The sequence below is a fragment of the Haliotis rufescens genome, unplaced genomic scaffold (assembly GCF_023055435.1).
Source record: "Haliotis rufescens isolate VD_foot unplaced genomic scaffold, xgHalRufe1.0.p SCAF_38, whole genome shotgun sequence".
NCBI lineage: Eukaryota > Metazoa > Mollusca > Gastropoda > Lepetellida > Haliotidae > Haliotis > Haliotis rufescens.
In genome coordinates, this window is record NW_025964090.1 from 2,131,809 (window position 1) to 2,238,803 (window position 106,995).

At 39.5% G+C, this 106,995-nt stretch overlaps 1 protein-coding gene across 1 annotated transcript; it reads right to left on the reverse strand.

Moving 5' to 3' along the window:
* Nucleotides 1-49,737: 49,737 nt before the first annotated feature.
* LOC124118489 (protein-tyrosine sulfotransferase 1-like) lies at nucleotides 49,738-103,710 on the reverse strand. Its single transcript, XM_046480607.2, has 3 exons — nucleotides 103,564-103,710; nucleotides 64,194-65,313; nucleotides 49,738-52,152 (listed from the first exon to the last, which is right to left on the reverse strand). The coding sequence occupies exons 2-3, from the start codon at nucleotides 64,997-64,999 to the stop codon at nucleotides 51,837-51,839; spliced, it is 1,122 nt and encodes a 373-aa protein (XP_046336563.1). The 5' UTR covers nucleotides 65,000-65,313; nucleotides 103,564-103,710; the 3' UTR covers nucleotides 49,738-51,836.
* Between the last annotated feature and the right edge of the window lie 3,285 nt (nucleotides 103,711-106,995).

Below are 106,995 nucleotides of genomic sequence, written 5' to 3' on the forward strand. Positions count from 1 at the left end.
ATCAGAAAGCAAAACCAGCCTCCCACATTTCCAAGACTTGTTGACCATGCTTTACCCGCCTCTGCGGTGATATCAGTTCAGTCGACTGCGCATTCCAGCGGAATTACCAGTTAATACAATTTTCTAATTTCATTCATAAAATCTCGCGAGATATGACGGTAATTTGCGGGAGGATGACGGGGTCAGACAAACACGGCCAAGATGGAGGTTGTTTAATTACATGGGCCGACGAGGATGGGAGATGAGAGTAAAACATCCCTGTTGTATGACGTTCCTTGGGAGGCTTCTAATTGCATGAAATGTCAGTTCGTAATGTCAGCCAAAGAAAATAATTCTCTGCAATCTCTCTGATCCCATCCATGCGTGATCATGAGGCGTCACTGAATTGTAAGAATTGGACAAACACCAGAAAAAAATATCTTCGCCGGTTTATCTGTCAAAGAATTGAGTAAAGTCATTGATCGGAAAAGCTACGAGGGACTATAGCTTTAATCTGATAACATTTCCCAAATGTCCTCGGCCACCTTTGATGAGGAGGCTAAATGCGAGTAATACTGGTTGGTAATTGTGTTTATTGAAATTATGAAAACGCTAAACTCCTTCATCGGACTACAACAAATTAAGTACGCTGTACTTGTTTGTAAGAATGACATCTTCGATTATCTGGTTGGTTTGCTTGTGATTCTATGATGATGGCCAGATGTCTCGTTTCACCTGAAGATTTACCTTCATTCCAGAAAGGGCAACCAAAATATGTCTGAGGCAAATGACACCTGAGAGGTCATTTGATGATATTCTAATTTAGGTGGGTTGTCGTGGATGAATCTTGATTTGGGTCTCCGAAAAGTGACAAAAACACGTTATCATATATTATCTTTATTTCCTGATACCTCGGATATCTAATTGATTTCTGATAACACGAGCCTGTTCATGATATTGCTATAAATCTAGGTACTGACTTATTCTAAATCATCATACTTAATTTTACGGTGGCACGGGTGGCCCAGTCGTCTCAGGCGCTGCAATTTTCTGTGCAGAGTTGCGTCCCTTGTGCACGCGAAAAACCTATGCTCGTGGGGTTCGAACCCAGGTCACCCCGATTATGTTTCTAGGTTTGGCAGCATCATACCCGTGCTTCACCAAAGTGGTAAATGTCTGAGACCTACATCACTTCGGGCTTTCCTCCCACATTAAGCTGACACAATAATATAACTGGAATACCGTTCATAGCGGCTGAAAACCTTGCACTCACTCACTCTAAATCACTTGTTTTAATTAAAGTGATTAAATTAACTTCTCCAAACCTCATTGATAGAAATATAGTTTACAATTTCATATCCAGTTGGAGTTATATAAGGGTCACGACTGACGACAGATTATGAAGTGTGATAGTAACGTGAACTAGTGAAACTAGCACATCCAGTTGCAATATGGATTCCGGGATAGAATAGGTCATCAGCAACCCATGCTTGCCGTAAAAGGCGACTATGATTGTCGTAAGAGGCTAGGCCACTAATGGTCAGGCTCGCTGATTTGGTTGATGCATGTCATCGTATCCCAATTGCATGGATCGATGCTCATGATATCAATCACTGGATGGTCCAGATTATTCACAGACCACCGTCATATAGCTGGAATATTGCTGAGTGCGGGGTTAAACAACAAACAAACAAATCCTCCAAATGCTGATGAGATTGGACTGAGATGAGCTGATTGTGTGTGCAGCTGTCTGGGGCCCTTGTCCTGGGCTTTTTTACGATAAAGTATTTCATGAACAAGCCTAAGCTTGCTGGAAGTTACATCACGTGACATCTACCTGCTTGGGTCCTTAGAGTGTTTACACTTAGTCAGACGATGTCATGTTAGTAGTGGGTTCAATGGATTGTTAGATTTCATTCTCGTTAGATGCGATCTTGTGAGATGTATTAGACGCGATCTCTCGAGACTCATCCAAGCCACGCGAGATCTCGCAAGATGCATACAGTCAATGATGGTTGTCTGGCTTTTAGTATTACTGATGTTACTTATATTAAATTCTTACTTAAATGTACTATGTATGGACACAGTTGTTAGAGATCAATTCTTTTGTACCAGGCGCGACCAAATTACACCTGATGACGTTGTTGTTTTTTTGTATGCGCAATGCCTACTATGATAGCATGTTGATTAGTAAAGTAAACTTAATAGCGGTTTGCAAATAGTGTTTTTGGTTGGACAGCCCCATAGTGAAGTTACTAGTCGTCCAAGTGGACATCCCTTCCCTAGCCCATCCCCCCCCCCCCCCCCCCCCCCCCCCCCCCCCCCCCCCCCCCCCCACACACACACACACACTTTTTTAATTACCATTGACCCGCCCCTGTTTTATATCATCGTACCCCGGCGGCGTTGATCATTGCTTATGATATCAATCCCTGGTGTGTGTGTTCCAGACTCGATTTATTTACATACCATTGTCATTAAACCTTATTCACTAGTTTGAGTGTGGAAACGTAGTTTTACGGGGTTTTTGGTACACGTTATTATTTTTAAGAGGGGCGGTCGGGTAGCCTAGTGGTTAAAGCGTTCGCTCGTCACGCCGAATACCCGGGTTCGATTCCCGACATGGGTACAATGTGTGAATTTCCGTGATATTGCTGGAATATTTCTAAAAGCGGCGTAAAATCATACTCACTCACTCACTCACTATTTTTAAGATATGTTAAAACATCTGTTTCAAGTTACCAACCTGTAATTATTAGTATTATCGTTATTGTCGTTGTTGTTGTTATCAGTTTGAAATATAGAGGTCTTGTACCCATCCTAAGTGCGTCACCCGTACTCGTGGATTTCATCAAAGTGGTAAATGGAAACACCTAGAAAGATAACCGTCGGATTCTGTAACCATAAAACATTACACGCAATAACGCTGAAACGTTAGGCGACAAGAAAAGCGCCCGCGCTAAGACTTGCTCCTTTCATTATTCCCAGGTAGGAAATCCAGCCGTCTCATCACTCAGACTGTTTGGTAATGGGAAGCTATTCTCTGTTGAAGTGTTTGGGCTTTCAGTGAAAGTAAACAAGCCACACCAGAGACCAGTAAGTTCCCTTTCCCTATAATTATGATAACGTTTCTTTGAAATCATTTTATAACAGTTTGATTACCTGAAAGACTTCGATGTGGATTAACAACTCAGAGTTTGCTTCTTCGTTATAGCTAACGCTAGGAACCACGATTACTTTGAAACTAGCATTTCATATTTAGTCTGAAGGTAATTTAAGGTACCGACGTTTACTACAATATCTGAAAAACTATCGGACCTACTCCAGTCAAAGTTGGTATGAGATTATTAAATAGTCATACATAACTGGATATTACATTTAAAGACAATCGGTGCATCAATAAAAAATCTGTCTATTTATCAGCTATATTTCATCAACAACCAGACCTGTTCGTCACGGGTGGAATGAGCATTCATTGAAACAGCCATCTGCATAATGCTACCCTTGCGTCACAGGGCCATAAAACAGTTGAACCAATCAACTCAACTCGACTCGAGGGTGCACGGGAATCACGCACGCACGAATACGGTGTTAGCGTTGGGCGTCTCAACGTGCGTGATTCCCGTGCACCCTTTCGAGTTGAGTTGATTGGTTCAACTAAGACAGCTTTCAAGTGTATTCAAAGTACTGCCAGGTCTCGGTATGGGGTGGGAGCTAGCCTTGAAACAAGAAAGGAGAGACCTGTAGGTTTATTGAAGCAAGTTTCATAAACAATAAAAGTAACGTTCAAGATACGTTCAGTCCTACATAATATTGGCAGACAATGGTGGTGGTGATGACGACGACGACGACGATGATGATGATAAAAACAATAATCTAAATAATAATAGTCATGATGATGATGATGATGATAAAACAATAATCTAAATAATAATAGTCATGATGATGATGATGATGATAAAAACAATAATCTAAATAATAATAGTCATTATGATGATGATGATGATAAAAACAATAATCTAAATAATAATAGTCATGATGATGATGATGATGATGATGATGATGTTGATAAAAACAATACTCTAAATAATAAAAGTCATGATGATGGTAATGATGATGATGAAAACAATACTCTAAATAATAATAGTCATCATCATGATGATACCTACGCTCCAGGTTATAGCTAATATTTGCTTAATATTAAGTGTATTACGTAGCATATGTAGGATAAATACACACATACTTATTATATGAAGTTTCTGCTGTGGCATAACCATAGTTTAAAGAGCGACCTTCACTTCATTTGCATATCAACAGACCTATCTGATATCACATATCGTTCAATAATCGCGGGGCGGTCGGGTAGCCTTGTGGTTAAAGCTCTCGATCGTCACGCCGAAGATCCGGGTTCGATTCCCGACATGACATGGGTACAATGTATGAAGCCCATTTCTGGTGTCCCTCCGTCGTGATATGGCTGGAATAATGCTTAAAAGGGGCGTCAAATCATACTCACTCACTCACAATAACACACACACACACCCAACCCCCCCCCCCCCCCCCCCCCCCCGCCCCTCTGATCTCCAGGTGTGCATGATCAGTGACAATCAATGTCGACTGCCTTCGTGGTCTAGTGGATAGAGCGTCTGCTCGGTGGTTCGATAACTGCCGCGTTTTACCCAAATATGTTCAAAGATGGTACTTTTTGTTTCCCAGGCTGGCGCTGGGCTGTAAGGGGGTAAAAAAGGACTGTCGCCTCCGAGTCATCATGATGTGTCTGATAAAGCAAGGGCTGGTCGGCTCGGCGTCAGGATACTGTGTCTGAGTGTGGTGTCCATGTTAATCTGTGGCATCATATATCAGTCGGCGAGCACTATAAACCCGGCATTGATCCGGCAAGCAGCCCTCGCAGGCACGCACGCACGCACGCACACACACACACACACATAAATACACACACAGCTGCCCGAATGTCTTATTATTATTATGCTTGTTCCCGAAAATGCTCTTTCGGTGGCTAATAAGCTCGGGGTTTATAAAAAATATGGAGATGAGTTGTTTTTTGCTTTTTGTCCAATGTGTCAACTTCAAAGGTCAACATCGCCACTTTCCTAAACCTGCAATACCCGTAAAGATCCGGGGTAGAATAGGTCTTCAGGAACCCATGTTTGCCGTAAAAGGCGACTATGCTTGTCGTACGAGGCGACTAACGGGATCGGGTGGTCAGGCTCGCTGACTTGGTTGATGCATGTCGTCGATCCCAATTGCGTGGACAGATGCTCATGATGTCAATCACTGGATTGTCTGGTCCAGACTCGATATTTACAGACCGCTGTCATATAGCTGGAATATTGCTGAGTGCGGCGTTAAACAACAAATAAACAAACAAACACAACCTGCAAGGAAGGATTTTTCGGGAACATCACGAGTGGTCTCCGTGACCTGGTCAACTCGGCATATTCCGGAATGAACAGTCATTTCCTACTTAAGCGCACCATTGAGTAAAGTTTAATGTTACACCATAAACGGAGAGGAAAACGGATTTTTTTAAAAACTACAGCAGCCACATTTGTCTCAAAAAAGATTTTGTAAGTGTCAATATTCCTGTTAAGTATGCCGTATCACCAGCCTCGTGTCAACCCCAATCTCTTTGGAGATTGGTACATTCCGCAATTGAAGCGAATTTTCACGCGACATATCCTTGATATCGTTTCCTTGGGTAATTACGTCAAGGGGATTTTAAACCAAAGTGCAGCAGAATTGATCAAACCAAAAATTGATCAATTATTTCCACCAGACATCAGGCCTATCGCCGTATACAAGAATCAAATACATTCATCCCAATCCCGCCTGTCAATATATACGAAAAATGTCCATTTGAGGCTCGCGCATCTTCTCCTTAAAAACAAATTGATATCCTCGCCAGTTTTCCCCTCCCAAATGCATGTCAATTTAGTTGGGATTTATCGATCCTAAAATGCCAATAAGAGCGTTTCCCTACTAGACTGACGCACGGAGATATATAGATTTAGTGGGGATGTTGATTGCTGTCATTAAGCACCCCCCCAAACTGCACGTGCTCGTGGACTAAAGGCAATGTTTAATACCGTTTGACAAGTAACATAGAACAGCGGGATTGAGTCGATGGAATGCAACTTCCAGATTCATGCACATTTGGTTTTGTGGTTACACACAACCAAATGTTTTCCCAAAGACTTCTATAGTAACGTTATATTTTTTTTAAATAACTAAGCATTCAACAGCTATTACCTGTACGTGTGTGCACAGTTTGGCCTTAGAGCAACAATAAAAAAAATAAAAAATGACTAGTTAGCCAGCTCCTTTTCCGAGTACAGGAAGCTAAACACATCACCCCCAGTTTCGCACCAAATGTCACCTACTTGAAAATAGCTGTGGTCACATTCAGCATAAGTCATCATGTTGAAAAAGACAGTACTAAATATAGAAAAACATGGTCAGTTTTAATAACTGGATGGATGTACATTTGAAAGACATAAAAATCTTACAGAATATCCTCCAATCACAGCCTGCAGATATCTCTCGATCTGCACTGATGGCTCGCACTGTCCAAACTGGTTCTGATTTGTTGTAGTAGAACCTTGTGCGCATTTCTCGTGGGTTTGTTTAGTCAGGGGGCGTAGCCAAGTGGTTAAAGAGTAAGTTCGTCACTCCGAAGACCCGTGTTCGATTCCCTAAATGGGTAAATTGTGTGAAGCCTATTTGTGGTGTCCCCCGTTGTGATATTGCTGGAATATTTCCAAAAGCGGCGTAAAACTATACTCATTCAAGATGCGTTAATATACACTAAATATTCCACATGGATGTCCTCACAAAAGCGGTAAATGTTTAAGACACGTATCACTTCGGCTTTCTTCCCACATCAAGTTGACAGACTGTGATATAACTAGAATACTGATAAATCCGTTTCACTCATTAACTGAAATACTGTTCAAAGCGAAATAAATTAGCGACATTAATCTTGGCAGCGTGCTGTGTGTACGGCTCGAAGGTATGCCCAAATCACAAATGGACACATTTTCTGGAATAAGATCTGTTTAAAATAATATATGTCGTCATGGTGAAGATCAGAGAAGAAGGGGGCACGGATGGCCCAGTCGTCTAAGGCGCTGTAATTCGCAGTGCAGAGTTTCGTCCCTTATACACACCAGAAAAAACAATGATTGTGGGTTCGAATCCCAGTTCGCGCCGATTATGCTTCTAGGTTTGTCAGCACCATACCCGTGCTCCTGGGTTTCACCGAAGTGGTAAACGTCTGAGACCTGCATCACTTCGTTCTTTTCCCCCACATGAAGCTGACACGCCGTGATATAACTGCAATACTGTTTAAAGAGGCGTCAAACCCAACTCACTCACTCACTCAGAAGAGAAATTAAACATGGATTTATAAATGCTCCGCTCGGCTCCAAAGGCTTAATAATTCAATATCATGTGAGACAGGTTTTTTAAAGCTGCATATATATAGAAAAAAACGAAATAAAACAAAACTTAATTCTTACCAAAGTGCACCGAAATTCTATCTTCTTTTTCTATTTAATATATTCAGCAAACATTCGTCGTATGTCTTCTAACTCATAAGCTCCCTCCGGGCAGAACCCTTAATCCCAGCGCTATCTGTAAACGTCAATTAACACCTCCTTACGTCGCCGAATGTTACGTATGTACACGTACGTGTGGCACGTACCTTGCACCACGTTGTGTAATACATCGACATACACAACCTGATCGATGTGTGGTCACAGGGAGGCCAGCCCAGATCATCGACACGGCTAGTCGCGACGTCGACTACGGCCACCCCATCACGAACGACAATGTCGACTATGTAGACTCGCAGTCCAACTTCCCACGTGTATAAGGGGGCACGGGTGGCCCAGTCGTCTAAGGCGCCGCGATTTGCTGTGCGGAGTTGCGTCCCTTGGACATGCCAGAAACCTCTGATTGTGGGTTCGAATCCCGGTTCGCCACGATTATGTTTCTAGGTTTGTCAGCACCATACCCGTGCTCGTGGGTGGTAGCGCCGAAGTGGTAAACGTTTGAGACCTGCATCACTTCGGGCTTTCCTCCCACATTAAGCTGACACGCCGTGATTTAACTGGAATACTGTTAAAAGCGGCGTTAAGCCCAACTCACTCACTCACTCACTCACTCACTCAGTGTCATGTATATCATGATATAAAGAGTTTATATCCTGTTAGTATTTTGCCACGTGTATAAGTGACAGAGCCGCTCCGGGAACATTGGCCACGCGGTACAGGTGTGCGTTCTGTCACGTTGTTACCATTACTCGGTCCATTTCTACCCTTTTCAACCTGCAACACAAAACCTGGCTGCTGTAGTCCTTACACTTCACCCCTGAGGTTGTCCTCCATCGTCCGACTCAGCTACAACTGAGATCAAACCCGTGCTCATGGACAAAATGCGCAGGATCCACTCCTCGAAGCGATCTACAGGAAACTACGGTTATAACGAACACGCTTATAACGAACTGACGGATATAACGAACTTACTTTTTTGGTCCCGACTATTTGCTGTAGTTATGCTGTATATATGCTTATAACGAACTACGGTTATAACGAACTAAAATTAGTAGTCCCTTTGAGTTCGTTATAACCGTAGTTTACTATATATGCCTACAAAGGGGTTACGACAGTCGTGGAGCAGCGATCGCTTTGATATGGATTCCTAGAAGGGACGTTGTCGCGTTGTCGTATTGCCGCCTTTGGTAAAATAAAAAAGGTTATTCAAAGCGCGACAATGCGACAAATGGCAAAAAATGTCGCGTTGTCGCATTGTCGCGCTTTGGTTAATTTTGGCACTTTTTGGCACGCGACAATGTCCCATCTGGGATTCCATATCAAAGCGATCGCAGCTCCCGGAAGGGCTCTGTTTGTTTTGTTTGTTTGCTGTACAATGCCGAACTCAGCAATATTCCAGCTATAATCTGGACCAGACAATCCAGTGATTGATCCAGCATCAATCCACGCAACTGGGATACGATGACATGCATCAACCAAGTCAGCGAGCCTGACCACCCGATCCCGTTAGCCTCTTACGACAAGCATAGTCGGGTCGGAATGGGCTCCGAATCGTACAGGGGAATATATAGGGTTGCTGGGGTAGCACAGTTGTTACAGCGTTCGCTCGTCAAGTCGAAGGTACGGGTTCGCTTCCGAACTCGCGCACTTTGCACGAAGTCCATTTCAGGTGTCCCCTGCCGTGATACTGCTGGGATATTGCTAAAAGCGGCATAAAACAATAACCATTCACTTACTCTCACAGAGTCTTATTACATCTTATGGGGGCGGTCGGGTAGTCTAGTGGTTAAAGCCTTTTGCTCGTCACGCCGAAGACCCGGGTTCGATTCCCGACATGGGTACAATGTGTGAAGCCCATTTCTGTCCCCCGCCGTGATATTGCTGGAATATTGCTAAAAGCGGCGTAAAACCATACTCACTCACTATTACATCTTATGAACCCTGGAACCTTTATGGAAGCTACATTCGTGGTTATTACTGTCAATGGTAACTCGATACTCAAAGTGCTCCCAAGATCACTGCCTTCCTTTAATTCCACATAAACTTTGACACGTTTGCACGTTGAATATCGGCAACCATAAGAACTATCACCTGATCAATAAGTCAAGATACTTTTACAGGAAACCCAATTATCTGCAAGACATATTTCCTTGCCAGTTCAACAGATTTCAATCTGTCAACATTTGAACCCACTCATGACGTGATATGTGTTTAGAATAATCGCACCTGCCTCGCGCACGTCTCCGACGACATAGCGCCCACGTGGCCCTCAAACTGCTTCAGTGCATGTGATAATAAATAAATACATCGTCTTCACGTTTCGTTATCCGCACCTTATATTTTGATTATTCGATGAGAATGTATGTGGCCACGAGCCATAACTCTTCTATTTCCCTAAGGCAAGCCAGTTTCGCAAAATTGGTATGATTGAGGAAATGCAAAAGTGGGCATTGAAGAGAAAGAATAAAACTATGTTTTTTAGTTCCCAATTTTTTTAAATCTTAAGATTGGCAACTTTCTTCTATTTTTGATGAAACCGTCAGCATATTGCTTGCACTGGAAGAGTGAATATGAATATGCATGCGTTCAGTCATATCCCAAACATGCATTCAGACCGCCTCCGTGGTCTAGCGGTAGAGCGTCCGCCCGGAGAGCGGAAGGTCCGGGGTTCGACGATCAAAAGACGTTAAAAGATGGTACTTGTTGTTACCCTGTCTGGCGCTCGGCATTAAGGTGCTAAAACAAGGACTGGTCGGCTTGGAGTCAGTATACTGTGTCTGAGTGGGGTATTCATGTTAAACTGCGGCATGGTATCTCAGTGGGCTAGCACTATAAATCGGCATCAGTCTGGACTAGTACAAGCAGCCACACGCACACACACGTACATGCACGTTGCTGTATTAGTGCAATAATCTTGGACGCGACGTTAAACCCAATTTCACCTCACCTCACCTACATGCATTCATTGTTCACAAGCAAACATAGGTTGTCCATTGGTCCAAGGCTCCGCAATTTGCTATGCAGAGTTGCGTCCCTTGCGAGAGGATCCTATGGCCGTAGGTTCGAATCTTAGCTTCGCACTGATTATGATTCTTGGTTTGTCACCACCATACCTGTGCCTGTAGGTTTCAGAGCATCATGACAGGGGGTTCGAATCCCAAATGGTATTTTTGGTCTGTCTGCACCGTACCCGTGATGGTGGTTTTCGCAAAAGTAAAACTCGTCAACCATCTGTATCACTTCGGGATTTCCTCCAACATTAAACTCGTTATATAACTGAAATACTGTAAAAAAACAACGCACCACTCAGTTGTCTGTTTGTGTGTTTGTTTCTTGTTTAACGCAGCACTCAGCAATATTCCAGATATATGACGGCGGTCTGTATAAAATCGAGTCTTGACAAGACAATTCAGTGATTGACATCATGAGCATCGATCTAGGCAATTGGGATATAATGACATGCATCAACCAAAACACTGACTCTACTTCCTTAAACCATGTTATGGTTGACGTATAATTTCTCTATAATTTTGTATATTGGCCAATATTTACGTCAGTTTACGTTCAGAATGGCCAGAGAATTCCTTGCTAGGAATCAACTGCAACATCCGATCCCGTTACCTGCCGTTAGTCGCCTCTTTGGACAAGTATGGATACTAAGAATCAATTCTATCCCGGAGCGTCACGGGTCTCACTCACTCGTACAGATTCTAGGAAGAGTAAAAAGGAACGGCGCATCGTTAAAATGGGCACTTCAATTAATTGCTCCTTCTTTTTTACTTTTAGCAATAATTCGCTGATGAAAATGAGATGACACTAAAACAGCATTATATGAATATTCAGCTTTGCTAATCTTCCTAGATGTCAGTTATGAGAATCAGTTATTTCCAAGCTAAATATTATTTTAAAACATCCATAATGATGACGTCCATAAACTCATCAATATTCCAGATGTATGACTACGGTCTGTAAGTAATCGAGTTTCGACCAGACAATCTAGTGACTGAAATTGCTCCAGCGTCGTGCATCGGTGTTAATGCCATTAACCACCAGCCTGATTAGATTATATACAGACAGTCGGGATATAACCAGAATCTTGTTTACTGCGGCGGAAAACAACATTCAACCACTCCCAGTATGTTTGACATAAACGTACCTGTTCAGAAACAGTCCAACGAAAGCATGCAGGCCTTCGTGGTGTCCAAAAAGTTAATTTACAAAAATACATATCCGTCCCAAGAATGATGTTGTCCTTAAACAAACAATGATGCTACTAAAAATAATATGAAAGCGTTTTCAAATTTTGTAATGCATTTGGGAAAAAATGTGTCAAAACCTTTTTCCCAGCCACAAGAAATCTCTGCTTAGAGCAGAGTCGATTGTACGAATCCGACTGTCTCATGGTGAGACCAGTGTTAAATTCATGAAAACTGGACTGAATGGGTTGACTGCTTCCAGCCTAATCTCTGCCCTGGTCAAACTGAACTAGACGTGACGCTTCTTTGTCCTCAAATCAGAACCTGACCGCATCACCCCGTCAGAACCTTCCTGACAACGACACCGACTGTTTGCACACGATGATTGCAATAACGTCAAACATGGCGCTACCGCCACGTCGTTGAGGCCGAAGACTACACACGTTGTGTCAATGTCCCGGGATGGAAATCTTTATGAAGATTTGCTAACTAACAGTCGGACATTTGATTAGCTCACTTGATAGTGGTGTTCTCGACAAAACGCTGAGACGTCGCGTTGCGCTGTTAACAGTAGGGCGACGTTCATTGTGTTTGCGGAGTGATTTGAGGAGTTGCCACTACTCGGCTCTTTCCGCGGTCGGACGTTTTCCTTGACATTCAGTGAAACAATATTTTATCACGGTTTCTTATACACTGGCCGAAAGGTCGGAGTATATCGATCACGTCACAACTTCACTGCACAAATATGTCGACAGCGGAGTCTGAAGTGTAAGCGTACCATGACGCGTATGCAAGATGCATGTAGAAGGGAGGAGAGGAGGTGGGGGCTTCTCGTTGCTAGCTGGTACAGCCAGACGTTGATAACGACGTGTGAAGAGGACGAATGGGTAGACTACGAGAATATAGCCGGGAAGATCTGACAGACTCTCTGGTATTGTTCAGGGTGTTTGGTCTGACAACTCGAGTGAGTGGGCGAGTAGAAGGTTGAGTGAGTGGGTGAGTAGATATCCGAGTAAGTGGGCGAGTAGATGGTTGAGTGAGTGGGCGAGTAGATATCCGAGTAAGTGGGCGAGTAGATGGTTGAGTGAGTGGGCGAGTAGATATTCGAGTAAGTGGGCGAGTAGATGGTTGAGGGAGTGGGTGAATAGAGAATAGATACTCGAGTAAGTGGGCGAGTAGATGGTTGAGTGAGTGGGTGAGTAGATATTCGAGTAAGAGGGCCAGAAGATGGTTGAGTGAGTGGGTGAGTAGATATTCGAGTAAGAGGGCGAGTAGATATCCCTGTGAGTGGATGAGTAGATATTCGAGTAAGAGGGCGAGTAGATGGTTTGGTTGAGAGGATGAGTAGATATCCCAGTGAGTGGGCGAGTAGATGGGTGAGTGAGTGGGTGAGGGACTTGGGGACTTGGGGACTGACGCCGCTTTTGGCAACATTCAAGTGTGATATCATAGCAGACAATTACCCTAATGGGTATCGATGTCGGACCTTCAAAATGATAAGAGAAAGCTTTAACCATCAGACTATCCCACCGCCCCCATAACGAAGAGAAGTTGTGATTCTAAAATACTGTTCAAAGCCACGTGGACGCCAATGCACACACTCGTTAATCTTGCGTTCCACTCTCCCAACGGGTACACAGCGTTACATGGCGCCGTGACACTCGACTCGCAGGTCAGAAGATGATCCTGGCTGCATGTTGGATCTCCTTATCTAAGTCAGGCTCGGAGTGTCCTATACCACAATGACAGATGTAACTCGACGTCCTCCAGTTCAACCGTATCGCGGGGACGAAACAAGAGTGGGAATCAAACGACGCTGATAAGAGACAAAATGACAGAACGCGGGCAATCATGGGACGAACCGGTGAACACATCGGTGAACAAGTCGCAAGTTTGCAAGTTTGACGCTGAGGTAGTTATAAGAAAGGTCCTGGACACAACAAGAATTATCGAACGATTATTATTCACATGTACAAGTGAGTGAGTGAGTGAGTTGGGTTTAACGCCGCTTTTAACACTATTCCAGTTATATCGCGGCGAGTCAGCTTAATGTGGGAGGAAAGCCCGAAGTGATGCAGGTCTCAGACGTTTACCACTTCGGTGAAACCCACGAGCACGGGTATGGTGCTGACAAACCTAGAAACATAATCGTGGCGAACCGGGACTCGAACCCACAATCATAGGTTTCTGGCGTGCCCCACATGTACAAAGACAGTTATCTGGACGTAGTTACAAGCTATAAATATTTGGGATTACATTTTTCTATTAAATTATCTTGGAATTTGCATTCAATACAGGCTGCAACACAAGCAAAGAAAATTCTCTATGGGATACTTAAACGTCTCAGATCTATTGAGAGTGTAAATTTAAATCTATTTTTTTTAAATTTTTGACACAACATAAAGCCAATTCTATTATCTGGGGCTGAGGTTTGGGGAGTACATCAGCTAGAATTGATTGAAAGGGTGCATGTTTATGCATGCAAAAGATATTTAGGAGTAAAGATAAACATCCCCAATGTAGTTGTATATGATGAATGTGGTAGGTTTACATTATATATAAATGCACAAATTAAAATCATAAAGTACTGGTTAAGGCTATTACGGATGCCAAATGATAGGTAACCAAAAAAGTGTTATTAAATGATGGTATTGTATGACAAAAATGGAAAGCAAAACTGGGTTTCGTCAGTTGAAATGCTCATTAATGATTTAGACTTTGGTTATGCTTGGCAAAGTCAAAATGTAGAACGCCTGAACATTTTGTGAAATTGTGTGCACAAAGGTTTAAAGATACGTACATACAACAGTGGTATTGTTTGCTAGCTTTATCATCAAAACGTCAGTACTTTAGTTTGTTTAAAACACATTTTATAACTGCAGAATATCTTTTGAAACCACTCTCGTACAAATATAGAATTGCATTTTCTAGATTCATATGTTCATCACATCAAGTAAGTATTGAAACGGGAAGATATTTAAAAACCCCAAAGGAAATTAGATTATGTAAAATGTGTAATCTACAGCTAATAGAGGATGAGTACCATTTTGTTCTCATTTGTCCATTTTACCAGAATTTACGAATTATATACCTACACCCATCAATGTACCAATTTCCAAATATCAATGTCCTGAAGCCTTTGACTGCGTATATATTCCATGCAATGAAACTTAGAAATGATAAGATGAGTGACTTAAACAGGTAGAAATGAGTGAGTGAGTGAGTGAGTGAGTTGGGTTTAACGCCGCTTTTAACAGTATTCCAGTTATGGGAGGAAAGCCCGAAGTGATGCAGGTCTTAGACGTTTACCACTTCGGTGAAACCCACGAGCACGGGTATGGTGCTGACAAACCTAGAAACATAATCGGGGCAAACCGGGATTCGAACCCACAATCATAGGTTTCTGGCGTACCCAAGGGACGCAACTCTGCACAGCTAATCGCGGCGCCTTAGACGACTGGGCCACCCGTGCCCCGAGGTAGAAATGAATATGTCCATCCACTATCCACAAAGATATGTACTATAAGCCTATGACCTTTCAGTATTTCTGAAATAAAGATTGATATTCAAATATACTCTGACATACTGTATAGGCGAGAACACATTGGCAGAGGCAGATCCTGGATTTTGAAAAAAGAAAAGGGCACCCTAGTAGGGGTGGGGTGGGGTGGGGTGGGGTGGGGTGGGGGGTCACAACAGGTTGATTCCTAGGGTATCCTAAAAGCGTAGGGGGGGGGGGGGGGGCTAGAGAGAGAGGGATATACGCGCATCATCCACCCCTCTCACCAACCCACCCCTACTATCTACTCATTTTACCCGTGAAGATCCGGGTTGAAATTGATCTTCAGCAACCAATGCTTGTCGAAATAGGCGACAAATGGGATCGGGTGGTCAGGCTCGCTGACTTGTTTGATAGATGTCATCGTATCCTGATTGCGTAGATCGATGCTGTCAATCGCTGGATTGTCTGGTCCAGACTCGATTATATACAGACCGTCTTCATATAGCTAGAATAGTTCTGAATTCGGGACAAACAAACACTACCCAGTGATGTTGCATGTCAATTAAGTGTGTCAGGTCGAGAATGAAGGAGAATCAACTCGCCCCTTCGGGGCAGATTCGAGTGATTACTCCGACTTAAACCATATCATGGTTGATATTTAATTTCTGTCATTTTCTATAATGACCGAAAGTTGCACGTTCAGAATGGCATGAATCAACTGCAATGACAATACCATGACGTCATAATGTTTTATCAATGTAGCCGCAGGAAATGGTAATGTGTCTATTGGCTTATATCAAGACACATCGATCTGTAGTGTTCCTTATTCGTGTCCAAGAATATAATGTAGGCAGGAATTGACAGATTCAGGAGACGCCCGCCGATGACACCTCGGTCTTGACTTGAAATAACGTTCTGTTCCCTGGCAAATATTTATTTATCCTAAGGAGGCGGATGAAGGCTTTTCAAATTGTTGACAGTGCTACAGTGATCATGTGCTTTCTGTGTTCCTTTTCCAAATTTGTGTCCTTAAACATACGAAATTGTCAATTGTCAGATGCACTTTTTGTTTGATTCAAGCCAGAATTGGGCTTGGCGTGAAGATCTACATTTGGATAAAGGTGTGAACGAAAGTCAATATCTAACAAAACATATCACATCGATGTAACCTTATATGCATATCGTTGTTTGTTTATTTGTCATAGCTTTGTTGATAATGAGAATCAATTAGCCCTCGTCACACTGTGTTTCAATTAAGTCCGTTGATTTGGTTCTCAAATGGTTGGCAAATATGCTGTTATGTGTGAAGGTAAGCAGAGAGTGATTACGTAAATAGCAACCATTGATTGCGTCCGCTCTGACAAAACGTCACAAAAGGAATAATTTGTCTATATCTAGATTTATTCATTAGGAGTTTTTTTCTGGCGGTTTTTCGGTTCTGGTGAGTGATTTTTTGTTTATCGCATCTTCCTGATGCAAGAGTGTCCTCTTGCCTATATCAGGGCCTTAGTTTACTTAGCTAGTTGACACGCATGCTTCGGATGTTTTTGAACGCCGCTTTGAACAGTATTTCAGTATTACAAAACTGTGTTCAGTAATAAAAAGCATGTTCAAAGCGCCACATTATTTCCCCGGTCAATGGATGAATGACCAATCGATTTTCAGTCTCAGCTCCCTGTGGAGTATACAACCCAAGCTGCCTGTGAGACAGAAGGCTAACAGGCACATTACCATCTCATTCTACCGGGTACCCATTCTCTGCGGGGTTAACAGAGGCATATTTCGAACAAAGTCACTTGCCTTAGTAGACACCATATGCTAGGTGGATGTGGGAGGAAAGCCCGAAGTGATACGGGCGAGGTCTTAGACGTTAACCACTTTGGTGAAAGCCATGATTTCGGATGTGGTGCTGACAAACCAAGAAACAAAAAGTTCGAAACCACGGTCAAAGTTGACTGGTGCCGGGCGGTGTAGTGTAAAAATAGACTGATGATTTGGAGTGAATGATGGAAAGTTGTTTTCTTTGTTTGTTGTTTAACGCCGCACTCAGCAATATTCCAGCTACTAGTATATGACGGCGGTTTGTAAATAATCGAGTCTGGACCAGACAACCCAGTGATTGCCATCATGAACATCGATCCACGCAATTGGGATGCGATGACATGCATCAACCAAGTCAGCGAGCCTGACAACCCGATCCCGTTAGCCGCATTTTACAAGCATAGGCGCCTCTTACAGCAAGCATGGGTTGCCGAAGAGCTCTTCTACCCCGGATCTTCACGGGTCGAATGGTGGAAAGGACATGAATTGATGATTTGCGAGATGAAGAAAATATCACCAGTGTTCGAAATACCTGCCTGCCCGACCGTCCGAGACGGGTTGATTTCAACTCGGGCTGCCAGATTTTTAAATCCCCCTGCCCGACGGTCGGGTTATATTTCATATGTGAAACTATTCTAAATATTTCCCGATGATAAGCATTAATTCACATGTAAAGATGAATGATAAAATGTAACCAAAAAGAAACCCCGTTAGCTTATCCTGAGAAACATATGATTATAGTGGGCAGGCAGGTTTTGGTCAGGGCTGGCAAGTATTTCAGCTAGCCAGTCCTGTGGTCTGGCTGAAATTTTTGGGAGTTTCATACCCTGATATCACCATTATTCACCCGAAAAGAGAGCCAAAAAGGATAGCCAAAACATGTATAGAGGTCCCGAATTACCAGGAACTGGCTTCACACTTTGTGGGGAATCGAACCTGGATGTTCGATGTGATGACAGCTTTAACCACGAGGCTACGCCACAGCTCCACGATATAAACGTGAATCGAAGGATAGAGAGTAGCACATCCTAGGACGTTCGGCTTCGTTCGCGACTGAGGCACCTTGACGAACGTGCGTGTTAGAGCAAGCCGAATTACAACCAGCTGTTTCAAAGCACTTGTTTATTTACAGAAGCATTTGTTTATTTACAAGTTATGACATGTGTAACATGCAGTACACGTCACGCCATGCGAACTTGTAACAACAGCACGCGAGCCTGCAACAGTTTGCTAAAACAACAACAATCTGCCGCAGTGTTATATTGATTCGTTACTTCATCTCTCAACGTTTAAATAAGTAAGTTCATACTTATATTTAGTTAAGCCTGTCTTGCAGTTGCTATAGCAACCAAAATATTAATTTTTGTAATGAAAGTATTATTAATAACCACGACTGTGGCATTATAAACTACGAACTCAAACAGTTTCCTCGGCTAACAAATAATATTTTGTTTAATGAGAGTGAATGAGATTTTTACGCCGCTTTCGACAATATTCCAGTCAGAAACCAAGAATGGGCGTCAGACATGTGTTCGTATATGGGGGGGGGGGGGGGGGGACTCCTTCAGCATGACAAGCCAACGCTTTACCCGAGCGACACAAGCAAGGCACTGGAGGTAAGGTGAGGTGAAATTGGGTTTAACGTCGCGTCCAAGATTATTGCACTTATATATCGACGTGCATGTGTGTGTGTGGCTGCTTGTACTAGTCCGGACTGATGCCTATTTATAATGCTAGCTCAATGAGATACCATGCTGCAGTTTAACGTGAATACCCCACTCAGACACAGTATACTGACTCCGAGCCGACCAGTCCTTGTTTTAGCCCCTTAATGCCGAGCGCCAGACAGGGTAAAAACAAGTACAATCTTTTAACGTCTTTTTGTATGCCGCAACCTTAGATCGAACCCCGGACCTTCCGCTCTCCGGGCGGACGCTCTACCACTAGACCACGGAGGCGGTCCATTGCACACTGGAACACGAATACTGATACATAGCCTCATTGCCCCGAAAATAGAGGTACATAGACTTACGAATAATGGTACATAGCCACAAGAATACTGGTTCATAAACTTGAGAATACTGGTACATAGCCTCGAGGATATTGGCAAATATCTTCGAGAATACTGGTACATAGCCTCAGGAAAAGTGGTTCATAGCTTCAGGAATACAGGTACACACCGTCACGAATACTGGTACATGACTTCAATAATATTGGTTAATAGATTCGGGGATGCTGGTACAAAACTTTAAGAATACTGTGTCAAAGCTTCAGGAATACTGGTACATGGCCTCGAGAGTACTGGTACATAGCGTCAGGAATAATGATTCATAGCGTCAGGAATACTCTCTCGTAGCTTCAGGAATACTGGTACATGGCCTCGAGAGTACTGGTACATAGTGTCAAGAATACTGATTCATAGCGTCAGGAATACTCTCTCATAGCTTCAAGAATACTGGTACATGGCCTAGAGAGTACTGGAACATAGCGTCAGGAATAATGATTCATAGCGTCAGGAATACTGGTTCATAACGTCAGAAATACTTGCTCATAGCTTTAGGTTTACTGGCACATAGCCACAAGTATACTGGTCCATGGTCTCAATGGGACATGTTTTCAATGATACATGCAATAAAAGCAATGAGATGTCAATACAGCATATTCCTGGTATAACTTGGTATAATGACTATCATAAATACATGCTTAGGATATAGGTGGGGTGAGGTGATAATGGGTTTAACGTCGCGTCCAAGATTATTGCACTTATATATCGACGTGCATGCTTGTACTAGTCCGGACTAATGCCGATTTATAGTGCTAGTTCACTAAGATACCATGCCGCAGTTTAGCATAAATACCCCACTCAGACACAGTATACTGACTCTTAGCCGACCAGTCCTTGTTTTAGCCCCTTAATGCCGAGCACCAGACAGGGTAACAACAAGTACCATCTTTTAACGTCTTTTGATCGTCGAACCCCGGACCTTCCGCTCTCCGGGCGGACGCTCTACCACTAGACCACGGAGGCTGTCTGAATGCAAGTAAAGGATATGACTGAACGCATGCATATTCATATTCACTCTTACTCAGTGCAACGAATATGCTGACGGTTTCATCAAAAATAGAAGAAAGTTGCCAATCTTAAGATTTAAAAAAATTGGGAACTAAAAAACATAGTTATTTTCTTTCTCATTTCATAGCATTTCAGACAGGGTAACAACAAGAACCATCTTTTAACGTCTTTTGGTATGACGCGGCCGGGAATCGAACCCCGGACCACTAGACCACGGAGGCGGTCCTTAGGACATAGTCTGAATCGTGCCATGGACTCATGTTTCGGTGGTTATGGGATTTGTCGATTTAATCTGTTAGTTTGTAAAGCAGCAGACATTAATCAGACGTCCTGTGCTAACTACTTTGCCACTATCAACCTGCCAACATACCAATGCAGAAGTCACATCAATGTGACATGTCAATGTAGAACCATAATCATGTCACATGTCAGTGTAGAACCATATCATGTGACATGTCAATGTAGAACCATAATCATGTCACATGTCAGTGTAGAACCAACATCATGTGACATGTCAATGTAGAACCAACATCATGTAAATGTAGAACCAACATCATATGACATGTCAATGTAGAACCAACATCATGTGACATGTCAATGTAGAACCAACATCATGTGACATGTCAGTGTAGAACCAACATCATATGACATGTCAATGTAGAACCAACATCATGTGACATGACAATGTAGAACCAACATCATGTGACATGACAATGTAGAACCAACATCATGTGACATGTCAATGTATAACCAACATCATGTCACATGTCAATGTAGAACCAACATCATGTCACATGTCAATGTAGAACCAACATCATGTGACATGTCAATATAGAACCAACATCATGTCAAATGTCAGTGTAGAAGCAACATCATGTGAATGTAGAACCAACATCATATGACATGTCAATGTAGAACCAACATCATGTGACATGTCAATGTAGAACCAACATCATGTGACATGTCAATGTAAAACCAACATCATGTGACATGTCAGTGCAGAACCATATCATGTGACATGTCAATGTAGAACCATAATCATGTCACATGTCAATGTAGAACCAACATCATGTGACATGTCAGTGTAGAACAAACATCATGTGACATGTCAATGTAGAACCAACATCATGTCAAATGTCAGTGTAGAACCAACATCATGTCAAATGTCAGTGTAGAACCAACTTGTGACATGTCAATGTAGAACCAACATCATGTGACAAGTCAATGTAGAACCAACATCATGTGACAAGTCAATGTAGAACCAACATCATGTGACATGTCAATGTAGAACTTCCAACATGACACAAACATACTACCAAAATGATTCAAACATGGTACCAACATGGTTCCTTAACCTCCAACATGACACAAACATACTACCAACATGGTTCAAGCATGGTACCAACATGGTTCCATAACCTCCAAAATGACACAAACATACTACCAACATGATTCAAGCATGTCACAACATGGTTCCATAACCTCCAACATGACACAAACATACTACCAACATGATTCAAGCATGTCACAACATGGTTCCATAACCTCTAACATGACACAAACATACTACCAACATGATTCAAGCATGGACATGGTTCCATAACCTCCAACATGACACAAACATACTACCAACATGGTTCAAGCATGGTACCAACATGGTTCCATAACCACCAAAATGACACAAACATACTGCCAACATGATTCAAGCATGTCACAACATGGTTCCATAACCTCTAACATGACACAAACATACTACCAACATGATTCAAGCATGGTACCAACATGGTTCCATAACCTCCAACATGACACAAACATACTACCAACATGATTCAAGCATGTCACCAACGTGGTTCCATAACCTCCAACATGACACAAACATACTACCAACATGATTCAAGCATGGTACCAACATGGTTTCATAACCACTAAAATGACACAAACATACTACCAACATGGTTCAAGCATGTCTACAGCACGGTTCCAAAACCTCCAACATGACACAAACATACTGCCAACATGGTTCAAGCATGTCACCAACATGGTTACATAACTACTAAAACGACACGGACTTAATGTCAGCATGGTTGAAACATGATATTAAAGGACAACAATACTCCAGCTCTCAGTCGTCTCCCCGGCGCCGATTTAATGAGCCCGCGTTATCACCACATGACAGTTAGCGATGAGCACAAGTCCAACCAGTCGGGGGTTACAGTCCATAATAAGCTATTGTTGAATCCGCGAAGAAAAGGCCACCCGTATTTCAATACTTTTAAAGTTGGAGTGTTGTTGCCCTTTAACATTGGTAAAACACAGTTCCATCATTATCAGAGGGCTACACAGAGGACATGAGCTAGACAACCAGTTGTCGGGGTAGTTTGCTGAGTGAGTGAGTTAAAATATAACGTCGCATCGGCATTATTTCAGCCATATAACGACGGTAAGGTTGGTGAATTTGTGTGCTCGCGACCAGGTGCGATCTGAGAGTGTGGGTTCAAATCCCAAAAAAGTACTAGAATATGTACTTTACTAAGAAAGTGTAATATAAATATAAAATGTTAGTTCCATTATGACATTAAGAACATTGTAGCAACATGCCACAACTATTACTCACAATAACAAGACGGATATAATGTTCGTAGGTGAATACATTACACAAATCTCAGTGGACTCCGTGAAGATCCGGGTTAAAATTCTTCAGCAACTCATGCTTGTCGTAAAAGGCGATTGTGCTTGTCGTAAGAGGCGACTAACGGGATCGGGGGATCTTGGTGGTCTTGGTTGATGCTCACGATGTAAATCACTGGATTGTCTGGTCCAGATTCGATTATTTAAATACCGCCGTCATATAGCTGGAACATTGCTGAGTGCGGCGTTAAACAACAAACAAACAAACATATCACACTGCTGATCTAATTGGAATAATATCACTACACTAAATATCCCAAAAGCGGAACTGAAATATGGCACTATGGTTTCTCTCTCAAAATCTCCTCAACTACAAACAGATGCATGTCATGGAATCATACTTAAATAACATGCTGGGACGTGAACGATGCTGTAAAAATAGAGCTCAAAGGTTTTTAACACCCTAATTGCATCGCCATTACTGGGACCAAAACACATAGAAAACCAGGAACCATCTCTAGGCATGGTGGAACCATTATGATCATGGATTTTCCTTTAGCTACAAAAAAAGCTTATCAGGGATCCTGTTCTTTAGTCTTGTAATAGATTTTAACACATGTAGTACATCTGTTATACTAATTAAGTCACGTTTATTGGTGCCTCTAAAAGTTGGAAATTTACCATTAAAATACTTTCAATTTAAATCACCCAGTTAATGTGTATGTCGGCAGTTTATGTAATGGTAAAAAAATGTCTCAAGATCGTAGTCTTTCTACTAAAGTTGGTGAGAATATTCTTGGAATTTGTACTACTTTTGTCTGTAAATCGTGAAGTATTCTATTTTTTATTTGACTTGATAAGCAAACCTCATGACATTTTTCAGTCACCCTACTAAATCATTGAAATTTCGGGAGAGTAAACATTATTATTGCTGAAGCTATTTGTTTATGCAGCATTTTTTATAACCTTGAGAAACATGATAATCAGACATATTTGTAAACAACTCGTTTCAGGACAGGAAAATGGGGCTGTCCATCTAGATTAACCAAATGTATTGCAATCTGTTTTCTGCAAATTTTAGCTTATATTCCAAAATGAGATTTAACAGTCTACCAAATTGGGGTATTGAACCGAGAACCTTGGCATGATAAGCGAACACTCAATCATTTTGTTGTATTCTTAAAATGTTTGGTCACATCAGTTGAATTAAGTCATAGAATATCACATAAAGGAAGGAAAACATTTACAATAGGTCGATAATCGTGTTTGTCTCTGTTATTAATATGAAAATTCTGAGCGTAATTACAACTACAGCTAAAGTTTGGTGTTCAGATAAACTAAAAAGGCAAAACTAGTTTTTTACTTGCTTTGCAGAGTTTCGTCATGAATATGCCAAGGACGAGGAGAAATGAAAAATTTAATAGTGTCACTGTTAATTTAAGGTTAATTTCCTGATTCAACCAAATGTATACAAATAGATTTTTTTTAAAGCAAAAACATTATAACAGATAACAAATTAAAAGAGAAAAGAGAAAATTGTCTAAATTGAAATTCAGGCATTATTTAAATGTTTAAATCTTGTAATTATTGACAAGATTTAAAGCTGTAATTATCCTCGAAGGGAGAACTTAATGAGTGAGTGAGTTGGGTTTAACGCCGCTTTTAACAGTATTCCAGTTACATCACGGCGTGTCAGCTTAATGTGGGAGGAAAGCCCGAAGTGATGCAGGTCTCAGACGTTTACCACTTCGGTGAAACCCACAAGCACGGGTATGGTGCTGACAAACCTAGAAACATAATCGTGGCGAACCGGGATTCGAACCCAGAGAACTTAATGAACACGCACTCACTGGGAACTTACCAGTACTTTCACTGAACATATCAGGACTCAGTTCACGATTTTATCAGGGAGTCAGTCGTGTTTTCGTATTTTGTATTTTATTAATCTAATTATTTTAATCAGATCTTTTACGATACCCTTGTGTGTGAAACAGAGATCACAGTAAAGATCTGCTTTGAATAAGATTGGTATTTTACTCACAGTATGTAGTACAATAGTACCTGCCAGTGTCCAATCAACAATATTTCAAAGTGACCTTTCATAGATGACACGGGCGGTCGGGTAGCCTAGTGGTTAAAGCGTTCGCTCGTCACGCCGAAGACCCGGGTTCGATTCCCGACATGGGTACAATGTGTGAAGCCCATTTCTGGTGTCCCCCGCCGTGATATTGCTGGAATATTGCTAAAAGCGGCGTAAAACCATACTCACTCACTCACTCACTCATAGATGACACAGTGAAGGATGTCCCTCACTTATGCTGTTTTAACTATTTCATAACTATGTCATAATTTATGTCAGCTTTTTGCACATTTATGTCATTAGCTTTCAGAAACTTCACCTAGTTTAAAAAGAACATGGAATAGATATTCTGGGAAAAAATAAACAATCTTGGAATCTCTTTATTTGCTTTTTCAAACTTTATTTCTTTTATGCCCACAAACAGTGAGTGAGTATTGTTTTACACCGCTTTTAGCAATATTCCAGCAATATCACGGCGGGGGACACCAGAAATGAGCTTCACACAATGTGCCCATGTGGGGAGTTGCGTCCCTTATGCACGCCAGAAGCCTAAGATTGTGGGTTCGCTCCGATTACGTTTCTAGGTTTGTCAGCACCATACCCGTGCTCGTGGGTTTCACCGAAGTGATAAACGTAATAGACCTGCATCACTTCGGGCTTTCCTCCCACATTAAGCTGACACGCCGTGATATAACTGGAATACAGTTAAAAGCGGCGTTAAACCCAACTCACTCACAACGGGTTGTGTTTTGGACCTCAATTTAGCAGTGTTTCAGTGACGTTCTCAGGCTTGATAACCTCAATTGTTTGGCCAAATCAAACTTTCCAGTTTATACTTTCATTTGCCCGGCAGTTTATAGAAGCCAATAAAGGGAATGGTTCTTGGGTATCGCTTCGAACACTGCGCACCATTATATTTTAACGGAAAGTTTCTAAATATGAAGCTTCTCTATTATTTCCATAAAATGACATACTTGACAGCTGTCAGTGTATTAAACTGCCGAGTGTTCAATGTGTTCGCAAACATGTTTTGTTCATATTCTCAGTGGCAACTCCCCCCCTCAAAAAAAAAAGAATAAAAAGAGAGTACCTCCCTCCTCAGTTTTGTTTGCAATAAAATAAGACTTACATAATCCTACCCCTCTGCTCATGTTTAAGAAAGTGCTGCCCGAGAAACCTTTATATTTTTATGCAGCCTAACCTGTTGGTAATAACGATGTTTCAGCGTTAGCTTCATCAAAGATTACACAGCATAGAGACCAAAATTACATGCATGTCGAAGTTACATTTCGAGTATTTGTCAACTTGATATGTATTCATTATTTCTCGCTTGATGTGGTATAAGTTAGATGTTTGACATTCTCCAATTATGCATTTTATCATTGTAATAATGAGATTGGAGAATACCCGTCAATTTGATGTCTTGCTCTATTTCCAAGGTAACCCTAAATTTAAATTCATTAATATTTTTTTCAGAAATAAATATTCAAGAGAAACATCTCAACAAAGCATTATTTAGAAGTTGATGAATTAATCGGAAAACATAAAAGAACACATGAAGGATCATTTTACACTATGATTTTAGGCTGTATGTGCATTTAAATAAAAGTTTTAAATTAAAGACAACCAAACACACATGGTCTTCAATTTAAAAACCCATGCATGTTATTAAATGCGTACGGAAAAAAAGGAACAGCTTTAAAATGGAAACATTTTTCTAGAATCTAATGTTTTAACCATGACAGGAGATTCCATATATTATGCCAACATACACGCCACACCTATACCTAATTATACTGTAACATTTAAGGTACTCAAGTATGGCATTTGTGTTCAGTGAGACAACACACTGACAGCCTGTCATTTTGCATGATATGTGATAGCTTGTGACCTTTTCCCACATGCAAGACAACATTAATATACTCCGCCATGTTTTCCTGTTGGTGAACTCCCCACACCACATGTAGACAAGCAATGTGATAAGTAACTACCTTGCGAATTTGTAATTACTTCTGTTGTCTGTCATGGAGATCCATAGCATGACAAGTTGTCATGGATACTTGCAACCATATTGCACATACTATATTCTGTAATGACATGCTAACATATTAAATGAGGGCAATTTGTTTATTATTGAGGGGAGTGGGCGGAGGGAATCTACGGAAGCCTTTTGGGGCCATTTGTTTGTTTTTTTCGTTTTGTTTTTTTCTTGAAATTTCAAGATACTAAGTTCAAATTTCAAGATACATACTAAGTTCAAATTTCAAGATAATCATCTTGAAATTTCAAGATACGAACTTGAAATTTCAAATTAGTATCTCGAAATTTCAAGATGGCATCTTAAAATTTCAACTTAGTACCTTGAAATTTCAAGATTTTTTTTTTTAAAAACCAAATTGCCCTAAAAGGCTTCCGTAAGAATCCGTGGTCTGCCATGAATTCAAAAGCTCAAATGCATGGACAGACATAAAATATATCTAGGAAATAGTAAGTAACACCAAACTGGATCCCAGAATAGACGTGAGGCAGTCTAACTTGCCAAATCATTCTAGATTTGAGTCGGCTTCAACTTTAATTTATTCTCTTGGGTCTGGGAGACAGATACATCAAGTGAGTGAGAAATTATTGCTTAATGATGCATCGGCAATCTTGATCTTACATCCAGCATAGAGTACTGGAGAGCTATGCCGACCCCTAATCTCCACGGCGCAAATATATGGCCAGGACATCGAAATCACCTGGTACGTGTAAGATCCATTTCAAGCTCTGACAGCATGAGATTTAGTGTGCGTAAGTGAGTTAGTTCGGCTTAAGCCTCTTTGAACAGTATTTCAGTTACATCAAGCTATGTCTATTTAGCTTGATGCGAGAGAAAGCCCCAAATCACGTCTTTGTTTCTTTGTAAAGTTTACCGTGACTTGTGCCACGAACAGCCCCACAAATAGTTCTGAGTGCATCTAGATTTAGTTTTTCAAGTAGTAACGCCTGTTCTTTTGTGCAGTTGTCCCCTATGTGACAACAATAATCAAATATCGGTAATATGAAAGATTTATACATAGTTTCCAGTGTTTTTCTATTTAAACGATTCTTGAAACTCCCGAGGCAGTTAATCATTGGACTGACTTTCTTGACTAGGCTATCAATGTGATCGTTCCACAGACAATCTTCTTGGAGAGTAGTGAGTGAGTGAGTGAGTTTGGTTTAACGCCGCTTTTAACAGTATTCCAGTTATATCGCGGCGTGGGAGGAAAGCCCGAAGTGATGCAGGTCTCAGACGTTTACCACTTCGGTGAAACCCACGAGCACGGGTATGGTGCTGACAAACCTAGAAACATAATTGGGGCGAACCGGGATTCGAACCCACAATCATAGGTTTCTGGTGTGCCCAAGGGACGCAACTCTGCACAGCAAATCGGGGCGCCTTAGACGACTGGGCTACCCGTGTCCCCCTCTTGGAGAGTAAGTCCTAGATGTTTATGAGAATGAACTTCCTGAACAGCAGTGTTACTCATTTTCAAAACTGGTTTTACAAATCTTACGTCATTAGAAGAAAGAAGGCATTTTCAAAAAGTTAAATATTTTTTTTATAAAATGGTTAACAATCTAGTACCGGACTATCTCTCATCCTTAGTTCCAAATAGAGTGTCGGGTGCGAGCGATTATAATTTGAGAAACTGCTCACAGCTGCAAACCACAAAGTGTAAATCATGTAAATCGTGTAAATTACGCCAAATCATTTATTCCAGATACAGTTATTATTTGGAACTCACTACCTAGGGAATACACCAACGCCAGTAGCTTAGGAAGTTTTAAAAGTTTTATAAAAAGCAATGATAGGAATGGTATATACTTTGATACAAATTATGGATCAAGATTCTGTCAGGTTATACACTCCCGTCTCAGGCTTGGCTGCAGTGATCTTAACACCGACAAATTTGCCAGATTTATATCCGACAGCCCGAGATGTTGTTGTGGCTATCATACGGAAGATTCACTTCATTTCTTTCTTACGTGTCCCTTAAACAGTACAGTAAGGCAAAACATGTATTACTTAGTTAAAGGCTACGATTTAAATTCAATTCTAAATGGTAATTCAAATTTAACGACAGTAACAAATCTTGAAATTTTAAAATCGGTGCACAGTTTTATTCTATCTTCTTGCCGATTTAGAGATTTTGTCTGAGATGTTGACTTTGCTATATGATACTGCGATGTTGTTGTACTGAATGTAAATAATAATGTAACTGTAGTTATGGAAGATAATCCAGTAATTAAACACTTACAGAACAATACTTACCTTTAATGCCAATTATACAATGTAGGCTATTTCTCATGTCACTATCAAAACATTGCTATTTGTATGTGTATCATGTTTGGGAGAGGCATTCAGATTAGCAACATTTGCTTGTTTGCCAATCCCTCCACTTTATGGAAATAAATATGTTTATATCAAATCACGTCTTTGATGATTAATACTTCAGTAACCATGTACCATAATCGGGTTGAATCTAGAATTTCGAACCACATTCACAACATTCTAGCACGTCAAAGAGCCACAACACTGCAGAGTGAATGTCAGTGCCTTGGATGACATGGACACCTAGCCGTGCCCCACATGGACACCGAGCCGTGCCCCACATGGACACCTAGCCGTTCCCCACATGGACCCCTAGCCGTGCCCCACATGGACATCTAGCCGTTCCCCTAGCCGTGCCCCACATGGACACCTAGCCGTGCCCCACATGGACACCTAGCCGTGCCCCACATGGACACCTAGTCGTGCTCCACATGGACATCTAGTCGTGCTCCACATGGACATCTAGTCGTGCTCCACATGGACACCTAGCCGTGCCCCACATGGACATCTAGCCGTGCCCCACATGGACATCTAGTCGTGCTCCACATGGACCCCTAGCCGTGCTCCACATGGACACCTAGCCGTGCCCCACATGGACATCTTGCCGTGCTCCACATGGACCCCTAGCCGTGCCCCACATGGACCCCTAACCGTGCTCCACATGGACACCTGGCCGTGCCCCACATGGACACCCAGCCGTGCCCCACATGGACACCCAGCTGTGCCCCACATGGACACCTGGCCGTGCCCCACATGGACACCTGGCCGTGCCCCACATGGACCCCTGGCCGTGCCCCACATGGACACCTAGCCGTGCCCCACATGGACACCTAGCCGTGCCCCACATGGATCCCTTGCCGTGCCCCACACGGACACCTGGCCGTGCCCCACATGGACACCTAGCCGTGCCCCACATGGACACCTAGCCGTGCCCCACATGGACACCTGGCCGTGCCCCACATGGACACCTAGCCGTGCCCCACATGGACACCTAGCCGTGCCCCACATGGATCCCTTGCCGTGCCCCACATGGACACCTAGCGGTGCCCCACATGGACCCCTAGCCGTGCCCCACATGGACACCTAGCCGTGCCCCACATGGACACCTAGCCGTGCCCCGCATGGACCCCTAGCCGTGCTCCACATGGACTCCTGGCCGTGCCCCACATGGACACCTAGCCGTGCCCCACATGCACACCTAGCCGTGCCCCACATGGACCCCTAGCCGTGCCCCACATGACATGTGTACAAAGCCAATAGACTGTCTACTACCAAGTGTGTCAATATTTCTCAGTTCTGGAAGTGTTTTAACATTCAGGAACACTTACTGAGATAACCTAACTATATCTCCATAGGCAGGCTTGTGTATTTGTCTAAGAAATAACATAACAATAAGTTTCAAGTACGCGTGCACAGCATATGGCCAACATACCACAGCGTGGATCTCATAACATGCATACAACATCAGATTTATCAAGAATAAAGTCTCTTCTTAAAGGTGCAATCCCTCATGTAATTTTCAATGGTATCTTTTTTATTCTCATTCCCAACTGCCATTATATCAATTATCATCAAGATTGTCTGGTCCAGGTTCAGTTTATGTACAGGACGCCGTCATATAGCTGGAATACTAAGTGCGGAGTTAAACAACAAACAATGAAGCAAATGGCTCCAATACTTTTGACGCCAGTAGTCTGCCTTTAACAGTACAGTCAGGGAGCCGATACTTGTCTCACCCAAGGTTAGTCTTGAGACAGGTGATGCGCCATTCTGCTTCTCCTTGTGCCGCTAATGAGGACACCACGTCGTGTTGGCTCATGCTATCCTCATTATCAGGGATTAAACATCAGGAACAAACTTAAATCTTCTGCACTCAAGCAGGAAAAAGATGGGAGAGAGTAGAGCTCCCGGTATACCTCCACTACCTAATCATTCCGTCTGTCACCTGTCGACTAACCTTAACATGGTTCTGAAGGACCATTAATGTTTGTAATTTGATATGTAAATTAAATCCAGATGTGTCTGATTATCATACGTATTTTTGGAAAGCTGAAATTATGACTGGAAGGTAATGTCTAAGTTTTAATGCAATCATCAAGGTACATAAGACGTTCCCATACTAATTGGTTCATAAATTAAATATATAATTTTGTGAATAATGTTTAATATAATGCAGTAACGTGGATAATATTTACTAGGGTTATTCAAGTTAACTTTAACTTTTTTATTAATTTCCATCAGTAAGTCAACTTAATTAGGTAAAGGGACAGTTATATCACTGATTACCTTACGTCAGTGCATTCTCATTTGGAACAATTAAGGCCACACCCTGAGAGTAAATGCAGGCCTATAATTATAGTTGGGGTACTTGAGAGTTGCCATAAACTGCTGAGGCTGCGGTGGACTGATACAAATTGAATTTAAAGTGAGTGAGTGAATGCTGCTTTGAACCATAATTTAGAGTGAATTTGGTTGTATATCTAAAATGAAGGAATGTGTACTTTCCTCTCACTGCTGACTTAATTTCGTATTGTCTTTTCATTTCGGAAATTTGTTAACAGACTTGACAGGAAGAAAAGAAATGCCGTATTGCACTTTTACTCTATAAAAATCACCATATTTGGAAAAATCAATGGGTATACCTGATACAGAATTTACAAAAATACTTATCTTCATATTAAACGTAATACCCCATGACATTACTACCCTAAAATCTTTCTAAATGTCATCGTCCACTTTAATTCATATACAAATCCCTTCTAATTACCCATGGGCGTACAATTATGGTACAATACACCAAACCAAAATATCATGTTTCAATACAGTTTCCCTGAAGCCACCTGTGAAATACCATTCCATTAGAACCACACGACCAATTTCAGACGTTATATTTGGAACTGAGACCAAAACAGTGAACCAATGGCGCTTCACGACATCAGGGAAGAGTATTCTAATGCTCAAAGAATTATTCCTGTTAGTAAACATACATTTGAAATGTGATCCAATCAATGGAGAAGAACATATATCTCTACCGATTCCATTGATCCTCTCGGAGTACCAGAACTAAAGAACACCTATCTCTACCAATTTCCATTGGTCCCCCAAAAGTACCGGAACCACAGAACATCTATCTCTACCTATTCCTCTTCCTATTGAAGTACCAGAACTACAGAACAGAACAACCATCTCTACCACATCCTAGTGATCGTCTCAACGTACCGGGTTCACAGAACAACAACCTCTACCGAATCCTAGTGATCTTCTCAAAGTACCGGAACCACAGAACATCCATCTCTACCACATCCTAGTGATCTTCTCAAAATACCAGAACCACAGAACACCAACCTCTACCACATCCTAGTGATCTTCTCAAAGTACAGGACAACCATCTCTACCACATCCTAGTGATCTTCTCAAAGTACAGAACAACCATCTCTACCAAATCCTAGTGATCTTCTCAAAGTACAGAACACCAACCTCTACCACATCCTAGTGATCTTCTCAAAGTACAGAACACCAACCTCTACCACATCCTAGTGATCATCTCAAAGTACCAGAACCACAGAACACCAACCTCTACCACATCCTAGTGATCTTCTCAAAATACCAGAACCACAGAACACCAACCTCTACCACATCCTAGTGATCATCTCAAAGTACCGGAACCACAGAACACCAACCTCTACCACATCCTAGTGATCTTCTCAAAGTACCAGAACCACAGAACACCAACCTCTACCACATCCTAGTGATCTTCTCAACGTACCAGAACCACAGAACACCAACCTCTACCACATCCTAGTGATCTTCTCACAGTACCGGAACTACAGAACACCAACCTCTACCACATCCTATTGATCTTCTCAAAATACCAGAACCACAGAACACCAACCTCTACCACATCCTAGTGATCTTCTAAATGTACCGGAACCACAGAACACCAACCTCTACCACATCCTAGTGATCTTCTCAAAATACCAGAACCACAGACCACCAACCTCTACCACATCCTAGTGATCTTCTAAATGTACCGGAACCACAGAACACCAACCTCTACCACATCCTAGTGATCTTCTCAAAATACCGGAACCACAGAACACCCATCTCTACCACATCCTAGTGATCTTCTAAATGTACCGGAACCACAGAACACCAACCTCTACCACATCCTAGTGATCTTCTCAAAATACCAGAACCACAGACCACCAACCTCTACCACATCCTAGTGATCTTCTAAATGTACCGGAACCACAGAACACCAACCTCTACCACATCCTAGTGATATTCTAAATGTACCGGAACCACAGAACACCAACCTCTACCACATCCTAGTGATCTTCTAAATGTACCGGAACCACAGAACACCAACCTCTACCACATCCTAGTGATATTCTAAATGTACCGGAACCACAGAACACCAACCTCTACCACATCCTAGTGATCTTCTCAAAATACCAGAACCACAGACCACCAACCTCTACCACATCCTAGTGATATTCTCAAAGTACCGGAAACACAGAACACCAACCTCTACCACATCCTAGTGATATTCTCAAAGTACCGGAACCACAGACCACCAACCTCTTCCACATCCTAGTGATCTTCTCAAAATACCAGAAACACAGAACATCAAATGGCACGGAAAATGCTTGGATCATATAAATATTCCTAGAAAAATGTTAGGCATCACCTCTTTCTTGTTATCAAATATACTGAACTTCCAGGTATCTTTTCGACATATCTGCATGACACTGATCTTGAATATGTCTGGCTGAACATTTGTTACAAGAACACTGCCTATTTCTCTAGATGGTTCACTATCAGGGATAACAGGTGAAAGTGTAGTGAAATAATTATTGCCAGTAAACAGTTAGGACACATGTCATCAGATAAATATTTCAGTTTCTGGATTTCGATATAAATGTAAACAAAAAGAAATATTTCATCAGAAACTTCATTCAATTAACAGAAATTGTCATAACAATGGAAAAATATAGTTAGTGATGCTTAACGTGTTTGTGTATTATAAAAGTAATAAATAATTCTATAGAATAGGAAAATATTTGCTTCCTATCCAAAGGATCCTAGAATAGTGGAACAACAAATTCTTTCTTGGAATAAACAACAAAATATTTTGTAAACACCAGTGAATGCCTGTAAAACATTATCGAAGTAATAAATCGGGAATACACATGAGACCAGCTTTATCTTAAAGACTCTGCTACACCATCTGCATTATCAAGCATGTTCTGGAGTTATGAAATCTCGTGTTTTATAGGTTGTTAATCACAGTCATGATTATGTGAGGTGAAATTGGGTTTAACGTCGCGTCTAAGATTATTGCACTTATATAGCGATGTGCAGGCACGTGTGTTGGGTGTATGAGGCTGCTTGAACTAGTCCGGACTGATGCCGATTTATAGTGCTAGCACACTGAGATACCATGCCGCAGTTTAACATGAATACCCCACTCAGACACAGTATACTGACTCCAAGCCGACCAGTCCTTGTTTTAGCTTCTTAATGCCGAGCGCCAGACAGGGTAACAACAAGTACCATCTTTTAACGTCTTTTGGTATGACGCGGCCGGGGATCAAACCCTGGACCTTCCGCTCTCCGGGCGGACGCTCTACCACTAGACCACGGAGGCTGTCAGTAATGATTATGAGAAAATTACAAGGATAATTAACTTCAATAGAACACCAGACAGACTCATTATGTATTCCCTAGTTTGGGCACAGGTGGTATGGTTGACACTGTCCTTAATTGAGAAAGCATAACAGATATTAAATATTGTATATTGTATATTGTATCTTGTATTTTCACAATAAGCTTCGTGGTTTTATAGTCGCAGCAGCTCCATTCCTTGGTATCTACATTTCACAAATTTTGAGGAACAATCGAGCATGCTCTTTCTACCAAGATTTCAAAGCGTGTCATACAATTCTTGCTCAGAAGTTGTTTGATCAAGGTTTGAACATTCAAGGCCTCAGTAGAGCCTTCAGAAAGTTTGACAGTAGACATGTGGAGGACATTTCCAAATTTGATGCATCACTGACAAAAATGATGTCCGATGCAATTCCCTATTTTAATTTGTACACATGTTCCCGGTTTTTTTTCAGGTGAACAATTGACTTGCCTTTGCATGTGTTTGTGACGGGTGCCGCCGGTGTGGCAGGATACGCCAACCTTTACGCGAACACCTCGTATCATCACTATTTGTCTATTTGTTAGTGATTCATAAACACATACTCATCATATAGTCGGAATCGTACAATCGACTCTGTTTTTGGCAGATATTACTCATGAATATGGAAAGGGTTATGTCGCTTTAATTCATATATTTTACCCATGTATGTGTGCGTGGAGGGGGTGGATAAACATCATGGTGTTCTTGATATTTTCATCAATATGAAATGAATAAAAAATGTCAAATATTTCTGACAATGAATAACAAATGTTACGCCAGGGTCCACTATCGGCAAACTATGCATCCTTTCAAAACATAACCTTAAGTATTCATTACAAATTAAGGCAGAGAGAGCTCTAACTTTCGATTTTCTCATCACTGTGCAAATTTATTAAAAGAATTACCTCTCAAGCTGACAAAAACTAGTTTCCAATTATCCAGAAGATATCAATACCCTGAGTCATCATCCATTCTCATATCATCAAACGGAGTCAGCAAAGACTGATTAACAGTTTAATATTTTCCCAAATCTGATATTCTTGTTCGTCTGTTTTTGTATGAGCACGAATGAACAAGAATACCAACTATTTTCAAAGTGGATTAAGTCTTGCGATTTCGAACTAATTTGCTGCATGCAATCTAGATACCAGGGATGGTTAAAGACTATTCAATCTTAGCACATGACATGAAAGGTTTCAAACTGTGATTAAGAACATTGATGGTTTGGTTCTATTTTAGGCTACACTGAAACTCCTTTCATGCTGCAATAATGAATGACTAACTCAGCAGCTCTATCGTATTTCTAATTTTAGGGTTGATAAAATCCATGGGTTGCTAATTCAAATGTAAATATTTATTAACTTAAAACTTACTATGACAATAACTATGAGTAAAAATGACTAACTCAGCAGCTCTATCGTATTTCTAATTTTAGGGTTGATAAAGTCCGTGGGTTGCTAATTCAAATGTAAATATTTATTTAATTAAAAATTACTATGACAATAACTATGAGTAAAATCTCTATTAAGTGGTATATTAAGATAAGGTTCATACCTTTTTATGAAAAAGGCCACCATCTTTCTTAAGAAAATATAATTTCTATTTTTCACTCATTAGTTTTGATAACATGATAGCATAAATTATTGATACAAGCCTGTATTTTATTTTAGAAAAGATGTATATTCATATATAAATCGTTTTATGGGCCTGCTGTTGAAATGTTCCCGAATCTCTTTGTGTTTCAGAAATAAAATAGCTCCTTGTAAAATGGCTTATCATATTTTCAAACATCCCTGCATGTTTTCCTGGTTAAACTCATTGAAGACTTGATCTCAACTAATATATTGTTGACAGAAAATCTTAAATAACAATCACCAGGAACTGTGTTAACTACCTGGGGTTTGGAGTAATTTAAAATGGCCAACGCTCTGGTGATTTGGTTTAAAGCGATCACGTCAAAATAATATTGTCATTGAAGCTCAATCTCTTTCACAAAAACCCGCCGTGATATTGCTGGAATATGGCTAAAGAGGCGTAAAACCATACTCACTCACTCACTTTCACAAAAAAAACTTCGAGATTACAAAGGACATCAAATTTGGAAAGTACTGACAGTCTGTCATCACAAATTTGGGTTCCCCTTTAATGGACCGGAAATACTAGTTGATCCCTCTCCTCTTTAGAGTGTTGCTTTATTCTATTGACAAATCATGTTTCAGTTCATTATCAGTACGTGCAGGGGGCATCAGTTCTCCCTCAAAATATTCTCCCATGAAAGGGAACAAGATGGCCCCGAACACTAAGGTGAGTGGGTATGGTTTTAGCAATATTCTAGCAATATCACGGCGGGGGACACCAGAAATGGGCTTCACACATTGTACCCATGTCGGGAATCGAACCCGGGTCTTCGGCGTGACAAGCGAACGCTTTAACCACTAGGCTACCCGACCGCCCCCGAACACTAAGGTGTAATAATTGCTTTGCACAGTTGTGTACCCTAGGCGTGTCAGAAGCCTATACTCATCGGTCCGAATCCCTGTTCGCCCTGATTATGTTTTTAGGTTTGTCAGCACCATGCCATTGCTCCTGCGTTTCACCAAAGTGGTAAATGTCTAAGACCTGCACCAGTTCGCCGTGATGTTACTGACATGATGTTCAAAGGGACGTTAAACCAAACTTACTATTACAATGCTACATCTTCTTTCGTGAATCGGGGGGCACGGGTGGCCCAGTCGTCTAAGGCCCCGCGATTCGCTGTGCAGAGTTGCGTCCCTTGGGCACGCCAGAAACCTATGATTGTGGGTTCGAATCCCGGTTCGCCCCGATTATGTTTCTAGGTTTGTCAGCACCATACCCGTGCTCGTGGATTTCACCGAAATGGTAAACGTCTGAGACCTGCAACACTTCGGGCTTTCCTCCCACATTAAGCTGACACGCCGTGATATAACTGGAATACTGTTAAAAGCGGCGTTAAACCAAACTCACTCACTCACTCACTCACTTTCGTGAATCGGGTTCGAAACCCAGATTTGCTGATTATGTCTCACTGAACACAAATACCATACATGAGTGCCTTGCATGTTACAGTATAATTAGGTATAGGTGTGGCGTGTATGTAGGCAGGATATATAATGTATGGAATTTCCTGATATGGTTAAAGGGGGCACGAGTGGCCGAGTCGTCTAAGGCGCCGCGATTCGTTGTGCAGAGTTGCATCCCTTGGGAACGCCAGAAACCTATGATTGTGGGTTTGAATCCCGTTTCGCCCCTATTATGTTTCTAGGTTTGTCAGCACCATACCCGTGCTCGTGGGTTTCACCAAAGTGGCCAAGCTCTAAGACCTGCATCACTCAAGGCTTTCCTTCCACGTTAAGCTGACACGCCGTGATAATTTATAACCGGAAAACTGTTCAAAGCAGCATAAAACACAGCTCTCTAATACTGATGCAGGAGAGTTAAACTGCACTCAAAGCAAACACACTGCCTGCTGGGCTACCCAATCACTGTCTTATTCAGATCCAAGAACAATGACAACAAAACCCATTTTCACTGAGCAATATTGATGACTAAATAAATATGTCGTTTAATTGATTGGAAACAACGACCGGCCATTGTACAAGGGAGACAGAAAATAAGCCTCGTTCAAACATTTACCACACTGGCATTGTCACAGCAAATGTCATATCCACAGATAACATTGACGCAGTTTCCCTACGGTTAACGTCCATGTATAGTTTCACTGCAAATTGATTGGTTACATTGTACAGTGATTTGTGTCCTGCTAAACAGTGCGACATAATGGCGTCTCTCTTCCTAACGTGTGTGTGCATCATTGATCTAATAAATATGTATTATATAAGTACTCGTGTATCAATGTTGTTCCGTTTATCTAGATGGTTTGGGATTCACTGACATTTTATATTTCACACCGTAACGCTACACCTAATCATGGACTAATAGTTTTTAGGTGTTTTTCAAGCTTAAGGCAACTTGTATTTCATTTTTGGTTTAGGATTATGATAGCGAAACATTTGGTTAGGTCAAAAAATATAAATAAAAAATGCATAATTAGGATTCTTTTTAATCATCTTAAAAGTTTGATTTTGATCAGTAGGTGATAAATAAATTAAAGTTTATTGGCATGGTTCTTATACGTGTAAGTACAAGAATCATCTATTGTCAAAGCGTTCTTTACTTCGCCGGTATAAAAAGCCTTCTCATCTCCGAATTTTCGTTTTTAAGTCGGCGGATCCTTAAACCATGCCCCTAAAATGTAAGGCCTAATATAATCTTGTTTAAAATAATTTAAACTTTCAACCCAATTCATTAGGTGCTCCGGGAAGAATAAATGTGAAATGTCCATCTCATTATTCATTTTGCCAACATTCAGAATGCTTAAAATAACATCATTCTACTTATTTATGTTCTACAAATTGAGGATTAATGAGGATTCATCTAATAATGTCCTTTGCAAAACTGACTCAAGAGAGCTAGATAGATAGATAGAGAGAGAGAGAGAGAGAGAGAGAGAGAGAGAGAGAGAGACAGACAGACAGACAGACAGACAGACAGACAGACAGACAGACACAGAGAGAGAGAGAGAGAGAGTATTGCTTAATCATGCATCAGCGATCTTGTTCTCAAAACAAGCATGGTGCCCTGGGGAACTATACCTTCCAAGGTGCAAATATAGGCAGGACATCTATATCAGCTGGTACGTGTAAGATCCATTTCAAGCTCTGCTCTGACAACATGAGACTTAGTGTGCATAAGTTAGTTCGGTTTAAGCTGCTTTGAACAGTATTTCAGTTGTATCACTGTCAGTTTGATGTGGGAGAAAGCCTGAAAAGGTGTAGGTCTTAGAAGTTTACGGCTTTGCTGAAATCAGGAGTATGTGTATACATGTAGTTCTGATAAACCTGGAAACAGAAATAGGTGGAATCTGTGATTTGAACCCATGATCAAATGGTTTCTGGCACATCTAAGGCATGCAGCTCTGCACGACTGGGCCACATGTGTCCCCTAGGATGTGACGACCGCCTCCGTGGTCTAGTGGTAGAGCGTCCGCCCGGAGAGCGGAAGGTCCGGGGTTCGATCCCCGGCCGCGTCATACCAAAAGACGTTAAAAGATGGTACTTGTTGTTACCCTGTCTGGCGCTCGGCATTAAGGTGCTAAAACAAGGACTGGTCGGCTCGGAGTCAGTATACTGTGTCTGAGTGGGGTATTCATGTTAAACTGCGGCATGGTATCTCAGTGAGCTAGCACTATAAATCGGCATCAGTCCGGACTAGTACAAGCAGCCACACAAACACACACACGTACATGCACGTCGCTATATAAGTGCAATAACCTTGGACGCGACGTTAAACCAAATTTCACCTCACCTAGGATGTGACAGTCCTATCTCCAAAATCAACATAATCCTGACGAGCGAGTGAGCAAGTTGGAATTTACATCACTTTCAGCATTATTCAAACCACATCAAGAAAAGGTGTTATCTCAGTCTTGTCTGTACTCCTGAAGATCAACACAGACACACAACATTGAAGAAAGCATGTTTTGCACATCTCACAGTTGTGTAGCCACTCTCTCTGCAATAGATTTATATCATGTAGTGGTTCTTTTCATGACATCGTCAGTGGAATCTGTTTTCAACATCTCGGTTGGGAATACCCTTTTGCTTGTTTTGTATTCGGTAAGTTGGAAATTTGTTTCCTTTGTCAAGTTCCAACTCAAACTTGTACTGTATCAAAAATACAACTCTCTACCTTCAAACCCCAGCATGTTATTTCAAACATGTAGAGGGATTTTCAACCTTCACCATGTTTCACCAAATGAAATTATCGGTGGATGAGAGGGCACAATGACTGATATTAACATTATTTTTTCTCACTGGAATATTCACCAACATGAATTATTTTCAATATTTCATATCCTCTTTCCTGCTTTTCACTAAATTGATAGTAGGTGAGGTGAAATGGGTTTACCGTCGTGTCCAAGATTATTGCACTTACATAGCGACGTGCAGGCACGTGTGTGTGTGTGTGTTTGTTAGTACTAGCCACAGTATACTGACTCCGAGCCGACCAGTCCTTGTTTTAGCCTCTTAATGCCGAGCGCCAGACAGGGTAACAACAAGTAACGTGTTTTGGTTTGACACGGCCTTGGATTGAACCCCGGACTTTCCGCTCTCCGGGCGGACGCTCTACCACTAGACCACGGAGGCGGTCAGATATAAATAATAAATTGAGATGGTACTGTGACTATTAACCGCCTAGCCCCTTAGGTTGTATAATCCCCAGGGAGCTGAGAAAGAAAATTGAATGCACACTGATCTATTGACCAGGGTAATAACATAGTATCCCTATGAGCATTCATTAGGTGATTGTAATTTGGTGCATTATAAATGAACTTATTATTCATTTAAACAGCTACTTACTGACTTATCATGACACATATTAAAATGTTTGTTTGTTTGTTGTTTAATGCCGCACTCAGCAATATTCCAGCTATATGACAGAGGTCTGTAAACAATCAAGTCTGGACCAGACAATCCAGCGATTGATATCATGATATTGAGCTATCTAGGAAACCAGATAGCTTCTCCTGTTGTCCAAAATAAAACATTCAAATATCATACATTTGTTTGTTTGTTGTATAACGTCGCACTCAGCAATATTCCAGCTATATGACAGCGGTCTGTAAATAATCGAGTCTGGACCAGACAATCCAGTGATTAATATCATGAGCATCGATCCATGCCACTGGGATCGATGACATGCATCAACCAAGTCAGCGAGCCTGACCACCCGATCCCGTAAGTCGCCTTTTACGACAAGCATGGGTTGCTGAAGACCCATTCTACCCCGGAATCTTCACGGTTCTCATACATTTGTAATGCCTACACAATTGTACGATGAGGTAGGGTCTCTTTCATCATCAAAAGACAAGCAAAAAGATCAGATGTAAAAACAGTTTTCACCATATTTTATACACAGCAGTTAAGAACCAAAAATTACAACTTTTGCATTAAAACATGAATACATGTATTCACAATTATAAATATCCTCACAATCAAACACAAACAGTCATTCCATTTAACAGACAACTTTCAAACCTGCAACTGGAATCGCTGAGCTATAACAACAGCTTGAACAAGTACAATATACAGTAACAAGCATCAGACACCAAAATCTTCATGTATCCTGGAATTGATTACTTGTTAAAATACTGATTGATTTTTAAAAAACGATTTGGTGTCAATTGCTTTTTTGTACAAGTGTCAACAGTTGGTCCATGGAATAAAAGTTAAATGTGAGTATTCCTGCCAGGAATACTAAACTATGCTAAGTATGATATAGCCAATAATGGACACATATTTGATTTTGGTGTTTTGGTGCAATCTAATGGGAGAAATACTTCAAGGGGAGTGCTGGCCCAGCTAAATTTTGTCTTCTATATTTCCTGGTCGCTTACTTCACAGAATTTGTATACAACATGTTCATCCATCACTCGTGAATACATATGACCACTTTATGATGTAGTAATTATGTGTGGCTATTTACTGTCAGCTAAAGAAACAAGGCCGTTATAACTCACGGAGGTCAAAGAAGCACTAGTCTGAATTTTATTCCCTAGTTGCCTGAAAGGAGCCCTACTCCGTGTGAAGTTAATGTTAACTCTCTAGTTGCCTGCAAGGAGCCCTACTCTGTGTGAATTTAATGTTAACTCTCAAGTTGCCTGCAAGGAGCCCTACACTGTGTGAATTTAATGTTAACTCTCTAGTTGCCTGCAAGTTGCCCTACTCCGGTGAATTTAATGTTAACTCTCTAGTTGCCTGAAAGGAGCCCTACTCCGTGTAAATTTAATGTTAACTCTCTAGTTGCCTGAAAGGAGCCCTACTCCATGTAAATTTAATGTTAACTCTCTAGTTGCCTGAAAGGAGCCCTACTCTGTGTGAATTTAATGTTAACTCTCTAGTTGCCTGCATGTTGCCCTACTCCGGTGAATTTAATGTTAACTCTCTAGTTGCCTGAAAGGAGCCCTACTCCGTGTAAATTTAATGTTAACTCTCTAGTTGCCTGAAAGGAGCCCTACTCCGTGTAAATTTAATGTTAACTCTCTAGTTGACTGAAAGGAGCCCTACTCCGTGTAAATTTAATGTTAACTCTCTAGTTGCCTGAAAGGAGCCATACTCCGTGTAAATTTAATGTTAACTCTCTAGTTGCCTGAAAGGAGCCATACTCCGTGTAAATTTAATGTTAACTCTCTAGTTGCCTGAAAGGAGCCATACTCCGTGTAAATTTAATGTTAACTCTCTAGTTGCCTGAAAGGAGCCCTACTCCGTGTAAATTTAATGTTAACTCTCTAGTTGCCTGAAAGGAGCCCTACTCCGTGTAAATTTAATGTTAACTCTCTAGTTGCCTGAAAGGAGCCATACTCCGTGTAAATTTAATGTTAACTCTCTAGTTGCCTGAAAGGAGCCATACTCCGTGAGAATGTATGTTAACTCTCTAGTTGCCGGATATAGAAGCTATGTGTAGAGCACATGGCTCAAGTCCATGACAAATGTTGCACATGAAATATGGCTGTTTTCGCAAAATAAACGGAGCGTTTATTGGTCTCAGCACTCCCTGGTTTCCTTTTCGCTGGTACCAGGCTGTGTCTTGATTTGTTGGATGAACATAGCTATGACACTACAAAGCAGCAACATGTATTGAGGGTAACGAAGGAAGGTAGAGTATACAAACCTGTCAAGTATTGATCAATGCAGCATTTCCTATTTAACATTCTAAAAAAAACAGTGCTTTTCCTCACCAACTACAATCAAAGTGAGCCAAATGTTCTATGTTAAATCTTTAGCCATCAAGAAAAGAAAATGAGGCTGTTTATTAGGACAATAATCCCAGTGTCATGTTATTATTCTTATGGTAACAAACATTCCTTTGGCAAAGCAATTTCTGGGATGTACAATATTTTATTTTCACAACATTGCCAACAATGGCAAAAGTGAGACAGATGGTGAACAGAAATTATTAATCATCTACACAACATTTCTGTTTAGAAGTGAATATCATCCAGAACGTTTTTTAATTCAAATTTTGTTAATGTTCACAAGGAAATATAAGACAGAAAAAAAGACAGGCTTGATAATCTCATGCTTTTGTATTAACCTCCAAGCCATCACAGCTTATCTAAGAGATTAGTAATCTCATGAAGGTTTCACGAAAATGTTTCAAGTCGGCACAAAACTGCAGGGTATGCATTTTTTTACTTGATGCATATGTTTAGTTATACTGATGGAGATATATTTTGTGCTGACTTGGCAAATTTTGATATGATAACATTTGCACTTATGACATAAATTGTCTATGAATATAACATGACAACATATTCCAGATATCACTGTGAATAACTTGCTTTTGAACCTAATCTAAGAAATGCACTCTGTATCATGATAATGATTGATCTTATTTTAAGTATAACCAACACCTTATCATTTCCTGAGAAGCAGGGCGTATTTTCTGGATATTTCCATCACAAGAAAACGTATGTAATACGTCTTCAAGTCTTCAATACTGTATGATGATTGAACATGTCTAACATGTTAAAGGATTTCAGAAACTACAGAAGTAACGGTAGAAGTAAGCTTTTGGCATACCATGACAATCCAGGGGAACAAATTCAAGAAAACAATGAACATTAAATGGAGTTGACATGAAACCATTATCAATAGTTGTGTTATTTGATTAAACTCATAACTACCCACACACCAGAAAATATTTTATACACATCAAAATAAATATATGAATGATTTTCCCACTTTCACACCATTATCTAGCCCTGGTATCTAATCTGTCAAAGATCAACCTTCATTCACCAACAGTAACTTCAGCAGGTTTATCAAGTCACAGAATTCCTTGATTGGAGAATGAAAGAATGGGGTTCTGTAATCTTCCCTGGAAGGGAGCTAACTGACTGTAAAAGTCCAGTTTCCACCCGTGCTGAACTAGGGTGGAATTTCTGGTTTCAATCGTAGCGCCACCAGTGGCTTTTATGAGTTATGGCCCTTCTATGTCCCTCCTATTGACCAATCAGATTCCACCTCTCATAGCATTTGCATTTGCTTCAAATATAATGGTGGCACCCAGTCAAGACGATCTGATTGATAATCCAGATCTGTATTGTAGTAAAATGGGTCTTACTTCGCGAAGTGCATCAAAACACGTGAACAACTTGATTAAAAACATGAAAAGATTTGGAAAATATCTGTTGACGCTAAGTTGTCAGTGTACACATGCTTTTAAAATTCTGCAATTGACTGATTTCGTGAAGTGATTTTGATTGGTTTGACTCGTTACACCAGCCAAAATATAACTCCATAATTCCAGTCTAGGGTGGAAACTAGACTTTTATAGTCAGTTACTAGTAGCTCCCTTGCCACGGGAAGATGGGTTCTGTTGTCCTCAACCCTAGGGATAATCAGAAGCTGAGATAAAGAAATAAGTTTGGTTTTGTTTAACCAAGTATTATTCCAGCTATACGAGGGTGGCCTTCACATCTGGAGCATCCATCACCATCAACCAAATCTCTGACCCAGATCACCAGGTCCACTTAAACAAAACCATCGTGGTGCTATGATCGTAACTCTGATACTCTTACATAGACTTTTGAAAGACATAATGCCAAGGTTGCTTCAAGAAATGGAGCCCTGGACCATTTGGGGCATCTACTCTATCACCTTATCCCTACAGAGGATTACATGATAAACATGCTGGTATTTGTAAAACTTGTGGTGCCAAATGTAAACAACAAAAGTAAGAATGTGGCAAAATGTCACTTGCAAGCCCGTTTCATAAATTTGAAGCTTAAGTGGTGTCATACACATCCCAGGTAGAAACTAGCACAAGCCCACTCACCAGTAGCAATTTCACCCAGTTTTATGTATCCTTTGTGTGAGTGTAAATCCAAGTTCTGATATTTTGCCTATGTGTTTCTATCATAGGGAGAGGTTCGATTCCCTACATGGGTACAATGTGTGAAGCCCATTTCTGGTGTCCCCCACAGTGTTATTGCTGGAATATTGCTAAAAGCAGCGTAAAACCATACTCACTCACTCATAGGGAGAGTAGTGGAAACGCCAAGCCTATTCCCTGAGATATACTGTCAGCCGTCGCTGAGTGTGTACAACATTACTCAAGACAGTGGTGTTCTCCAAATCTCCAGATTAACTGATAGTTCTTTGAATATTTTCCTTCATGCATGCTTTATTATTTTGGTCAAACTTAATTGCAAATGTCTTAATACAAATTTTGAAATTTTTCACATTTTTATTGACCTTGAGCAGATTATTGCCCTCTGAAAACACCAAAATAAATGTCTGATTATGAAAGAAAATCCTGCTTGTGAAAGGGGTTTTGTCCCTTAGAGTGTTATCCTACAATAACATCCATTATTGGTTTCACACATTGTACCCCTGGTTTCAAACCTGTATCTACAGCATGCACAGGACAGTTTTAACCAAACTGCTACAGATGAAAGGTCAAGAGACTGACTGAAAGGGGTATAACACCACAGTGATCAATATCCCACGTATATCACGGCAGTAATTGACACATCACAGAGGGTAATCAGTGGTTTATAATGTAGGCAATTATCTACACCATCAGGACACAAGGACACAAAATGAGCCACGCTAGAGTTGAGAGGTGGTCTGCCCCGAGTGGTTACCATCCTCGGTGATCCAGTGTATGATATCTCCAGTCTATAAGGATAGGTACCTTGACCTATTTGACAGCTTTGTTCAGGAAGTGACACCGTCATCCCTCTTATCATTGACTTAATACATAAATTATCTCACACAAGAGCTTGAAATGAACATTAAAAAAAAAAATACTTTTCTCCAAAAAGGTACAGCATATATCTACATTAAAAATTGTGGCCTCTGAACTAGACTTTTGATAGATTAACATAAACCCAAACGCTGTTATAAACAGCCATAAAATGTTTTCCTCAGTATAAAGACAAGTGAAGGAAGTGCTTATAATTCCACAAGTTCCTAGTTGTATAAGAGACTGGTGATTACAAATTCTAACCCTAAACCTAAACTTAACCCTAAATTTAAATATTTGTAATTGTTGCTTCTTCCACATCATATTCAAGTACAATGTATTCCATTAATGTTTTTTTAATACTTCTACGCAGGGGTTACGATTTTTTTTTTTAAATGTTGAGGCAGGGGTTATGATTTTTAAAAACGTCTAGGAAGGGTTTACGACTTTTTTTAAAATGTCTAGGCAGGGGTTACGAATGTTTAAAAATTTGAGGCAGGGGTTACGATTGTTTTAAAAATGTCTAGGAAGGGGTTATGATTTTTAAAAATGTCTAGGAAGGGGTTACGATTGTTTTAAAAATGTCGAGGCAGGGGCGATGATTCTTAAAAATGTCGAGGCAGAGGTTATGTTTTTTAAAAATGTCTAGGAAGGGGTTACGATTTTTTTTTAAATGTAGAGGCAGGGGTTATTATGATTTTTAAAAATGTCGAGGCAGGGGTTACGATTTTTAAAAATGTCGAGGCAGGGGTTACTATTTTTCATAATGTCAAGGCAGGGGTTACGATTTCTTAAAATGTTAACGCAGGAGTTACCATTTTTAAAAATGTTAACGCAGGGATTACGATTTTTAAAAATGTCGAGGCAGGGGTTATCATATTTAAAAATGTTGAGGTAGAGGTTATGATTTTTAACAATTCCAAGGCAGGTGGGAGTTTTACCAATGTTATGGCAAATGGGACAAGGCTATTTCTAATACACTGGATAAAGATGATACACTGGATTATAAAGGGTGTACATGCAATAATTGTGTCAGACAACATTTTTATCACCAAGAGGATGAATCAATAAATGGTTCTAATAATTTACTTAATTTCTACATGACAATAAAATATATCATTTCAAAATGACATGACATTTCTATAGTTAACATGGTTACTGGCCAGAAATCGTCAATGTTGATAAAATTACATTACTAAAAAAAGTATGCATGCAGTCTCATTTTGAAAATAAGATCTTTATAATATTCATGTTAATGAATTCAACAGTGTCAAAATACATTAAGACCTTTGTATAAAACTAGCTGCATACTGTTCAGCCATTTTAGGAGTTAACACAAAACATCCTGAAAAAAACTTGTTTACACTCCACATGGTGCTTTTAACATGAAATATCAATAAGAAATTTCAGTAATGGAATTCCGTATTTCAACAACAGGTTGAGGTATATATGAGAAAAGCGTAACAATTGCATTCAGTTCCATAGATGCCTTCTGGTCTAACAAGCAAAATACTAACAGGATATAAACTCTTTATATCATGATATACATGACACTGAGTGAGTGAGTGAGTGAGTGAGTGAGTTGGGTTTAACGCCGCTTTTAACAGTATTCCAGTTATATCGCGGCGTGTCAGCTTAATGTGGGAGGAAAGCCCGAAGTGATGCAGGTCTCAGACGTTTACCACTTCGGTGAAACCCACGAGCACGGGTATGGTGCTGACCAACCTAGAAACATAATCGGGGCGAACCGGGATTTGAACCCACAATCATAGGTTTCTGGCGTGCCCAAGGGACGCAACTCTGCACAGCGAATCACGGCGCCTTAGACGACTGGGCCACCCGTGCCCCCACATGACGCTGAGGGAATCCAGAATAGATTAGAAGGTAGAATCAGGGAAACCTGAAAAAGATGAAGAACAAGGAAGGATAAGGGCCCAATTTGGCCCACGGAAATGTCAAACTTTAAAGTTGTGGATAAACTTTGAAATATTGGTTTGAAAATTATCAGATATGTTGAAATTGGTAAAATGAGTGGGAAAGGTACATTTTTCAAACTTCAAGTGAAAATCTAAGCATGAGCATGTCCATGATCCAACATGAAGGTTTTATCTACATCTCATCTGAAACTCAGCCTGGATCAAAGACTTGTTCATGTTCAAGTATTAGCAAATTAGTATAATGGCTAATGTAAAGGAAATATACTTTTTGGTAGAATCTTGGCAACAAGGTTTAAAACCATCAAAAAACATCACTGATTAAGAAAACTGACGTTGCCATTTTTTCCACGAACTTGGCCACCATTTGTAATCCACATAAAATAACTGTCTTTGATGTTGTGACACATAGGCATGAGACATCAAATGAAAGCTCTTTTTATGCCCTTTGTACTGATACCCAATAGCCTTTATATCTCAATAAAACAGAAAATTATCAGTCAAAAACTGTTTCTGATAGACATGACTGAATGGCCAAATTCCTCCCAAAATGTTCTTAAACCTTTAAATTCTTATGTTAACCCATATACTAACATCTTAATGCTAACTCATCCTTTTTAGACAAGGTTTTGATAAGGGTTCTTTTTGGTCCACTTGAAGAAACACGTTAATCTTATTTAGAAAAGATGAAGACTTTCTTCTTAAAATCATTTAAAAGAGATGACATGTCTAACACCTAGAATTTGTTCGACTTACACTTTCAACTAATAATGGTATTAAGTCCAGGGTTATGACTAAAATGTGTGAAAAGGGCCACTATACTTTTAGGGAGAGTGTTTTGGTGTGTTTTAACTCAAATCGTTGACCCAAGCAATCTCATTAAAATCAGATCTTAGTTCTCGCTACTGCTAAACAAAGATCTGAGGACATCCCATTAGGGGTCACGTCAGAACGACCTTTCATCCAACCAATCAGAGCGTCGCTTACCAGATCATGAAAGTGACAGTCGCAATGTGTTTTCTAATCATGCAACCCCCGATATATTTAACACAAGGTATTCCGAACGACAGTTACAGGTTTTATGATTATATCCATACAATCTGTGCCATCTATAAGCCATTCCAGAATGTTCTTCTTATCAGTTTTAAAATTTTTAATCGTGAATACGTCAAAATATGTTTCAAAGCGTAGTCGTCTGTTTGAAATTAGTGTCTCAAGAAAGCTGCCTTCTGATTAACTAATGTCGATTTCTTGTCAGTCATGTCACTGGTCGGTCAAAATTCGGGAAAAGTTGTTCTGACGTGACCCGTAATGGGATGTCCTCAGATCTTTGTTTAGCGGTAGCGAAAACTAAGATCTGATTTCAATGAGATTGTGACCCAAGCTAATTGTTTGTGGAAAACTCTCCAGACAGTTGGTGAAAATTTCATTTTGAGGTCACTTATTGCTCATGGTCAAATTTCATCCCAAAGAAAAATTGGCCTTTTTTATTTTCTGTTGCCACAACTCGTCAATGATGTATGACTAAGTGAGTGAGTGAGTGAGTATTGTTTTACGCCGCTTTTAGCAATATTCCAGCAATATCACGGCGGGGTACACCAGAAATGGGCTTCACACAATGTACCCATGTCGGGAATCGAACCCGGGTCTTCGGCGTGACGAGCGAACGCTTTAACCACTAGGCTACCCGACCGTCCCTGTATGACTAAGAATGACAAGACAAACTGCTTTATATCAATCACTTGAACATTTTCAAGATGTTTCAATGGTTTCCAAAAGCTCCCCTTGTGTCTTTATTGAGCCAAAAAGCACTCATATCTTTCCTTGTCCCTCCAGTCAACTCAAGACAAGGCTGAAAAATTACAATCAAATGTTTCTCAGTCATCTCTTTGTAAACTTTGGTTACCGGGATATTTGTTGTAACTATATTAGTGTGAGATTGCATGTTCCACAATTATCAGAATATAATTTTACTTTTTAGAACAGTTCACTAGTAAAATGATGACTGCTTCATTTACTACTGTTTCTACTGAAATATCAAACAGCTGTTCTTAAGACTGTGCACATTGTTAATATTGTAATGACCCACAGGAATACAGGCTCTTAACATGCTATTCTTAGCAGCTGTTGCGATTCATCAGTTTTTAAGAGTTGTATCACATCAAAACACTATCAATATTTGAATGAGTGCTTTCTGTATAGAACAACCAATATCAACCCCAACTGGGAAAACAATTAAAATCCAACAGGTAATAATGCAAACATCAAAAAATGGTTTCTTTATTACAGTTTGTATTCTATCGCTGTGTTTCAAATTAGGGATCCTTGGGTCTTATAGGTCTGTTGCTGTAGGCCAAACCTTCAGACCCCTTAAACCTTAAATGTTCAACATGAGGGCAATGAAAAGGTCTCCTTGAAATGCTCATATTATTTAATAAGGTCATTCTGCCTTTTGCTCAAGCTTTTTTTAAATTATTTCAACCTCTTGCATTTCAACAGCAATACAGCTATCTTTACACAAAGAATAGAGCAAGGTAAGGGTACTGTGAGTTACTGAACACAGGCACTTTTGGAAACTGACAAAGATTTGTAACTTGTTTTTAACTATGGAAATATTTTGGCACCCATCTTACAAAACAGACAACTTTGTTGCATTCTCAATCAAAGTCAGATTCTTAAATTCTAAATTTTATATTTTTACTCCCCTGCCCACACCGATTCCTGGCATAGCATGGGGATGACAACACACAAAATAATATGGATGACCTATGAACAGTATAACACAGCCCAGCTTCTGTCACAGAAGATAACCCTTTAGAATAATGAACGACAATATTAATGGTTCTCACATGCCAATGCTGATCATTTAACCCTAGATGACATTGGAAATCAGTGGTTCAGTGTGTCTAACATTATCCAGATTAATACAAATACTATATTCAAAACTAAGGGCGTCCTGGGGTCCTTGTGTTTGCTCCAATAGCATTTGCATTGTGGGACCCCCTAACTGTGTAACATTTAACATTGGGGTAATGACAAGGACCCCTTGACTTTCAGGCTTAATTTTCGTATGCTGCAAAGTGTATACAGAGATTGACTGTAAAAGGATGATCTTTGAGACAGTATTCATAATCATTTACACATTCATAATACCGTTAAGTACCCATGTGATCAGTGCACAGTCAAGTTGGGTGAATGTCTATTTTGAGGCTCTTTGCCTTTGCTTTCTTCTAATTTGTCAAAGATGTCCTTTTCACGTTTTTGCCACAGATCTTTATTCTGTTGTAAATGTAGCGTGTTGTCAGAAACTTGAGGGTCTGGCTTTCCGTAGTCCGGTGGGTTGGCTTCTGGATCGTAGCCTAGAGTTTTTAGCATTGGGGCCACCGAGGCCATATCATGTACAACGTCATCCGGAATACTGCCCACCCATTTGGTCAGTGCTTCAACGTTAACCGGCTTGATCACTTGGTCCGTGGATTTCTCAGTTCTGAAAAGAGGACAGAATAGTTGGAATGGAAGACTTTTTTATTTTCAGGGAGTGACTTTCATATTATTATTCATCAACCCTAGAACTTGGAATTGCGCTGTCACATCATTAAATAGCATTTGTTTCTTGGGAAATGAAACACTGCTAAACAAACTGTTATGGGGGTAATTATCATTTACCATTTGGAACCCTCCGTCTATGTTCGTTTTTGAGAGAGAGATGTCAGATATGCTGCTCCAAATGCTTCCTTGGCTTGTGCCAAGAATTCCACATCCACCTCCACATCGATTGGTTAATTGGAAAGTTCACCTGACATGACCTCCTAGGGAGTGCTGGTCAGATCTTGACAGACAAAGATAACAAATCGGAGATAAAGATCTGTTTCTTACGAGAATGCTTTTTGTGATGTGTAGTGTTAACCTCTTTCAGTGATCTACTTGGAATAATTCATTTGTCTACTGTTAACAGCGATAGAAAGTTTTAGTCCACTAGTCCTTCTCATGAAAACAATAACATATAGCAAAACCCTTAAAAATGGCAAATGTCTATGGTACTAAGTCCTTATGAAATACCTTAACTTTTGCGCAGTTTGGCAGGGACAAAATGACTAGTGCCAATTTCTAATGCTGTGCTAAAGGTATTACAGGGTGTCCAAGTTATATCAATTCTATAAGGGCTAGCAAATATTTATGGTTAAAGGGCAAGTTCACACGGAAATGAAACTATTTTTCTTGTACTTTTTCCACATTAAAAGTGTTAACCTAGAAGTGTCAAAGACAAAAATATAAAAATATCACAATTAATTAACATATTTTTCGCATTAAAACGATTTATATTTTTCACATTTACCAAGTGTTCTATTTCCACAACAAAAACACCATGGCTTATGCCCCTTGCAATATGACGTCATTGGTGCCAATTGATAAACATTATGACGTCATCATGCTTTGTTAGAGCCGCTTCACGTAGTGTAGGTCCAGGTGTGTGATTCTAGCGTCTCAGATGCCAGCCAGCATAGTGTTATGCTGAGTCACCACTGCGCCGGAGTGTGTCGTAGGCCATGGTGTTTTACCGCAAACTGGTACTTGATATCTTTTGCGTTGAGAATAGACAGGGACCCAGTTGAATTGGCACCAATTACATCATAATCTAAGGGGGATAACTCAGGCCTGTTTAGCTCGAAAAACGAAGGCCTCATAACGGCATATCATTTTCACACTATTGTGAGCTTCCTACGTTCACTGTGAAAAAAATGTGTGTATATTTTCAAACACAGATACTAATTAATTCTAAAATTACGTTTTGTTTAGAAAAAGAAAGAAAGTGATTTTTGCGTGTACACTTCCCCTTTAAGGTACATCTCTGGATCTTATAGGTAACAAGTGAAGAAAAAGTGGCTCAAGAAATGGGGAAAGAAGCAAGTTATGAGCTATCTCCCTCCCTTCATAGACACAGATCTGTCGAGCTTCTTTGTCAGTCAGTCATTGTTTTTATCAAACAATTGAAGGTTTGAATCATAGTAATTTAGTGAGTGAGTGAGTTGGGTTTAACGCAGCTTTTAACAGTATTCCAGTTATATCGCAGCGTGTCAGCTTAATGTGGGTGGAAAGCCCGAAGTGATGCAGGTCTCAGACGTTTACCACTTCGGTGAAACCCACGAGCACGGGTATGGTGCTGACAAAGCTAGAAACATAATCGGGGCGAACCGGGATTCAAACCCACAATCATAGGTTTCTGGCATGCCCAAGGGACGCAACTCTGCACAGCGAATCGCGGCGCCTTAGACGACTGGGCCACCCATGCCCCCTCATAGTAATTTTATTTATTTATTTATATTGATAGTGACAGTACAAAAGATTTTTTCCCAATATTTTACTTATTTCTGGTCAACACAATTAAAAACTCACTGCTTTTTAAAAATATTTAAAATTTCACAGTCAGCTGATTCGTAAATCAAATCTTAAAAAATCTTGGCATTGACTACGGACTATAGGCCAATAACTCCATTTGATGATGGACACATCAATATTAGTTATCTGGCTGGCTGTTATGTTCGATGTGGGCTACTGGTAATGTGTCTCTTGTTTTTGTGCAATAATAGTACAACAAGAAAATAACTGTCATTTATAATGGTCATGTACCTTTTTAACCGTCAAAGACCGACTAAAATCAGCATAGACCACATTTATAGCAATCATTGTGCATTGGAGTTCTAAGGGTATGTGACACAGACACAAATGCTGTGATCATAATTCATATACACACAATTTCATCTTTACATATCCAGTGTTTTCAGAACAGATGTCAAATATGCAGACAAACCAAACTAATGGGGGAAAAAAATGAAGCTAAAGAAATCAGATCAGGTAAAAAATCTAAATGCAAAAATGCACTTGAGGTTCTACTACACCAAATCAGTACCAGTTTGGACAGTGCGGTTTTCGTAGGGAGCCCTCAGGGCAGATCGAGAGATATCTGCAGGCTGTGATTGGAGGATATTCTGTAACTAGTGTAAGATTTTTATGTCTTTCAAATGTACATCCATCCAGTTATTAAAACTGACCATGTTTTTCTATATTTAGTACTGTCTTTTTCAACATGATGACTTATGCTGAATGTGACCACAGCTATTTTCAAGTAGGTGACATTTGGTGTGAAACTGGGGGTGATGTGTTTAGCTTCCGGTACTCGGAAAAGGAGCTGGCTAAGCTAGTCATTTTTTATTTTTTTATTGCTGCTCTAAGGCCAAACTGTGCACACACGTACAGATAATAGCTGTTGAATGCTTAGTTATTTTTAAAAAAAATATAACGTTACTATAGAAGTCTATGGGAAAACATTTGGTTGTGTGTAACCTTGAGGTCACCAAAACAAATATATTCAGCATTTTTAGCTACCTCCACCTGAAACTATGTCCAAGAATTATGGCAAATATGGCGGATACCAAGAATAAAGAGTCATGTAATTCCACGAATAACTTTGCAGCAAACTATACTAAGCCTTGGTAAATTAATTACAAGCTTTTCACCCCACCTACCTCGCTGCCAAAGACTCTATCCTACATCAAAGCAGTGTTCAAAATACAGGGGGCCCAGGGCTCCTTGAGAATTGCTGCTGCAGCATAATTTGAATCCTGGGACCCCCTAAATCGTTCACTAGTACATAAGGGTATCTCTTGTTTAGTTTAGACCACTGCATAATATCATCCCCAAGCATCTACAGATGAAGAAAACCACAGTGTATTATGTTGCCTTGTTTCTAAATTACTTGAAGAAATATCCTATTAAGTGAAGTCTGCAACCAAGACAGCGATTTGCAATCTTGGTGCCTGGGCTGGTATTCATTTAATATCAATTTTATCATATTTGGTGACTCATGTTATATTTGCAATTATGATAATAATTACATCTAAAACTGTGTCTAGTGTGACATTTAAAGTAAACACTTTTCTGCTGGATCACTCAACAATTATTTTGTATGTAACTCGGTGCCCAAATAACCCATGCTTGCCGTGAAAAGCGACTATGCTTGTCGTAAGAGGCGACTAACAGTCAGGTGGTCAGGCTTGCTGACTTGGTTGATGCATGTCATTGAATCCCAATTGCGTAGATAGATGCTCATGATGTCAATCACTGGATTGTCTGGTCCAGACTCAATTATTTACACCAAGCCATCATATAGCTGGAATATTGCTGAGTGCAGCGTTAAACAACAAACCAAAACAAAACCAAACATATGCCGTACTTATTGACAAAATAGAATGAAAATTGTTAATCAGGGATACCAGAAAGATGAGTAAACGATGTCGTGTTTGCTAGTTATACTTTAATTATAAATATGACATCTAATACGGTTTCTTATCTATGATATTATTGGGACACCTTTACTCATAGAATGATTGATATGTTACACTTAATATACATTTAAGAACCTACAGCTTTAAATGGTGAGCGTTTCCAGATGTAGACCATGACGCATACATTTTACATACTGGCACTGTATATATAAAATAAGTTAACAATTTTGCATATTACATGGAAAAAAATAAAGGCACACAACACTAAATAACATGCAGTGATTTTAACACAAAGAGCAGGACTACAGTTCAATGACTTGGACCCAAGAAATGTAATAAGTCAATGTCAAATGTCAAAAAGTCCATAAAACAAAACACAAATTGCTAATGCCATGTGCTCTCAAATCAACATTACTGGCAGATAAACCATAACAACAAACCAAAGCAATACCGTTCATGATTGGATGAATACATATGATCTGGCTAGCCTAATCAACATCGCGTTCATGATTGGATGAATACATATGATCTGGCTAGCCTAATCAACATCGCGTTCATGATTGGATGAATACATATGATCTGGCTAGCCTAATCAACATCGCGTTCATGATTGGATGAATACATATGATCTGGCTAGCCTAATCAACATCGCGTTCATGATTGGATGAATACATATGATCTGGCTAGCCTAATCAACATCGCGTTCATGATTGGATGAATACATATGATCTGGCTAGCCTAATCAACATCCCGTTCATGATTGGATGAATACATATGATCTGGCTAGCCTAATCAACATCGCGTTCATGATTGGATGAATACATATGATCTGGCTAGTCTAATCAACATCGCGTTCATGATTGGATGAATACATATGATCTGGCTAGCCTAATCAACATCGCGTTCATGATTGGATGAATACATATGATCTGGCTAGTCTAATCAACGTCGCGTTCATGATTGGATGAATACATATGATCTGGCTAGCCTAATCAACATCGCGTTCATGATTGGATGAATACATATGATCAGGCTAGCCTAATCAACATCGCGACAAGAAAAGTGCTTGACTTAGTCACTGAGGCTCCTGACAGCGTTGCCCTATGATACAGAAAGTATGATGATGCAAAGACACACACTTCTCAGGACTTCAATTACAATTTTGATGGCCGCAGTGGTAGAAATTGGCACTGGTCCTGTAGTCCTTGCCAAACTGCCCAATAGTTAAGGTATCATAAGGACCAGTAGAAATTTGCCATTTTTAAGATTTTTGCTATATGTTATCATTATAAGGACTAGTGGACTAAAACTGTTAGTTTCTACCGCTGTGGCTGTGCATTGTTGTATTAAATCGATACTAAGTAGGACGTCTAACCCTTACTATTTACTTAAATTATGAAACATGTGACACCTTGTTTTGCATTTCTATCGGTTAAAAGTCTGACTACTTAAACAAATCATTTGTAAGATTGAAATTTTATCGGTTTATTACCGGTGACCAATCCAGGCTATCTAAACTCTGACATGTTATAAATGTTATATACATTCTTATCAAACATTCATGCTTCATATATATCCCATTGGCTGACAATTAATGTACATTGATGCATTGAACAGAGCAAAATACAAAAACCAAATGCATTTAAAAAGATTTTAAAAGATATTGAATGGAGTGAGTGAGTGAGTTTGGTTTTATGCCGCTTTTAGCAATATTCCAGCAACATCACAGCGGGGGACACCAGAAATGGGCTTCACACATTGTACCCATGTCGGGAATCGAACCCGGGTCTTCGGCGTGACGAGCAAGGCTTTAACCACTAGGCTACCCGACCGCCCCTATATTGAATGGAAATCTAAAACATAATTTATTGTGGCCTTATGTGTGTGATTCATTGTTCATGAGGTCTCTTCCTTATCTCCAGGAACCCTCCTCCAAGATAAAGCCTTCTAGTGTTCCCCTGTCGTAATTAGAATATGCAATCCAACATCTGTCCTTGTTTTCATTTCCCTTAAAGACTAACAAATAGCTCTTCAATCATCTTTTAGAGGAGTATTTAGAGCTCTTCTTTCAAGTGACTTAATAACTTTACAAAAAGAAAGCAGCTATTAAATCTACTGCGGATGTCATCAGCATGATGCAACAGTTAATTTTTCCTCAGCTACGGTAGAACATGGTCATAAAGAACGAGGGGAGGTAAAATGGGGCTTTACTTTGCGTTCCTAATTACTGCACTAATACAGCAATGTGCATGCACATGTGTGCTTGGCTGCTTATACTAGTCTGGACTAATGCCGTTTACATAGTGCTAGTCCACTGAAATACCAAGCCACAGTGTAACATGGATACCTCACTCAGACACAGTGAACTGACTCTGATCCGACCTTAATTCTTGTTGGATCCCATTAATGACGAAGCTGCTTTCTGGACGGGATTGCTCTATCCACTAGACCACAGAGGTGGTTACAAAGAACATGGTAGACTTACATTTAGTCTCTGAAATCTTATATTACACAATAGCCTCCTTGACTCTAAAAATATTTTAAAAATCCCTATGCTGATTGTGGAATAGAGCTAGCTTGAGCTGGCTAGACTTGCTTTTGTATGCATTTCTAGATATATTTTTTTCATAAAATAAATATATTCCACGGTCATGGTGCAGGACTAAGAACATGGATATAATGTTCTATCGGTCCTACTGAACTATACACAAGTCTTGACTCCTTTACCATGTTTACCATAAACATATTATCTAAAATTCCCCATTTAATTTTTTTTAGAGGGATGAAAATAATGGGCCTTTTCTAGCAGATAAGTGTCCAAAAAATACAGAATATAATTCAGCACCTGTGTTGATAGGAAAAATAAATGCAAACTAAAAAATTATTCAGCTCTCTCACACTCAAAACCCACACCCACACCACACAAACCAAATGGTTACTCTCATATCATTGTAACCACACACACACCACACAAACCAAATGGTTACTCTCATATCATTGCAACCACACACACACCACACAAACCAAATGGTTACTCTCATATCATTGCAACCACACACACACCATACAAACCAAATGGTTACTCTCATATCATTGCAACCACACACACACCACACAAACCAAATGGTTACTCTCACATCATTGCAACCAAACACACACCACACAAACCAAATGGTTACTCTCATATCATTGCAACCACACACACACCACACAAACCAAATGGTTACTCTCATATCATTGCAACCACACACACACCACACAAACCAAATGGTTACTCTCGTATCATTGCAACCACACACACACCACACAAACCAAATGGTTACTCTCATATCGGTGCAACCACACACACACCATATCAACCTAATGGTTACTCTCATATCATTGCAACCACACACACACCACACAAACCAAATGGTTACTCTCATATCATTGCAACCACACACACACCACACAAACCAAATGGTTACTCTCATATCGGTGCAACCCTAAAGTTGCTATAGCAAATTGCAAGATTGCTATAATAAATTACATCCACAAAGTACATGGTATTTATACAGTTCTGTATCTAGCCTGTGACATATATTATATATATATCTTTGAATAGTGGGGAAATCTAAATGGTGACTAATTTGTCGAGAGTGCATAACCATGATAACTACATATACAGTGTACACTGGTGTAGAATGAACAAATTTCATCAGGCGCGTAGAGTTTGTTATCTCCATGTGTTACTTCAGCACCATGTGCTTCCCACTTAACATGTGTTCCTGCTGTGGATAATCACAGTGGGGAAACCGACAGCTGGATTAGGCTTTTGTTTTGATAACATCATTCAAAAATAAAAATATCAAAATTCCATAAAAGAAAAAAATTATATTCATACACAACATTTTCCAATTTCAATGCCCTCATTCACAAACTATCATTATAAATTGTATGCTACTAATTTCTGCTCAGGTAGCCATGATGGCAGCATCATAAATTGGCATTAGTCCTGTAGTCCTTGCCAAAGTGCCCAATAGTTAAGGTAGCAAAAGGACTGGTAGAAATTTGCCATTTTTAAGGGTTTTGCTATGTGTCATCATTATAAGGACTAGTGGACTAAAAATTTTAGTTTGACCGCTGTGATGGCATGTTCATTTCTCAGGTAGCAAAATCCAAATATTCCCAAAAGCGTTTCATTTGATCAAACAACTCGTTCATTTAACATCTTATTCAGTCATGTCAGTCTCATCACAAACACGACAAAATAAAATCATCATTCATCTTGGGACAACGAAACCTGACCCTTGGAAGTCAGATTCAGTCATCCAAATAAGTACATTGAAGCAGAAATTTGCAACCATATATCTTTCTAGTGTCAAGTGTTTAGGTGGCAGTTTTAGGGGTAGCCATTTCTTATTAAGAAACAAATCTGACAAGTCCACAATTAATTTCAGCTTATTATCTTATGTGACATGCTTCCTCAGTGAAAACTACCTGAACTTTCAACTCTCAAGTTCATAATGGACAGGCTTGTGTCTGTGTCAAGTGAGCTACTTCTACAACATGTACAATGATGTAGGTCCACGTCATCACCTTGCTCTACTAAAAAAAACCATTTCCACAATAAATAATTCTTTTTAGATTTTCATCCAATTGTTATTTGAATTTGACAATGTTTGAAGTGGAAGGCATTTATATTTTAAAAAAAAAAAGAATTCAATGCATCTGTGTACATTGAAAATCGACAGGTGTGATTCACATGAAGCATGAATATTTGGTGGCCGTGGGATAGACTAACTCTGAAAATATATAATTTTGACAGAAACAAATACACAGTAACTCAATATAAATTGAAAAGGAGCCCCAAAATGAGATGGGAGAACAGGAACCTGGGGAAAATCTAGACTTGCTCTTTTAGGGCCATAGCATTACAGTAAAAGACCCGTGAAGATCCGGGGTAGAATAGGTCTTCAGCAACCAATGTTTGCTGTAAAAGGCGACTATGCTTGTCGAAAGAGGAGACTAACGGGATCGGGTGGTCAGGCTTGGTTGATGCATGTCATCGATCCCAATTGCGTGGATCGATGCTCATATCAATCACTGGATTGTCTGGTCCAGACTCGATTATTTACAGACCGCCATCATACAGCTGGAATATTGCTGAGTGCGGCGTTAAACAAGAAACAAACCAACCAACCATTACAGTAAGGGCTGGGCTAAAGGGAAAATAATATGATTCAGAGACTGTGAGTGAGGCTATTGGTATGACTATGAATATGATGTTTTTCATCAAGTAAAGAAAGAAGAGAACAAAATTATATTTGAAGATTCTTCAGGGTAATAAAAAGATGTGGGGAAGGGTCTTTGATAATGAGGTTTGTGGGATGAAAATGTACTAATTAATGTAGTAAGACCTAAAACATAATTTATTTCCCACGGAATGCTTCATATGACCTAACCAGCAAAACAAAAAGGCAGCAACCTCTCGTCCTTGAGTCATCAACTTGGTAAGCTATGACCCTTCATCAACACAGTGTATCACTATGAAAATAATAATTGCCAATAAACAAGATAAAAGCCAATTGCTTGTACAGCAATCATAAGCTGGGCCAACCATGCACAAACAGTTTGAGAAGCAAAGTCTGCTCGTGTTTTGATGTTTGGAGACGCTGTTGACAGCGACTTAGCCATCTTTACACATAGCTGGGGCTATTTAGGTCTGCCCTTCACACTAAACAGACAGGGGATCAAACACTGGGGATTCCAACATGCCCTTGTTAGTTTATTACCACTTGACCAACATGACTGCACCAGAATTCCACATGCCACAAAGAGAGTCTAAACTCTAAACCTGATTTTTTCAAAATCAAATATTGGTTATTGCGTGAGAAAATATTTTCCGAAATTCATGTGTCAGATTAAAGTGTGATTTTCACCTGAAAGCTTGTTATTTTCATCCCTTTACTTCCTCAAAAGATAATTCTTTTACACTCTTTATGTTTTTCCAAAAAGAAAGTAAATATTTTTGAAAGGCAGAAATCCATAAGACACAGCACTGGAGACATTGGTTAACGGAAGGCCCAAGGTGTCAACGTTGTTGCACTTTTGAAACAGAAACATTTTGTGTCAATTCAAATTTGTTCATGCATTGATCATGTTGATTGTGAATAATACTAATATCTAACTGATTACTAACAATGTGACATGCTTCAAATACCATGTCTTTTTATAGCGTTCAACCAATTACTTCTATTTTCTCCAAAAGATCTCATTCAGATCAAGAGATTCTTATTCGTACTCCAGGGCCCCATTCAACAAAGGAACTTAGTGCTACGATTATCAAGTCTAGGTTTGTTGGTTGGTTGGTTGTTTACGCTGCACTCAGCAATATTCCAGCTATATGACGGCGGTCTGTAAATAATCAAGTCTGGACCAGACAATCCAGTGATTGACAGCATGAGCATCGATCAGCGCAATTGGGATCGATGACATGAATCAACCAAGTCAGTGAACCTGACCACCCGATCCCGTTAGTCGCCTTTTACGACAAGCATAGTCGCCTTTTACGGCAAGTATGGGTTGCTGAAGACCAATTCTACCCTGGAATCTTCACGGGTCTCAAGTCTAGGTAAAGAATGAGGCTCAGTTACAACAGTCATAGTGGTGAGATTGCCAAGCAGAACAGGGCCCTGGTCAGTAGGTTACACTCATAGTTAAAGCATTCACTCTTCATGGAGCACACCCTGGTTCCATCAACTAACCTAAATTACAGTAATGGTTTGTTTTCATGAACTCATAGTTGCATCTGTGTAGGAACTACCACACTCTCTTGGGGTGGCGCTTATATTGTTTGTTTGTTTGTTGTTTAACGCCACACTCAGCAATATTACAGCTATATGATGGCGGTCTGTAAATAATCGAGTCTGGACAAGACGATCCAGTAATTGACATCATGAGCATCGATCCACGCAATTTGGATACGATGACGTGCATCAACCAAGTCAGCGAGTCTGACCACCCAATCCCGTTAGTCGCCTCTTACAACAAGCATAGTCGCCTTTACCGGCACGCATGGGTTGCTGAAGACCTATTTTACCCCTGGAGCTTATGAGTGATCTAACAGGTCAATATGACTACGATACCAGGACATGTATACTTAGTTGCCCATTCAATACCATCTTTAACAATTAGCTACTTGTTAACAAACACAAATAGGGGCAGAAAAGAAACACCATCAACTGCATTTTGAAGCAATAGCTTCACTGAAGTCCTATTTCTGTTCTTTTGATATAACTGGAATTCATGGCCTGTATCTTAGAGAGAACACTTTGCTGCAAGTGTCTTAAAGGGGAAGTGTACACGCAAAAATCACTTTCTTTCTTTTTCTAAACAAAACGCAATTTTAGAATTAATTAGTATCTGTGCTTGAAAATATACACTCATTTTTTTCACAGTGAAAGTAGGAAGCTCACAATAGTGTGAAAATGATATGCCGTTATGAGGCCTTCGTTTTTCGAGCTAAACAGGCCTGAGTTATCCCCCTTAGATTATGACGTAATTGGTGCCAATTCAACTGGGTCCCTGTCTATTCTCAACGCAAAAAATATCAAGTACCAGTTTGCGGTAAAACAACATGGCTTACGACACACTCCGGCGCAGTGGTGACTCAGCATAACACTATGCTGGCTGGCATCTGAGACGCTAGAATCACACACCTAGACCTACACCACGTGAAGCGGCTCTAACAAAGCATGATGACGTCATAATGTTTATCAATTGGCACCAATGACGTCATATTGCAAGGGGCATAAGCCATGGTGTTTTTGTTGTGGAAATAGAACACTTGGTAAATGTGAAAAATATAAATCGTTTTAATGCGAAAAATAAGTTAATTAATTGTGATATCTTTATATTTTTGTCTATGACACTTCTAGGTTAACACTTTTAATGTGGAAAAAGTACAAGAAAAATAGGTTAATTTCCGTGTGAACTTGCCCTTTAACACCCAGGAGTGAGCCTGGTCTTACCCCGCTTTTAGCAATATTCCAACAATATAATGGTTCGAAACACCAGAAATGGGCTTCACACATTGTACCCATGTGGGGAATCGTACCCGGACCTTCGGCGAGACGAGCAAACGCTACACCACAACCCCATTATGACTAGTATACTCATGTTTAATTTCGAAGCACTGGTTCAGGAATAAATACAACAAAGCGCCGACAAGCTCACCATGATAGTTTGGTCAGTTTGTACTTACTTTGATAATGAGATTCCTCCTGGCTTGCCGACATAGTCCTCGTGATGCAGCACCGACTGATTCCAGGGGAGCTCCAGGAAGTTGAGGATCCTCCGCATCCACAGTTCGGGATGAAGCACAAGTTGTTCATAGTACACAGGCATACAGCGATATGGCCCTACTCTCAAACACTGACCATACATCGACTCGACGGCCTGGTTCCACTTCTGCAGACACTTCCTGTAACTCTTCAAATCAAAGCCAGATATGGTGACTTTGCGTGTGATGATCGAATGTACGACAGCTCTCCCGTCACGGACCATCAGGATGTATCTGGAGTAGGGGAACAACTGACTAAGGTATATGGCAGATTTTAATGTGAAGGGATCCTTGTTGCACAAGTGGGGGGCGGCTTCGCCATGTTTGGCAATGATTTCCAGAATGAAAGAACGCACAGCAGAGTCTAGAACATCTCCAGTGATTCCGGCATTGGCTAACCGTTTCTTCTCCGTCGGAGACTTCTCCCACTGGGTTCTCATGCCGAGAATCCGTGGGACCACCCGTGTCTCCTCACCACATCGCACCTCGGGATGAGCGTCTAAAAGCGCCCGCATTAAAGTAGTCCCGCTTCTTGGCATGCCACCGATGAATATGATGTCCATATTTTCGTCGTAAGGAATGGCATGGTGTTTGTTGTCATACATGAACTTGGTTGGTTCCTTCGGAACCATGAACATTTTGGGTCCGTTATCACAGGGGAGAGCATAGTACAGAAGATACACTGCTGCCAAACAGAACACAACTCCATAAAATAGTTTTCTTCTCATTACGGCAACAAAACCAAAAAACAAGATAAAAATGGCTTTCTATTCAACCTACCTAAATCACAGATTGAAAATAAAGTTTTCAAACAAGGATTTCACAGATTAAAGCTTTCTGGTAATATCACAATATCGGTGGCAACAGGTTCCTTTCAAGACTCATTCACTTGTGACAATGCTACACATGTCCAACAGCATACTTCTGAATTCTGAGTAGTCCTCAGAATAATGAAATTCGATGACAGATAACACGGTGTGGGTAGTAATGGACACGGCTGGCAGATGGTTTCAGTCTTTACAATCCATAGCTGCAGAGTTCCCTGTTAACAGAAAAAAAAGATCATCTGACAATCCACATAACCAAAGAAGTAAAAGGCTCTGAAGCTCACCTGAATTTTTGGACATTTGCAACATTTATATACACACACATGTGATAAATTGTCAGAGTGTGTCAGGGATATTGAGCATGTTGAGTATTTAGTATCAAGGAGATATTTCCATCTATCAGGGAGAATCTTAAAACAGCAACCATTAAATCTAAATGTTAGCGAGTCATCACAGGGTATCAATTTACAATGGCTCAGTAACACAATGGTCAGTTCTCCTTATCCATACTCATCTAACATGCTTTCTGGGCCTTCATATATGGAATTAACAAACAATTTCAGAGAATCATAATTTAAATTTGTCACAATTTAATTTCTTTTTTCTAAAAAGGACAAATTAATTATTGAGTGGATGTAGCATGAGATTTGTGCGTATTAATGTTTTCAGATTAAAAATCATGATCGATCAATCATGTTGTCAATTAATGTCAGTAATCTAAAGATTAACTTGATTAACATGATAAACCCACAGAACTACGTAGCTGTACACACACAAAGTATTTTTTATTGACCCATGTATTCTTCAGCCTTGTAACTCAAACCCTGTGATGAGCCACTGGGCTAGCCAACCACCCCAAAGCTCACGAGGAATCACATTAGATTCAGGTGAGCTAAAAAAAACATTGTTGATAACAACTAGATGTGATTTAATACTGATGGGCCATTGTAAACGATACTGCCGATTAACAGATGTCCCAACATTTTACATATTACATGACTAAATTATTCAATAACCATCTATGTTTGTTTGCACACTGAGCAGAAGTTATTAACTGTATTTTCTAAATTGTATGTTTGCTCATTGATCTTTTTTTGTTTTCTTAGCGATAGAAATTAGCAATGGTCCTAAAGTCCTTGCCAAACTGCCCAATAGTTAAGGTATCATAACAGCAAAGTGAAATTTGCCATTTTTAAGGGTTTGTACTATATGTGATCATGTATAAGAACTAGTGGACTAAAAATATTTGTTTCTGTCGCTGTTGCTGTACAATTCAAACTGCTGAAATAAACTGTAAAATTAACTTCATGTGCCAAATATTATTCTAAACCTCAGAACATGTTGAATCCATATGACACTGATTTAAAAAAACAAATTTCTTGCTCAAGATTTTTGTAATTCTGAACCCATGTCAAGTTGTGTTAGTCGAATTACAGGTTTACCATCATCGAGAGCTGAAGCCTCCATCTACACAGGATCTCATATCAAAGGATAAACGATGATCACTCAGCTGCAGATGCTCAATATTGTGTGATGCTGAATAGCCATTTGAGATAGTTTTACCCCTGAGTAACATTATATGCAGTTCAGTCAATGGTATTCATTGCATTTCCTTTTTCTGGGGCTCTTGTGATGACTAATACACTGACTGCATATGTATGTTGACAAGAAACTAATGGCCAAGGTAAGACTTTTTAATGTTGGTTTACAGAAACTGCAGATCAGCGTTAGACATGTTAGATATTGGCACTAGTCCTGTAGTCCTTGCCAAATTGCCCAATAGTTAAGGTATCATTGGGACCAGTAGAAATTTGCCATTTTTATGGTTTTGCTATATGCTATCATTATAAGGACTAGTGGACTAAAACTGTTTGTTTCTACCACTGCAGATAAAAAAATAATATGAAAATTAGAAGAAATATAAAACCTGAAAATTACAGTGTTTTAAAAGACACGACTATTTTGAAATAGCTGAAATATTTCTGACTGCAGCTGCAACTCAAAAAGCCAAACAAACCAGATGTGTCCCTTACTGTAGACATCCCAATAGGCACCAACAAAGTGTTAATGGGTCCAGTACAACATCCCTATAGGTGCCTGTGGTTTAGCTCAGTTCCATATCGTGAGCCCTTCAACAGACTAGCTTATGCAGCCCGGCACTCAAACCAGGAGTCATGAAATGCTCCACATCATGTGATTATTACCAGGAAACTAGAACAAGAAATATCTTGAGTGCAAACCATGTGCATCTGCAACATCTGTATCCATTGGGCTTCTCCAAGCCATGGCAAGTCACTTATAGAAGACCCTATCATACCTATACATGGATGAACAACACCGCAACAAGTATCACAACTCATCTGTTAAATAGGGAGACATTCCACCAAGGCAGTTACGTTTCGCAAAATGAGGTGTGCACTTTGGGCTCTCAAGGAGCTAGACAAATTGTTTGGAAGTTGTGTTAATTTCTTTAAACAAGTTACCAAAATATTTAATTTGGGTGTTGTAATTCCATTACATGTGTACACTCGGTCTACCTGATTAAACGTCTAAATATGATTAAAATGGGTGGCGGGATGCTGCAAACACAAGCAAGCGAAATTCACACTTAGTCTGATATTAAATTGTGCTGGGGACAAGTAAAAATCCAATGATCTTTTTCCTTATTCACTTAGCATTAGAAGACTGTAACTCCAAACAGGTTTGTGATGCTTCAATATGCTACAAATTGGAACTGAACGAAACTGTTATAAAATGCAAACAAATTCTGAGGACCTGGGTGAAATAAAGTTTCTGGACTAGTCTTAAAAAGTACAAATTCTTAAGGCCGGCAGAGCAACAGATGGGCTGTGTATCATATATGTATGTCAACAGCAATAGAAATTGGCACTCATTAGTCCTGTAGTCCTTGCCAAACTGGCCAATAGTTAACATGGTTAAGGTATCATTAGGACTATTTGAAATTTGCCCTTTTTAAGGGTTTTACTATATGTTATCATTGTACTGTTTGTTTGTTGTCTAACGCCACACTCTGCAATATTCCAGTTATATGATGGCGGTCTGTAAAGTTAAATCGAGTCTGGACCAGACAATCCAGTGATTGACATCATGAGCATCGATCCACGCAATTGGGATCAATGATATGTATCAACCAAGTCAGCGAGCCTGACCACCCGATCCCGTTCGTTGACTTTTACGACAAGCATAGTCGCCTTTTACGGCAAGTATGGGTTAACAATGTAAAGACTAGTGGACTAAAAGTAAGTTTTTACCCCTGATGTATACACACCAGGCCAACAAAAGGACGATCAGATCATGGGATGAGAATAGAATTTTTAAAAACACTGAAACGTAGCTGGGGATCAAGGTGGTAGTATGATTTATGTGTATATTGTAATGTCATGCATAACAAAAGTGACGCTTGACATAATCCAATCCGCTGAATTCGGCACATCCATGGAAAATTCTTATCCCTGACAATGGAAGATGACGATCACAATTTCCACTTCTAAAAGCTAACTTAAGCTGAGATTCAGGTGAGCTGAGTCCTGAGTGCTGTGGATGCCCCAAATTATTATTATTATTCTTACAGTGAAAGTAGAATGCTAAAACATCACATAATAAATAATAAACTTTCAAAAGTTGAAACAAGACAAAAAAAACAATGAAACCACCAGCCACATTGCCAACGAAAGGACAGACAATATACGAAGATGCATTCCAAGTCCATCCTCAGCTAACTTAAAGCTGAGATTCAGGTGAGTTGAGTGATGTAAGACAAAGTAGGACAAAGACGCGTGGGGCTGTTTGCACCTTGCCACCTTCGCCTCAGTGGCAGGGTAATCATTCAATCTCCAGGGTGAACACAAAGACGAAATGTCACATAAAGAGAAGAAAACAAACAGAGCCGGCGTCAAGTACTGTGTTATCACCTAGAGAGGTGCGATGCCGCTGGAAATAACAATGTATATTGTCATGAACCCAACACAAACACCCTTGTTGTAGAAAATGCATCTGTGTAGAAATACAAAAAGGCCACATTGCACAATGCAGATGACACTGTGATAAAAAATGTACAGAAATTATGGAATTGTTTAATGCATATACTGCTACTTGATTTGATTGTGTGGTACTCTAGTGAGTGTAATAGCAGCGATAGAAACTAACAGTTTTAGTCCACTAGTCCTTTTAATGACAACATAAAGCAAATCCCTTTAAAAGTGCAAATTTCTACTGGTCCTCTTAATACCTTAACCATTGGGCAGTTTGGCAAGGACTATAGGTGAGGTGAGGTGAAATTGGGTTTAACGTCGCGTCCAAGATTATTACACTTATATAGCGATGTGCATGCATGTGTGTGTGTGGTTGCTTGTACTAGTCTGGACTGATGCCGATTTATAGTGCTAGCTCACTGAGATACCATGCCGCAGTCTAACATGAATACCCCACTCAGACACAGTATACTGACTCCGACCCGACCAGTCCTTGTTTTAGCCCCTTAATGCCGAGCGCCAGACAGGGTAACAACAAGTACCATCTTTTAACGTCTTTTGGTATGACGCGGCTGGGGATCAACTCCTGACCTTCCACTCTCCGGGCTGACACTCAACCACAAGACCACGGAGGCATCTAAGGACTATAGGACTAGTGCAAATTTCTAACGCTGAATAGTGTTTGGAATTAAGCATGAAAGTCATGTTTAAGTACTTGTCATAACCCTAAATGTTCACAAAAAGATTAAGGGGTAACCCTAGATTCAAATAAACTACTCAAAATAAGTTAAAGAACACCCTATTTTTTCATATTACTACACTTATTCTGTCATGCCAAGAGCATCTTGTCTTTAACATAGATGATATTAAAATATGACTAGAACCTTTTTCAAATCATTCTTAATCATACGAATCTCTGACTGGCAGGTTTAAATACAAAATGCCCCTTTTTGTTCCAAAATTGGCTTTTCTTGAGCACACAATTTATGGGAAAATTAGTTTTTGATATTCACCCTAGAACATATATCACAACCAATGTCACATGCTGAACAATAACTCAGTCAGGCCCCAAAAATCAATGCTGCTTGAGACAGTTTCAAAGAATACCAATAATTTCTTCCAAACCTCTATGCAGCTCTCAGTTATTAATGAGGATGAGTGGCACTTCTTTATCAGGATAAAATGGTACAGTTGCTACAACTACATGATTGTAATGGCTTGTATCACCAAAGTGACCCTTGATATAAACAAAATCCTCAGAAATCTGCAGATCCGTGGAAAATTTTCCTCCTTGTTCATAAAATAACTATATTTTGGGACAAAACAACTAGTATCTCTGGACTGTTGACGTATCTATTCCTGACTGGAAGATGCACCTTGTGCAGCATTGTTGCATTAAGGTGTTTTGGTTGACAAACAATTACCAGGATGTGTTTGTACAACACATGACTCAAATGCCAAACACCCACTGAGATCCTTTAGCTGTGCTACAAAAAGATGAGTAAGAAATGTTTCATTTCTCATGTTGATGGTGGTGAGCTGGTTTTCTTCAAAAACTTGATGCCCTTACTTGCTCCAAATGCCCACAAGCACAATTACTGAAGCACACTGCTGTTTAATGTGGCCAAGAGGTATTTGAGAGATGTCATACAACTCCCTTTCCACTCATTCTAAAACCAGTAGGTTCTTCAGTGCATCCAAAGGACAGACTTTACAAGCAGCAAAGGTAATATCTCTGGCTATATGTTACCCAGGTCACATTCACTCAGAATGACTGAAAACTGAAAACAACAAAGAATTTGGGTCACGTTTGTTTTATGTTTCATAAAACATGGCTGACAAAGATACGTCAGCCAATGACGTCAGCAAATGACGTAAGCGCATTCAATTTGACAGTGCGCTAAGCGGCACAACTTCCAGAGGACTGACAGAATGATTTCCCTTAGACCGTGGACGAGCCACTCAACATGTATTTACTTACACCCTTGAAAATACGGAATATATTACACAGGGGATGCAAAATTTAACTGAATGCACTTACAATGGGTGAAAGGTACTATATACAACATATACATGAATTCTTATAACACAAAGCTCTGACACATCTGAAGATGATGAAATGCTAAAACTATCTGAGCAGAAGAAATCTAAGTGATGATCCAACTGCCACAAGCCGCAATGTCATCAAAGACAATATGAAATGTCTTAATTCTTTGTTAGTTTGTTTGTTGTTTAACACCACACTCAGCAATATACAAGTTAGATGACGGTTGTCACTTAATAATCAAGTCTGGACCAGACAAGCCAGTTCCTGACATGAGTATCGATAAATACAATTGGGATATTATGACATGCATGAACCAATTCACACAGTCGGACCATCCGATCCTCTTAATTGCCTCTAACGTTTGTTTGTTTAACGCCACACTCAACAATATTACAGCTATATGACGGCAGTCTGTAAATAATCAAGTCTGGACCAAACAATCCAGTGATTGACATCATGAGCATCAATCTACACATTTGGGATCTATGACATGCATCAACCAAGTCAGTGAGCCTGACCACCCGATCCCCTTAGTCGCCTCTTACGACAAGCATTAAGTCGCCTTTTACCTCAAGCATGGGTTGCTAAAGACCTTTTTTCACAGGTATCTTATTTCTTTGAAATACTGGTTGAACAAGCCAGTATCAAAGTAACAGACTTGAATGATTGATAAGCAATGTGTCTAATAGGAATGTCTTTTCTTGAGCAAACGATCCACTGTCACGACACAATAATACTCAATGATCATCTGGCCAAGTCACACCATGTTCCCATCCAATACACAGGGTATGGTGGTGGTATCCTGCTCCAGATTCCCAAATGGGTAAATATCCTTTAGAAGTTGATCGTTCACTGTTTAGAAATGGAGGGTGAAATGAATTTTTAACCCCATGAAGATTTCAGGTTAGAATTGGTTCCCAGCATCCCAACATGCCCAAGTTGGTTATAAGAAGATCAGATGGTCAGGCTCGATAAGTTGCCGAGTGTCATCGTACCCTGATGGCATGGATCATTGCTCACAATATTAATCACTGGCTTTTCTGGATCAGACTTGGTTATTTACAGGCCACCTTCATATAGCTGGAATATTGCCGTGTGCTGTATTAAACAAACAGCTATTCCAGTAGTATTTGTGTCTGTATTCTAACCCAATTTTCAATATTTCATTTTATGCATTAGTGTGTACATTTCTACATTGTGTAAAACCCTGTGTCATGTTAAGGTATGCCCTTTTAAAGCAAGTGTGCCAAGAAAATTTGTCCAGCGAAAATAAAAATGGCGGCAGCCATCTGTCTAGAGAAAGTCACTTTGTACACTATGTCACTGGTACTTATACTTTTTACTGGCCTATTATAAATATAAATACACATAGCTACAAGGTCTGTCCTGATTTGACTTATAAGTGTGCCCTCAAGTCAAATTATCTTTACCTGCCAAAGCAATTTTAACTGTGTCAGTTGCACCCAAATACAAGGAATTTCGAACATTGCAAGAAGACGATTTTCAGCATTATTTAGAATGAAGACATGGAATTATCAACTGTTGTTAGATTTGGGTTTGACAGTGGGCACCATATTGCATGAACATTGCTGTTCTGGAACACTCACTCACCCAACGAAGAAGCTTTCAATGTTGTGATGCATTACTGTGTATAAACGTAGACAGTGAATCGAATGTCGTACTTTTACCTTCTAACAAATCAGCCAAGTGAAAGTGACGGCCTCCAACATGTTCAACAATGATTCTTCATAGGCCAGTCCTTGAACTGCATACAAATGTCATATGTGATACTTCCCATAAAAGATAATAAAAAATTCATGGCTTGAATGCCAGCAAACGGAAATCCTTCTTTTGCTCACCGAAGAGTACATCCAATTCGAAGATCAGAATGGATTTGTTACTTAAAAATACATAGAACTAAGAACTTAATCTCATAATTCTACACAACTGCACATGCAGATTAAGGCCAGAAGGCATTGGCGATGAACAAGTGATACACATACATACCTCAGGCACAACTAGTGAGACGAGAACAGCCTGAGGCATGTCTTGTTCTGATGTTAAATGCATCCTACAACCTACTCTGAGGAGCTCCTGTCTTGTACAATTGTAAGTTGTCATGTACATCTGACTTACAAGGGATAACCTGATTATGTTTCCAAGTTTGTGATTAAGAGTCACCAAAACAGTGTAAGACCCGTATCACTTCGGGCTTGACCTCCCATATCAAGGTGAGGTGTAATGGGGTTAACGTCCCGTCAAAGATTATTGCAGTTACATTATTTTTAGTCCACTAATCCTTATAATGATAACCCTTAAAAATTCAAAACCCTTAAAAAAGGCAAATTTCTTCTTCTCTTTATGATACGTTAACTGTTGGGTAGTTTGGCAAGGACTATAGGACTAGTGCCAATATCTATTGCTGAGCAAACAAAAAAAAAGGTATGACTCATATATAGCAACGTGCATGTGGAAGGGGGGGGGGCTGCCAATACTAGCCCAGAGTGATGCCGATTTTATAGTGTTAGCCCACTGAGATACCATACCGCAGTATAACCTGAATACCCCACTCAGACACAGTATACAGACTCTGAGCCGACCAGTCCTTGTTTTATCCCATTAATGCCTAGTGCCAGGCAGGGTAATAACAAGTACCATCTTTTAACGTCTTTTGGTATGATGCGGCTGGGGATCGGGGGCTCTACCAGTAGACCACGGAGGCAGTCCCCATATCAAGATGATGCACAGGATCATAAATGAAACATTGTTTAAATGTATGTCCCTAACCACTCACTCACTCACTCACTATTCCGGGGTAGAATAGGTCTTCAGCAACCCATGCTTGCCATAAAAGGCGACTATGCTTGTCGTAAAAGGCGACTAACGGGATCGGATGGTCAGGCTCGCTGACTTGGTTGATACATGTCATCGATCCCAATTGCGTGGATCGATGCTCATGCTGTCAATCACTGGATTGTCTGGTCCAGACTCGATTATTAACAAACCGCCGTCATATAGCTGGAATATTGCCGAGCGCAGCGTTAAACAACAAACAAACAAACAAAACACTCACGGTGAAAGCCCTGCAATACTTCAGGCATTCTTCCCACATCAACCTGACACATCGTATCATAACTGAAATACTGTTCAAAATATCTTATAGTTCACTCACTCACTCACTCACTCTGGGAAGCATGAACTGTCTGCCTGGGTGAGCTAACACACATCACTGAGGCAGCTTCAAACGAAAAACTCCAACATGAACCATTTATTACGAACAACTTTATCATCAAAATCCACAATCAGCTTTCTTTATCAATTTTTTATCAAAATGTTTCAGATAAATCTAGAACTCAACAGCAACAATTTTCACCAGTGTCAGACTACATCACGATAATGCTATTTGTGGAGGAAGTCAACTAGCTGTGTCAATATTGATTCATCACTTGAGTTGAAAACACTCTGGAATGAAGATTACATGAGAGGTCTTCAGGTATCAGGATAATCTCGACTTGTTCAATCTACCATATTTGACGTAATAAGCGCCCCGCTCTAATAAGCACCCATGGCGATATTTGCTAATATATTGGCTAGTGAACAATCCCAATTAGCACCCCTTCTGATTGATCAATGTACATGATGTACACAAGACTTATTTATTCGTTTATAATACGTGTGGTATATGCATCCTTAATTGTATGAAATTAGATTCTGGAAAAATACATCTGTCGTATATAAACATTTCAGGCTGCCAGCATAAACCGCGAAATTTAGGATCTTTTAACCCTGTTGTTTTTCACCAAAATAATATTCTAATACGAGCCCCCTATTTCTAATTTTGAGTGCGCCCTGGGCGCTTATTATGTCGAATACAGTAATTGTACAACATTCACTCTCCAGTACTGTGAGTTTAAGCGTAGTTCCTTCAGAACTATGATCAGTCATCCTGCAAAATATGACAACCTCTGCAGATCTGCAACTGACAATGTCATAAAAAAACATTATTGACACGTAACCCTTTAATCATGCGGACATAAAACAATCTGAAACTTTATTGATCTGAAGCAGGGATTTATCTAGACTTGCTCAGCTGCTGATATATTCAACACCAACTCTGCAGCAATTGTCAGTAAAAATTCCCAAATGGGATTTTCAATGTTCCTTTTTTATGTAAATTTATGAATGTGATGGCTTCATCAAGGTGACTAATGCATTCCATTGATAACAGGGGCAAGTAGGAGAAAAGGGCTAGAAATAACACCTTATTGTATTGAGTGCAATGTGACAACGCAATGTTAAAATACCTCTGAAAAAAGTAAAGTTAAAAAATCTCAATTTTGAACAAAATGACAATTATTTCTCAATTTGCCTGCCAAGGGCCATCTTCCCGAGGCAAGGGAGTTAACTGACTGTAACAGTCCAGTTTCCACCCTTGCTGAACTGGGCTGGAATTTCTGGGTTCAATCGTAGCGCCACCAGTGGCTATTACAAGTTATGTCCCTTCTATATCCCTCCTATTGACCAATCAGATTCCACCTCTCATATCACTTGCATTTGCTTCAAATAAAATGACTTCGCCCAGTGAAGACGATCTGACAAATAATCAAGACCTATTTTGTAATGAAAAGGGTCTTACTTCGAGAAGTGCATCAGTTCATGTGAGCACCTTGATTAAAAACATGAACAGATTTGGAAAATATCTGTTGACGCTGAGTTGGCAGTACACATCCTTTGCAAATCCTGCAATTGACTGAAATCTGGACTATTGGGTGAGGTGGTGAGGTGAAATTGGGTTTAACGTCGCGTCCAAGATTATTGCACTTATATAGCGACGTGCATGCACGTGTATGTGTGTGTGTGGCTGCTTGTACTAGTCCGGACTGATGCCGATTTATAGTGCTAGCTCACTGAGATACCATGCCGCAGTTTAACACGAATACCCCACTCAGACACAGTATACTGACTCCGAGCCGACCAGTCCTTGTTTTAGCCCCTTAATGCCGAGCGCCAGACAGGGTAACAACAAGTACAATCTTTTAACGTCTTTTTGTATGACGCGGCCCGGGATCGAACCCTGGACCTTCCGCTCTCCGGGCGGACGCTCTACCACAAGACCACGGAGGCGGTCTGGACTATTGGGACTATGAATAGACTCATTAGTCCTGCCAAAATATAACTTCATAATTCTAGCCTAGTTCTGCAAGGGTGGAAACTGGACTTTTATAGTCAGAGTTAACTCCCTTGCCTCAGGAAGATGGCCAAGGGCATTTAGTTTGGAATCCTAGAAAAATCCCTGTAAACACTATAAACGTTTCTTCAGGTTTAGTGACCGATATACTTAAGTCTACCCAATTTGTATTGTCAATACAATTTTTATTAAGATCCATTATACACTTTAATGTCATGTCAGGGAAACAAGAAAAATAGAAATTCAAGTGTGACACTAACATGACTAAGGTACCATATAGCTGTTTTGGAGGGGCCTTTGGAATTTAAGTGTGCCAACATCAAGAATACTTTTGATAACAAAACAAGAAAACAGCGTACCACCATCCCCCCCCTATGGCACATTAGAATTTTGTTTGTTCACATAGAAGTGAATATAACCTATAAAAAAGAGTCCTATAAAGCCTGAAGAGGAAATAGGCACTTGGGCCACTTTATGTCATCAGAAAAAATGATAAAATGTGAAATAAATACACACAAATCTCCCTTCTCTGGAAAAAATAACTCAGTCTTGAAAAGTATCTCTTAGATATGCTAAATTCAGCACATGCACCAAGTAAAATAACATGGATCGGGGGAAACTCTGTGACGAAATAATTGACGGCACCAATTTTTGAACTATTAGTCTCGACAAGTATCTCTTTGATAAGCATGCAAATTTTTATTCAAGTAACTTCAGTAACATCGGAGAAAACTTGTCCCCATTGCACACACATCCACTAAGTAAACCAACATGAATCAAGGGTTGTCTCTAAGTTATGCATGCACACTTTCATTCATGTAACTTCAGTAGTTTCTGATAAAACTTCTCCCCGTTTCACACACATCCACCAAGCTTAAAAGCTTGGAGCAAGGCCCATAACTCTGTAAAAAATTTTAAAAAATCGAAATCATTTGAGATCATGACCAGTAACAGTGTGTAAAATGTCATTCCTCTGACTTAAATAGGTTTTGAGAAAATTTGTCTACTTTGAGAAGTGGACGGAAGGACAGATGGATGGACAGACAAACTCTGTTCCTATAACCTCCACCCAAATTTTGCAGAGGGGGACAATAATAGGTTATCTGAAATCAGAGCTCCAGATAAGCTTTTGGTGTTGTGGGTATTTTACCCATGCATTTTAAAATCATTGGGTATCAGTAATTCGATCTGGGTATTCAAATTCCTGTTACCCACTAATTTTCTACACATGTGGGTATTTAAGTTAAATATTTAAAAACACTATTCAACTAGTCCCTGCAAACTGGTGTTGTGTGGGTTCAATAGCTTTATAGGACTCAAAAATACCACGATACTTCCACAAGAAAATTTGATGGCAAATGATCATGATGTAACTGTCATCTAGGAGTTTGGCAAGGTTGACGGAATGCCCGTTTATAATTTCAAAATAAGTTGCTGATTTGCTGATCAAATACACAGGGTTACTTCACAATATTTTGATGATACACAAAAGTTTTATTTTTGTAGCGTATCTGTAATGTTCATTGCATATTTGATACACTTGGATTTTATTTTACTGCGTATTTCTGCATTTCTGATGCGTATTTTACGGAGATACGCAGCTTATCTGGAGATCTGTCTTTCATTCTTGCAATCATTAGAGTTACAGTCAGTGTCACTCACTATGCTGCTATCTGTTTACTATCAACTGCTCCTTTCAGTGATACCAAAACATGACCTTGCCATCATGCTATTCTCCAGAGGTGCTGAGAATCGAGTTATGAGATGTGGCTAAATAACTGCACTGACGCTGGTGTAGTCTGAGGCTTACAAGGCCACCACATGCCTACCACATGTCCTGCAGTCTAAATATCCTGTTGCCGCAGCTGGGAGGCAGGACAAGATGTTACATGTACACTGACAATAGCAACAAGTATGTGTCAGTGTCATAATTTATCATCACGTCATAAGAAATTCTAAGCATTCCATGAATAATTAACACACTAGATTATCACCAACTGTGGCAAGCAATTAAAAGTTACATGTCACACACAAAGAAGAGAGAGTTAGTGTGGCATGTTTTATTCATCACTTAACACCCTAACAGCCGATACTAAAATGTATTTCACACATGGTACACCTATTTACAGAACAACCTACTCACAACTCAGAACTACGAACTATCTGTCCCTCATGAATTTGTACTGAAAGTCTCCTGTCAACATCGTCAAGGCTCGAAACTTGTAAAATAATTCATTCAGGACCGATACTCCATAAATCCTTATGGCAAAGCTTGTAGGTTGTGAGACTAACATCTAGTCTCTAAAATAAACATATTTTACAGAAAAAATTGTTAAATTATAGTCATACAATTTGATAAAAAGGCCTCAAGAGACTTTCTTCATTTTCAGATACTGAAGTAATCTAAACTAGCCAAATATAGACTTGCATGGGCTGTATTGGATATATTTGTATCAGGGTCTGTATGACAGACTAGTTGTGCTCTACCTATCCTCAATTATCAAGGGTACAATGTCTCCATTCTATTATGATAAATAAATAGCCTGGACCCACTCACCATGCTCACAAATACCTTTGTTTTGAGTCTGGTTCGAATGACACTGTACTTCAACCCCTGTCAAATTCATAGCCATGAACATATCAGTTACTAATCATATGACACAGAGAATACAATATATACATGATAAATACAATACAGTTTTGAAGTCTCATTATAATGTTCATTGTTACATATCAATATCCTCATCATGAAATAACAAACACTTATGAAAGCTATTTTCATACACAACATACTGACATACCTCTCCCCAATTGTGGAATGATCACACATATCTACTCATCATGACCCACATACACGAAACCAAGTGTAATACCTCCCCGAAAGTGCTACTAACACATCCTGGGGCGGTCGGGTAGCCTAGTGGTTAAAGCGTTCGCTCGTCACGCCGAAGATCCGGGTTCGATTCCCGACATGGGCACAATGTGTGAAGCCCATTTCTGGTGTCCCCCGCCGTGATATTGCTGGAATATTGCTAAAAGCGGCGTAAAACCATACTCACTCACTCACTCACTAACACATCCTTCCCCAGTTTCATATTTCCTTCACTATCATTAACAATGACAAAGTACCCAAACCTGCAGTGCTACACTGTTAATCTACATAGCTGGTGCATGCTTCGTACAGTGTGCATAGGAAATCCTGTTTCACTTACATTTTAGTGAGTGAGTGAGTGAGTGAGTGAGTGAGTGAGTTGGGTTTAACGCCGCTTTTAACAGTATTCCAGTTATATCACTGCGTGTCAGCTTAATGTTGGAGGAAAGCCCGATGTGACGCAGGTCTTAGACGTTTACAACTTCGGTGAAACCCACGAGCACGGGTATGGTGCTGACAAACCTAGAAACATAATCAAACTCACAATCATAGGTTTCTGGCGTGCCCAAGGGACGCAACTCTGCACAGCGAATCGCGGCGCCGTGCCCCCCCCCCACTTACATTTTAGAGCAGGCATGATGAGATTGTTATATCGTAATTTCTCTAATTGATGCCGGATAAAAACTATGTCTGTCATTGCATATCGTGATATCGATGTATTGATAAAGTCCAATGTGGATCATGTATAAATACAATTTTATGAATATTGATACTAAATTAACAATTCAGTGCAACAGGAACGTTTTACATTGTTTACATTTGTGAAGATAATGGATCAAGTCAAGTTCATAGTTAGCATTAAGTTGATTAATTAAAGGTCTATACACATTGTTGTTAATCGATGTATTAATATGTCATGGTACTTAATCAATATCTCAATACAAAACTTTCCAATCAATGCCAACCCAAGTGAAAAACATTTGGAATCATTGAGACCGGGTCGCCATTAAAATACCAGGTCAAAATATCTATTAGCAGAAATACGGTAATTCTTCGCAGGCAGTTGTGTTCACCAATCATCCGTCACAGAAATGGCAGTCTGTATTTTTTTAACAGCAGTACAGAAGGGGTGACTGGCAACTATTTTCGAAAAAGTTGTATCGATGTTTAAACTAAGTTTGTTAACTACTGCTCGATCAATGAACACATTTTACTAAAAAAAAAACTCCCCCACTTGTCAATTTTCTAAACACCCAAGGTGCTTATAATGGCAAATACGGTATATGGATTTTAATTCCCCCATCTCACACACCACGAACATTGGCTCGGATGACAACTTCCAAAGGTTTGGGGGCGGTCGGGTAGTCTAGTGGTTAAAGCGTTCGCTCGTCACGCCGAAGTGAGTGAGTGAGTGAGTTAAAGTTTGACGTCACATCGGCAGTATCTCAGCCATATAGTGACGAGAACAAATTGAAAGATAAATATCTGTCACAAAGGACAGTCAAACATTAGCATGGTATCACAGATTGAAGTCTAAAAACTAACAAATTCAACTCTAAAACCTCAAACATGTCAAACAAACATATATACATCAACTTTACATCTTATCTTTTTAAAATACGAGCTATATACCACCAGTAACTAAAGCCAGAGCACCTTATTGGGGATCATGGGGACTTACAGTACTTCAGCTACCTGCATGAATCCCCAACAGGATTTAAGTCACAGCTCTAGTCACTGGTAGGAGTAGACAATACTAGCCATAAATTAAGACACATTCAAATCAAAATAGGAAACGTATTAAAATTCAAGTTCTCAGCAATGTACTAAATATTATGCGGATTTATGTGTCACTATCAGGGGACAATAATTTTACTGTACTTCAACCCCATAAAATGCCACAACCAGAATAATGTAAGTTATCAATTGCATCTAACTAAGTTAAAACACATTTACTCAAAAGCTGCTTATCAGATCTATTTCTTTTAAAAAATCTATAATTAAATGAGAATTGACATTGATAAAAAGATCCCTACAATTCGAAACTTGATAAAAAGTATCCCTTGTGAGAGAAAACTCTACACAATCAAGTAAAACGTGCTTGACAGTGATTCTCTCATCACAAGGGATGCAAAAGGGAGGATCTTCGTCTTTCAATAAATACTCGTGAGTATAACGACTGTGGCCAATGCGACATCGTTGTAGAATAACTTCATCAAAACCTTGACTGGCAACCCAAGAAAGTATAGCCTATAGTTGGTTTTATCTGGTGAAGTTTGTTTGCACCTAACTGGTTATTCCACCTTGTCTGCATTAACCGCCTGATATAATTGCTGATGTAAGGTTTGTAATCAGAATACGGTATAAGAAGGTGGGAGAGAGATTTATCATCACGCCGAAGATCCGGGTTCGAATCCTGAGATGAGTACAATGTGTGAAGGTCATTTCTGGTGTCCCCTGCCGTGATATTGGTGGAATATTGCTAAAAGCGGTGTAAAACCAAATTCACTCACTCACTCCAAAGGTTCATTATCACAACTTGACATCCATTTTAATCCTAACAAGTATGTGACTACACGTACAAAGACTAGATGAGGGAAGTCACTGTTTCAGTGGTCATAAGTTGTGCCATTCTTCACAAGTTTTCCTGAATGTTGCCAAAACATAATCGTGAATTAACCGTGAGTGAGTTGAGTTTAACGCCGCTTTTCTCATTATTCCAGTTATATCGCAGCGTGTCAGCTAAATGTGGGAGGAAAGCCCGAAGTGATGCTGGTCTCGGTCGTTTACCACTTCGGTAAAACCCAGTAGCACGCATATGGTGCAGACAAACCTAGAAACATAACTGGGGTAAACCGGGATTCGAACCCACAATCATAGGTTTCTCGCATGCCCAAGGGACGCCTTAGACAACTGGGCCACGAATGCCCCCACTGAATTTACAGAGAAAAAGGTCTATGACATAGCCTGGTGTTTAGTAGTGGTGCTCTTATAGTATCATTATCAGAGCCGTCTTGTGTACACATCACGTTACGTCCTCTACTGATTATGATACAGCAATACAGCAGTGTATCGAGATACAAGGCCCACAACAAAATACATTCACTTATGACCCCTGTATCATGATACATACGATACTTTTCATTACATGTTATATTGGTGTAAAAACATGTGAGTAATAACAAACTGTTCAACCACCAGCTTATGCAGATTCTCTAGTATTTCATGGTTGTCTAAAAATAGCATAACAATCACAGTGCCCTCTACCAATATGTTTCTGGCCAACAATATGCCATCTTGATCTCGGAAATTCTATAACAAGTGATTCACATGAAAAATGTCAAATTGTAAAATAAAACTACTGTACTGTAATATGAATAGTATGGCACCAATAGTATCGGGACACGTGTTGTATCACGACCCCATCGTATCGTTACACCGCTAGTGGTTAGTCAGCTATCTAAGTAGCGACCATTTTGGTGGCCGAATACGAGTAAAATCTATGATTGGCGACATAAATTTATCTACTGTTTGCCAATGGCAACCTAAAAGTAAACATAACTGACAACAATATCTGTTTAAGATATCTGTTGGCTCCCATTCTAATTAAAATCAGACCGCTAAACAAAGATCTGAGGACATCCCATTAGGGGTCACGTAAGAATGACCTTTCATCCGACCAATCAGAGCATCGCTTACCAGATTATGAAAGTGACATTTGGAATGTGATTTCTAATCATGCAACCTCAAAACTTTAACTCCGAAAGATAGTAACGGGTTTAACGACTAAATCCATACAATCTAGACCATCTATTAGCCATTCCAGAATGTTTTTTTGTTCAGGTTTCAAATTTGAAATCGAGAATTTGTCAAAATATGTTTTGAAGCGTAGTCGCCAATTTGAAATTAGTGCCGTAAAGCACGAGAAAGCTGCCTTCTGATTGGTCATTCCATTGGTCGGTCAAACTTCGCGCAAGGTCGGTCTGACGTGACCCGTAATGGGATGTCCTCAGATCTTTGTTTAGCGGTAGAGAGAACTAAGATCTGATTTTAATGAAATTGGTTGGCTCCTTCAAACTTAGGTTTGGTTCCTAAATATTCATGTTAGGAGTCGCTAGGCTCCATAAAAAAAAAAAAACAGACTTAGATGGCTGTTAGTACATTTGCGCTTCACACCATGGGCCCAGGTTTAATTTCCCTCATAAGTTTAACTTGTGAAACTCATTTCTGATGTCTCCTGACCTTTTGCTGGAGTGAGTGAGTGAGTATGGTTTTATGCCGCTTTTAGCAATATTCCAGCAATATCACGGCGGGGGACACCAGAAATGGGCTTCACACATTGTGCCCATGTCGGGAATCGAACCCGGGTCTTCGGCGTGACGAGCGAACGCTTTAACCACTAGGCTACCCGACCGCCCCTCCCCTTTTGCTGGAATACTTTCCAGAGCTAACTTTGTAACTAGTAAAATAACTCTTTGAGCAATTGATTTTTTACTATTCTAATTGGGTTAATACATTTTTCATTGGGTAACCAATACATTTTCATTCATCTATTCATCACTGTATTGGGTTTTTCCCAAAATGAGTAAGCATTTTGAGATTAAAAAAATAATGAAATAACGTTTTAGATGTATATAATCATTATAATGGTTCTAAATATTGGCTTGACTAGAAAGGAAATTAGCTGGTAGTTGTGTTTCGGAAATTAGCTCCGTTGTACACATGCTGAAAATGCTTCATTGGGTATTTACGAGTGCTGTATTCACATAATTGAGTTTTTCATTTAATGCATGTGTTTCTGTACGCAAGTTAATTGAAAGTAATTGGGTTTTGAATAGTTTTGGGGGTATTTTACACGAATACGCAGCTTATCTGTAGCTCTGCTTCCAAAAGCATCTTAAAACATTGACAAATTTATATATAGATACTCATGCATGATGTAAAAGAAATCAAAATTCGTAACCTACCAGTCTGTGAGAGCTTGGGTACACATACTGTCATAATACAACTTGTTTCATAATTCATCATCACTTCAAATAACATCTCGTCATCATCAAATATCGTTTTGTTTAGTGTCAGTATCAGTATCTATTGCTCTAACTTCATAATCTGGATATTATAAAAGCAGATTACAATACATTGCCAAGCAAACCGAAAATAATTGTAGACATAAAAAAAGAATTTATGTCCTAAATAATTCATTCTTCGTATGTTCCCACATTGCAGTGTTAGAAATTGGCGCTGCCCAGTAGTTAAGGTATCATAAGGACAAGTAGAAGGGTTTGCGATATGTTATTATCATAAGGACCTGTGGACTAAAAATGTTAGTTCAGCGTTAGAAATTGGCACTAGTCCTATAGTCCTTGCCAAAGTGCCCAATAGTAGAGGTATCATAAGGACTAGTAGAAATTTGTCCTTTTTAAGGGTTTTGCTATATGTTATCATTATTTAGGACAAGTGGACGAAAACTCTTAGTTTCTAACCCTGTAGTTGCTACCGCTGATGTTGTATAATGACAAACCTTTGGACCATGAGTGTTGTTTACTATAACGGATCGTGGGTTTTCTGAGAAGTGTCTGGATTATAGGTCTGAAGAGATTGATCCGGCTATCAATACATACATACAATACATACCCAAGGTTTAATGGTGGCACGTGAACAAGCGTGGACATCAAACCCTGAAATACTCCCAGCAGGGTGAAAAATACATACTTGTGTTTCAGGTAGCAAGCCTTTATTACATATGACAGAGCTACAGATAAGCTGCGTATCTGCGTAAAATACGCATCAGAAATGCAGAATACGCAGTAAAATAAAATCCAAGCGTATCAAATACGAAACAAACATTACAGATACGCTACAAAAATAAAACTTGTGTGTATATTCAAAATATTGTGAAGTAACCCTGTGTATTCGATTAGCAAATCAGCAACTTATTTTGAAATTATAAACGGGCATTCCGTCAACCTTGCCAAACTCCACGATGACAGTTACATTATGATCATTTGCCATCACACTTTCTTGTGGAAGTATTGTGGTATTTTTGAGTCCTATAAAGCTCTCGAACCCACACGACACCAGTTTGCAGGGACTAGATGAATAGTGTTTTTAAATATATAACTTAAATACCCACATGTGTAAAAACTAGTGGGTAACAGAAATTTGAATACTCAGATAGCATTAATGATACCCAATGATCTTAAAATGCATGGGTAAAAACTAAAATACCCACAACACCAAAAGCTTATCTGGAGCTCTGATATGATGATGATATTGGTGAATTGTTACAGTTATTTTTTAAGGGATTTATCTGGTATTTCAAACATTCATTTGAAGTGCCCTTGGCAGGTAAATTGGGAAAAAGTCAAAATCCTTTTACTTTTGTATGTAACTTGTGGCTGGTGCTACCAGAAGGGCACAACATGCCTATCTTTTCACAAACACCTGGTGTCATCATTGATTTTTAATGATCCATTCACATAATATTCACCTTAATTTGGCATTAAGCCCAACGGAATTTGTTAAGGCAGATATTTTTGAGTGATTATTCTCTGGTGTTGATGTTTTATAGTTGATCGAAATTATCCATGGCCAAGGACAAAGTTATTGTAAGGTGTCTAAAAAAGAAGGGGTGCGAACTCCCTGCACATGCTGCACCCCCTCTGGATCCGCCAGCGTTTTGTTTGTTTGTTTTGTTTCTGGCCCCGACTATCCAGTGATTGACATCATGAGCATCGATCCACACAACTGGGATAGAATGACATGCATCAATCAAGTCAGTGAGCCTGACCACCCGATCCCGTTAGTAGCCTCTTACGACAAGCATTATCGCCTTTTAGGGCAAGCATGGGATGCTGAAGACCTATTCTACCCCGGATCTTAGGAGTCCCTAAGCCCTATGCTGGTGATGTTGCTTGAATAGGGCTTAAAACGGCGTAAAACCATACTCATTCACTCTCTCTCTCAAAACAGTCTTTTCATCTCTTTTCTCATTTCAGTTGTTTTTGTCAGGTCAGGTATTGTGGCCTGACCTCTACTTGATAACCTTTGGACAGTTATGTTGTGCTCGTAATTTCTGTGGATAGCAGATGACCCTCTTTAAAGTCTCTGTCACCTATATTGGCATCGGACTGAAAGTGAAAACATTTCCAAAATATCCAGTGTATTTACTATAGGCCCTACACAAAGAGGTGTGGGTATGAATATTTCCTACACTGTACAATCCTCAGCCCGGCTGAAAGAAAATGGCTGTCTAAATCACAGGGATTATTATTCGACAAACCCTTCAGTCGTTGTGTCAAATACCTAGCCATAGAAAAATCCTATTAGAACTCAAGCGACCATACAATACTATAACCCTTTCCTTTTCAAAGAACCAGCTCATTCACTCCCAACAATATACATATACAAAGCAGGCTCTTCACTTGTTACCAGCGACCTTGAGTTTTATTATTGCTTGCATGGCCACAAGCTGCAAAGTGAAAATGAATTCCTATTCCACATACTGGGAAACCTCATTACCTCCACGGGATGAAAATCATGCATTAATATATAACAGTGTCAATGTCAGTCATGTAGATAACACGAAACAGTTAAGTTTGTTTGTTGTTTAATGCTGCACTCAGCAATATTCAAGCTATATGACGGCGGTCTGAAAATAATCGAGTTTGGACCAGACAATCCAGTGATTAATATCATGAGCATCGATTCACACTATTGGGATCAATGACTTACATCAACCAAGTCAGCGAGCCTGACCACCCGATCCCATTAGTCGACTTTTACGACAAGCATAGTCGATTTTTACGTTAAGTATGGGTTGCTGAAGACCTATTCTACGACGGATCTTCACGGGTCTTACACAAAACAGAGAAAATAGATACATATGTGTGATTCAAACACTTGTAATGAAAATAGAACCAGGAATTAAAAAATCATGATTTACATATGTAACCAAGATAAACAAGAGATTTTACAAAGTTATTTCCTCAAAGTTTTTGCCAATAATAGGTTGATGTAATTAATCATTCACAAATCTCCATCATGTGCAGGTGAGCACCTGAGGTAGCAATAAAAAAACAACGAAGATGAATCAGCGACACTTGAGTATTGATGACTTAAGTCAGGACACAGATCAAGTATTATATGGCAATAAACATGACGAAGTAGGGAGCAGCCAGGGGGATGTTTACCACTGTCACCTTTCACAATAGAGTTTTGTTTCCAGAATGTTCAATTACTGACATTACAGTAAGCCCTTGTTCCTAAAAATCATGAATGTGGTTATTAAAATGAGGAAAAATTTATAACACTTACAATAATATCATAATGTCATCAATTGAATAAATATGCGTAACATGATGTACTAGCCTCAGGCTATTATCTATCCTCATCACATTTAATTCAAGTCAAAATTAAGATCAATTCTGACAGTCACCAATTAGACAATTTTCCACAAAGACAATGTTTCAGTTTCACACCTGGTGTTGCAGAGCTACAGATAAGCAGCGTATTTGCGTAAAATACCCCCCAGAAATATTCAAAACCCAATTACTTTCAATTAACTTGCATACAGAAACACATGCATTAAATGAAAAACTCAAATGTATACAAACAGCTCGCGCAAATACCCAATGAAGCTTTTTCAGCATGCGTACACAATTACGAGCTAATTTACTTTCCGAGTCATGCCTATATATTTAGAACAGTAAATATATACATGTAAAACAATATTTCATTTTTTAAATATTAAAATGTTCAGTTATTGTGGGAAAAACCAAACAGTGGGATGACTAGATGAGTGAAAAAAATATTGGTTACCCAATGAAAAATGTAATAACCCAATTAAAATAGAAACTCTAGAGTAAAAACTCAATTGCTCAAACAGTTATCTGGAGCTCTGTGTTGTTACTGGTAGATTGAATATGGACCCTAGAGCCTGAAGAGTAGGTCTTCACACATACAGACCCTGAAAATTTAACATCTGACGTAGCCAATGCCAGTCCCATGCAATACTTCGGCAAGTCTAGATTTGAAGTCTGAAAATGAAGAGATTCTCTTGAAGTCCTTTCTCCAAAACATAATACCACAATTGAAAACGAAGACAATAAAATAAATCTGTGCCTAAAACCTGTCACTAAGCCTTCTTCTACAGGAGATCCCAGCGTTAATGTATGGACTTTTATTATCAAAGCTTACGAGACAAATACATTATACTAGATTCAGTAGATTAGTGGCTTAAAAGTCACAGACTGTAAAATATTTTCATTTCAAAGACTAAATGTCAGTCTGTGTGGTGAATAGTTAGTGTGCTCCATAAATGTAAGTACAAGATTCCCTCAAGGGCTGGTTGCAAGATTACTGTTAAACATTATCTTCATCTCTTTGCTGACACAGGGCTCTCTCCTTGTAGAAAGCAAAAGTCATCATGACCCACTGAGATACTTCCTGGAAGTTATCTCAAATTCTTCAGTGTCATACCAGCACTAGCAGATATAATAGAAAGGCATTGGCTTTTTTAAATCCATGGTTTACTAATCTGCAGACAGTAAATTTCACATACCGTACTCATAGTAATAAGTGTGCGAGCATTTAAAAAATTGACAAAGGGGGAGTTTATTAAAACTATACACAAAGAGTTATACCGTATTTGACGTAATAAGCGTCCCGCTCTAATAAGCGCCCACGGCGATATTTGCTAATATATTGGCTAGTGAACAATCCTAATTAAGCCCCCTTACGATTGATCAATGTACACAAGACTTATTTATTCGTGTATAATATGTGTATTATATGCATCCCTAATTATCATGATTATGGGAAATTAAATTCTTGAAAAATATATTTGTAGTATACATGTATAAACATTTCAGGCTGTCAGCATGAACCACGAAACTTTACGATCTTTCAAGTCTGTTGTTTTTCACCAAAATAATATTCTAAAACGAGCCCCTTATTTCTGATTTTGAGAGCGGCCAGGGCGCTTATTATGTCGATTACGGTATTTGTTTTCTGAGTTCTGTCGGTAGTGAACAAACTTAGTTCAAATGTCAGCGAAACTAAAACTTTTTCCATGATTAAGTAACTAGGTAATTAATTATATACTCATTCTGTTCTGCTGTTTTCTGTAAAGAATCTTTAATAGAAACAAAAACATATGGACTGTCACTTAGATGTTTGGTAATTAGGAGTGGTGCTTATAACAATTACTCACAATATGGTCTAGAAGTTGGTCAAGTGGCGCTTATTGGAGCAGGACACTTAATACAGCAAATACGGTATGATTAATAAATCCAAAATTATGATGAAAGTCATTTGCTTTTGCAGCAGAGTCTGCTAAAATATTTTACAGAAAGAAAAGTATTAATGCAACTGGCATAGGCCCAACTTTGAGGCCCATAATGTAAATGGTATGAAAGAGACTACGTGTAATCATGGTAATAGCTGTTACTGTTATTACTGGATCGCATGGCAGATGTTTTGGCTTTGGAACATTTCCGCCTGAAAAAGCCCTAAAAAGGACACACAATGATTTGCTATCCTTGTTCAAGCAATAGGATATAAAACAAACAAGGGTAGTTCAACACTGTTAATATATCAAAGTTCCACCTTATCTACAATCCTGCCTGCTCAGGTCTCTCAGTCAAGACAATAGTGAGTCTGCTGTCTTGAAATTGTCTTTTCAAAGGATTGTCTCAAAGTGTACTAGGCCGAAGAGAATGTCACAATAATCTGGCTTCGGAGTAGTAGCTGATGCTAGCTGAGGTGTAGAAGGTATACTACTGCTAGGAAAGTTAACATGCATAACAATCACACAGTCCCAATAGAATCAGATGTTTACTCTGATGCGAACCTCTCTGCATGAAGATCTCCACTGAAGGTCACGTCAGTGGAGCTTTCCAATCAGCCAATGAACTTTGAGGCTTCGCTTCTGAGTTCTCAGTATGATTCATTACAGAATTCATACAAGCATATCTGATCCCTGTTGATCAGAATCTGATAAATAATGCCTGTCACGGTACGATTCATTACAGAATTCATACAAGCATATCTGATCTCTGTTGATTAGAATCTGATAAATTATACCTGTCATGGTATGATTCAGAATTCGTACAAGCATATCTGATCTCTGTTGATGGGAATCTGATAAATAATGCCTGTCACGGTACGATTCATTACAGAATTCATACAAGCATATCTGATCTCTGTTGATCAGAATCTGATAAATAATGCCTGTCACGGTACGATTCATTACAGAATTCATACAAGCATATCTGATCTCTGTTGATTAGAATCTGATAAATTATACCTGTCATGGTATGATTCAGAATTCGTACAAGCATATCTGATCTCTGTTGATGGGAATCTGATAAATTATGCCTGTCACGGTATGATTCAGTACAGAATTCATACAAGCATATCTGATCTCTGTTGATCGGAATCTGATAAATAATGCCTCACAGTCACGATACGATTCAGCACAGAATTCATACAGTGTTAGAAATTGGCACTAGTCCTGTAGTCCTTACCAAACTGCCCAATAATAAAGGTATCCTAAGGACTAGTAGAAATTGGCCTATTTCAAGGGTTTTGCTATATGTTATCATTATAAGGACTAGTGGACAAAAACTGTTAGTTTCTAACCCTGTCATACAAGCATATTTGATCTCTGTTGATCGGAATCTGATAAATTATGCCAGTAATGATGTTGTTGTTGCTGATATTTGAAGCATGCTATCGAGCACCATGACATCTACATCGAAAAAGGAGTACACTCAAAGTAATATTTGTGTTGTGTGGGTTTTCTTTTGTTAAAATAGAAATGTCCAAATCAAGGTGGTATGAAAATATAGCTGAATACTTTTAGAAAGCTGAAATCTGATTGCCTCGAGAAGCCACCCATCCTTCATTGAAACTGGGTAGTCAAAGTTCATTCAGGATTCACCTGACGCAAACGTTGATGTCCTTAGTTCTCCGTGCAGAGAGGTATCACATGGGAGCAGAAGACCTGATTTTAATGAGATTGAACAATCATATGGATAACACAGGGTTTTTGTATCAGTTTGTTTGTAGGACACTGACTGTTTTTCATCCAAAATGTCCTACAGATTTTTTATTAATTTGTTGTGATGTAGAAGAATTTCCTATCAAAAGTTTACAAAATAATGAAAATATCTTAATGACATTTGTCTCCATCAATCATTACAATGTTTGACAATTCACTCATGAAATAAATCTTATTTGACAATTCATCAAGTGTGGCCTTTTCTATTTGGATTCCCACCAGGCAACCACAGCAGTTTATGACTGATATGTTGGTGATAGCTTGTATCCAACCAACCTACAATGGACTTTCGTTGATAGTCAGGACATCACTAGTGATACATCACATGACCTTATGCTATCAGCAGTATCAACAAATGCCTCAAAACAACGGGACCCATGAAGATCCAGGTTAGAATAGGTCTTCAGCAACCCATGCTTCACATAAGAGGCAACTATGCTTGTCATAAGAGGCGACTAACAGGATTGGGTGGTCAGGTTCACTGCCTTGGTTGATGCATGTTGTTGTATACCAAATAGCGTTGATCAGTAATGTTAATCACTAGATTATATGGTAAAGAATCAATAACTAACAGACCATCGTCATATAGCTGGAATATTGCAGTGTTTAAATAACAAACAGTGATAGAAATTGGCACTAGTCTAATATTAGTCCTTGCCTAATTGCCCAATAGTTAAGGTATAATGAGGACAAGAAGAAATTTGCCATTTTTAATGGTTTTCCTGCATGTTATCGTTATAAGGACTAGTGGACTACAACTGTTAGTTTCTACCGCTGACAAACAAAGATAAGTTCCATGCAATGTCACATGAACAGTCAGGAGTAATTGTCATATTATCATCACTGACCACTGATGATCCACTAATGACCCATCATAGGTTAGGCCATAGTAAATTAATTATTAGTTTTTTTATCCCACGAGCATCATGCCTCATATTATGTCCCCAATAACTTCACATGGGGCTCAATGTAACCACTGGTCATATCCCGCTAGTCCACAGCTCATTTCAGACTACTGGTTTATGTAAATTAACCAGATTCTGGAAGAAACAATTCTCCACACTCTCCACATCTTTACTAGTTTGGGACTAGTGGCTATGTCTCCCCTGCATCATACAGCGTTAGAAATTGGCACTGGTCTAAAATTAGTCCTTGTCCAACTGCCCAATAAGGTACCATAAGGACCAGTAGAAATTTACAATTTTTAAGGGTTCTGCTACATGTTATCATCATAAGGACTTGTGGACTACAACTGTTAGTTTCTATTGCTGTTATATAAGTACAAATGGTTCTGCTATATGTTATCATCATAAGGACTTGTAGACTACAACTGTTAGTTTCTATTGCTGTTATATAAGTACAAATGAATAAAATACTGTGTGGCAGGGTTTGAACTAAACCCAAAGCTTTACTAGCCTGGGTTAAGATAAAATGCTGTGCTTGAAACTAACAGTTTTAGTCCACAAGTCCTTATAATGATAACATATAGAAAATCCCTTAAAAATGGTAAATTTCTACTAGTCCTTATGATATCTTAACTATTGGAAAATGTGGCAAGGACCACATCTACAAGACCAGTGCCAGTTTCTACGACTGAAATGCCCTTGTAACGTTAAAACACATGGGGAAATTGGGAACTTTTAACTAGCCCCAGGCAAGCAGGCTAGTGTTAAGTTCTAACCCCAGTGTGGTGCTTTGTTTGATTCCTTGACAAAATATGCAATATAATATATACTCCAACCATCGTAAAAAGTATGTGAAAATCAAGTAATCTAATACTCTTGCCTGAGCTCCTCCACAGCATAACTCTGTTCTGTCTACAGCAGGTGCCCCGTCCCAGTTCATTAGACAACGGGTCAATTATTCTACCAAACATTCACACTTCAAGTGAGTCGCCTCTAACGACAAGCATAGTCACCTTTTACGGCAAGCATGGGTTGCTGAAGACCTATCTAACCCTGATCTTCACGAGTACTAAATAAACTGAATATTTCCTTAAATATATATTGCAGAAGTTGTTTATTACCTCAAATGTACATTGCATTAATGGTTGATTGTCAATAAACTGTATATTTCCTTAATTCTATAAATTTGCACCAATGGCCGATTGTCAATAAACTCTATATTTCCTTAATTCTTTATTGCACCAATCTTTGATCGTCAATAAACTGTATATTTCTTTAACTCTATACTGCAACAATAGTCATTTTTCAACAAATAGTAAGTTACCTTCAGCATACTGTGGTTATTATATCTTACCATAATTTTATATTGCAGCAATAGTTATTTTTCAATAAATTGTTCATTTAATGTAGAAACTAGTTGTGGTCAGCTATGTAGGTCGAAATTACTTTACTTATAATAATAATAACAACAACAACAACAACAACAACAATAATAATTTTTCAAAAAAGTTGAATTGATTATAAAACAAAAATGTTGATTGATTGTTAACAATTGGTCACTGATCAATTATTTAATCATGTAAAACGTATTGCTTATTGTGGTGTAGATGAGTGATCCAATATACCTAAATAATAAATATGCTACTGATTGCCTCTCTGTACCAACCCTCTGCCACTAAACTGTTACAATGCATTGCAGAATCTGTATCTATTGCATAATCCAATAACCTCGCATCTTTGATGTAGACAGAACGGTTGAGGGATGAGGCAAATAGTCCTTGAGTGATTAAGGGTATAATTCATTTGGCTCACAACTGGGGTTATCAATCAAGTGTGATAACAAATCAATAAGTATTAAGTATAAGTGGGCAAAGCTAGGACAGGTTCCAAGATCAATACACAAACAAATAGCTAATCAGAAAACCGGTCGACTCATTTCGCCTACACAACAGATGACATGAAAGGGAAACTTTAGGAGCAAACAAAATCAGAGCAATGACCATGAATGTTGGTCACCATAATAATATTGAATCAAGTATTGACAAAATGATCCCTGAGGTCGTATATTGTATCCAATAAACAAAGAACATGTTTTCTTTAACCTATTTAAGTAAAAAGAATTTTAGGCTTTCCACTTTTTCAATAATTCATATGAGACTAAAAATACTGCCTGCTTGTATCTCTATCAGTCAGTGATAGTTGGGGATTTACAGGGATTTACTAGGATCTATCTATTTTAAGAGTTGAGGTGACTCAGTAATGAGTTTTAGGGGTCCAACCTGGTGTCTTGGCAACTGTAATAGGTGAGGTGAAATGGGGTTTAACATAGTGTTCAGGATAATTGCCATGATGGCACTTATATAGCGATGTACACGCACTTGTGTGTGGCTGCTTGTTGAATAGCCTAGTCGGCAAACGCCGGTCTTAAACTACTTATAGCAAGCCCTCTAAGATACCATGCCACAGTTTTAACATGAATATCCCACTAAAACACAGTATACTGACACCAGTCCTTGTTTTATCCCCTTAACGCCGAGTGCCAGGCAGGGTAACAACAAGTACCATCTGTTCTCATTATTTGGTATGACATGGTTGGGGATTGAACCACCGACCTCCAGCTCTCTTATAAGGCAGAAACTCTATCACTAGACCAAAAGGGTGGTTCTAATTGCATTTTACCAACTAGTCTGTCTTACAGACCCTGATACAAATGTATCAAATGCATCAAATACACCCCATGCAAGTCTATAATATTTGGCAAGTCTAGATTTCTGCAGTATCAGGAATGAATAGTCTCTGGGCTCCTTTTTATTAATTTTTTATTAAGATAATAAAACAACTATTTTTTTTCCTGCACGATATGTTCATTTCAGAGACGAGATGTTAGTCTAGGGCCCAACATGAACATGGGGCTCCTGTGAAGACAACATGTGGCACACTTTGCTTGATTTCCAAGAGGCTTATTGACTTCATATCATTGCACATTTTAAGACGTCTTCAGCCTATTATAGATGGGGATTTCAATGTTATTACTTGTTTCCATTCTCAATTTATATGCACATATGATGCAATACTTTTGTCTGGTAGAACCCTAAAAAGTGAATTAATCAGACTTTTTGCATATATTTGTAACAATGATACTATAAGAGTCCTTAAATTCACTAGGCTAAGAACTTGAAGAAATGTGATGAACACACACTGAACTAGAATGAATATTCCTCAATTACACTGTCAGCGTTGGACTTTATAGGAACTCCACTGAGCTGATTATGGTAATCTGTTTTCAGCATCCAAACATATACCGTATTCGATGTAATATGCGCCCAAGGAGCTCTCAAACTTAGAAATAGGGGACCCTTATTAGAATATAATTTTGGTGAGAAAAAAACGGAGTTGAAAGATTGTAAATTTCGTGGTTTATGCTGACAGCCTGAAATGATATAAAAGAAGAATCTGTGCATATTATACATGATAGATATATTTTCCAGAATTTAATTGCCCATAATTAAGGGTGCATATAATACATGAGTGCTTATTATACATGAATAAATAAGTCTTGTGTACATTGATCAAATGGAAAGGGTGCTAATTGGGATTCTTCACTAGCAAATATATATGCAAATATGGCCGTGGACGCTTATTAGAGCGGGGCGCTTATTACGTCGAATACAGTACTCACAATATTCTCACTTGCCCTCATTTAACCTTATTCTGCCAAAGTGGGCTTGTAGTAATTTGTTTTATAGTGTTATTCTTATGACACATTCATGCCTCATTTGTCAGTCTGGACTAAATCAGGGTTTCCGTGAAGACCACATTTGTTTTCTGCGTATATTCTGTAACTGTTATGTACCGCCTCTGTGGCCTAGTGGATAATAAAGCGTCTGCCTGGAGAGTGGAAGGTCAGGGTTCCAATCCCCGGCTGCATCGTACCAAAAGATGTTACTTGTTGTTACCCTGTCTGGCGCCCAGCATAAGGGGCTAATACAAGGACTGGTTGGATCGGAGTCAGTTTACTGTGTCTGAGTGGGGTATTCATGTTAACTGGGGCCTGATATCTCAGTGGGCTAGCACTATAAAATCGGCATTAGTCTGGACCAGTACACCCATGCATGCACACACGTTGCTATATAAGTGCAATAAATTTTGAATGCAATGTTAAGTCTAATTTCATCCCATCTGCAATTGCCCTGTTTAGAGAAAGAACACATTTTTATCTTCAATGAAGTTTCTGCCAATATTTATTCCCCCTTTCATCCAAGATCACTCTACCTCCCCATTAAAGAGAAATCCTCTTAACTTTCTCATCCTTTCACAAATAATGTATAAAGCAAATATGAAACATTTATCTACTTAAACAAAGAATATCATGTGGGACAGATTGTTTTTAACAAGTTATAAATAATCCCCAGACAAAGAGTACATTTTGGATTCAAAAGCTACATGACTACATACTTGAAAGTGAAAGTGTAGCAGGCAAGAAAGACTGAGAGATCTTAGGAAAATAAATACAAACGTATTGACAGTAAAATTTGGTTACTATCGGACGTATGTTACCTTTAACCATGTTAACGGCAAGACATTTCACTAACAGACAACAGGTGATGCTCTAACTTCATGAAATGACATCGCAATACTTGACTCACATCATAACCGTGCCAACACAAAACCTTCAGAGATTTAAATAATAATGAATAAACAAGGAATACAAGAGTCCCCATTAACAGGTAGTTCTAAAATAACAGATTAACACAACCAAAGCATAGAAACATTTGCTCTTGTCCATGCATAACTAGTTCGTCCAATCAAATCCAGCTTTGATACCGATTTATTACATTGATACAAGGTACATAAATCATGCATCACATCACAACACACGTCCGGATACATCAATATGCTTCATTCCAGCGATGGAAATGAACTCAAAAAGAAAACAAGCCCAGAGGGCTAGTGGAATTTCTTTCCTGCTAGCCATGCAAACGGTTATGTCCTTATGAAACAAGACCGCCTCCGCGGTCTTGTGGTAGAGTGTCCGCCCGGAGAGCGGAAGGTCCGGGGTTCGATCCCCGGCCGCGTCATACAATAAGACGTTAAAAGATTGTACTTGTTGTTACCCTGTCTGGCGCTCGGCATTAAGGGGCTAAAACAAGGACTGGTCGGCTCGGAATCAGTATACTGTGTCTGAGTGGGGTATTCATGTTAAACTGCGGCATGGTATCTCAGTGAGCTAGCACTATAAATCGGCATCAGTCCAGACTAGTACAAGCAGCCACACACACACATACATGTGCATGCACGTCGCTATATAAGTGCAATAATCTTGGACGCGACGTAAAACCCAATTTCACCTCACCTCACCTTATGAAACAAGAAAACTTTCAAAATAAATTTAATCTTTAATGTACCATCAAGACATCAAAATATTAAGAATCATTCAGAATATGTAGATATAGTGAAATCAGAAATTGCTTACATTATTCATTACAAGAAAGACTCCAAATGTTGTGCCAAATATCTAGTTCAGCGATTTGATGGTGAAACGAGAGGATGACGGATAAATTACAGCATGTGTCCAAAAACCTTCAGGCCCTACAGGCTAGTCAAATGATAATTTTATTATCCAATGGTAATTTCTATTAGCCTCCTTGGGCCTACGAGCAAGTGTTAATTTCTATCCCTGAATTCATCTATTTCATTTTCCTATGGGAATTGTGTTTAGGTTGAATCCTGAATGTGGCTCGATCAGTAGATACGGATCTCCACAGTCCTGTGCCCAGTGTCCATGCCTGGACATATTAACTGGCACCCTCTGTTATACTGAGACACTACTTTCATCAGCAGGCCTGTTTTCACCTAACTTGCCATACAGGTATTTCACTAGAATCTGTCAGTAGTTTCAGCTATTGGTCAGTAGTTTCAGCTATTGGTCAGTAGTTTCAGCTATTGGTCAGTAGTTTCAGCTATTTGTCAGTAGTTTCAGCTATTGGTCAGTAGTTTCAGCTATTGGTCAGTAGTTTCAGCTATTTGTCAGTAGTTTCAGCTATTTGTCAGTAGTTTCAGCTATTGGTCAGTAGTTTCAGCTATTGGTCAGTAGTTTCAGCTATTTGTCAGTAGTTTCAGCTATTGGTCAGTAGTTTCAGCTATTGGTCAGTAGTTTCAGCTATTTGTCACTGGTAATTTATACCAGCCTGCAAGCAGGTGAAGTCGATCTAACACATTACAATGAACGAATGACTGTCCCCTTTTTGTAGGAATCCCAAAGTGTATTGCACTGTTCATTTAACATGCTGTTTTGACAGCTTACCCTTAGTTGACTCAACAGGTCTACATTAGCGTAATCCAAAAAAAGTCTTATACAAATGTTTAAAAACAAAACAACCTGAGTCAACTTTTATGATCTGGTTCAGCACAGATTCAAATATTTGAATTCAACCCATGGGGATTTCAGGTAAGAATATAGGCCCCCAGCAATCTAGGCTTATCATAAAAGGTGACAAAATGGATTGGGTGGTCAGACTCAGTGACTTGGTTGGTTGTATGTCATTGTATCCCAATTGTGTGGATTGATGCTCGTGAAGTCAGTCACTCAATTATCTGGTACAGTTTGATTATTATTTACAGACCCCTCTCATACAACTGGATTATTGCTGAAAGCGACATAAACAACAAACAACAAATTATTCAACTATATAAGATAGCTATGTGATAAATCACAAAGAACAATAAAGAATGATGCATGGCTTATGTCACGAAACATATTGTTCTATCAAGACGTCATTTCAATCTTACAACTTGATAATGTAAATTGGATGTTATTTTTTAGAGTGAAGTGTCTTGTGAGTTGTTTCCAGTAGATGTAGCTGGGCAACACAGATAAAAGCAGTGGCCGAACGATGGCATCCAAAAATGGGAGAGATTTAACAATCGGCATTAGGAGAAAAGTTACAGATAATCAATAATACAAATTGTGAAAATACCGTATTCGACGTAATAAGCGCCCCGCTCTAATAAGCGCCCATGGCGATATTTGCTAATATATTGGCTAGTGAACAATCCCAATTAGCACCCCTTCCAATTGATCAATGTACACAAGACTTATTTATTCGTGTATAATTCACACTCAGGTGTTATATGCACCCTTAATTATGGGGAATTTAATTCTTGAAAAATATATCTGTCGTACATAAACATTTCAGGCGGTCAGCATAAACCACGAAATGTATCTTTCAACTCTTTTTTTTCCCCACCAAAATAATATTCTAATAAGAGCCCCCTATTCCTATTTTGAGAGCGCCCTGGGCGCTTATTACGTCGAATACGGTATGTGGGAAATACCAAATTTACACCCCCCTGTTCATATAATGAACTTGTCCGACATTGCCGAGGTCAGATTCTATTTAGGGAGTCCTTATTTAAATAAGGGTAAATATTATCAAACCTTGTACACTTCATTAATATCCTTAAAGAGGCTGTACATAATATTGATATCTCATATAAAAAATAAATGACTCATAAGCACTCCTCATGGTTTATTCCCCCTGCAGTGTTTTAGTGTACAATAAACATCACCTTTCTTTTCTTAATTACAGTCACAGCACTCTCAGTTAAGACATGTACATCTATAAAAACTTCACAACCCAGCAAAAGAGATAATTTAACTACAAGTGACAGCCACATGTACAAAGTCTGAGTTGTCAAATTCTGACATGCCGTGGTAGCCTTGAGCCCCTTACCTGCGACATATATCAAATTTCTTTCAGTCTAGCATTTTTATGTTAAAGCTTACAACAGCCCACATGTGTGAACTGTAAAATCGACTGAAACAATGAGAACAAGTATAGACAAGCAGACAAGCATTAGGGCATTATGTCACAGATTAATTCATTAATTATTTGATCACCTTCATCAAAATGGATGAGTTGGGTTTAATCATGCTAATGGTGCTTTTAACAATCTTCAAGTTACACTCCAGTGTGTCAGCTTAACAGAGGATGAAAGCCCTAAGTGGTGCAGGTCTCAGACATTTACCACATTGGCGAAACCCACAAGCATGGGGATGGTGCTGACAAGGGGATAAAAACACTATTTTAGTCAATAATGTAGACAAGTAACCTTTGTCCCAGCAATGAATTTCTTACGGTTTACTTCTTCCGGGACAATTCCAAAATTTTGATGTTTGCACATCCCTGTAATTATCCCTTGAGTGAGGTCTGAGATGGAAAGGTGACAGCTTAATACATAAATCCTACCAAGGTAGTTTCAACATGTTGCAGTGCATGTACAATATCAACCATGCTGATCTACTCACTCCCCATTAACACCTGTCAAAGGTATTATTACAAGCATGTCCTTCCATACAGGTTTGTTTATTAACACCTTCTGTGACCTGAGGTTCTCCGCTCCAAACAACAAAGACTGGCTATAATTACACTTTTCCTGTGTATTTGTCAAACGGAAAGAGGTGCAATAGCTGCCCAATACACAAATGATGTCAATCCGTGTTTAATAATGACTGAAATAGCATAAAGTGTCACCATGCCCCACAGCATGCAGAGTACTCTTATTTCACAAGCTGCACCAGTCAACTGAGAAACCTACATACCTTGTGCAAAAAGTATGATGTATATGTCAATGTAGTGATATTCAACAGCTGCTGATACTAGCCTGGCGGATATTTGGCATAATATGTTTAGATGCAGGAAGTGAGTTTATTCAACACACACTAAAAGAAACTGTAATTTGTATGCAATATGTATTAATATGCGGACCTGTTCATCTTCAGGGTTGAACAATGTTGGAAGCTACTCTCTCTCTACAATGTCTGTGGCCCATTTCCGGAGCCCTACACTTTTGGTTTGGTTTGTTGTTTAACGCCGCACTCTGCAATATTCCAGCTATATGACGGCGGTCTGTAAATAATCGAGTTTGGATCAGACAATCCAGTGAGTGACATCATGAGCATCAATCCACGCAATTGGGAGCCTGACCACCTGATCCCGTTAGTCGCCTTTTACGCCAAGCATGGGTTGCTGAAGACCTACTCTACCCCGGATCTTCACGGGTCCCCGAGCCATACGCTGGTGATGTTGCTTGAATAGGGCTAAAAGCAGCATAAAATCATACTCATTCACTCTCTCTCTCTCAAAATTGAGTCTTTTTATATCTTTTCTCATTTCAGTTGTTTTTGTCTGTCGACCCCGTAAACCAAACAAATAAAACATAAGGCCTAAATTTCTTTCTTAGAGCATGTAGAGCGAGGCAATTAACAGCACCATGTACCAAACACCCTTCTCTTCCTGAAACACAATTCTCTATATTATAACAGGTCTATCAAAATTGGATATGAAGGGAAGCCATCATTCTCCTGAGGCAAGGGAGTTAACGATAATAAAAGTCCAGTTTCCACATTTGCCGAACTAGGCTTGAGCCTCAGATGTAATCTTGGTCTTATCAAAATCATGTAACGGGTGAGGTGAAATGGGGTTTAATGTCGCTTCTAAGATTATTGCACTTGTATAGCGACTTTCATGCATGTGTGTGTGGCTGCTTGTACTAGTCCGGACTGATGCTGATTTATAGTGCTAGCCCACTGAGATACCATGCCGCAGTCTAACATGAATACCCCACTCAGACACAGTATACTGACTCCGAGCCGACCAGTCCTTGTTTAATTCCCTTAATGCCGAGTGCCAGACAGGGTAACAACAAGTACCATCTTTTAACGTCTTTTGGTATGACGCAGCCAGGGATCGAACCACGGACCTTCTGCTCTCCGGACGGACACTCCACCACGGTCAAATCATGTAACGAAACAGACTACCGGTTCATAAACAACATGGGGTCTGCTGTGCAAGTAATATGAAAGGTGGAATCTGCTGGGTGAATATGCGGTCCACAGATGGGACATTACATGTAACATCGCTATGATCAAGCCACAAAATTCTAGTCGAGTTCAATTATATTGAAGTAGTGACAAATCTTGCAACTAATATTGTGACAAACATGATAACTGGCATGAAAACCTGATATATTAAAATAAAGGAAATAACCATTTAAGGTATATTTGTCAACTTTAGATCTTTTGCACATACATGCAGAAAGGAGCATTTTACAATATATTTTAATACCATCTTGTATGCCACCTTAACATATACCACTGATAGACACCATTGTCATAGACACCAAAGTCTATCTGGATTTTCACTTGTGTCAGATACCCTTGTATACATGCATCCTCTTGTGTCGATACATGACCTCAAGATAAAGAGGTATCCTGGCACAGAATATTGCAATGCACAGAACGTGAGGTTACATAATTAGACCCCTAACACACTAGTAGCATACTACAAAAAAATCTATAGTATCTACAGTATTCAAAGATGGAGACTTGGAAAGCAGACACTCTGTTTTATTGATTTTTTTATCATGTTGAATATGTGGCAAAATACATTTCCCCCAAATAACCATTATAATTGGATCCAAGAATTAATAACCACAATTCTTTCACAATGATCCTGGAGCCATACTTAACCCATGGCCATTCACGATATGCCGTGATCACCATATCACTGTAAGTTCAACAATTTTGTCATAAAATGGAAATATGAACTGATTTTCAAAATAATCATGTCAATGAAATAGCACCACAACCAGGATGTATATTTCATTTGATTTTCAGGAAGTCTCTGGTTACATGAAAGCATTAGGCTATGTACGTAGATATACACATTGATGAGCTGTTTCCAGCTTGACACATAAATTCTATAATGTATGGCAACGCATGGCTTTCATTACATATTACCACTTCCAATAAACGACCCATTTCAACGTACAAACCTCTATCCTCATATCCTAAGCAAGCAAAAAAGAAGAATTATATCAAGTTGAGCATGATCTGGAACCTTGAATAATCAATAATAGGCCTATTGGTTTGTTCAATTTCTACAAAGCGGTACATGGACGCTGTTTCACAACCAACAATGAAACTATGTATTTGCTATTCCGATGGCACTGCACAGTTGTGTGTACAAAGTTTACGGCATACTATGTCATAATTCTTTCAAAGGCCAATCTGTGAAACGTCCGATTCACAAGCAGCACCGCTTTGACTTCACGATTGTAAACAATCGGCGTCGCTCGTGTGAAGTTGACCTTTCTCGTTTATCGGCACAACAGCGTGGGTATTTAAATATCGTGCACTGAAAGAACTTGGCAAGAACTTGGCAAGAACTTTAGCGCTCCGTATCAATGAATATGTGACTCCAACTAAACTATCGACTGAAGCAGATTCCATTCGCCATCCTCTTTCATTGCAGGCTCATCAGCCGAAGATAAACAAACGAAGCACGCACAAACCCAGTGTCAGTTCCAAACATTCAATGTAGTTTGTAATCCTACCTGACGCTCTGTCAGCCCGCCGGGCAGATGATGACAATATACATCCAGGAGTCACTTTGGTATATATCCATGGATACAGTTTAACAGACGATGCATTTCGCTCTCAACTGATCCGACGCTGCCGCAGCTGTCAGACAACAACACATGGAGATTTCTACTTCCGGTGGTAGCGCCACCTAGTGTTTGATAACATTGATTGCGCGGGAAACTCAAATACTGAGCGGCAGGTGATATTTCGGATCTGTTAGCATTTAGGGTTCTTTTCATTCATTGATTTGTCAGTCTATTTCATTCCTAAATTTAATTTGTTCAGTCATTATGCGTGGTAAAACGGGAAGATTATACAATTTCCTTTTTTTTGGATATTCCATTTCTAAAATCATATAGTGTAGCTAACCTTATTTCAGACTTCGCCTAAGTCAATAAACGGCGATGGACATTGGATCTGTGGCTGGTTCAGTTGCGTTCTACAGTAGGATAAGAACAAACATGGTAAGCTAATGAGAATGGTCACGAAAAATAATACAACATATCCCCGTGTTATGGGTTTTCGGACGCTTAAGTCGTTTAAAGGGCAAGTTCACACGGAAATGAACCTATTTTTCTTGTACTTTTTCCACATTAAAACCGTTAACCTAGAAGTGTCATAGACAAAAATATAAAAATATCACTAATAATTGACATATTTTTTGCATTAAAATGATTTATATTTTTCACATTTACCAAGTGTTCTATTTCCATAACAAAAACACCATGGCTTATGCCCCTTACAATATGACGTCATTGGTGCCAATTGATAAACATTATGACGTCATCATGCTTTGTTAGAGCCGCTTCACGTGGTGTAGGTACAGGTGTGTGATTCTAGCGTCTCAGATGCCAGCCAGCATAGTGTTATGCTGAGTCACCACTGCGCCGGAGTGTGTCGTAGGCCATGTTGTTTTACCACAAACTGGTACTTGATATCTTTTGCGTTGAGAATAGACAGGGACCCAGTTGAATTGGCACCAATTACGTCATAATCTAAGGGGGATAACTCAGGCCTGTTTAGCTCGAAAAACGAAGGCCTCATAACGGCATATCATTTTCACACTATTGTGAGCTTCCTACTTTCACTGTGAAAAAAATGAGTGTATATTTTCAAACACAGATACTAACTAATTCTAAAATTGTGTTTTGTTTAGAAAAAGATAGAAAGTGATTTTTGTGTGTACACTTCCCCTTAAGGCGCCGCCATTCGCTGTGCAGAGGTGTAGTCCCTTGACCATGCCAGAAACCTATGATTGTGGGTTCGAATCCCGGTGCGCCCCGATTATGTTTCTAGGTTGGTTAGCACCATACCCGTGCTCGTGGGTTTCACCGAAGTGTAAACGTCTGAGACCTGCATCACTTCGGGCTTTCCTCCCACATAAAGCTGACACGCCGTTATATAACTGGAATACTGTTAAAAGCGGCGTTAAACCCAACTCACTCACTCACTTCGGACGCTTAAGAAACATTCGTAGTTTTCTAGCTAGTCACATGATCATCTGTAAAACACCTCACTCACGTATAAAAGACAGCTTTGTCTTAAAAACAAGCCATCATCTGAGTCTTAGTTACAATGTCTGTGTGCCGCCACACCTCGTTATAGCGCCAGTAATCGCGATAGACAGGGCCGTCCGAAAACGTTCATACACGATGTCCGGAAACCCATGATCCGACAACGCAAGGATGGTTCTAAGTTATTTTAATGCCGTGACATTTGGAAATACTGTTCAAAGCGGCGCTGAACTCCAAATTATTGTAATACAGTCCAAAAGAGACATATTTACGCCAATATATTGTAATGTTAAAATTTATATTTCGTCTTTTTTTATCTTGCAACGAAGGACAAGTCAATTAAAAAAACACAGCGTGACATGAAAAAATATATGACACATCGAAAAGGGGCGACAGCATAGTTTGGGTGCAATGAAAAGAATGACACAGTTCTATTATTTTCAAATAAAAAAAATAAAACTTTGTATATTATTAAGGACAGCTAATTTACTATTTATTAGGGGGGGGGGGGGGGGTGTCATAGAACTAACATTTAGTCAAAGAAATAAAGTTATGTTGTTGTTTTTATTCTGTATGTAGGAAAAAAACACTTTATGGAGCCCAGAACACTGCTCAGTTTTCCCGATTATTCTAGACTTGATTTGGACTCGTTTTCTAATGTATTTTCTAGGATATGGGAGGCAGACAAAACCAGCACATGCTACTAGTGACCACATTCTGACCCTGAATCCCGCGTATGCACCGAAGTATCGGAACATGTATGGTGACACAATACATTCTCAGTCACACGTTATATGGTAGAAATATAAAGTAAAATTATATTTTTCCTTGTTAGGTGCTTAAGTTACAGTAAATATATTTCATTCAAGGTTACAACCTAGTTCCGAGTTAGGTTTCAAGTTAATCTCTTAGATGAAAGTGTCGAGTTTCATGAATCGCTTTCCAAACTAAATTTCAAGATCGTTTATCTTTACATTCCAAGAACCCAGCGTTCATAACCAACTGATAACAGCCTTTCTTGTCAACATTCAAGAACATATCACATAATTAGGATGAATATATATATGTACGCATTATTTTTAGTATCTGGTTATCAAGCGTGTAGGAGCGGGTTGTGTTTTAATAGAGTAGGCGCCTCATCCTACCCTTCGAGAGTTTTATTCAACTATCCATATCGCCATGATCGCCCTTGGCCGTGTCACTCCTATATTCGCCTCCGACGGCCTTTCAATTGTACACCAACACCCTTGATGACATTCCATGCCGATTGTGTCCTGTCACGGGAATCAACCTCTGCGAGGCATTGCGCCATTTTATGACCGCTTCATTCAGTTGTTGACAATGTGAAATTCAGTTTTCAAACTTGACATGGTTTTTTATAACATCTCTCTTTTGAATATGAGTGAGTTGGGTTTAACGCCGCTTTTAACAGTATTCCAGTTATATAACGGCGTGTCAGCTTTATGTGGGAGGAAAGCCCGAAGTGATGCAGGTCTTAGACATTTACCGCTTCGGCGAAACCCACGAGCACGGGTATGGTGCTGACAAACCTAGAAACATAATCGAGGCGAACAGGGATTCGAACCCACAATCATACGTTTCTGGCGTGTCCAAGGGACGCAACTCTGCACAGCAAATTGCGGCGCCTTACACTAGTGGGCCACCGGTGCCCTCTATTGAATATGAAACTTGCAGTTTTAAATGGCGGAAAACACAACATATTCAATCAATCACTTTGCCTTATTCTACAGTACATCTCTACAACCGACGCAATCTATCAATATTATGGAAGGCATTGTATCCTATGCTTTGCAACAAGAATTATCTACCTCATGATGAATTTTATACATTCTGAATTGTTCCCCAAACATAAATATACAGTGCACTCAA

What these genes read in the sequence shown, in the direction of transcription:
- LOC124118489 (XM_046480607.2), bottom strand. Translation starts at nt 64,999, where the DNA reads ATGAGAAGAAAACTATTTTATGGAGTTGTGTTCTGTTTGGCAGCAGTG. An exon ending in GGAGGAATCTCATTATCAAA is followed by an intron (nt 52,153 to 64,193) that starts GTAAGTACAAAC and finishes TCCTCTTTTCAG; the next exon opens with AACTGAGAAATCCACGGACC.